At 44.2% G+C, this 144,179-nt stretch overlaps 5 protein-coding genes, 1 non-coding gene and 3 pseudogenes across 6 annotated transcripts; 6 read left to right on the forward strand and 3 right to left on the reverse strand.

Moving 5' to 3' along the window:
- The first annotated feature begins 3,492 nt into the window (after positions 1-3,492).
- LOC136522670 (UDP-glycosyltransferase 73C12-like) lies at positions 3,493-5,581 on the forward strand. The gene has a single exon (XM_066516481.1). The coding sequence runs from the start codon at positions 3,791-3,793 to the stop codon at positions 5,315-5,317; it is 1,527 nt and encodes a 508-aa protein (XP_066372578.1). The 5' UTR covers positions 3,493-3,790; the 3' UTR covers positions 5,318-5,581.
- Positions 5,582-11,286: 5,705 nt separating this feature from the next.
- Positions 11,287-57,097, forward strand: LOC136523670 (uncharacterized; annotated as a pseudogene).
- A 3,366-nt stretch (positions 57,098-60,463) lies between these two features.
- On the forward strand, positions 60,464-65,923 carry LOC136519885 (uncharacterized; annotated as a pseudogene).
- Positions 65,924-67,878: 1,955 nt separating this feature from the next.
- Positions 67,879-71,256, reverse strand: LOC136521203 (membrane-anchored ubiquitin-fold protein 3-like). Its single transcript, XM_066514909.1, has 3 exons — positions 70,830-71,256; positions 69,249-69,416; positions 67,879-68,340 (listed from the first exon to the last, which is right to left on the reverse strand). The coding sequence occupies exons 1-3, from the start codon at positions 70,960-70,962 to the stop codon at positions 68,285-68,287; spliced, it is 357 nt and encodes a 118-aa protein (XP_066371006.1). The 5' UTR covers positions 70,963-71,256; the 3' UTR covers positions 67,879-68,284.
- Positions 71,257-95,277: 24,021 nt separating this feature from the next.
- LOC136525015 (small nucleolar RNA Z247) lies at positions 95,278-95,416 on the forward strand. The gene has a single exon (XR_010776350.1). It is a non-coding gene; the product is annotated as a small nucleolar RNA Z247 (small nucleolar RNA).
- A 7,189-nt stretch (positions 95,417-102,605) lies between these two features.
- On the reverse strand, positions 102,606-103,207 carry LOC136520000 (uncharacterized). The gene has a single exon (XM_066513402.1). It carries the CDS (start codon positions 103,078-103,080, stop codon positions 102,619-102,621), a length of 462 nt encoding a protein of 153 aa, XP_066369499.1. The 5' UTR covers positions 103,081-103,207; the 3' UTR covers positions 102,606-102,618.
- Positions 103,208-105,583: 2,376 nt separating this feature from the next.
- LOC136522959 (uncharacterized) lies at positions 105,584-107,365 on the forward strand. The gene has a single exon (XM_066516753.1). The coding sequence runs from the start codon at positions 105,831-105,833 to the stop codon at positions 107,352-107,354; it is 1,524 nt and encodes a 507-aa protein (XP_066372850.1). The 5' UTR covers positions 105,584-105,830; the 3' UTR covers positions 107,355-107,365.
- Positions 107,366-114,157: 6,792 nt separating this feature from the next.
- On the reverse strand, positions 114,158-117,387 carry LOC136523671 (uncharacterized). The gene is made up of 13 exons (XM_066517276.1): positions 117,054-117,387; positions 116,695-116,799; positions 116,369-116,613; positions 116,058-116,261; positions 115,854-115,946; positions 115,690-115,782; positions 115,270-115,611; positions 115,138-115,200; positions 115,008-115,067; positions 114,832-114,915; positions 114,642-114,752; positions 114,303-114,548; positions 114,158-114,217 (listed from the first exon to the last, which is right to left on the reverse strand). Exons 1-13 carry the CDS (start codon positions 117,385-117,387, stop codon positions 114,197-114,199), a joined length of 2,001 nt encoding a protein of 666 aa, XP_066373373.1. The 3' UTR covers positions 114,158-114,196.
- A 6,825-nt stretch (positions 117,388-124,212) lies between these two features.
- Positions 124,213-127,797, forward strand: LOC136523672 (uncharacterized; annotated as a pseudogene).
- Positions 127,798-144,179: the final 16,382 nt, after the last annotated feature.

Genomic DNA, 144,179 nt, shown 5'->3' on the forward strand with positions numbered 1-144,179 from the left:
AGTGGCCCAGATAAGCTAACATCTCACGTAATATTCACAGTATAACCATACACAGGCTTCATAGAGCTTGTGATTTTCTTTGCATATATGAACCTTGATGTGTACAGCTATAGTATATATATATATGATTTTTCTTCAAGAAAAAGCATATGAAGAAGAATCATACATATGCTCCATAGCTGCATACATGGTTCACAGATGCAAACAAAATCACAAACATAACGAACTCACCCTTAACCCAATCAACGTGTGCTCGCCGCTGCGATTCTCCCTCCGTTGCAGTCGTGACTCGTGAGGCCACCCATCATCGTCCCCCACGACTGTCATCCATTGTCTTGCCCATGTTGTCCAAGCCTTCACCACATCCTAGCTCGTGTTGTCTACGGCCTTGTCCGTGTCTATAAGGCCACAAGGGCCAGCCTCAGGCGTTCAAATCGAACGCCTAGCGACACTGCTTGCCAGGCTGATTCTTCACGTTTCAAACCAAACAGGTCTTATACTATCTCCAACAACAGCACCCAAAATAAAAGACTTATTTCATGTTTAGGTAGCGCTACAGGCAAAATGTTCAATACCTATTTTTTTTCTTCTTCAACAAGAAGACCCAAAAGAGAATCCTATGTGCAAATAGGTCTTTAGGAGAGACGATACTCAGATTTAGGTTATGTCTCTCCTGATACTTAAAATAGGTCTCCTGTATAGATACTGTTAGAGACTAATATACTACCGTTGGAGACTCATTTTAGATTTGAGTGCCGTTATGATCACACGTTGCAAGCATGCTCCATAGCTGAGCGGCCAATGTGCCAATGCCACTTCCCTGCACCTACCTTTTTTAGCAAACTTCCCTGCACCTACCTGCATGACTGGCCTAAGCACCACCGTTGGCCCTAGCCTAGGGCACAGAGCGGCACCCGAAACTGGCCTGAGAGGCGCCGATGGCCCAAGCAGTCAGGGTGGGCGTTCGGTTCTCGGTTCGGTTTCGGTTCGGTTCCTTCGGTTATCGAAGAAATTCGGTTCCTAGAAAACGGGAACCGATCGGTTCCAAAAATTTTTAGGAACCGAGCATTTCGGTTTTCGGTTATTTCGGTTCGGTTTCGGTTCTAACCGAACTAACCGAATTTTTTCAGAAGAACTCAAGACAATAATAAATATACTTGTTCTAAGGCAAATTTATGCAACACTATATTCATTTTTAATAATAATAATATATAAGAAAACAATAGCAATATAGTAACACAAAAATATAACAGTTCAAATATAAAACACTACATATAATCCTACAAAATACAAGTAAGTGAAGTATAATTCATGTAATTCGGTTCTTTCGGTTAATTCGGTTAACCGAGAGTAGGAACCGAATTTTCTTCGGTTATTTCGGTTCTTCAATATCAGGAACCGAATAAGGAACCAAAATTGTCGGTTCCGGTTCTTTCGGTTTCGGTTCCGGTTCTTTCGGTTCGGTTCTCGATTCTCGATTATTTTTGCCCAGCCTTACCAAGCAGCCGAGCGGCTCCCGTGCCCTGGCTCCTGTGGCCTGCAAAGGATGCGAGTGTGAATGCCTCCTGGGCTCCTGGCCCGCATGGCCACAGGGATCCGCTCGCATGGGCCACAGGAGCTACAGGAGGGAAGGGTGAGAGAACAACAGTATGTTCGGCTGGGGCTGAAACGATCGTATACGATCGTGGATTATTACTGCTGGCTGATTTGGTATGAGAAAAAAATACTGTCCTGGCTAGAAATTTACGATCGTTTACGACCAAACGAACATGTTGCAAGAAGCTAGGGGCATTTCCATCCCATCCTCAAACGTCTGACAAGGTGACTCAACATTTTAACCGAGATGGCTAGCAAAAGTGACGGGGACATAAAATTCTGAGCTAGTGTCAAATAGACACTATTCACCCAAACGGTCGTTTAGCCCATTTACACACCGTATAAATGCTGCATAGTGGTACATTGTTTTCGTTTAATTTGCCGTTTAGTCCATTTAAACAGACATTTTGCCCATTTAAGTGACCGTTTATGTCAAATAATAGCTAAACAGTAGGTGCCTGACTGTTTACTGTTTAGTATTTAGAATAATATTGTAAATAGGGTACTCTAAACTTTAGAGAGACACATAAGAAATAAGTGAGTTTGCCGGTATCATATATATAGATAATTTTATAAAAATGCTCCAAAACAAAATGGTAAGTAGAGGAGCAAACAAGTTATATAATAGAGAAATAAAGAAGAAAACACAACTCCGCCATAAAAAATCGGACATAGCAGTAATATTTTAGGCTATGTTTGTAAACTCGAGAACTTTGCAAAAAAAAGTGCCATACTCTGCCGTCGGGGAATAAGGGCGTGATTGGTTGCTCCGGGGTCGGCGAGCTGGGATGGAGTGACTGTCGAGGCTCTTTCTAGCCATGATGAGACTATATATTTTGTTGTGTTTGGTTGTCTTTGTTGTTGGTCCAGTACGAGACGAGGTCATGTTTGGTTGCATGCATGCATTAGAGTTTTGGGTGTATGACACATGGACCTCTGCACCATGCGTAAATTAAGCCATTCCGGCTCGTGAGGGCAAGCCAAATCGAGATGACTGAGGCATGCGGGGTGGAGGGGGGGGGGGGGGGTTGGAAGGAAGCAGGCAAATGGTTCAAGGCAATGAACCAAACAAGATCAAAGTGCACGAAACTATGCCAGATGGGCCTTTGGACGCCACCAGCAGGGCAACCGATCACGCCCTAAGAGTGTTTATAGAAATATTTGTCGATGGCTTAAGAAAAACGACAGTACAAATGGTCTTACATAGCTGTTTTCTTAAGCTACCGCTAGTACAAATAAATATATAGCGGTTCTCTTAAGTCTTAACTGGTTGCCATGTTGATGTTGATATCTATTTATAATATTGATGGTAGGTTAGGTGAACCATCGTCAGAACAAATAGATATACTTATATTGGTGGTATCCTTATACAACCGCTAGTGGAAACTTGTCTATATTGACTGGTTCATCGTCCTGTTCGCTTGGGCTTGTTTGGCTGATAAGCCATGACTGAAAATATTGTTGGCTGATTTGGTATGAGAGAAAAATATTGTTCGTTGGCTGAAAAAGCATGGCTTATAAGCCAAACAAGTTGAAACGAACAGAGTGCATGTCCTTGGTCCTGTGCTTTCGTTCCTACTGGCACCTACTCTTTATAAACCGCTGGTGGAAGAAAAAGCGCGTTAAAAAAAAACTATTTCTGTACTGTGAACTCTAAAGCAGCAGAGTTCAGGTATCGTATAGCTCTCTAAAAGGGTAACTGAGATTTTAGCAATAGTTGCCTTGCTTTATTTAACAAAGTGACACAAAGAATACTTTTAGCTAGTGATTTAAAGAAACATGAGCAATTGCCCATTTCATTTAAGAGCGTTAACAACGCCTTGTATGCCAAACCTACACTGCCTCTTATTCTAGAATGAGTTGCAACATCATTGTTTACGTCACTGGTAACTTGTAAGCAGCGTCCTTTTGTTATGCAGTCGATCAGTACAAAGGTAGTAGTGGCAATGAAATTGCGGTGTCTCTCAGTTAGTCTAGTCAGGTGCGATATAGCCTTGTCGATGATGTGCATCAGGCCTTGGAACCGTCGTTCCCGCCGATGCCTCCACCACCTTTGTTTTCGCCGCCCGCAAAACCTTGTTTCCTATTTAAGACATCGGACTAACACACAAGAATCCTATCGAAAGTCCAAAACACGCAAGCAAGAACACTTAACACAGTAGGTCCTCTCGGATCGAGCTTGAAAAGCTGCCAAATGGCAATAGAAGACTTAGCGAATGGCCGCCCGACGGCGAACGACAGCGGCGGCTGCGACGTCAAGGCGCACTTCGTGTTCATCCCGCTGATGTTTCAGGGACACCTGATCCCGGCGGTCGACACCGCGCTGCTGCTAGCCACCCACGGCGCTCTCGCCAGCGTCGTCGTCACCCCGTCCAACACCGGGCGGATCCGGCCGACCCTCGACTTCGCCCGAAAGTCTGGCCTGGCGGTCCGACTCGTGGAGCTCCCGCTCGACCTCGCCGCGGAAGGGCTGCCCGACGGCGCCGACGACGTCGACAAGGTGCCGCCGAGTCTCTGGACCAACTACTTCCGCGCCCTGGCGCGCCTCCGGGAGCCGCTGGAGCGGCACCTCCGCGAGCACGCGCCGTACCCGACGTGCGTCGTGGCGGACTTCTGCCACCCGTGGGCTAGGGAGCTCGCGGCGAGCCTCGAGGTCCCGCGGCTCTCTTTCTTCAGCATGTGCGCCTTCTGCCTCCTCTGCCAGCACAACGTCGAGAGGTTCAACGCGTACGACGGCGTGGCCGATGACCACGAGCTGGTCGTCGTGCCCGGTCTGGAGAAAAGGATCGAGGTGTCGAGGGCTCAGGCTCCTGGCTTCTTCCGGGGGATCCCCGGGTTCGAGAAGTTCGCGGACGATACCGAGCAAGTGCTGGCCGAGGCCGACGGCATCGTCACCAACAGCTTCGTGGAGATGGAGCCGGAGTACGTCGCCGGCTACGCGGAAGCCAGGGCGATGAAGGTGTGGACCGTCGGGCCGGTGTCTCTGTTCCACCAGCGCACTGCGACGCTGGCGTCGAGAGGGAACACCGCCGCCATCGGTGCTGACGATTGCCTCCGGTGGCTCGACGGCAAGGAGCCGAACTCCGTCGTGTACGTCAGCTTCGGGAGCCTCGCGCACGCGCAGCCGAAGCAGGTCGTGGAGCTCGGTCTCGGGCTGGAGGCTTCGGGGCACCCGTTCATCTGGGTGGTGAAGAACGCCGAGCAATACGGCGAGGAAGTGGCCGAGTTCCTACACGAGCTCGAGGCGCGCGTCGCCGGGCGCGGCCTGCTCATCAGGGGGTGGGCGCCCCAGGTGCTGATCCTGTCGCACGCAGCCACCGGCAGCTTCGTGACGCACTGCGGGTGGAACTCGACCATGGAGGCCGTCACGGCCGGGCTGCCGGTGGTGACGTGGCCGCACTTCTCAGACCAATTCTTAAACGCCAAGCTCGCTGTGGAGGTGCTGGAGATCGGCGTGGACGTCGGGGTGACGGAGCCGCTCATGTACCAGCTTGAGGAGAAGGAGATCGTGGTGGCCAGAGATGTGGTGGAGAAGGCGGTGAGGGACATCATGCACGGAGGAGACGAGGGGGAGGAGCGGAGGAGGAAGGCACGAGGGCTTGCGGCCAAGGCCAGGACTGCCGTGGAGAAAGGCGGATCGTCGCACGCGAACCTGCTGGATTTGATCAACTGCTTCAAGTTCAAGGTGGACGCGGGATGTCGTCCTTTCGGGACTGCGTGAGCAAATGAGCATCACGCAATACGTTTGACAGGACAAACAGTTTTTCCCATTTCAAAATCTGCTAGTATTATACTGCGGCGTCATCTACTTGCCACTATGAGCCAGCTGCAGTCTGCAATTCTCCACTTCTGTTAAAGTTTCAAGATTATGTTTTGTTATTTTACAGAGGTGTATATGTTGGGGTAAAAAAAAAACTCTATGCTCATGCTAATCACTTATCTATGCTAAGTTTAGATGTGGAGTGATAGATGACATTTATCTTTATGCAAACCCCTTTTATTATTCCTTGGTTTGCTAATGCCCAATTACATAATCCCTTGAGTATATTATATTAGTTACTAGCAAAAATGCCCGTGCATTGCAACGGGAGAAAAAAATTATGAAATATTCATGAGAAACGACCATGGGAATGATACATGACATCCATAATATAAGTTAATGTTGGTAACAATCCTCTTAAGCCCGTATCGGACTAAAATACAACCACCTAGCTAATTATGGACGTTTCATCCATAACCAGCAAATTAAAACAGCACTGAGTTATGGCCCTAACAAAGTACAAGTCCATCTATAATTATACTACCACACATTATACTCCACACATTCTACTCCTAAGTTATACATGTACAGTCTTGGGCAAAAAAAAAATTTATACATGTACAGCAACGCCACCTACCACATCCTAGTTTTAGCTATATCCATCTAACATTCTGCAACTAAGTTAGGAAGCACATTTTCCATAGGCACTGGGGTCGATGCCCATTTTCCATAGAGGCACAACTCGCTGAATTGTCTTTCACTTGCTCTATCCCTAAATAAACAAAACAAAAGTAGTTCGGCTTCATCCAAGAGTTACCTAAATAAGTCAAGCACATACCTATAAATTAGAATCCTATCGAGCTTTCAGCCAGTCCTCTTATAGAATGAAGTCAACAACTCCCTGCAGCGCATAATTTAGAGTCACCTTAGTTTCAAACTGTCACCTCTTCATTCACAGCTCTTATGAACACAATCGATACAAATTGCCTTATCGTTGTACCATTTACTGGAGTGCCCTTCTCTGGATCTATACCAGTCTAGAAGAGATTCTGTATCATCTCCTTCCTATGTGTTTGTGCCGAGGCCAGAGCTTTTTATGTTGTGACTTGTGGCCAGTCCATGGATGCAACCACCTGCAAAAGGTTGCACCATCTATTCCATTACTTTGTGTCATGACATTTCCATGCATTGGGAGTTAATCTTCAAATGTGGAGTGAAATTTACTTTTAAATTATACAGCATTCGAATGAAACAATTGTTAGCAGAGAACAAGAAACTAACAGCTGCAATAGAAGCCAAGGAATCTTCTCCTGCTGTAGGATGGGTAACATCAGCACCAAAAATGATTGTTGGCACATCTAAAACAAAAGGTATTCCATTAGGCACAAAGGCTCGCTCAAGCACTGTATTTTGCCCTCAAACCTGATAAAGCATAGAATAAATTTCAGTTTCCATATAATAACAACCGAAGCACTGGGTTTTCAAGGATGCACATACCATAATGACCAGTAACATCCGGAAGAATCACAATAAGTAGCTGCAAATTCGGAGCCCTCATGTGTGAACATCTCTTAAAGAAGCTTCTATGTGATTTGGTGAGGCTGACTGAACTTCTGTCACCGGCATTGATTGAAATCCTGAAATATCATTGATAACAAATATGGGTTGACTGTGTAGAAATCACAAAGATGCAAATATGGGTCGAGTCAAATATGTATGGAGCACAAAAAAAAAAAACTACCTTCCAATCAGACATTAAGAGATAAACATCATATATTTCTTGCATACATAAGAAACATAAACCATGGATTTCAGCAAATAAAACCCTGGAAAAAATCGAGCAAGATGACAAACAAAATATCAGTTACAAGCGCTAGAAGTGCAGTGCTACTGATCAGGTATGCAAATTGTCTGGTAAATAAATTCAGAAACGCAAGCTGTCATTCACTCATCCGTATGTTTATTCTTCTTTTTGTTTGATAAACATGCTGAAATTCATCCATGGTTGCTAGTTAATTAGTATTCGTGCAGAGTTGCATACTAAAATTTTCAGAGCCATATTGTTGGTGTTTCGAGTAAACACCAACGAGTAAATTTATGTTATTGCGCGTCTGTAGCACCCGGTTTTAAGGACAAAACCAGATACACACCATATGTGAGCCCAGAAAGTTAAATCTTACATATAGTTACAAATAAGGGTAACATCGAAAGACAATGCTCCAAATATAACGTAGTTAGTATAAAGGATATAACCTTAGACAACAAACAGCGGAAAGACAACTCCGATCTTCAGGTGAAGACTCTAATTCCACAAGGACAACTGACTGGTTGATCACAAGCCTAATTCCTCTAAACTATAGCACCCATCCGAAATTTTTATCCAAATAATTGAAAAATAAAACAAGCGTAAGTACATGTCGTACTCAACAAATATAACATGAGCTTCATGAGGCTGAAAAGGCTGACACTGATTTAACTGCGATTAGCTTTTAATTGTCACAATTTTAGCATAGGAGTAGCAACAAGTTTATCACAAACCCATATAAACACATGATCAGGTAAACATGAATAATGAATAGCATAAACAATAATCATTAATGTGCATCTTCATCATCCGTATCATTAGTGTTCTTCATCTATTCCGTAAATGTTCAAAGGTCGCTCGTGACCGTGAGCACGGCTGATATACCAGTTTTACAATCTGCAGAGGTTGTACACTTTCACTGTGAGTCGTGATTTACCCTTTCGCCCGAGATGATCAGCCTCTTGACCCACTACCAAGGAAGGTCGGCATGGTTCACTATGAAGCCTTTTAAAGGTTCGTCTAGGGCTATTAGATTCACTCGGCAAACAGATATAGGAACCCCTGTCGAATGACACAATTCCATCGCAGCTATATACATAAGAGTAGAGGCTGTCCTATACCCGATTTGTCAAGCAATTCTTACGCCAATAAAGGTAACCTCTAACAAGCTAGAAAAGGTCCTCATAGTGAGCTAAAGCCAGAACTGTATAGCCCTCACAGTTGTACTATAAGTCCCGGATGATCACTTACAGATAAGTCCTTAGCGAGAGTAATCTAGAGCACCATAAAACAGCCCAATGCTCTAGCCCCCTTGTTCCATGTTGCTAAAAACATCTTTTAGTGTTTATTGCATATTCCATTAGTCAAGTTACAAGATCATGGTTGTAGTTGAGCACTAGCATCATACTACCCAATACAATAATCCATAGGAATCAAGGAATCCGGGATATCAAATAGCTAGGAAAATTACTACGGTTGCCAAGGTAGACATATGCATATGATTAAAATGATATTAAGGTGAATATGACAACAAGGAAGATCTCATGCTATACTTGCTTTAAACTTAGATCCTTCTTCTATTGAATTGTAACCTCCAAAGGAGGTCTTCTGGATCACCCACTTCTTTTATATCACCAACGCAAAGCTCACCGACTGGACATGATCATAAAGCACCACACAAGCATCCATACAATCATACACGAAGCAAACAATAGAACTAAATCAGAATAGTACACCAAACATAATAAACAGCAAGTAAAAAGATTTTAAAGATGTTCTAAATGTCGCTATGAACATACAGACACGAAAAGCACGCTAATCAGAACTACGGTTATAAAGAAACGACTATAGGGTTTTATATTGTAAAAGAAAAGAGAAGACTATAAACTTAATTTATGTTAATTAGAAAAAACTATGTGAGTAACATTAATTTAGATTAAACAAATCATATTTATACTTAAAAACTGAGTTGAAGCTAATCATATTTTATTTATAAATATTTTGATATCATTTATGCCAATTCAAATTTAACTTGTAAATACAAACTGACATGTGAGAACCTAATCAAATTTGATACGTGTTTAGACTAAACATATTATAATTTAGAAACATATTTATGTTAGCAACTAGTCATGTTAAAACTTATTTACAAAAGAGCATTGTATATAATTATGTTTCTTTTATTTATAAAAACTAGTTACATGCATATTAATCAAATTAATATTTAAGCATATATATAAAAGTCACTTGACATGAAAACGACGACACTAGCATGTAGATCACATCGATAAGAATCTAACGCAATTGGAACGACTCGACACAGACTTAAAACAAATATACGACGACGATATTATGAACTGATGGTAATTTCGTAATTACCTCGTCTTCATCCTTTGGCCTCCCATACAGCCACCACACGGCCATGGCAACAGCAGCAGCGCAGGGGTGGGCTCGACTTGTTGCACGAAGGAGAGGATGGCCGGGCTGGGCAGCGCTGCGACGACGGTGACGACGAGAGGAGGAGAAAAATGTAATTTACTACACGAAGGATTTCCCAAACTAAGGGCTCCCCTTACGATAGTTTTGATGTGCTTTGTCTAAGAGGTTGGTACATATTTATTGGGAGAAAAACTCCCCATATCTATATCAACTAGCAATATGGTACTAATTGATGTTGCACCCTCCACATTTACTAATGGGCCTAAATAATCATTAAAGCCCATTAGTAAATAAATGCATGGGCCTTTAGGATTTATTAGGATTATTGCACATGGGCTTTGAGCATTGGGAAAAATGAGAGATTTATTATTTTCAAAATTAATTAATTTCGTGGATAAAATAATTTCAGAAAAGTCTAGAATTATTATTTAAGCCACGAAAAATACTCTAAAAGCTCTGAAAATTCGAAGAAAATTTCCAGAGACATTATGGAACATGAGGAACCCAAATAAAGTATTTGAAGCCCATGATAAGATAATTTAGAGCATCTAAAATTAAATTATGCTCACAGACAAGTAGGAATAAGTTCAAAAAAAAAGCTGAAAAAATTCTCGAGAAATTTGTAGAGATTGATTGACGGACGAGGAACTGAAATGAGTGATTTGCGTTACAAAGAAAATATTTTAGGAAGCTCCGAACGAAAACTTGAGCCGAGAACACAAACAATTTGATTGTAAAAAAAGATAAAGGCGTGCCGGAGAAGAAAAATCGACCTACTAACGCATTTTAAAGACTTTGCTCACTCTCAACACACAAAGAAGCAACAAGCAAACATCACATCATCCAAACGCCCGTCAAAATTAGAAAACTTTAAAAATTCACATTTTTCCTATAACTAAATTTGCGCTAGCTCAAACTAAACTTGGTATATTTTATCCAAATATTAAAATAATTCATTTTATTTAGTGTTTTCTATGCACAACCCAAAATCATAAATTTTGGTGTGTGACAGCGTTTGGCCCGGATGGTGTGCTAAAAAGATACAAGGTTTATACTGGTTCGGGCAGAATGTCCCTACGTCCAATTCGTGGCTGCTGCTCGTGTTATTTACACTAAAAAGTTCATAGTAGGGGTTACAAATGTCGAGAGAGGGAAAGATCCCAAGTCTCTGATGGAAAGGTCAAATGGGTGCTGAGAGCTTGGTCGCTGCACAGCTATGTGTGATGTGATGTGTGGTGTGTTCAATCGATCCATCCCCCTTGATGGGGTGTCCTGCCTTCCCTTTAATACAGCAAGGGGAAGCAGGGATTACATATGAAAGAAAGAAGAAAAACCAGAGACAAAGGAGGTCCTACCGAGATGCCAGGTCTTTCTTTTCCTCTGAGCGAGCCCCGCTGACACAGCAGACGGTGTCAGGGATAGCTCAATGCTGGGTGCATGTCCGCTGATCCTGATAGGGCCACATTGGACCTCTGTCCATTGATGATGCCATGCTCTGGCTTTGCCAGCAAGCGGTCACGTCCCATCCCGCTCCGGCGGTCGACCGACGGACCAAGGTGCTGATCCGTGACCCTACGGGGAGCAGGTGGCGCAGTGACCGCACGTCCGCTACTGTAGATGATGCGAGTTTCCTGCAAGATTGTAGTGGTTGTCGTATGCTTCCATCAGAATCCACGCCCAAGGGCAAATGGCGGCGCCCAAGACATTGTAAGACAAATGTCAGTGCCTACAACACTGTTCGGGCTCTGACATGCCTGGAAGGCTTAAAGCGCCCGTCTTGTCATATCCTGATGGTACCTTCCTGCAGGCGTACAAGGTATGGTCCTCGGTATTTTGGTTGACTTAAATGCTCTGCCTTATCTGTGCGCGTAGTTATGAAGGAGCAGACCCCAGACATCAGACGAGGTGAAGCCAACCCCCGGACGTCGGGCGAGGCGGAGGCTGCCCTCAGACGTTGGGCGAGGCGGAGCTAGCCCTCGGAGGTCGGGTGAGGTGGAGCCCGCCCTTAGACATCGAGCGAGGCGGAGCCAGCCTCCGGACGTCGGTCGAGGTGGGGCCAGTCCTTAGACGTCGGGCGAGACGAGGCCAGTCCCCAGACGTCGGGCGAGGTAGAGCCAGCCCCGGACTTCGGGAGAGGCAGAGCTAGCCCCCGGACGTCGGGCGAGGTGAAGCCAGCCCTCGAGGGTCGGGCGGGACGGAGTCTGCCCTTAGACGTCAGGCGAGGCGAAGCCAGTCCTCGGGAGTCAGCTTGAGGCGGGGCCCATGGTCTCGGTGGACGGACGAGAAGTGACCCAGCAAACAGTGTAGTCGCGCTCTTGATCTTGCGGATGAATCAATGTTGACGATCATTAGCTCCTCCTCTTTGGGTACACTAATATCGGTCCCCGACACATATGGACCACGTAATAAAATTTTGAAGTTACAAGCCTTACAGTTTAGTAATAACAAGAATATTTACTCCAACAAATACAATACAATGTGCATATATATAACTTGGTTCTGACATATCGTAATTCCAAAACCCAGCTAAGATCCACAATAAAAGATGAAAGGCAAAGAACAAAATTACCTGTTCTTCCCTGAAAACTTTTTCCACATGGACGGTTGCTTGCCGTTGGCATCGCCTTTCAATTCCCTGTTGTCAATTCCAATCCAGCAAGTCCAAGGTTCAAACTTGGCAAGATCAAGTTTGCGATGCAGAGACTTCACTTCGCGGCCAACAAAGATTAATTTTTTTAACAAGAAAGATTCGTGGGCTATTATATAAGAGGGAAAAAAAGGCAAAAGAGAGGATGGAAAAAAGTGGAGAAGTTTGTGTCGTGCGTGGAGTTCATGTTGAATTTACCATGGATATTTTCCCGATCTGAGCCGGTGTCCCAATCCGAGCTGGTGGCTGGTTTATCTCTACTTAATTTTATTTTTATTTTTTTTTCACAATCTTCGTATCAACGTGTGGGGTATCTTCTAGTTTAGTAGAAGGGAGAAGAGGGGGTGTTTGGTTCCCCACCTCACTTCCCCATGACATGCATGTGTTTGGCACATAAAGCTGGCACCTATTTGGTTCTTGCATGTGATATGGCAGCCACCAAATTATTCTGCTCACCAGCCATGTAACTCTCGCCACAAACAATGGCGTCGAATTTCTCCACCTTTGGCTCATCTTTGGCAGCGCCACAATAGACATGGCTACGTTAGTCAGGAACCAAACATATCCTAAACCTTGTGTTGTAGGGTCAAAACAGTGACAAGCATGATGTTCGAGTCGATGTCAGAGTATGGATCTCTGGTGACTCGGGTGGACTTAGGAACACAAGAATCACATAGAGGAGACGCCATGGTTTATCCTGGTTCAGGCCAATTCGGTCCCTACATCCAGCAGCTGATGATCCTTATATTCAAGAGCACCCAAAATCGAGGGGTTACAACAGAATGTAAAGGAAGAATATTTGGTAGGGGGTTTGCCTCACCACCGATGGAGCCTTCCCCCTTGTTGGAGAAGAGGAAGACAACGGGATGCGGTGGAGGAGGGGCTCTCGGTGCCCCTCTCTGGTTGCCCTGATCTCTGTGGAGAGCAGAGGTGGATGGAATGGATCCTCTTCCCTCTAGGTCCGACCTTATCCCTTATATAATGAGATAGGTCAGGTACATGGCGGTTTGGGGGTTTAGTATTCGGTCTACGCATGTCAGAGTCCAGGGAGGTTTTGCAGCGGTGAACCATGGACCATCGTGGTGTCTTGGAGCCAAAGAAGCCTTGGGCGTCGTCCGACTGCTCTATTTTGACACTTTACGTGTCAGGCTATGTCAGTTTGGACTAGCCTCCCCCGGGTGAGACCATTTGGAGTCTTCTTGGTGGCGAAGGAGGTAGGCTCCAGGGGCTGACATGTGGGCCTAGAAGCCCCTAAGTCCCTAGAGGCCTTGGGAAGCTTTGTCTTCTTGTGTCATGCCCCAGACGTGACCTTGTCGGAGGACCAGTTGGTAGGGCCGCGTCTAGGGAGCGAAGCCGGGGAGCCCCGAGCATTGATGGCTCGAGGCTTGTCTTTCTTGTGCTCGGGCCTTGGCTAGCGTCGTGAGCCGAGCAGGAGCCAAGGAACAGGCCTGGTCATGCCGTACATAGGGAGCCCAAGGCTTAGGGAAAGCCCCTGAGCCCTAGGCAGAGGCTGTGGTCAGGTCAGGCTCTATCAGATCTCTTTGCCAGAGGGTGCGCGTGAGCATGCCTGATGGGCATAGCCCTCGAGCCCCCAGGCAATCCTGAAGGGGTCAATCGGGGGGTCTTCTTCATTCGGGAACCATTGGATCCAAGACTTAACATACCTATATGTTAGGATCTCGTCAGAAGCCCTCGAGACCTTCATGGCCTCACCTAGCATGATGGCAACAAAGGGCTGAATTTGATCAACTGGTGACCAAACCCTCCTTAGCGGGGACGTCTTCTACTAATGAGAGCACTATGCCCTTCTTGGGGCCTTCTTCTCCAAAGTGATGGACGTTGCTCGGCTATCGGGGCCAAGCGAAGATGGTGTTGATCCCTTCGTGAGCCTATATCGCATGGGTCTTCAACTCGAGCGAGGGCTAGGTGAACTCGTCTGGGAGTTGCCGACTATAGGCTCAGGAGCGCCCTCCTTTTTGATTAGAGCCTGTTGTGGGTCGAGTGATCAAGAGTGCTGGGCTCTGGCTCGGGGCCATCTGATCATCCAAAGCGCCATGCCCTTCTAGGGGCTTTGGTAACAGGTCCCGATCTCTTTGAGCTGGCCATCTAGTGCTGACCCTCTACGGCCATAGATTGGGAAGATGGGAGCACACCGAGGCTTGGATGGAGGCCCTCGTTGGGCCCACTACTCAGCGGCTCCCAACCCAACTTCGGGGAGTTGGTTGGTTTTGGGGGATGCACCCCCCGAGCGCCTGTCGATCGGGGGACCGGGCTACTCCATCTAGGGAGCTGACACAGCCCCCGAGGCCATTGTGGGGCCTCCTTGCCAGCGAAAGGGGTGGCTTATGGGTGTGTCCCGTCCGGTGACGCCTTGCGTAGGTGGTTGATGGCGTTTGGGCCGTCGTGCCTAGTAGAGGAGTTATGGCACGCAACCCCCGTGTTGTCTCGCCTCATCTAGGAGATTGGAAGTCAGGGCTACGTGGAGCAGATCCAGTGGAGGAGGAGCCATGGCACTTGTTGTGTGTGGATCCAAGCCATTGATTATAGCCGATGGGCCTGAGGGGAGTCGGATCCCCCCAAGTCCCACGAGGAAGCGTGCATGGAGTGGGCGGCGTGCGTGGCTTGGCCCAACAGGGTCGGGCCGACAAGGAGGCAGCGGTTCACCTCCGCTTCAGGTCTGGCAACTACCACCATGCTGTACGATCACACGTGGGATCGTGGGAGCGCAGTAGCCGCTGCTCGTGGAGTACAAAAGTGGAGACAAAAAGGTAGAGAGGGGGCGTTACCTTCTACTTCCCACAAAACCTTCCCCTTTCTATGACTCTTGCTTCTCCCTGGTCGTGTGCTCAATTGTCGCTGCTTGCGAGAGAAAAAACTCAACCAACATGTGCTCTATGGCTGAACAGTGGGATGATATCCCCAAAATAATCTAATGTTTTTTTTGTAAATATTAAGTTCTTTTGTTTGTAGTTTCTTTGCCGCCCCTGTTGTTCTGCTTCCTTGGTGCCCATGGCCTTTCCCCGATTGGTATTTGGAGTCTCATTTCTCATGAGATCCTTGGCCATGCCGTGAGTGGCCAGGGTCTGTGACCCCTTTCGATGGTGCACTGGCACTGGCGCTAGGCCGGGGAGCCAAGAAGCGCAAATAGACCAGGAGGAGATGGCTAGGTCGGCTTGGTGTTGATATTTCTTAACGACTATTGGTGGATTCCGCAAGCACACAGAACTATCATGTAGCACTTCACTCGGTGAGTACCGAGTGTCAAATTTATATTTTCCCACCAAAAGGCGGAAGGCTAGAATCTATACAGGCCTAGGATTTGCTAGAGGAAGGCCTTAAGTTGATCCTAGGTAAGTGAAAATAGTGAAGGATGGGTGTGAACTACCTAAACTAACTACTAAATATAAGCTAACTAGAGATAGCTAGCTAGGAGAGCGTGTGATTTATCTTTCTAGTAACTAAGGGTAAACAAATAACTTGGAGAAATGCGATAGTACTTTGGGGCACAGCCCGCCTACCAACTAGGAGAGTTAAATAAACAAGGTCTGCCATGAGCCCTACGATTTAATAACTAGACCTATCGTGGTAGAATACAGAGGATGGACAAGGCTGTCACCACTTGCCACCTACCACAATCTTTCTGGAGGCCTAGCCGTATCCATAGGTAATCTATAGCCTAAGCACCACGCTTAATCTATAGGCTTACTACTTCGATCCGAGCTCTGGATGAAATGAGATCAAAGCACCCTAACCAGATGGTGGAACCGATACTAACAAAAGACTACTAATGATAAGGTAACCTATGCTACTAATGCCAAACAATAAGCACCTAAGCTTACTAATGATGCACACTAATGACTAAGTACTTAAAGTAAAACAAGCAATACTAGAATAAAGTACTGAAATAAATACTGAATAAAGTAATGCAAAAAAGAAAGAATTACAAAGGAGGTATACCAGAACCAGAAGACTCTTCCGGACTCCGAGAAGCTCCGCTCTTGCTCTACTCCACTACTAGACTACTACTCTATAGCTAATGCTAAGCTAGAAAGCTAAGAGAAGCTTGGAGATCTTGGAAATGAATGGAACCCTTCTCCACTGAGCTCCACACCCACTATTTATAGTGTATAGTGAGGGGAGGGGTATTTGTAGGCAGCAGGGAGGTCGGTGGAGGACCTAGGGTGCCAGGCGGCCAAGGTAGGGCGCCGGCCAGCCCTTGGATCCACCACCTCTTGATCCTTCGGCTCTGGTTGGCTCCCAATGGCGGTTGTAGAAGTAGCACATGTCAAAATTTGGATGGTAAGGCGGTTGGTAAGTCAGTGGAGAGCTCCCAAGTCTATGACAATGGGCCCATGAATCCACCGACATTAAATCTTGTCCATTGATCAAACCGCCTTGAATGAAAGCTTGTGATTGGCTTAGGAGCAGCTCCCACGGATCAATGACATGGCAGGGCCACCTGGGGGGCCGGGCGATGGTCCTAAGTGGGCCCGAGGCCTCCTGTCACCTCCACTTGCTCCATATGTCCGTATTTGTCGCCATTTTGGCCAAACTTTGGTATATTTCCTGCTTACAAATAATTCTACAGGCATAAGTGGAACTAGGTGAAATTTAAACATAATTCTTCACATGTGATGATGATTTACCTCACTTTACGTTGCTTTTGGGTGGAATATTGATGGTCAAAATGGGTGTTAGTGACTGTCAACACTTGGCGAGCGGTGCGCGAGCAGCACTTCACGCTTACCGGGAGGAGGGGGATTAGCGGCGAACAGGAAGCCAACCCAATATTTAGCCTAGGAAAAATGAAATGCAGGAAGTAAATAGGGAGAGTTACATAGCTTTATGCCCTTCTCCTGAATGCTCGACTGAGGGTAAAGGCGGGGGCGCTCGGGTTTGGATCAGACGTTGGCCCTTCGAGGGATCAGCTTGGCGAGGGTCTTCTACTGTAGGGAAGGGCTGGGGCTCCCCTCAACCGGGCTAGCTCCTCTTGGGGACCAGGCACCAGGGCAGAGGGACATGCCAAGCCACTGCTGCCGCTGGGTGCACCGAACGTGCTCCAAGAGTTGGATGGACTAGATGCTGGTGTCACATCTTCTTCTCCGTCCATTGCCATGGGCCCACGGGGGCCTCAGCATGGTTGTCGTTGTTGTTTGCGGGGGGCTACGTGCGGTGTTGCTGTGCAAGTTTCTGCTTTCGAGGCTTGCGCTCCATCGCGGTGGCTTCCTGGCCCGCCCGCCCCACTTCTCCCCTAGCGAGAGCCTTGTCATTGGCGCAGTGGCGTTTGTGGGATGCCGCGCTGTGCTCGGTGCTGTTGGAGTGATGCTCTAGATTACTTCCTTGGAGGGTCGCAAAGAAGGCGCACAACGAAGGGGCATCAGCCCCTGCTGCACCGGAGAGGATGGGGCTCTGGGGAGCCTCACAGATGACGAGGCGCTCCAGCTCCATCTAGAAGGATTCTGCCGTGCTCCGAACTCCCAAGGGTAGATCTGGGAGGTTGTACCGAAGCGATGAGGCGGCGGGAGCACCTCACCAGTGGTGGTCTAGTGATGAATGTTTGCCAACATGTAGAACATCTGATGGCGATCTAACATAGTGGGGTCTGGCCCCAAGCTGCCCCAGATCTGTTGGGCCAGGACCTCAAGATCTACCCTCTAGGGCTCTGGCGGAGGGGGCAACATCGGGGGCTCATTGCCCACTGGCGTAGCCCCATGAGTAGACAAAGCTCGCCATAGCAGTTAGCGACATAGGCCAGGGTCCCAAAGTTAAGGACCTAGCCCGGAGCGAAGGCGCCGGCCATGACCGAGAGCTCATTAGGGAAGCAGACACCACCATCTAGGGCGATGTTGTGTGCTCCAACGATGAGGCAGGTGGCTCTAGCAATCATAGAGCCAGAATCACACTTGACGCTACCCCTACCTAGCGCGCCAGCTGTCGTGGGGTCAAAATCATGGCAAGCATGTTGTTTGAGTCAATGTCAGAGTATGGGTCGCGATGTCTCGGGTGGACTTAGGAACACAAAAATCATGCAGAGGAGATGCAAAGGTTTATCCTAGTTCATCCAATCCGGTCCCTATGTCTAGTAGCTGATGATCCTTATACTCAAAAGCACCCAAAATCAGGAGGTTACAACAGAGTGTAAAGGAAGAAGATTTGGTAGAGGGTTTGCTCAGTGCTAATCCTAAGGTTGCCTCGCCATTGTTGGATCCTTCCCCCTCATCGGAGAGGAGGAAGATGATGGGATGCAGTGGAGGAGGGGCTCTCAGTGCCCCTCTTAGGGTTGTCCTGCTCTCTGTGCAGAGCGGAGGCAGATGGAATGGAATGGAGTGTTTGGTGATTGAATCAGATCCCCTCCCCTCTAGGTCTAACCTTATCCCTTATATAACAAGATAGGTTAGGTACATGGTGGTTTGGGGGTTTAGTCTATGGTCTACGTGTGTTGAAGTCCAGGGAGCTCTTGCAGTGGTGTGTCGTGGACCGTTGTGGTGTCTTAGAGCCAAAGAAGCCTTGGGTGTCATCTGCCTGCTCTGTTCTGACACTCTGCGTGTCAGGCTGTGTTAGCTTGGACCGGCCTCCCCTGGGTGAGACCTTCTGGAGTCTTCTTGGTGGTGAAGGAGGTTAGCTCTGGGGGCTGACGTGCGGGCCTAGAAGGCCTCGAGCCCCCAGAGGTCGTGGGAAGCTTTGTCTTCTTGTGTCACGCCCTGGATGTGACCTAGTCGGAGGAGCAGTTGGTAGGGCCACATCTAGGGAGCAACGCCAGGGAGCCCCCAAGCATGGGTGGCACAAGGCTTGTCTTCTTATGCCTAGGCCTTGGCTAGCGTCGTGAGCCAGGCTAGAGCTAAGGACCAAGCTTGGTCATGCCGTAGATCAGGAGACCAAGGATCGGGGATGCCCCCGAGCCCCAGGCAAAGGCTACGATCGAGTTAGGCTTGGCTAGATCTCTTTGCCAGAGGGTACGTGTGAGCGTGCCCAATGGGCATAGCCCCTAAGCCCCCGAGCGATCCTGAAGGGGTCGGGGGGGGGGGTCTTCTTCATTTGGGAACCATTGGACCCGAGGCTTAACATACCTGTATGTTAGGATCTCGTCACCTTGTCTCAAAGGGATACCTCAGCCTCCCTTTCTTGGCCGGTTGCTTGCAGCCATTGTTGCCCTACAAGTTGTAGACCTACAGCAACAACTATGTGCTGCCGTTGTTAGCTAGCCACAGCTACTGCTTTCCTATCTAACATTGTGGCCGGTTAGCGGTTACTCGCAGTTCTACTAGCGCGCACCCAATGCCCGCATAGCCACACAGAGCATGCCTCCCACTTTGCGAGATCGTGAATATGCCTAGATCTGCCAGAGCATGATCTCCTTTGCTCCTCCTAACCAGGTGCCATCCACCACCGCTTATCATCGAAGCACTACCTCCTCCTGAACCTTCAAATAGAAAAGCGCTAGAAGGATCAGATCAGGTTTTAGTTTAGACATGCAGTTGACATGAGTTGTGATCTGTTGGACATTGGAGAAAAGACCAAGCCTTATTAGGCTAGAATATAGGCCAATTACAAGAGTGTATAGGAAGGGCTACCCCAAGCTTCGGCTGTTGGCAAGAGTATCATCGTCAACCTTGCGATTGGATCTAGAGACCCTGCTTCTGCTTCTCGATGTTTAAACAGTCATAGCAAAAAAAGCTAGGGTGAGGGGGGCTTCAAGGGCTTGGCAACAGTAGGAGGGCTTGATCCCCTCCTGCCCCACTACTAGATCTACCTCTAAGTAAATCTTGAGTATATTCATGTACTTATGGTGATACATTTAGGTTTTGGGTGTGATGGCCTCGATTTTCGCTATTATATGCTCTCGAGCCTTCAATCGACTAGGAGTAGGAGAACGGTTTATAGAAGAGGTATAACAATGGATGTGGCATGGTTCATGAGGTGCTCTTTATGAAATATTACACTAATACACTTTTGTTGCAAGACTATATGAATTTAACTGTGCTGAACAACTCACCATTTAGCCTAACTACTTTTATGTTAAAGTAAAACTGCTGTATGAGTTATGAACGTTGATGTAATGCAATGGATTCTAAGTGTTTGCACGTAGTGGATAGCACTGATGATGCAATTGTAGAGATGATCAGATTAATTGCGTTAATTCAAGCGTTGCTCAAAGGACAACTTGATTTAGCATGATTAATTGGACGGTCCTCACAATAAATATAGAATATATAAATTATATATAGTCATATTATAATATTGATTGCATCAGTAATATTGAAAATAAAACACAATTTTTCATTAATGTTGACACTACTTTTAAATAGTTTTAACCTTTATAAGTTGAATGTCTAATATTTAAAAACAATACTATATGTTATGGTCATATATTAATTAAAATTATATCAATATTCATATTAAAATTAATGGTGTTAATTATGTTGGAAATTAATTAGATTTGTATTTATACAATATATTATTATAACAATATCAAATTTTTATTGTTGGTCATTAATTTTAAGCATCTTCAATAAGTACATAATCATTAACACTAAAATTAATATAACTAGCCATCATGAAATAATTTTTTTATATAATTTCATCTAGTAGTATAATCCACAAATATGCAAATATTGATGGTATCGAATATCCATCATTTTTTAAAATCCATTTATAATTAGATAGAGAAAATGAATGAAAAAATAGGTTCAAGCACATCCATCTAGTATCTATATCATCCCACTAACTTCTAACCTCTTATAATACAAGCTATCCACATCATCTCCACTTAATTTCATTCTAATTTCAGCAACACGCGGGGTATCTTCTAGCTTGATATAAAAATAAGTACCTAATAAAGATGGTTTGGTTCTCCCCCGCTTCTCATATCTTCCTGAAGATTAGCATGTAATAATGAACCTACATATCAAAGGTGGACATTTAAAGAAATGAGAAATGCAATTAATTAGTGTACAATCGATGTCTTTGTCCTGTCAACACAAACCAAATAAAAAATAAAATAATTTGTTAATATCGTAGCCACAAAAGGTTGAACAAAGGGTGGTTGGAACTATCTAAATACCTTATGACTAACGGACCAGGTAGAGTATTTTTGTATGGCCCTTGGTCATGATCTTGCTCGCGTAGGCCAACGAGCATCCACTGCGACTATGTGCTCTAATCGCACTGCCACAACCCATAATAGAGGTAGGATTAATTGTCTCTTGGCTAGACTGCCTTGTCATCCATGCCCTCTCTTGCCTCTCCCTCCTCGATTTGACTTCAATATTAACACTAGTGGTAGGTTCCTCTAGAGAATAAGAGGATAGGAAGAAGACAGAATCATGCATACCTAAAAGGAATAAATGAGTAAGCGGAATTAATAAATGTTTAGATATATAGTGACCTCAATTTGTTGTTGGTATATATTTAATTAGTGTAATATGTGATATTTAAAAATAAAATATTCCATATAGAGCACGTCTCCACTAGGAAGCTTTACAGTTGTCGCTACATTGATATGATTTAGATGTAAACAATGTACGGAACTGCCTTTTTAGAGCTCTACAGTCAAGTAAAGGTTGGAAAACATAACACATAATAATCTAATCAATCTGATAGTGGGTTGAAAGTTGGTAGTAGTACATCTTCTACTCATGGCTAGAACCATACTATTTATGGCTTAAAGAATGACTGGTTTATAATCTATAGTACATATGTAGTTCATCCCCAATAACAATATTTTATTCCTCAAAAGCTCAATCTACATTTGCACAACATGATAGATATCTGATCTTCATCATTCATTTATATACAACTATTCATATTATATCCATGTCAACTAGATCTTAATTTTTTGTTGAATTATTCCACATGGCCCCTTTGCCAGCAAGAGACCATTAAGCAACCAAAGCATTAAATGCTCTTCGTTGGCTGTCACATAGCCATCGGTAGCGCTCTTTGCCTCTAGTGGCAGGGAGGCATGGAACATTGTCACAACTCAAAATCAATCATAGAGGAAAAGACATGAGCGAGAGCGAGAGCACTCAGGAACCAACCCTAGCCACCACCCACCCAACACAATCGCCGGTGACCTTCGTGCCCCCGATGACTAGCCCCAATGTCGAGGCTGTAAGGAAAATGGACCCTAGGTCCATTTAGTTTGATTTTTGGTGTTTGATGACAAACACAACTAAATTGGACTAAAGAATTTACAAGTGTTTGTTTTGTAGTTCAATAGGATGCAAAACGTGACTTGGACGAAGGCGACGTGATGATTCGATGATCAACACCATAAGCAAGACCCTAGGAGCAAAAGAGAAGACCCAAGATATCAAGCAAAGTCCAAGCATAAAGATAGGAACCAAGCCGGACGCAAGATCACTAAGAAACGAGCTCATAGAGATAATCGGACGCTGGTAGCACAGTGACCGAACACTCCGTTTAGAGGCTCGGCTGCTGCAGTGACCAGACGTTGATCAAGCAAATCGACTGAACATAGGACAACAGAGTTCGGTCGAGTACAGAGAGGTTCTAGAGCGGTGAAACTATGACCAGATGCGTCTAGTGGCATGTGACCGGATGCTGACAGCGTTCGATCAGTTTATCGCGGCTCCAATGGTCGGGATGACCGGACGCGTCCGGTCAGGACATGTTCAGCGTCCGGTCAGTAGCAGAAAAGCGGGATTTTGTCCCCAACGGTTACTTTCTCAGTGGGGCTTATAAATGGACCCCCAACCGGCCATTTGAAGGGTGTGGAGCTGAGGAAACATATCAAGGGTGTTGATACACCATTTTAGTGATCTCCACTTGCATAGTGCTTAGTGATTCATTAGGTGATTAGCGCAGGTGCTTTGCGAAGTGCTTAGGTTGATTGGACTACCGCTTATGCGCTTGCTCTAGGTTTAGGCTTAGTGTTTAATGAGGTTTGCATACCTCTTACCACTCGGTGCTTGCGCGCACCATTGTTGTGCAATGAAGGGGCTTGTAGTCTTGTGAGATCACACCAACCATGTTTGTGGTGTGGCCGCCACCGTGTACCGGAGGGAACAAGGTCCACGGCGTTTTGGTCGGAGGCTTGATAGTGAAGATGGCGGGGAGCATCCAGGAGAGGCTTGCTAGAAGGCACATCGGAGACCCACTTACGCGTGGGGAAGGCCCGAGGCTATCCACGGAGTTACCCGATCGGGAGCTTGGCCCTTACGAGGGATTCCTTGTGAGGGGCTCCAACGAGGACTAGGGGGAAGCTCGTGCGCTTCTCGATACCTCGGTAAAAATACCAGTCATCGACGGGAGTTTACATATCTCTACCTTGCTCTTTAGCTTCTGCATTTACATTGTTTACATTACTCCTTTGGCGGTAGAGATAGCAATACATTAGCAAAACCGTAGTTGCACATTTAGATAGTTTATCTTTTGCATAGGTTTTGCTAAGGTTAGAAAAAGAGGCCATAGTTTAGAGTTAGAATTTTAAGTTGCCTAATTCACCCCCCCCCTCTTAGGTGTCACGGTCCCCTATAGGGGCGCTAGCCCAAGCCGCCTCCCACCCAACGTATGCACTTGCCACCATCATGGCCTCCGCAGCCAACTCTGATGCACCAAGGGATGAGTCAATTAGGCTCTTCCAGTTCGATGCCATAGTGGAGGACTCCCGCAATGATCTAGATTGAGGATGTATTGATGATCAAGATGGTGCCTTTGAAAAGATCGATCCAAAGGAAGGTAAGTTCCAGGGTGTCGATCTAGATCTACAAGAGGAGGATCAGGCTCCTATGGCACTCCCTACATGTTGCTTGTCTTCTGCACCCCATGAGGTTGTGCCGGTAGCTATTGATGCTCTAGGGAGTGCAACTAGTGCTTTAGGGAGTGTCACTTGCCCTAGGGTGGTGCTACCAAAGGGAAGCATTCAAGTGTCCACCTTCAAGCATCTATAAGCGGTAAGAGAGGAGAAGCATCTATGCCTTGGCTCAAACACTGAATCAGAAGAGGGCATAAGAGATGCCTTAACTTCGCCTAACACACAGGTAGGTATCCAGGGCACGCATGCCATCACCACTGCAATAGAGGTAATTGATGTGCCTTTCTCTCCTAATACTATATCCTCTGCTCTCCTCTTGCCCTAGGCGTTGAACATACCTTTAGCGGTAGGGCCAATGTGCTAGGCTGTGATGGTAATGTTTTCAAGTGGTTGCCTTCAGTATGCATGTGGCTTGCTCGACTATTTGTTACACTGAACTAGCAAGGAATGAAATTGATGTAGTGGTGGAGGAAGAGCGAGGATATTGCTTCTTTGTCATCTTCCATTTAGTGGCCACTCTAGGCCCATATTGACATTGGATTGCTAGCAAGCTATAAGAACTACTTCAAGGGCTGGTGCTTTTGGTGCCTTGGCTACAACCATCAACTCACCTCTTGTCAAGATCATGTTTGTGGTTAAGCCTAGGTCTACCTCTGATATGACCACCTTGCCCCGAGATTGGCTAGAGAAGAGCGATGGCACACACTGCTCTCCCTAATCTACTCCCGTCTACTGCCTTCTAAGCCACCATTCACTCTTGCCTCACCTTTAATCCATAAATCAGTAGGTCTTCCCTCCTAAAAGGATCAAGATGCCCAAGAGGGGGGGGGGGGGGTGAATTGGGCTAATTCTAAAATTCTTTACAATAATTAAACCCTACACTTAGCCCACTTCACCCCTTGTGTCTAGAAAGTCTTTCTAATGTTCTACCACACAAAAGTTTTGCAACCTAAGTTCCAATCCTACTCTAGCATGGCAATTCTATGAATGTAAAGACAAGAATTGAATTATTCAAAGTAAATGCATAAAGTAAAGAGAGAAGGTGGAACACGGTGATGTTTTGCCGAGGTATCAGAGAGTTGCCACTTCCTACTAGTCCTCGTTGGAGCACCCGTGCAAGGGTGTAGCTCCCCCTTGATCCGTGCAAGGATCAAGTGCTCTCTACGGGTTAATTCTTCGACACTCCATCGCGGTGAATCACCCACAACCGCTCACAACTTGAGTTGGGTCATCCACAAGCTCCGTCGGATGATCACCAAACTCCAAATCACCACCAAATCATCTAGGTGATGGCGATCACCAAGAGTAACATGCAAGAACTCTCACTTGACCACAACAAGCCTAATGAGAAGGGTGGATGCACACTTGCAACTCTCTTTTCACTAATGAGGCCTCTCTCTTGGATTCTCAAATCTCAATCACCTCACTAGGACCTTGCACTTCTTAGCACTCTCAAGGGTGTTTCTCAGCTGTTGAAATGATCAAAAGTAATCCCTTGAGTGAATAGAGGAAGTATTTATAACCCCTCATTCAAAACGAACTATTATGTTGCTCTGTGGGGTGACCAGACGCTCCGGTCAAGGTGACCGAACTCTCTAGTCAGTTCTCCCCGCCACTGAGCCATTAAGTTATGACCAGACTCTGATCAATGTCCGGTCAGCACTGACCGGACGTGTCCAGTCACAAAAACTGCTCTCTAAAACCTTACTGATGTTGACCAGACTCTGGCACCTAGTGTTCGGTCACTTTGCTGCTCAGTGTCTGGTCAGTAGCCAGAACCTGACCAGTGTCCGATCAGCGCTGACCTGACGCGTCCAATTAGGATTGTCCCTCTCTGGAACCTTACTGGAGTTGACCAGACTCTAGCATCCAGCGTTTGGTCACATTTCACTCAGTGTCTGGTCACAACCAGACGACTTCACCTTGATCAAATGAACTGACCGGACTCTGCACCAGCATCTGTTCTCACCGGAACCAGCGTTCGATCAACATTTGACCCTCTATTCACTTCAAACTCGCAATCATATGTGAATGAAGTTTGCTCCAATTGATCTTAGGGCTACGTAGGAGCTACCTAGTGCTAGATTTGACAAGTGTGCACCACACCTAACCCACTAGACTCACCTAGGTCAAGCTACCCATCCATACCCCCCTTAATAGTTTGGCCAAAGGAAAAACAAAGTCCTAAACTACTCTAAGTGTCTCTTCAACACCAAACAACACTTAGAACTAGTCCATCCTTTAAAAACCAAAATAATTTCCATCGTAGGGGCATGACAACCATGATTGCCCAATCAATTGTCATTACCATGACCTAACTTAATTGCATCTACAAAACACACGCTAGTCATAGTATTCTCGTATTGTCATTAATCACCGAAACCCAACTAGGGGCCTAGATGCTTTCAATCTCCCCCTTTTTGGTGATTGATGACAATACAACCTCGAGTATGTAAGAGAGATGAGGTTTTCAACATGCTTGGTTCATATAAGCTTTTGACAATAAGAACAAAAAAGTTAGGCAAGCTTATATGACCCAAGCCAACATGATGTACTCAATAGATATGAAATAAGCATCTTTAGTAAGCTTTTGACAATAAGAATAAAACTCATTTGCATCAGAGTAAAACGTGGAAGCAAAACAAATGAGCATAACCAAGTGACATGACATATAAATATTTCAAAGTAGAGAGCACACATGTCACATATCACATAAATGTCACGATCACAAAAATATCACGATTACGATCACACTTATGTAGTTCAATGCATAAAAGAAAACATGAATGCATAATAAGTATCACACATAAAAAGCCAAATGTAATATATAAGCTCCCCCTAGATATATCGCTACCCCTAAGTCTATCATACTCGATCCCTCCCCCCTTTGGCATCAAGCACCAAAACCTAAGGGTCTAACGGCGGGGCTGCAGCGGACGAGTCGGGCGCTGAGGTGCGATGAGCGATCTAGAACTATGTAGTAGCATCATCTGATCCTAAGCTCTGAGTAGTATGACCCTCTATCGCTAGAAGTGACGCTGAAGCGATGTGGGTCGAATCTGGGACTAGTGCGGCCTATGACTCTATAGGTATGACTGAAGCAGGTGGCTTTGATGATGCAACTAATGATGGGAGCGTCTCTATAGTCCCAGTAATAGAAGCAACTGTGGAAGGACCATGGACATGTAGATCTAGCGGTGTAGGCTGCCCTGTCAACTCACTGAAGGTAGCACCAAGGCTCCTGGAAACTAGGGTATCTGTCACAAGCATTGATGAGGTCTAAGCTGGTGTGAAGCCCATATGTAAAGGTGTGAAGGAAAGACCCTAGGCTGTTAAAGGCAAAGCAAACCACTAGGACACTGAAAGCTCTAGTTTGGTTTTGGTGAATTGATGAAACCCTAAGTACTAACCTAGTTTATCAAGTGATCATGATATAGGTAGCACACTCCAAGTGGTCAAGCAAATGAAGATCATAACATGATGATGGTGATGCCATTGTGATGATCAAGTGCTCGGACTTGGAAAGAAGAAAGAGAAAAACAAAAGGCTCAAGGTAAAGGTATAAGTTGTAGGAGCCAGTTTGTTTTGGTGATTAAGACACTTAGTGAGTGTGATCATGTTTAGGATCGATAGCCATACTATTAAGAGGGGTGAAACTCATATCAGAATGCAGTTATCAAAGTGCCACTAGATGCTCTAACTCATTGCATATGCATTTAGGATCTAGTGGAGTGCTAACACCCTTGAAAAAGTTTGTGAAAATACACTAACACATGTGCACAAGGTGATACACTTGGTGGTTGGCACATTTGATCAAGGGTGGTGAAGTTTAGGTGCAAGGGTTAGAAACTCCACCGGTGGAGTGTTCGCCTGTAAAGTGCGGACAGTCCGACGGTGCCACCGGCACCGTAGACAGAAAAGACGGAGGTCACTAGAAGTGTCCGAACGCTGGCCTTGGTTGGACCGACGTGTCTGGTCAGGTGTAACAGCAAAGACGCTGGCATCGGTCAAATGACCGAACGCTAGGTCGCTCTACGATCGGACGCTGGCAGGGTGCGTCTGGTCAGTGCTGACGTACGCTGACATGAGGCGCATAGAGGAGACATTGAGTGACCAGACGCTGGGTGTGTCTGGTCGGGCATGTCCGGTCATGAAAATTCGCGTTTAGAACCTTACTGGAAATGACCAAACGCTGAGGTCCAGCGTCTGGTTACTTTCTAACTGACGCATCCGGTCAACTGATGACCGTTGAAATCTGACGAACAATATTTGAAGCGGGGGACACGTGGCATGAATCACGTGACCGGACGCTGAAGGCCAGCGTCCGGTCAATCGGATTGGAGCATCCAATCACCCCGCATTCAGCCCAGTGAAGGGGTACAACGGCTCTATTTCGTTGGGGCTTCTATTTAAGCCCCATGGCCGGTTCAAGCTCACTCTCTTAGCCATTTGCATTGACATAGCAACCTTGTGAGCTTAGCCAAAGCCCTCCCACTCATCTCCATCATTGATTCATCATCTTTGTGAGATTGGGAGAGAATCCAAGTGCATTGCTTGAGTGATTGCATCTAGAGGCACTTGTTGTTCATGTTTCGCTGCGGGTTTCACTTGTTACTCTTGGTGGTTGCCATCACCTAGATAGCTTGGAGCAGCGAGGATCGTTGAGCGAAGGGTGGTGATTGTCTTTGGCTCCGATCATGGTGATTGTGAGGGGTTCTTGATCTTTTCCCGACGGAGAGCCAAAAGGTACTCTAGTGGATTGCTCGTGGCTTGTGTGATCCTCATCTTATGTTGGTTGTGTAGCACCCTATTGAGGGTTTAGCGTGTGAAGCCAATTAGCGCGTGAACCTCTAAGTGAGTGAATCACCACAACGAGGACTTGCTTGCCGGCAAGCAAGTGAACCACGGTAAAAAAATCATTGTGTTCATCATTGATTCCAAGGTGATTGGTCTTCATTGTTATTCATCCTTGTGATTGATTGGTTCCTTCATCTACACGGTGGTATAATCTTCTTAATCACTCTCTTTACATTACCGCAAACTAGTTGTCAAGCTCTTTAGTGTAGCTAGTTGTGAGAGCTTGCATGCTTGGTTGGTGTGGCTCTTTAGTTAGCCTTTGAGAGCACACTAACATAGAGTAGTGTCATAGCTATTGTGTGATTAGACACTATCTAAACTAGAATTGTGATAGGTGGCTTGCCTTTTGAGTAGGCTAGCGCAACACTTGCTTTGCCTCATAATTGTCTAACCATTTTGTTAAGTGTTGTTGTAGAAATTTTTAATAGGCTATTCACCCCCCTCTAGCCATTAGGACCTTTCAAGTGGTATCAGAGCCGAGGTCACCGTGATTTGAGGCTTAACAACCTTCGATGTAAAAAATGGCTCAAATCAACAACACCAAGAAGCCACCCCAATTTGATGGCACAAATTATCCTTATTGGAAGTCAAAGAAGACCACACACATCAAGTCAATCAATAGAAAGGTGTGGAAGGTGGTGGAAACCAAAATTGAGATTGGTGATATGGAGAATCCCACCGCTGTCGAAGAAGTGCTTCTCCAAAACAATGACATTGCTCTAAGTGCTATTCATGATGCAATTAATGAGAGAACATTTGAGCAAATAAAGAATATTGAGATGGCTCATGAGGCTTGGAAGAAGTTGGAAGAATCATTTGAGGGCACTCAAGTTGTGAAGGGTGCAAAGGCATACATCCTCAAAGAGAAGTTTGCAAGCTTCAAGATGAAGGAGGATGAGAGTGTGTCGGAGATGTTCCATTGGCTTCAAGTGCTTGTCAATGATCTTAAAGCACTTGGTGAAGAGGTGAAGGACAAGGACTTCTCACATAAGTTCTTGAGATGTTTGCCTTCAAGATTTGGTACATTGGTCACCATTCTAGTGAGAAGCGGTTTGGACACCATGACACCAAACCAAGTATTGGGGGACATAATGACCGATGATACATATAGAGATGAAGATGAGAAGGAAGAAAAGAAGGAAAAGAAATATGACAAGAAGGATGACAAGAAGAAGAGCATGGCATTCAAAGCCACATCATCCAAGGGCAAAGCTAAGCAAGAAACATCAAGTGAAGAGGATGAATCTTGGGATGATGATGATGATGAGAAGATGGCTCTCTTTGTCAAGAAGTTTGGCAAGTTCATGATGAAGAAGGGCTACCGTGCTAGAAGAAAGAAGTCTTCATCCAAGAATAAAGAAGAGTCAAGAAGGTGCTTCAAATGTGGACGCAAAGATCATCTTGTTGCTCAATGCCCATACAATAGCGACAATGATGATGACAACAAGAAGAACAAGAAAAAGGACAAGAAGGAAAAGAAAGAGAAGAAGGACAAGATGGCATTCAAGAAGAAGGGTGGTTCATATGTAGTCACTTGGGATAGTGATGCTTCCTCAAGTGATGATGATGATGATAGTGATGATAACAAGACCACCAAGAAGAAGGTTCTTGCAAGCATTGCTATCAATGAGAAGCCTTCTCTCTTCGAATCTTCATCATGCTTTATGGCTAAGGCCACTAAGGTACAATCTTGTGATGATGAAAGTGATGAAGAACATGATGATAAAAATGAACATGAAAATGAAAATGATAGTGATAGTGATAATGATGAACCCACTAAAGATGAATTATTTGATATGCTAGAAGATGCTAGAGAACACTTTGACATCAAGAGAAGGGAATGCAAAAGGTTGCGTAAGGAACTAAAAGACCTTAAGCAAGCCTTTGATGAACTCAATGCATCTCATGAGAGGCTAGAGGAAGCCAATGAGAAGCTTGGCAAAGCTCACAAAAATCTTGAAAAGGCTCATTCATCTTTGCTTGATGAGCAAAATAAAAAGAAGCATGTTGAAACTTGCAATGTAGGTTTAACTTGTGATATAATTGATGAATCATTATCTATGCCTATCATTGTTCCTCCCACTAACCCTTCTTGTAGTACTTCTACTTCTACCTTATCTAGTAGTGATGGTTTCACTTGTGATGCCTCACTAATGGTTGAGAATGAGAATCTCAAGAAGGAGGTCAACAAGCTCACTCACACTTTGGCTAAAGCCTATGGTGGTGAGGATCGCTTGCTTATGTGCTTGGGTAGCCAAAGAGCTTCTCTCTACAAAGAGGGATTGGGCTATACCCCCAAGAAAGGCAAGGCGGCCTTTGCTCCTCAGAAGACTAGTTTTGTGAAGAACAATGATCGGTTTTGCACTAGTTGTAAGCAAGTTGGTCATAAAGAGCAAGAGTGCAAAAATAAGAGCAAAAATGCTAATGTATCCTCCCTTAAGCTTGATTCATGCTATATGCTTACTAAGGGTATAAATGGTGTGAAGGCTAAGTTTATTGGTACACCAATTGTGGGCCCAAAGAAGAAGGACATTTGGGTACCAAAGACCTTAGTAACTAACCTTCAAGGACCCAAGCAAGTTTGGGTACCTAAAAAGAATTAATCTTCTTTTGTAGGTTAATTACAAAGCCAGAGGAAGGCATTGAGTTCTTGATAGTGGGTGCACTCAACACATGACCAGAGATGTAAGAATGTTCAACTCAATCAACACCAATGGCAATGATAGGTATGATAGTATCACATTTGGTGACAATGGAAAAGGCAAGGTCAAAGGGCTTGGTAAGATTGCAATATCCAATGACATGAGCATATCCAATGTGTTGCTAGTAGATAGTTTGAACTTCAATTTGCTATCCGTGGCTCAATTGTGTGATCTTGGATTCAAATGCATATTTGGGGTAGATGATGTAGAGATCATAAGTGTAGATGGTTCTAACTTGATCTTCAAAGGCTTTAGATATGAGAATCTATACTTGGTTGATTTCAATGCTAGTGAAGCTAGATTATCTACATGCTTGTTCACCAAGTCTAGCATGGGTTGGTTATGGCATAGAAGGCTTGGTCTTGTTGGAATGAAACAATTGAATAGATTGGTTAAACATGACTTGGTTAGAGGCTTGAAAGATGTTGTGTTTGAGAAGGATAAACTTTGTAGCTCTTGTCAAGCCAGCAAACAAGTAGAAAACACCCATCCTAAGAAAAGCATGATGAGCACTAGCAAAGCATTTGAGTTATTGCACATAGATTTGTTTGGGCCAACACAATACACTAGTATCGGTGGTAACAAATATGGCTTTGTGATAGTGGATGACTACACTAGATACACATGGGTATTCTTTCTAGTGGACAAAAGTGATGTGTTTGCAACATTCAAATCATTTGTCAAAGGCATTCACAATGAGTTTGACAACCATCGAGAGAGTTTGAAGTGACAATGGTAGTGAGTTCAAGAACACTAGAATTGATGAGTTATGTGATGAATTTGGAATTAGACATCAATTCTCAGCCAAGTACACACCTCAATCAAATGGCCTTGTTGAGAGGAAAAATAGAACACTCATTGATATGGCAAGGTCTATGCTTAGTGAGTACAATGTGAGTCAATCTTTTTGAGCCGAAGCTATCAACATGGCTTGCTATTATAGCAACCACCTCTATTGTCACCCATTAAAAGAGAAGACATCATATGAGCTCTTGAATGTTAGAAAGCCCAACATTGCATATTTTCAGGTCTTTGGTTGCAAATGCTATATCTTGAAGAAAGGCACTAGATTGGGCAAGTTTGACAAGAAATGTGATGAAGGATTTCTACTTGGTTACTCCACTACAAGCAAAGCATATAGAGTTTGGAATTTGGATAGTGGTACTCTTGAGGAAGTTCATGATGAGGGTTCACAAGTAGAGAATGAGAACTTGGAAGATGTTAGAGGCATTCAACTTTCATATGCCATGAAAAACATGGATATTGGTGAATTAAGGCCTAGACAAGTGAATGATGATGAAAATGATCAAGTGCAAGAGCTCTCTAACTCAAATGTGCAAGATGATACAAATCAAGTTAGTGCAAGTGGATCTCATGACAATTAACAAGATCAAGTGGCTAGTACATCATCTCAACCCAATGATCAAGCAAGTGCAAGCAATCAAGTTCCAATTCTCCAACCAACCAATGTTGCAAGAGATCATCCATTGGACACTATCATTGGTGATATTTCAAGAGGTGTACAAACAAGATCAAGATTGGCATCATTTTATGAGTATTTCTCATTTGTGTTATCCATTGAACCAAAGAAGATAGATGAAGCATTGAAGGATGTTGATTGGGTCAATGCTATGCATGAAGAATTGAATAACTTCACAAGAAATCAAGTATGTGAATTAGTAGAGAGACCAAAGGGACACAATGTGATTGGAACCAAATGGGTCTTTAGAAACAAGCAAGATCAAGATGGGATAATAGTAAGGAACAAAGCAAGATTGGTAGCACAAGGCTATACACCCGGTTGCTAGATTGGAAGCAATTAAGATCTTGCTAGCCTATGCTTGTGCCAACAACATCAAGCTCTATCAAATGGATGTTAAGAGTGCATTTCTCAATGGTTACATCAATGAAGATGTATATGTTGAGCAACCTCCCGGTTTTGAAGATAATAAGAAGCCCGACCATGTGTACAAGTTGAAGAAGGTATTGTATGGCTTGAAGCGAGCACCTAGAGCATGGTATGAGAGATTGAGAGACTTCCTACTCTCTAAAGGGTTCATGATGGGCAAGGTTGACACCACTCTTTTCATCAAGAAGATTGGAAAAGATCTATTTATATTGCAAATCTATGTTAATGACATCATATTTGGATCAACCAATCAAGACTTTTGTGATGAGTTTGGAAAGATGATGGCTAAAGAGTTTGAGATGTCCATGATTGGAGAGTTAAGTTACATCCTTGGTCTTCAAATCAAGCAATTGAAAAATGGTACATTTGTGAGTCAAGGTAAGTATATCAAGGACATGATCAAGAAGTTTGGCATGAATGATAGTAAGGCCATTAGTACACCAATAGGAACAAATGACAACTTGGATAGTGATGCAAGTGGAAATATGGTGGATCAAAAATTGTATCGGTCTATGATTGGAAGCCTACTCTATGTGACCGCATCAAGGCTGGATGTCATGTTTAGTGTATGCATGTGTGCAAGATTTCAAGCCTCACCAAGAGAAAGTCATTTGAAGGCTACAAAGAGAATATTGAGGTACTTGAAGCATACACAAAATGTTGGTTTATGGTATCCCAAAGGAGCAAAGTTTGAACTAGTTGGTTACTCTGACTCGGACTATGTGGGATGTAAGGTTGAAAGGAAGAGCACCTTGGGCACATGTCAATTGTTGGGAAGATCACTTGTTTCATGGTCATAAAAGAAGCAAAATAGTGTTGCATTATCAACCGCCGAAGCCAAATACATATCCGCCGATAGTTGTGCACAAGTACTTTGTATGAAGGCTACTTTGAGTGACTTTGGAATCAAGTTCAAGAAAGTGCCATTGCTATGTGACAATGAGAGTGCAATCAAGTTGACCAACAATCCGGTTCAACATGCAAGAACAAAGCACATTGATGTCTGCCACCATTTCATAAGAGATCACCAACAAAAAGGGGACATTTACATTGAGAGTGTAGGCACCGAAGATTAACTTGCCGACATATTCACTAAGCCATTGGATGGGAAAAGGTTTTGCAAGCTAAGGAATGAGTTGAACATATTGGATTTCTCGAATATGTGTTGATGCACCTCCCCACTTATATGACATGCCTCTCCTTTAAGCAATCCAAGGTAAAAGTTGATTGGCATGGCATACATCCTTGCTAAGGACTTATTTAGTGCATCTAGACATCTTTCATGTTTAATAGGCTCATTCATAAAAATCAAATGAATTTAATGATTGTATGGTACCACTATAGCTTCTATGCTTGACTTAATCTAGTGGTAGCATATGACATGTTTGTGGGCTTGTAAACCTAGTGTTTAATCTAGAAAATGAGCTCTAAGTGTTTAACTCAACATGGTACAAGATAACCCTTATTTGGAGATGTGAAGAAGCTTGTCCTTGGATCAAACCGAGTTAAATATCTTTGGCAAATAATCTAGATTGGACCAAAATTGTGGGAATATGATCCTCACCCCATTGATTGATATTGATAATCCTAACCTATCTACTTTTTAAAACCTTTGTGGTCATTGATGACAAAGGGGGAGAAATAGTGCACAAAGATAGTAAATAGACACCAAAGGGGAGAATTTGACATAGGGGGAGAGATATGACAAAGGAAATAATCAATTAAAATTTTGAGTATACAAGTAAGGGGAGCAAGCTCATGAACTTGTATGGTGCATTTGAATGTGCATGTCATATGTTTGCTTGCATGGCACAAGTTTTAAATTTTGATATCCATGCTTGTGTGGTGTATGCTAGTTGTAGGTTTGAATGATGAAATGAAAAACTAGCATGCATAGGTTATATAGTGATTTCATTTTCAAAGTGTTGTTTCCAAGTGGTATCAAGCTAACCATGATGCTATGGATGGTATAATGGTGCACTTCGATTGGTATCACGCTTCAAAGGTCCATCTTTTATACCTTAGCATCATTTGGTAGACATTGACTCCTATATTTCCTATCCAAGCATATGTGCAAGCTACAATCCAAACTCTTAGCACATATGTAGGGGGAGCAATCGCTACCATTTGGGGTTCATGAAACTTGTCCATATCCTTTTACACATGGTAAATATGTTTGGGCAAGCAACATGGATTCAATTGAATTTCAATTCATATCTTTGTGAAAGGGTTGTCATCAATTACCAAAAAGGGGGAGATTGAAAGCTCTAGTTTGGTTTTGGTGAATTGATGAAACCCTAAGTGATAACCTAGTTTATCAAGTGATCATGATATAGGTAGCACACTCCAAGTGGTCAAGCAAATGAAGATCATAACATGATGATGGTGATGCCATAGTGATGATCAAGTGCTCGAACTTGGAAAGAAGAAAGAAAAAAACAAAAGGCTCAAGGCAAAGGTATAAGTTGTAGGAGCCAATTTGTTTTGGTGATCAAGACACTTAGTGAGTGTGATCACATTTAGGATCGATAGCCATACTATTAAGAGGGGTGAAACTCATATCAGAATGCGGTTATCAAAGTGCCACTAGATGCTCTAACTCATTGCATATGCATTTAGGATCTAGTGGAGTGCTAACACCCTTGAAAATGTTTGTGAAAATACGCTAACACATGTGCACAAGGTGATACACTTGGTGGTTGGCACATTTGATCAAGGATGGTGAAGTTTAGGTGCAAAGGTTAGAAACTCCACCGGTGGAGTGTCCGCCCGTAGAGTGCGGACAGTCCGATGGTGCCACCGGCGCCCTAGATAGAAAAGACGGAGGTTACTAGAAGTGACCAGACGCTGGCCTTGGTTGGACCAGCGTGTCCGGTCAGGTGTAACAGCGAAGATGCTGGCATCGGTCAAACGACCGAACGCTAGCAGGGTGCGTCTGGTTAGTGCTAACGTACGCTGACGTGAGGCGCACAGAGGAGATATTGAGTGACCAGACGTTGGGTGTGTCCGGTCGGGCATGACCGGATGCGCCTGGTCATGAAAATTCGTGTTTGGAACCTTACTAGAAACGACCGAACGCTGAGGTCCAGCGTTCAGCCACTTTCTAACTGACGCGTCCGGTCAACTAATGACCATTGAAATCTGACGAACAATATTTGAAACGGGGGACATGTGGCGTGAATCACGTGACCGGACGCTGAAGGCCAGTGTCCGGTCAATCAGATCAGAGCGTCCGGTCACCCCGCGTTCAGCCCAGTGAAGGGGTACAATGGCTCTATTTTGTGGGGGCTTCTATTTAAGCCCCATGGCCGGTTCAAGCTCACTCTCTTGGCCATTTTCATTGACATAGCAACCTTGTGAGCTTAGCCACAGCCCTCCCACTCATCTCCATCATTGATTCATCATCTTTGTGAGATTGGGAGAGAATCCAAGTGCATTGCTTGAGTGATTGCATCTAGAGGCACTTGTTGTTCGTGTTTCGCTGTGGGTTTCACTTGTTACTCTTGGTGGTTGCCGCCCCTAGATGGCTTGGAGCAGCAAGGATCGTTGAGCGAAGGGTGGTGATTGTCTCTGGCTCCGATCGTGGTGATTGTGAGGGGTTCTTGATCTTTCCCCAGCGGAGAGCCAAAAGGTACTCTAGTGGATTGCTCATGGCTTGTGTGATCCTCATCTTGTGTTGGTTGTGCGGCACCCTATTGAGGGTTTGGTGTGTGAAGCCAATTAGCGCGTGAACCTCCAAGTGAGTGAATCGCCACAATGAGGACTAGCTTGCCGGCAAGCAAGTGAACCTTAGTAAAAAATCATTATGTTCATTATTGATTCCGAGGTGATTGGTCTTCATTGTTATTCATCCTTGTGATTGATTGGTTCCTTCATCTACATGGCGGTATAATCTTCTTGATCACTCTCTTTACGTTACCACAAACTAGTTGTCAAGCTCTTTAGTGTAGCTAGTTGTGAGAGCTTGCATGCTTGGTTGGTGTGGCTCTTTAGTTAGCCTTTGAGAGCACACTAACATAGAGTAGTGTCATAGCTATTGTGTGATTAGACACTATCTAAACTAGAATTGTGATAGGTGGCTTGCCTTTTGAGTAGGCTAGCACAACACTTGCTTCGCCTCATAATTGTCTAACCGTTTTGGTAAGTGTTGTTGTAGAAAATTTTAATAGGCTATTCATCCCCTCTAGCCATTAGGACCTTTCAGACACCTGCTCTATCGATGAAGCAAACTATGGAGATAGCTGTCCCTGACTTTGAAGCCCACTGGGCTATACAACTAGAGTCTGTGGAGTGGTGGTAGGCTAGTCGAGCTAGGGTGTAAGCTGTGGTGGTGGAGACCCAATAGCAGTAACAACATATTGCATGAATCCAAGTAACTGCTGCTGCATGAGAAGCTGCTACTACTGCATGGCCTACTGCTGCTACTGGATAGACTACTACTGTCGCTGTAACACCCTAGGTGTTTGGCTTCCACAAAAGTGCATTTCATTTCATAAACATATGCATCATTTATCTCATCATGCCATTGTCACTGAAACATACATATGCAACATTCGCAAATTCTGTTTGTTTCATACTTGAGTGCTTATGAATGGTAGTAGTGCAACATGTGAATGCAACATGAGTTTCTTATACCTTGAAACATGGCAACATGGTAGGAATGTGGCAAGTTAAAATTGCAACAAAAGTAATGAAACATGTGAAACATGGAATTGCAACAATTGAGTGAATTGCTTGTTTTGTTGCTTCATCACATGTGATCATTAGAAATTGGTATAGCACTTGTGTAAAGTGGTTGATTATGGTCTAATACACCTTAACTACACTTAGGGTAATTGATGGGACATTGTTCATGTGGACCAAAATGACCAAATTGCCCTTTAGGAGAGGTTTGACTTTGAATGACCCTTAGAGTGACACTGTTTGACTGATTAAAAAGTCCAACTTAGAGATCTTGCATGGCTGTGCACTCTTTACCAAAGTTGTAGCTAATTTATCAAGGAACAAAAGTTGTTTTATGACCAACTCATGAAAATGTGTGGAACATGTTCAAACAAGGCCCACAGGTCATTTTTCCCTGCTGAGTTCTTACTGAAAATTTTGTCTAAGTCATTGATGCCATTCCAGTTGGATCGAGCCAACTTTGGCTTGATACAACTTAGGATATAGGGTGAATTAGCTATAGATTTCTAAATCAAAGTTGTAGCCCTACCATAGCTCTACAACTTTTGTATACATTACTTCCACTAAATCATCATGGTTTAAGAGATCCATCACTGTTAAGTTCGCCTGTCAGTCGTCGTCGTTGATCACTGAATCGAAAATTTCAGAAAACGGATAGAGCTCGCCGTGGCCGACCGGCTCAGGAGCTGATCGCCGCATGGCGTGCATGCTCTGCCAAAGTGTCCACATCGCGCGTCCAAGCTCCAGATGAAAGCCAGCGCCTGCCCGACGCACTCGCCTGCTCCATTTGCACTCTTTTGCCTCCACCGCGCGCAGCGTCGAGCCACCGCAGCTCCTCCATTTCCGACCGAGCGTCGCCGTCGCCTTGCGCGCTCGCCACTGCAAAAATGTGCCGGCCATCTTGCCCCTAGCTTCGCCGTGATCCCCTCTACCACCTCCACCTTTCAGTCAGTCCATTTGAGCCTTGGTAAGGGCGTAATCGCCATTTCTTCCACCGCCGCCATGGCGGGACCTCGCCGGAGTTGGCGCTCCACGTGGCCAACTATCACCGCGACCTTCCCATCCTTTCTCTCCCTTGCGCTAGCTACTATGAGTGACGCTGAAGCTCATAGGGTCACCCACTAGGGCAGTGGCGCCGTCGTCTCGCCGGAGCCGGCCATGCCATGGCCGTGCGTCGCCATGACCGTCGCCACCCCCTTTAGCTACGACAATAGCTTCAATAGATGGCACCGTTAGATGCGCATTGATGAGGCGAACACCGTAGCACCGATGGACTCGCCGGAGATGTCGCCGTCGACGAGCTACGCCGCCGTCTTCTCTTCCTCCCCTGCCTGTCTCTCTGTCACGTGGGGCCCCATCGTCAGCACTGAGCCAAGGCGGGAGCCAGCCTAGGTAGTGTCGTGGCTAGGCTGCGCTTGCGCATGCGTCGTGGGCCGCCGTGTCCTTCGGGCCGGCCCAGCAGTAGAGTTAGGGTTTCAACATTTCTTTGTTTATTCTTTTTTCACAGATTTGTGTATAGATTCAAAAATATGTATCTCCTAGTTGGTAGATTCAAATGATGTGGTTCCAATTTTGTTGAGTTCATGATAATGTCTAGTTTTTATTAAAAATATAATTTGTGCCATGTTCTGTTATGAAAAATAGAGTTGCTAATTATCTCTTTTAAATCATGAAGGAAATAGGGGTAATTATATCTTTTTCTATGTAGCTCCAAATGGCATGAAATTTTTATGGTGTACTGCTCATATCATGAATAGCTTGTAGTTAAATTTTCATACATTTTGGACACTGTATGTAGGAGATAGAAAATTCTCTTGTTTGCATGGATGGATCTTGTGTGAATTTTCATAATTTTTCTATAGATCCAATAAGGGTAAAATTTGATGAGTGCTATTCTTATGCTAGAATGATGCTAGGAAAAATGAGAAATCTGTTGCTTGACACTTTTCAATAGGGTTTCCTAATTATGCTAAAAATAGACATGCTACCTGTTATTTTGGATACAGCAAGTTCTGCTTGCCCAATAGCTTTGAAATTTTTATGGTAGTCTATGTGAAGCATGATATAGCTACTGTAATTTTTGTAGATTTTTCTGAATAGTTTTACTATATATCGCTTTAATCACCTAATTAACTAAATAAATTAGAAAAGGGCATTAAATAAATTATTTAGAAGTTGGCACTATACTTTCTGATGTTCCTCTGGTATGTGCAATAAGTTGGTAAACTTGGTTTGGTCCAACTATGCTGTTGCATCATCACTAAATAATTAATTTAGTAAACCTGTAATTTCTGGACAGATTCTAGGTTTACTAGAATTCGATTTGGTTAACATAAGAATCATGCTTTGATATTTACAAATGATTTGTAGAGAATTTCATAAGCTTTCCAGAATGTCCTCTTGCAAGTCATTTGAATTTATAGAACTCTGGTTATGATTGAATTAAGGAACTACCCGTGTGCATATGAAACTTTAACTGTTGTTTTAAGTATGCCTTTACTATTTCTAAGTTTGTGGTAATGTTCCTAGGTGTTAGGCCTTTAACTGAAGATGAGCATCTTTATCTTAGGTTATGCAAGTTAGGTAAGTTGATCTCGTTCTTCAAGTTAAGTTAGATACACGTTTTAAAGTGATTTGAATAGAGCTATTCTTAATCGGTAAACGAGTGTCGAGTGATGTTTTCGTTAAACACTTACTGTGATTCATTCATCATGAGCATCATGTCATTCCTTATGCATCCATGATATTTATCGTGTGCATCGGCATGCAATAGGTGTACCGAAAGGAGTGACCCTGCTGGAATTCGAGGAACCGAGCGAGGAGCAGTAGCCAACACCGGAGGTTCAGGAGGTGCAGCCTTCAGGAGAAGTGCCAGACGAGGTCGCCGTTGAGTGCTCGGATCACCGTCCGTGCAACTTTGTGAAAGGCAAGCCCTGGAGCATATTAAGCCTCCTAATTTCCGAAATGCAGTTAAAGTATTATTGTTACATATATATATTGTTGCATTAAGTTTAGGTATTGGATGCAAACACTTGCTGCATTGGTTATCCAATCCTTGTCTAGATATTGATACCCTGAATCCTATGTAGCTTAGGCTCGTGTAGTGCTTAGCCCTGCTTAAACATGGTAGAAGTCAGGTGATTTCCTGTCACCTACGAGATATAGGAAGATACATATGGCACGGTTGGCTATATTTGCTATCGTGGAAAAGAACCAGTCTTAATTTGAAATGAAGACCGGACGGAGGCTTGCCGGTTTGCAGTGACTCCGTCTGTGTCGCTTAAGGACTGAATCTTGGAGCCTTTCCTGTTCATGTTGAATGCATACCTCTCTCTTAGTTGGTTGTGTCCGAAGACCGACCGCGAAGCCAAGTAGCTCAACTCAGGTCGAGAGTCGATAAGTATAAAGTACACCTCGGAAGGGAGCCGTAGGCGTGAGTCCAAGGGCATGTGATTTAAAAGTCCTGATCATCCTGGCAGAAGGGTAATCCCTGAGAGCGCTGGCGCTGATCGAACCCGCGAATTTGGTTCCTGAGTTGTCCCAAAGGTAACCCATGGCTACCCTTGCAAAGTATGCCAGGGTGAGAGTTAGGAATACCCCCTCAGCGGAGTTGTAATTCGATTCGAGTCGCCGTCTCTCCCGGTTAGTGAGAACTTGATGGGCTTATCTCCAATGTAGATACACTAAATAACATAATAGTTCAGAAATGATGATATGATGATGACAACCTTATTATACCTACTATGGTTAATATTGTTTGCTTCTAATAAGTGAGTGCTCTAGTACAGGTGCAAATCTAGTGGACAGGTAAATGATGATAAACTTGATGCGAAGTTTAAATTGGTTACTATATTCATAAGCTCTTTTATGCAACTATGTCCAGCTAGCCCACCTCATAAGCCTTGCATGACCCTTGGTGTCTTTATTTCGGTTTTTGTCGAGTAAGTCTAGCTGAGTACCTTCTCGTACTCAGGGTTTATCTCCCACCTATTGCAGATGACCAGTTCTACTTTGGTTGCTGCAAGTATTGCCTTCTCCCAGCTGGGGATGAAGACTAGACCGTTGGGCACGGTCTCTCCTAGTTCTTGTATCTGATGATGCTTTTGTGGGACATGACTAAGATCTGGCAATGTATTTGAAACTATGAAGTTATGTACTAAACTATGTTGCTTCCACAAATTTGAACTTGGTTTGTAATATTTTATTTGCACTCTAATGGATGTAATCCGAATGCTACTTGGGAAATGTTGTAACGAATGATGTGTTGTGTTGAATCACTACGGTCTTGGTTTGTATGTCGAGAGTTGGTTGAAATCCTTCGTGATTTCCAGACTACCGGGATTATGGGAGCTTAAGTACAGGAATTTGATCACTTTGGTGATTGTTTTTGTACTTACGTCCTTATGATTTGGTCGGTTCTATTACAGCCACTGTAACTCATCCTGTCTAGCCTGAACCTGTGCTATAGCAGCTGCTGTCTCCTAGGCCTGGCGAGCCTAATCCTACCTCATCCACTCAAGAATAGCAAGGAGAGCAGGGTCTGTTTATGGTGTAGGTAGAGCTGAGCTAGAGTCACTGGCCTCACTGTCATGTCATCAAGGAGACATTTGAGGGATATCCTAGTAGTCATCATCTGAGCTGTCACTAGGGTCACTCTCGACCATACCCTCCTATTGAGCATCTAACTGCTCCTTTTCTGTAGCTGCTATGCCCCTAATGATCTCATCCTACTAGGCTGTAGTCTCTGGCACCTCTGGGCGACAGCATGGCTGGCTAGGTGTCCTCGCTGCACTGTGATGGAGCATCTGAGTCATGTTATAAGCTAGAAACTCTATAGTAGCTCCTGAGTACTATGCCAACATCTCTAGAGGCCTCACTATGACTGCCCTATGAATCAGAGAAGTGATCTAGTGAGCATAAGGCAACTGTCGGTGACCCCAGAACCCCTCTACAAGTGTATCCTACATCTCTGATAGAATGACATCCCATACATTAAACACTGTCTGTTGAATTAGGGAGTTTAGTAGCCACAACTGAATGCGAGTCAATCCCTCATGATATCTCATCCTCGAAAGCAGGGTCCTCCTTATTATAGCATCTAGAAGTCTCGTTATAGGAGTAAGATCCCTAGGTGTCCTACTCAACCCCTCGCCGAATGGCTCTATGAAGCAGGGTCAGACCAAATCAGTAGGAGGAAGAAGACAACTATGAGGGCATCTAAGAGGCTCTGTATGACCATAGCAAACCTCATGCAGCCGGATGGGTGACTCCTAAAGCCTGAGTATCTCTCTGACCCTAAAGCTCATCAGCCTGTAGTCTTTACCTTTGAATGCAAAGTGAATGAACCTATGGCCCTGGTCAATCCAAAGTGTAGCGTAGAACTCATGGACCCATGATGGTACATATCTGCCTGTCCGCCCAAGTAGGTCTATCAACCCTAGCAAGTAAGAGAGGTGAGGGCGGATCTACTCTCCAGCTGCTCCTACAATAGCCTCAATAGAGCATACTCTCTAAGATCTAAAGGCAACCCCACGGTTAAGATATGCATTATAGAAATCCTCCTATAGTGGTGTATAGAAACCCTCTAAAGCACGCTCATCCCTCCTCGGTGGGAACCAGTCCTCGAACTATACGAACCTGAGCTGCTGCACCTGCTTGGCTGTGGCGGCCCTCAAATCTAGATGAGTTACTGGAGGCGGACCCTGTGGTCTAGGAGGCGAATGAGAACCCCTCATCTATGTCTTTGGCCTCGGTGTCACCTAGGTATGAGTATGACTAGAGCGGTGAAGCTGTGGCTAAGATGCCTGCTCTATCTCCTCTATCTACTCTCCCTCCTAAGTCTGCTCAGCACCCTCTGACTGCACTGGTGGCTGTGACTACTGCTGTGGCTCCCCCTAAGACTGAGTCTCCTCCAAAGCAACACATCGTCCCTCAAGCATGACAGTCCTAGCTAGACTACCATAACGATGCTCAACCTGCTCAATGGCCGCCCTCTGTGCTGGTGAAAGTTGATCTACAATCTGAACTCCACTCCGAGCACCTCCTCTCTCTGCACGCTCTATGACAGCTACCACTGCTACTGCTCCCGCTGTATCAGCATCTGCATACTTCTGCTTCTTTGACGTAATCTTCTTTGTTGCCTTGCCTTTCACATCAGCAGGCAAGCGAGGCGGAGGCCTTGGATCCTCATCACCTAGACCACCTTTGGCATTCTTGACATGTGCCATTGCTGGAGCTGAGAAGAACAACTACCACTGACAAGAATCAACTGCCAACTATCACTTTCGAGGCTTGGCCTTGATCTGTACTCATGAGCTTGGCCCTGAGTTGACTGACAACTGCCAAAGTGATCTCAAACACACCGACTCACTGCACAATGGAATAGATTAGATACATGAATAATTTCAATATACATCTAGAGATACGAAACCATAAGAAGCAAGCAATAGATATGAAATTAGAAGCGAGGGCTTACTACCTGACGAACCGGTGATCCCAAGAGCAGAGGAACAAAACACAAGGGCACCACTAGGAATCGCCTAGGGTTAGGGTTCGATAAGGCAATGCAGTGCTGGACTCAGCAATGGAGGTGCTAGGGCTTGGGTGCGTGGCGCTGGTGATGTTGGTGTGGTTGCAGGGAGCAAGGCGCAGCGTTTGAGCAGGGCACGGCGGCGCTGGAGAGCTACGGGCATGAGGAGCAGTGGCGTGGGCATGCTGCGATGGCATGTTCATGGATGGATCGAGCGTAGTGATGCAGTAGGTGGCGAGGCATGGCTGTGCAGAGGTGGAGGCGAGTGTGGTGGCGTGAGGGTTAGGGCACAGCATGCGGGAATGGGAGCTCAACGACAGGGGCTGCGGCGACGCGAGCATGGGCATGGCGAAGTCGGAGCAATGGCAGATGGGATGCGGCCTTAGGTCAAGCCCGGCGCGGTTATATGGTAGCCCCCAACATGATTGAAAAGGAAATGGAGAAGGGTTCAGATCCTGTATGTTTTCTACTGACCAGGCGCTCCGGTGGCAATGACTGGACCTGCCAACCAGAGTCCAGTCGACTCTAGAGAGGTCCAAAACCTCTCGAGTCATGACCGGATGTGTCCGGTCACCACTGTTCGAACGCAACCAGAGTTCGGTTGAACCTTAGATCTTCTTCTTCGCTTGACTGGACGCAGGGACGCCATCTGACCGGACGTAGGGAAAGAACTATTTCAGCGTCCGGTCACTCCTTCGCAGTAATGGTTCACCTCCTATGAACTGACCAGACGCTGGACTTCAGAGTACGGTGCAACGTCTGGTCACTCTTTTTCAGCAGATCTTCAAAGTTCCTTTGTGCTACCTGTTCCCAGTCAAGTCCCAACTTCAATAAGACCCAAATAAACACCAATTGGGACTGATGTGAGTGACCTCTCTCAAACCCTCAAATTTTTTAAAGTATTTTGCCTTAGGCTATAATTGTTTTTAAGAAAATAGGTAATAAAAGGGTGATTGAAGAGAAATGACAAAACAACATACATGCATATGCAATGCAATACTTGAAAGTAATTCTAGTTGCTTGTCAAGTTTGATCCAAGGTTAAGCTTCTTCACATGCTTTTCGGTGGTTATCTTAACCATGTTAGACAAGCCCTAAATGCATTACCAAAAATTAAACATGTTGTATATTACAATGCAATGCAAGGGACAACACAAGCTTATTTTCTAGTGAAGTTGCTAAAATCAAGCACATTGAGCTCATTCCTCAAATGACAAAATGTAGCCTCATCTAGCGGTTTAGTGAAGATATCCGTCAATTGATTATCGGTCCTTACACCTTCTAATGATATGTCATTCTTAGCAACATGATCTCTAAGAAAGTGATGGCAGATATCTGTGTGCTTGATGCGAAAGTGTTGAACCAGCTTATTAGCAAGTTTTACCGCACTCTCATTATCACACAAAAGAGGTACCTTTTCTAGAACTACACCATAGTCTAGCAAAGTTTGCTTCATGTAAAGTATTTGTGCACAACAAGCACCCGCAACAATGTATTCCGCTTCGGTGGTGGACAAGGCCACACTATTTTGCTTCTTGGAGGACCAAGACATAAGTGATCTACCAAGCAAATGGCACCCTCCGGATGTGCGTTTCCTATCAACTTTGCAACCGGCATAATCCGAATCGGAATAGCCAACTAATTCAAATCTAGCCCCTTTGGGATACCAAAGGCCAATGCTTGGTGTGTGTGCTTAAGGTACCTAAGGATTCTTTTAATGGCAATCAAATGAGCTTCCTTAGGATTAGCTTGAAATCTAGCACACATACACACACTAAACATGATATTGGGCCTAGATGTGGTTAAGTATAACAAGCTACCAATCATAGAGTGGTATAGAGTTTGATCAACCGTTTTACCTCCCTCGTCTAGGTCGAGATGTCTATTAGAAGGCATTGGTGTCTTGATTGGCTTACATTAATCCATATTGAACCTCTTGAGAAGATCCTTGGTATACTTTTCTTGAGAGATGAAAATCTCTTCTCTCATTTGCTTGACTTGAAAACCAAGAAAGAATGTAAGCTCTCCAATCATTGACATCTCGAACTCCTTCGACATCAATTCACCAAACTCTTTACAAGAATCTTCATTTGATGATCCAAAGATGATATCATCAACATATACTTGATAAATGAAGATCTCTCTATCAAGCTTCTTGGTGAATAGTGTGGTGTCGACCTTCCCAATGGTGAAGCCCTTCTCAATGAGGAAATCCCAAAGGCACTCATACCAAGCTCTTGGGGCTTGCTTAAACCCATATAGCGCCTTAGACAACCTATAAACATGATTAGGATATCTAGGGTCTTCAAACCCAGGAGGTTGATCAACATAGACTAGTTCATTAATAAAGCCATTTAAAAATGCACTTTTAACATCCATTTGATATAATTTCATTTCATGATGTGATGCATATGCAAGAAGGATACGAATGGCTTCAAGTCTTGCAACCGGTGCAAAGGTCTCTCCAAAATCCAACCCTTCAACTTGAGAGAACCCCTTTGCAACTAGTCTTGCCTTGTTTCTCAAAACAATGCCTTGATCATCTTACTTGTTGCGGAACACCCACTTTGTTCCAATGACTCTTGCACCTTGTGGTCGCTCTTTAAGAGTCCAAACTTCATTGCAGGTGAAGTTGTTCAACTCTTCATGCATGGGATTTATCCAATCAGAATCTTGAAGAGCTTCTTCTACATTCTTAGGTTCAACACAAGAGATAAAAGAGTGATGTTCAATAAAAGAAGCAAGCTTTTGAGATCGAGTCATTACACCCTTTGATGGACTTTCTATGATAAGATCTTGTGGATGAGCTTGTAGTAGAGGTGAATTTCTTCTATCAACCACTTGAGGGGGAGGTTGTGGAGCATCAACATCTTGTGCTTGTGCCACCATTTGATCATGAGAGACATGAGTATCTTCATTTTCTACTCTCCCATCTTTATCACCATCTTGTGGCACATTTGATGAAGAGGGTGGATTAATCACTTGTACATCATCTTCATCATCTTGTGGCTTGATGTCTCCAACCGGAATATTCTTCATGGCCTCCCTCAATGGTTCATCACCTACATCATCAAGATTCTCATGTGCTCCTTGGGAGCCGTTAGATTCATCAAATTCCACATCATATGTTTCTTTAACCAAGCCGGTGGTATGATTAAATACTCTATATGCTTTGGACTTTGATGAGTAACCAACAAGAAAACCAATATCACAATGTCTTTGAAACTTCCCTAGGTGTTGTCGCTTCTTGTAGATGTAGCATATGCAACCAAACACCCAAAAGAATGAGACGTCCGACTTCTTCCCATTGAGCAACTCATAAGGTGTCTTGCCAAGAAATTTTTGAAGGAATAGGCGGTGGGATGCATAACATGCGGTGTTGATAGCTTCTGCCCATAGAGCTTCGGGTGTATTATATTCATCAAACATTGTTCTTACAAGTGTAATGAGTGTCTAGTTCTTTCTCTCTACTATACCATTTTGTTGAGGAGTGTATGTTGCGGAGACCTCATGCTTGATTCCAACTTCATCATAATAGGCTTCAATGTTTGTGTTGTCAAACTCTTTACCATTATCACTTCTAATCTTCTTGAGCTTCACTTCAAACTCATTTTGTGCTCTCTTAGCAAACTTCTTCAAACATGAAGCAACCTCGGTCTTGTCATGAAGGAAGAACACCCATGTGTATCTTGAGTAGTCATCAACAATCATAATACAATAAAGATTTCATCCCAAACTCTTGTATGTTGTTGGTCCAAATAAGTCCATGTGAAGGAGCTCTAGCACTCTTGTTGTTGACATGAAAGCTTTTGTAGGATGAGTGTTTGCAACTTACTTGTCATCTTGACATGCACTACAAAGCTTGTCCTTCTCAAATTTCACATCCTTCAACCCTCTCACCAATTCATTCTTCATAAGCTTCTTGTGTGAACTCATTCCAACATGAGCAAGTCTTCTATGCCATAGCCACCCAAGTGATGTTTTGGTGAATAGTCATGTCTTCAAGTTAGCATCTTTAGAGGTGAAATCCACTATATATAAGTTGTTATATCTAAATCCCTTGAATATCACTTGATCATCATCCTTCTTAGATACAATAATTTCCTTCTCGGTAAACAAGCATTGGAAGCCAAGATCACACAATTGTCCAATGGATAGCAAGTTAAAACTCAAGGAAGCAACATATAGCACATTTGAGATAGAATGATCATTTGATATTACCACTTTGCCTAATCCCTTGACTTTGCCCTTTGAATTATCTCCAAATATAATTCTTTCTTGGCCATCTACTTCTTCATCTAGTGAGGTGAACATAAGAGGATCACCGGTCATATGTTGTGTGCAACCACTATCAATTACCTAATGACTTCCACCGGTCTTGTAGTTCACCTACACATAAGAGATCAAGCTTGTTGAGGGACCCAAACCTATTGAGGGCCCTTGACTTTCTCTACTAGTGACTTTGCAACCCAAATTTTCTTAGGCCTATTCTTGTTGGGAGGTCCTAAGAACATGACTTTCATTTTACCATTAGAATCCTTTCTAAGCATGTAATGAGCATTGAAAGCAAAAGGTCTAGCATGCTTGGGCAAGGGTTGTGGTGGTGGAGTTTGACACTCATGGGCAAAGTGGCCTTCTTGTCCACACTCAAAACACCTCTTTGGCTTTGGCTTAGACTTGTGTTGTTGTTGTTGAGCTTGAGCCTTCTTCTCTTGATTTGCCAAATATCCAATTCCACTTCTATCCATCTTCATGACGGTGTTCATGAGTAGCTCACTTTAAAGATGCTTGCCTCTTGTGAACTTGCTCAAGCCAATCTTGAGATGTTTTTTCTCCAACTTGAGCTTCTTGTTCTCTTCTTTTAGCTCATCATGATTTTTCTCTTGCTTGAGTCTCTTGTTCTCCTCTTTGAGTTTCTCATTCTCTTCTTTGAGCTCTACATCATAGTCATGATCAAGGTTCTCTATCACAATAGCATTGGTGGTTGATAGCTCTTCAAGATCTTTCTTAAGCTTTTCATTCTCATTCTTGATCTTGACATATTCATCATAGTTATCGGACTCAACCACTTGCTTGCCTTTGCTACTAGATCCTTGCTCAATGCTCTCAACAATTAAATCATCACATGATGTAGCTATATCAATCTTAACAACATCGTTAGTAGGATCATATGGCTCATTGGATAAATACTCATGAGAGATAACAAGATTATCATGATTGATCTTGAGATTTGTATATTCATCTTTTAGCATTTTGTAGCTAGTGATGAGCTCATTATGTATCTTCTCAAGTTTATCATGTTTTTCTTTAAGCTCTTTCTTAGAAGATTTGAGCTCCTTGAGTTTGGATGACATAGCATCATTTGCTTCTGTAAGCTCAACACTAGCCTTTTCTACTATATCACATTTAGCTAAGAGAGAATCATTCTTAAGTTCTAGCTTTTCATTCTTAGCTCTTGACTTTCTAATGATCTTAGTATATTGATTTAGCAATTTAACAAGATCATCATATGGAGGTGATTCAAATTCATCATCATCACTATCACTATCACTATCATCATTGTTAGCATGATCATCGCCACTACTATCATCATCATTTGATACCTTTTGATCACCCTTGGCCATAAGACATAGGTGTGTAGAGGATGATGGCGGTGGTGTCGGTGAAGATGATGAAGAGTCAATCACAATAGAGGCCATCTTCTCGTTCTCACTATCATCATCGAATGAGCAACTTGATGAATCAATGTTCGTGAGCCAATCACCGATAATGTATGCCTTCCTATTTTTCTTCTTCTTGTGGAAGTCCTTCTTGCCATCCTTCTTCTTGTATGGCTTGTTTTTCTTCTTCTCATCATTATCTTCATCACTTGAGTCATCTTTCTTGCCCTTGTACTTCTTCTTGTACTTGTCTTTCTTGGGCTTGGTGCATTAATGAGCTAGTTGACCAAGTTCTCCACAATTGTAGTAATCCATCTCGGAGATTAGCTTCCTTCTTGTGCTAGTGAAGAACTTCTTTTTTGCCATCAAACTTGATGCCATTCTTGTTGAGCTTCTTTAGCATCTTGGCGGTTCTTCTCACCATGAGAGAAAGACTTGCATCATCGATTTCATCATCACTTGAGCTCTCATACTCAATTCTTGCTTTGCCCTTGTCTTGTCTAGCCTTGAATGCCAAGTCTTTGTCTTTTTTCTTGGTAGAGGATGAGCCATCTTGTGGCATGATGTGCATGTACATCTCATGAGTGTTGATCTTTCCCAAGATTTAAGTTGGTGTAGCGGTGAAAAGATCACCTTGATGAAGCACGGTCACAATATGCCCATATTTGTTAATGGGGAGGACACTCAAGATTTTTCTTACAAAATCGGATGGTTGCATTTGAGTGAGTCCAAGCCCATTGACTTCCTCTACAAGAATATTCAAGCGTAAGTATATTTCATTAGCACTCTCTTTAGGAAGCATCTCAAAAGAATTAAGCTTTTTAATTATGAGATGATAGCGTTCCTCATGCTCGCTCTTAGTTCCCTCATGGAGCGCACAAATGTCCGACCATAGTGCATTGGCGTCCTTGTGGTTCCTCACCTGGTTAAACACATCTTTGCAAAGGCCTCTAAAGATGGTATTTCTAGCCTTTGCATTCCATTTTTCATAGTTCACTTCATCGCCTTAAAGGTGCGTGGGATCCCTAGGTTTTGGGAAACCTTGAGAGGCGGCTCTAAGAATTCCAACATCTAGAGCTTCTAAATACGCCTCCATGTGGATTTTTCAATACAGAAAATCATCTCCCCCAAAGATAGGAGGAGGTCCATCCCCGTGAGACATCTTTCTCTAGGCGGTTAAGCCTAAATACGTGAGCACGTGGCTCTAATACCAATTGAAAGGATCAAGATGCCCAAGAGGGGGTGAATTGGACTAATTCTAAATTTCTTTGTAATAATTAAACCCTACACTTAGCCCACTTCACCCCTTGTGCCTAGAAAGTATTTCTAATGTTCAATCGTACAAAAGTTTTGCAACCTAAGTTTCAATCCTACTCTAGCATGGCAATTCTATGAATGTAAAGATAAGAATTGAATTGCTCAAAGTAAATGCTTAAAGTAAAGAGAGAAGGAGGAACGCGGTGATGTTTTGTCGAGGTATCAGAGAGTCACCACTCCCCACTAGTCCTCGTTGGAGCACCCGCGCAAGGGTGTAGCTCCCTCTTGATCCGCATAAAGATCAAGTGCTCTCTACAGGTTGATTCTTCAACACTCCATTGCGGTGAATCACCCACAACCGCTCACAACTTGAGTTGGGTCATCCACAAGCTCTGTCGGATGATCACCAAACTCTCAATCACCACCAAGCCATCTAGGTGATGGCGATCACCAAGAGTAACAAGCAAGGACTCTCACTTGACCACAACAAGCCTAATAAGAAGGGTGGATGCACACTTGCTACTCACTTTTCACTAATGAGGCCTCTCTCTTGGATTCTCAAATCTCAATTACATTACTAGGACCTTGCTCTTCTTGGCACTCTCAAGGGTGTTTCTCAGCTGTTGAAATGAGCAAAATTAATCCCTTGAGTGAATAGAGGAAGTATTTATAACCCCTCATTCAAAACAAACCATTATGTGCCTCTGCGGGGTGACTGGACACTCCGATCAAGGTGACCGGATGCTCCGATCAGTTCTCCCCACCACTGAGCCATTAAGTTGTGACTGGACTCTGATCAGCGTCCGGTCACAAAAACTGCTCTCTAGAACCTTACTGATGTTGACCAGACTCTGGCACCCAGTGTCTGGTCACTTTGCTACTCAGCATCCGGTCAGTAGCCAGAACCTGACCAGTGTCCGATCAGCACTGACCGGACACGTTCGATCAGGATTCTCCCTCTCTAGAACCTTACTAGAGTTGACCGGACTCTGGCACCCAGCGTCTGATCACATTTAACTTAGCATCCAGTCGTAACCAGACGACTTCACCTTGATTAAATGAACTGACCGGACTCTACGCCAGCGTCTGGTCACACCGAAACCAGCGTTCGATCAACATTTGACCCTCCATTCAGTTCCAACTCAAAATCATATGTGAATGAAGTTTGCTCCAATTGATCTAAGGGCTACTTAGGAGCTACCTAGTGCTATATTTGACAAGTGTGCACCACACCTAACCCACTATACTCACCTAGGTCAAGCTACCCATCCATACCCCCCTTAATAGTTTAGCCAAAGGAAAAACAAAGTCCTAAACTACTCTAAGTGTCTCCTCAACACCAAACGACACTTAGAACTAGTCCATCCTTAACCTTGTCGTCCATCCTTTAAAAACTGAAATAATTTCCATCGTAGGGGCATGACAATCATGATTGCTCAATCAATTGCCATTACCATGACCTAACTTAATTGCATCTGCAAAACACACGTTAGTCATAGTAATCACGTGTTGTCATTAATCACCAAAACCCAACTAGGGGCCTAGATGCTTTCACCTCCTCTTCCATCTACAGTGGGGTCGAGCAATGTGTCGAAGTGAAGACAATGCCCTATTTTATGAGTATGGCACAAGAACTAGGCAGTGGAGGGCATGGATAGTGCTTTCCTCCTAATCCGTGGCATATGAGATCACCAAGAACCCACCAGGGTGATGCTAATGGTGGCCCGTGCTACATAGTGGGAGCATTCCTCTACCATGGCTATCACGCGGGTGGTCATCAACATGATATGTGTGCCTTGATTCAAATGTGGACGGCTCACCTCACCCAAAAAACTTCCTCGCCCTTGTTAACTACCCTATGTAGTGCAATATGGCTCTCCATGTTGGGATGGTACACATAGAGGGAATCAACTCGACATCCATCCATGACATGGACATCACTTGGTGGTATACCACGTCCATGTTGCCATCGAGAACTTACTGGTGCATGTGGAACGGCTTGGTGGCTAAGGACGTGCTAGGGAAAATTGTTTGCTTAGTTGGATTAGGACTAGAACCTTTTTTCTAGGATGCCATGGATGTGTTTTAGTTGTGGGTTTGGATGTAGAGCCTAAACTTCCTTCCGTGGTCCAAGAGGATGACCATCTTCCCATAACATGTTGGCCACTTGGCCAGGCTCCAAAGCAAGTTGGGAATGTGTAGAAGAACAATGAGGTATTTGAACTGCTCATCTATGTAGACTTCCATGAGGACTAGAGACTGTTGTGCATTCATAGTACACGCTCTCATCAGAGTGGCTTTTCATCCTTGGAGTCTTCTAATTCTGGCGAGTACATGAGTATCCACAACTTTGACAACTAGATTCTTGGGGTGCTAAATGAACACTTCACTCTAGCTTGGAACTTGGGTTGTATAGCTCCATGGCCACATATTTAGTGATGCCAGCAAGATGAGTATGAGGATCATGAGTAGAGGAGAGGCCTTCTCTGCTTAATAGAGCATGGACGCTAGGCGCTCAATCTTTTTCGCCACACCAGGGGTGGTGACCACCATGGAGAAGGAAAGCATTAGCAAACACGCTCATCGGCCAAACATCGGTGCTAGGCTATAGCAAGGATTGCAGAAGGAGCCTACAATGCTCTACCCCAAACTCTCAGCATGCAGGGGATCTACCACTATGTGATGTGTAGACTAGGACCATCATAGTTTGCGCTCACCAACTAGTGTCCTACATTGTGATGAACCAATACACACAGAAGAGGACAATGGCAAGTATGTCCCTTGGTGATGACAGGAGTGGGCAGGAGTTGTAGTGTGGAGAGTGGACTAATGAGAAATTCCACTCTATATCAAAGTTGGGCCTTGGCTTTGTGCTTCTTAATGGAGCTCTATGACTAGTTGTGGGGGTCCTACCTCCACAATGCTACATCCCAATCCAACGCTAGATTTTTTACAATCTATATGCATGACAGTATGTAGGTTGATCCCTACTACTCTAGGATGGATTGGGACCCCATGCTTGGGAGCTGGCAGACATGTGCGAGTGGGAAATCAATAGGGAGCTTTCCTTCTCCACTCTCCCAAGGGGTTCCTTCGAATGACATCATTCTATCTCTAGAGTATACTCCACTAGAGTCCACCTAGGATATAGTTGCACAGTTGAACACTAAGGTGACTACTCAGGGTTGCGAGAATGCCATTCATTTAGGACCTATAGCTCAACTTGATCACGTCGGACTTAATGGCCTAGGTAGCCGATCTTGACCTAGGTGCGGTGGATGCTCTAGGAACCAGCATCATTGATAGGACTTTTGTTGTGGTGGGGTAGCCATTCCTAGTGGCTCTAACCCCTAGAGATTGATGTGCAGAAATGGTGGACAAAACATGAATGGCAAGGCGACAAATGAAGGCCTATGAAGGTGCACCAAGCATAGAAGGAAACAACTTGCTCGGTCCTAGTGTCAAAGAGAGCAAGAAACCACCTGATTAGGGCCTTTGATGCAGTAGCACCAAACAAGCTAATTGGAGAACACGCCATGGAGGCATAGAGTAGGACCTTTTGTACACTACTACCGTTGAAGGCCATTGCCATGGTATAGTGGCCAAGTTATTAATGTCGTGGGTTAGTTGGCTGCTGCAGAATAGGCAACACATGTGGAGAAGATCACAATGTAGAGAGATGGCGTCGAACCAAGTACCTAGTAGACCCCTTGTTTCCTATGTTAGCCATAAATCATGTCACGGTCAGCCTATTACTTGTGCTGATATATTGTATAGCAGTAAAGGTAGTCCTGTATCTGAGCTAGTTGTATTCCTAGTGGGAGCCCTCGTGGTGAGAGGCAACTAATCTCTTATTCTGAGTTGTATGAGGTCAATGAGTGCATGTTATAGGTTCTTAGGATGTTGGGGAAGTGTATTTGAGGCTTGGTTATTAGTTTGTTGCATTTTGTGATTAGCTATGACTTTAAATTACATTGCTATGGCATTGCATATAAGGTGGAAATGATTAGTACCAATGTCTTTCTACTCATCTAGAACATCAGGGGCCTCAATGATGCCACTAACAAGGAATTTGTGAGGGAGACAATAATAATGGTAGAATTAACATTATGTGTTAAACTAATATATTGTTGTGAGATCACATTTCAAAATACAAATGTGAGAGCTAACTCCAATGTAGATCAAATGAATAATTAAGAAGTATCAAGAACTCTAAAAGCTCTATTGCTACTAGAAGAAACTGTAAAGAACTAGAAAGCTTAACTTTCACATATATAAACATAGGGAAACCATGATATTAATGAGTGTTTCAAATTGTGATAATAGAAGTAAAGAATTGTTGATAACCTTCTAAACTAGAAAGGTTTCATGAGATATAAGTTCAGACATAAAAGGGGGTAGATTGGTGTAATTAGAAACATAATGAAAAAAATAGTTACCATTAGAAAGTAATGTCCTATTTCAGTAAGTGGACTTTGTCATATTCTTCCATCCAACCATTATAGTGCATCGACATTACAATGTAATTCTCAAAATCTGGCTACAGAGTGGCACTAAATTACAATAATCTAGCCTCCAACTTGCATATGATTGATTAAACATGTTGTTTTACTAGCTCGATGAGATATGTTATATTGGGTTGTATGCACCATTAGCTTGATATGCAATTTCACTTACAAATGTTTAGTCCAAAACCAAAAACCTAGTAATTTTTTTAATTGACTTGTAGCTTTACTCTCAGCAGGAGTACATGAAGAAGTTTCACTCCAAACCTAAAGTTGACTTGCTTCCAAAAGCATCGTCAAAAGGAGCAGATATGTTCAATGGAAGAAAATTGCAGAAGAAGGTAGCCACTTCTTTTTTTCTAGAAAACTCCATTAGTACTTGTAGTTTTTATCCATTAGTAGATTATTCCCTCTTGTGCTTTAAAGTTTGAAGTATGTAGATAGAAAGTTAAATTTTCAATTGCATCTACTGTTTTAGTGCAGTGTTCGGTCACATTAAAAGCACAACTTCATAAATTGAAAATATGGATTGTCAGTGACATCTTTTATGCTCATTTGGTATTTAGAAAAGACTGTACAATGCTAAACATTGTTTTAATATGTTATTTGGTATCGCAGAGGGCAGTGGATTCTGATGATGCTGAAAGTAGTGGTATGAATTCTTTCTATGCATTGTTTATTTTTCAACAGCACTTAAAAGATCATACCCATATTCCATTATGTCAATAATGTGGTTATAAAATCAATGTTTATTAGATTTAAAATGGAGATTTGTAGTGCTATATTTGAGGTCTATTATTATATACTTCATGTTTGAAAAAATTACAGGGACTTCTGCCAGGCGCAACAAGGCTATTAGTACTGGAGGAAGGGGAGGAGGAAGAGGAAGAGAAAGGGGAAGGAGCCGGAAGCCTTCTACTGCATATCGTCCCATGCCCCATGAGTTGGATAAGCTACCCCCTGGTTTTATCTAACTATGGGGGGAAATGATTTTCATGAGAGAGTGCATGACAGCAACCAATCCATAAATTTCCATGTCGTTGTTTAAGAATAAATGCGCAAGAATTTTGCGCTGCATCAAACCATCTGATGATGCTCCATTTTCATGTACTATATGTTTGTTGATGTTTGCTTGTGTGACTTGATCTCCATACCGTTTGCTTTACTGGAGGCTGAGATGTTGTTTGCTTCAGTTTCTAATAATATTTGGTGACAAGTTTACCATATCTTTGGCTGTGATGCTATCACCAATGATTGTCTTTTAATTTCTGGTGGAAGAAGATGGATCACATATAATTAGTTGCCTGATGAATAGTTTTCTGTTGGTCATATTTTCCTTCATCAGTTCAATGCTTCAACTACTGCTAACATGCGCCTTAACAATTTGTGGAGCACTCATACATATGGAAGGTAATAAGCTTGTGCTCCATGAAGTGCACATTCTAGTGTTGGGCATGAAAGCTTGTGTGGTTTTGCTTGCTAGTAAGCCTCATAGTCATGTTGCATTGAGTTTTTTTATAAAGGAAGCTTTTATTAATATTTAAGGACATTACATCCAGTTGATATAAAACCTTGAAAACAATTATTCTAGTCTCTGCCTGATAGAAAGCACACAACCATCAAAAGAGTAAACCACACACTCTAGTGACTATGAATCCGAAGACTAGAACGTTACCCATGTGCCTGGAAGAAGATAACCATGGCCACATGTACCAAGTGCTACAAAACAACCACAACCAAATCTTGTGTATTTGGCTTTTGGAGGAGAGCCCACATATGATGTCAATGAATAACAAGAGGATAACCTGAAAGGAGAAGAATTTTTATTTTCAAAAACTATATCATTCCTAAATTACCAAATGGACCAATATTTTTTCTTTTCAAAAACTATCTTGTGTCCACTAAACCTTGAAATGAAATATAAATATTTGTATTAGTACTCATGATATAGATGATGGATGTGTTTGAACCTATTTTTTTCAATCACTTTCTCTATCTAATTAAAATAAATTTTATAAAATGATGGATATTCGATACCATCAATATTTGCATATTTGTGGATTATACTACTAGATGAAATTATATAAAAAAATTATTTCATGATGGCTAGTTATATTAATTTTAATGTTAATGATTATGTACTTATTGAAGATGCTTAAAAGTAATGACTAATAATAAAAAATTTATACTGTTATAATAATATAATGTATAAAATATATTTTATTTTACGTCAAAAATAATATATTGCATAAAATACAAATCTACTCCCTCCGTCCAGGAGAAGAAAAAAACGCAATTCTACCCCTCACCCGGCGCACGGTCAAAAGTCCGCGTCTATCCTCTGCACTCGACAGGCCCGATCCTCAGAAGGCAGACCCAGAGTGCGTTCGGCTGGCTGGTTGCCGCGGCTAGGGCTCACCCGCCCACTCACGCGGGCACTGTTCACCTCAACAGTGTCTTTTAACTAAAACAGTATTTTTCTCTCACAACAACCCAACTAAAATAGTATTTTTGGCTTATTGAACCAGCCAGCCGAACGCTTGCCAGGTGAGTGGAAAACGTCCCCAGCCCGGCAGCCCCCCTGCCCCTTTCTCCCATTTCTCTAGTCAGTTTCTCCGCTCGCCCCGCGGTTCCCGCTTCCTACAGCCACCCAGTCGACTCAGGTCGGCGTCCTCCCACTCCGCCGCCGCTCCGCTCCCCAGATTCCTTCACCTCACATCTTGCAGTCCTGCTCACCTTCTTCCCAGTCAAACCCTGCTCGGGAGCAAACGGATTTCGGATCCTCGGCTTTAGCACTCGCGTACGCCCCCAGCTTCAGCATGTTTGTTTGGCTGTGGCTTGTCATAAACGATCGTAAATTTTCAGTCAGAATAGTATTTTTCTCTCACACAAATCAGCCAGTAATACTTTATTACGAACCAGCAATGATACGAACCAGACTACCGAACAGGCTATTCCTTCCTCCATCCCTTTGCTCCCTTCTCGATTAATCTCCGCTTGTTTTATTCCTCTTCCATCTAATTTTGTTTTGGTCCATTTGTTGAATCGCGCAGCTCGTGGACTTCGGTGTTCAGTTTGGGACCCTTTGCTCCGACGTTCTTCGTCAGGTTGGTATGCTTGAATTTTTTTGGGGAGGAGTGGCGTGTAATGGTGGTCATTTGCTTTGATTTTTTTCCCTTCTTCCTCGGATTGCTGCGGATGTAGTTTAGTTGGGGGATTTTTCTCTCTCCCCCTATAGCCTATAGGGTTTATGTTCGTGCTCTCGGTGTACCCTGTGGGTGGGAGTGGGACTTTATGTTTAGCGTTCGTGTGTGAGGTGATGGTGTGCTGTCGATTATGAGCGGCTGATCTGGGCGTTTTAATGGATGTAACCTGTTGGGGTTGGGGGACTTGGTCGAGACACGCGAGAGGTTTGTGGGGGAATGTTTCAATCATTCAATGGAGACACAACTCATGTTGGGAGCTAGATTGCCATGCTTGTGTGTTCCAAGTCTGTTTCTATCAGTAAAGTGTTCCCACCTGCATGCATATGGATCATCTATCAAGGCATCATGCCATGGTTCCTGCTCTTCTTTGGTAGGATAATAATACTTGTTCTGGTCCCTTTTATGCGTGATCGATCATCTAGTTACATATTGGATTGAGTGCGTTATTTAAGGTGAGTAGTTTGATGGTAGTTTGTGATGAACCAGGGTTTGGTAGCTCCACGGCCTATTGTTCAATACGGCATGTTCAAATTTCAACATTTGTGTGCATTTTTTCTGTGTAGTTGCTGCAGTTGAAATGGATGGTGTGATATCTGAGTGGTTTTTCTAAGGATGTGCTGTTGAGAACTTGCCCAAGAGTCCTTGCTGCTTTTGAGGATTGGTTGAGCTTTTACCATGCAGTACACAATCTTTGAGCTGTGAACATTCAACATTGCACACATTCTTCAGGATAGGGGATGATTAACCTGCTACATTTGACGTTCCAAAATGATCTGATTATGTAGTTTGTGTGTGCCGCTAAAACTAATGAACTTTGTCTTACACATGTAAGTTGCTGATTTGTACAAGATACTGACTGCATTGGATTGCAAAATTGCATGGGACCTAAATTAGGAAGGATAGCTTCCCATCTGTTTGGTTTTATTATGTATACCATTTTTTAACATATATGTTGGTATTCGTGTGGAAATGCCAACATCCCTACTTGTGTAAAGTTTCTGTGGTAGGGTAGCATAATCCTCAATATTTTTTCACACTTGAGATGTGTTCATTACGTTCGTCATATTGTATATTAACAATTTACTGCATGTCTCGATGATTGCACAGGTGCCCTGCTGAAGGCTGTTTTGTATCATGGAGAGTACAGACAAGGATGACAAAACAATTGCTGTCACAGAAGAGTCTTCTAATCGATTTGTCAAGGAAAACAGAAATGTTAAATGTAGAAGAAGCACCAAGTTCCTCGAATGACAAATTAAACAATGAATCAGAAGTGCAGATCCAAGAGGGAGATGATGATTCAGAAAAGGGCTTAAATGGACAAATGAATGAAAGGACAAGCTCAGATGTCATGGAATGTGCAAGCTCAAACGAGATCACAAAAGAGATTCTTGCTGAAGACAAATCTGAAGAGCCAGTGTTTGATGGAACTGAGGTTCCTGAAATAGAAGAAACGAGGAGTTCTTCCAATCAATCTGTGGAACTTGACTCAGAGGCTCAGGAGTCTGTACTGAATGACCGGGCTGTTGCAATAAAAAATTTTGTTAAAGAAAAGAGTGCAATTGCAGTTTCAACATTTATGCGGCGCCTTTCTGGCAAAAAGGACGAGCATGAATTCAAGGTTGAAGCTGACAAGACTGTTGGTTCAGAATGCATGGACTGCGAGAAGACCGGGACAGATGCTGAATCCAAGCCACTGAACTTGGACTGCTTGGAACCCACTGAACTTCATTAAAATTGGCTGAGATTTTGGTACTTCTGTAACTGGGGAAGCATTGAATGAAAATGTACCTGGTTTGTTGGAGCCACCAACATTGAAGAGTAGGATAATAATATACACAAAACTGGGGTGTGAAGATTGCAAAATGGTTCGTCTATTCTTGCATCAGAAAAGGCTCAAGTATGTTGAGATTAACATTGACATCTTCCCTGGTAGAAAGATGGAATTGGAGAAGAATACTGGATCATCCACTGTACCAAAAGTGTACTTTAATGACCTACTCTAAGCAGGGATATCGGACGGATACGCGGATATGCTATTTTTTGAGAGAACCTGATACGAGGATATGTTTTATTATTTTTATAAAAAAATAATAATAAAAGACATTAAAATTATTGGGTATGTATGGATGCTCTCTCCCCTGTTTTATTATTTTTATAAAAAAATAATAATAAAAGACATTAAAATTATTGGGTATGTATGGATGCTCTCTAGAGACTACTCCAATAATTTCACAGCTTCTAGCTGCTACTGCCCTGTTCGCTTGGCTGATAGGCCATGGCTGAAAATACGGTTGGCTGATTTGTCGTGAGAGAAAAATATTGTTCGTTGACTGAAAAAGTACGGCTTAAAAGCAAGCGAACAGGGTGTACTTCTACATGTGCTGGCTATTGGAGGGGTATTTTTGGCATATAAATGTACAACACGTCTTCCCCGCCTATGCTTAGTTGGGCCCAAGATTAGATTTTTTTTAATCTTCTTTCTCTCCCCCAGCGTTCTTCCCCACCCTTCAATCAGCCGTCTGCGCGACTGCGCTCCTGCTGGCCTGCTCCTCGCAGCTCCTCCACCGGCGCCATGCCTTCCTCCTCCCACGCCGGTGACCGAGGTCCCTCTCGGCGTAGGTGGCCGAGCGACCATGGCTGCGCCCCACTCCACCCCAAGCGTGTGGCCAGCAGGCGGCCCGCCTGGCGCGGATGCAGCATGCAGACCTCGCTAGCACAGAGCTCGCCCAGCGTGGGGTGTGGCACGGCGCGTGGCCGCTGGCAGCCCGCCCGGCGCACATGGGCGGACCTGGTGTTGTGCCCGGGTATTCCCGGGCATACCCAACATTTTGCCACAAAAATTAGTAGATATAAGTATACACATATGTATGATATAGTTAAGCTTTAATATTGTAGTTCTCTTCATCTTATTTATCAAAAAACAGCCAGACTGATTCTAGTCCATTCTCCACCCTCGGTCTAGCAACTGGCGAGGCAAAGCGCAAGAGCCGCGAGCCCAATGGACGCTACCACGAGATGAAATCCTAGCACCTGCCAAGCAAAGATGTCAGCCACCCCCCTGACTACCTTAAAACCCCAGCGCGGTGTTGCCCTAAGATGCACAGTGTTGCCGTGGATGTACCATTGTTGCGGCTCGAGCATTCGGCAAGCAGGTAGGCATAGTTCAACCGTGGGTCGCCTCACACCCCGCTAGATACCAGTGGGTAGGAGGGCACACTGGTCGCCAGCACAGGCGCACACCACTGGAGGCGTTTGGAAGTGCAGACAGATCTTGATTCGGTATCTTTGTTAACCAAATTATGAGGCAACAACTCAAGTTCTTCTTTGATCTTGGCTCAATTTGTAATATATTTTCTTTAGCTTGGGCTTGGGCATACCCAAGTTTGAAATCTTGGGTCCGCCACTGCCGGCGTAGATGCAGCACGGACCTCGCCAGCGTGGTTGCGGCGTGGCGCCTGGCTGGCGGGTAGCCCACCCAGTGCGTGTGGGATAGGCCATAGTATATCACAGGTCAGTGGTGGGTGGGCTAGGCCGTATCGCAAACGCCCAAATACGTATCAGTCCACGTATCGGAATTTAGTTTTATTTATTTTTTTGCCGATATTTCACGGATACGTATCCGCCGCGTATCCACTGCATATCCGTATCGGATATGTATCCGTGTAACGTAGGATCTACTAATTGGAGGGTTAATTGAGTTGAAGAAAATGGAAGATTCTGGCATACTTGATGATAATATCGGTGTTCTGTTCAATGAAGAACCCTCATCTTCTGCTCCATTGCCCCCCTTACCTGGAGAAGATGACGAATCAGGAAGTGGGAAGATTGATGAGTTGGCAACCATTGTCAGAAAAATGAGAGAGTCTATCACTCCTAAGGATAGATTCTATAAGATGAGAAGATTTAGTAACTGCTTTCTTGGTAGTGAAGCTGTGGATTTCATATAAGAAGATCAATATTTGGAGAGAGATGAGGTAAAACATCTATGCTGCATGTTAAAATTACTCTTTTATTTAAGCCATGTTACGCCTTTCAACATGGCTTTTGAACAACATTATTCTTGATTTTTGGTACTAGTTTTTATTTAGCTATAGATGAAAAAGTTACATGTTTTATGCCATTGTATTGTGCAAGGATATTTCATTCAATCGAGCATTTTTTTTTGCCTCGTACTGGAAATTGTATGGCTACCACTTTTTCATAGATTCCTGTTGTCCATGTAGGCAGTGGAATTTGGAAGGAAGCTGGCAAGAAAATACCTCTTTCCTCATGTTCTAGAGCTAGTTTTAAAATTAGCATTTCTATTACATCCATCTAGAAGGGCGGGCCTGGTGCAAGCGGTAGAGTCTTACCGTCTGTGACCGGAAGGTCCTAGGTTCGAGTCGCGGTCTCCTCGCATTGCATAGGCGAGGGTAAGGCTTGCCACTAACACTCTTCCCCAGACCCCGCACGGAGCGGGAACTCTCTGCACTGGGTACGCCCTTTCTATTACATCCATCTGCACCGGTTGACAATTTGGGTTGTTAATATTGTAACACTTGGTGACACTGCAGTGAAAATGTCTTTGAAGATGGAAACCACCTATATCGTTTCCTGGATCATGATCCAATAGTTATGACTCAATGCTACAACATCCCTAGGGGCATCATGGATGTTGCACCGAAGCCCATTGCTGAAGTGGCATCAAGACTGAGGTTATTATCCTGTGCCATTTTTGAAGCTTATGTATCAGCGGATGGTAGACATGTTGACTACAGAAGCATCCAAGGTTCTGAGGAATTTAAAAGGTTAGTGCTTGGCCTCATAGACTTGATTAAGATGCAAAAGTTAAAGTATACTGCATAATCCATGTCTTGTTTACCTTCATATACTACAACGATAACATTTTGTTGGTTGTTCTAGCTACTTCTGGCAGATTTTGAGTTAATACATATGTTTAGGTGTATAGGTTCATAATGTAATGAGTAGACCTTGATATGTTGTTTGAGCTTGTCTCTTTATATGTTATGCTGTAAATACATAAATAGAAATTTTCTTTTGAACACATATTACTTAGTTTTTCTGTTTGGGGTCCCCAGTTGTGATGATGGGTGCATTGCACTAACTCTCGTTTCTCCTACATAGATATATTAGAACAGTTGAGGAGCTCCAGAGGGTGGAAATTGATGATTTATCACGTGAAGAAAAGCTTGCTTTCTTCATAAGTGTCTACAATATGATGGCTATCCATGCATTAGTGACATGTGGCCATCCTGCTGGACCACTGGACAGAAGAAACTTTTTTGGAGATTTCAAGTATGTCATTGGTGGATGTGCTTATTCACTGTCAGCGATCCAAAATGGCATTCTACGTGGCAACCAAAGGCCACCATACAACATTGCCAAACCTTTCGGGCAGAAAGACCAAAGATCCGAGGTGAACATATCAGATCTGATTCAAAAAGCTAAACATAGTTCTCTGTTTGCACCCACTTCCTTTTTCCTCAGAGTCGCATTTGGTGCCTTGAATCCTCTTTGTTTTTCTTGGTGTATGTGTCAATTTTTTTTGTTGTTCCATGAAATTTCTCATTTCTACCCTTGCCACCAAATAGATGTTCAGAATTTTGCTTGAACTGACATTATAGAATTTACATTTCTTTTCAAGACTGGATATATGTTCAACCTGCAGTTTAGATACTGATGCAATGTAATGCTGGTTGTTTGTTTGTTGATTTCCGTCTAAAAATTTGAATATGTATTGTCAAGAAGAGTTTCTAGTAGTTGATTGCAGAAGCAGATAGAAGGAATATAGATAGCCCATCAAACGAACCATTGTATCCTTAGTAATAGTAATTACTATATTCCGTTTTGTCTCTCTGGAAAGTCAGATAGTTAGGTTCAGCAGGTATTGTTAACAAAGTTTAGATTTCAAATATACTACCCGCCAAAGAAAGTAAAACATATTGTCATAGAAGTTGTCTACTCACACTCCCACAATAGAGGTGGTTGTATCCACCAGAGGCCTAGAACTTTACCAACTTGCCTAAACAGGCATACATAGCCACAAGCCCACAACCCTTGCTACATTATAGCAGAACTACACTGCTGATACATTTCAGCATTCATTATAAACACTAAAGGGCGTACCCAGTGCAGAGAGCTCCCGCTCTGTGCGGGGTCTGGGGAAGGGTGTTAGTGGCAAGCCTTACCCTCGCCGGTGCAATGCGAGGAGACCGCGACTCGAACCCGGGACCTTCCGGTCACATGCGGTAAGACTCTACCGCTTGCACTAGGCCCGCCCTTCATTCATTATAAACACTATTCTGACTAATTACCGAGTCCTACATGCCGGCCAGGAGTTAGCTAGATTTGTGATGAGAAAATATTTTCACTGTATTTTCTTCGTTGTAACTGCAGGTGGCCCACCATGAACCTCTTGTTCACTTTGCTTTAGTATGTGGCACCAAATCTGGACCTGCACTTAGGTGTTACTCGCCAGGAGATATTGATAAAGAATTGATGGAAGCTGCACGTGATTTCCTAAGGAATGGAGGACTGATTGTTGATCCTGAAGCCAAAATTGCATCTGCAAGCAAGATCTTGAAATGGTAAGACGATTGTTGTTCTTGCTTACTCACAGTACAATATAAATTTAGTGTTTTCACTGCGCCATACTAAACTTGGAAAATCAAGTGCTTTGATGTGTCCAATTTTATTTATAACTTAAGATACTAGTGTACTTCAGATGCATGGACAACTATACAGCTACAGAAATATAGCCAATGTTTGCTAAGAAAAAAGAAATATAGGCAATGATCAATTTTATGTTAATAGCCTTTCTTTAGGTGCTGTAACTAATCTTGTTGACCAACATGAGAGTAACATAGATCTCAACTAATGCCTTCTTGTTCTTGGTTTACTTGGATCTGCCCTTGTTATTGGTTGTGTTTGAGTATATGGTGAACAATCTCCAAAAAGCTATCACTTCAACATTGCAGCTCTTGTATGGTGCATGGTCACTTGTGTGATCTCCAACAAAAGGATGTGATGTTTCTGGATTACATATCATAGTCAGTAGTTAGTTTTCATCATTTCCAAAATAATATAGTTTGTTGTGGATAGGCATAACAAAGAGAGATGGAAACTAGTGAAAGAAAATTGAAAACTAGTTTTACTGAGGCTGTTAGTTCCCATTCCCAATGATGAGCAGGTTCTATGTGCTGATTTCATTGTGGGGGCACTTTTCTGAGAAGATTGGCAAGATTTTAAACCAGCAGGTGTCGGTGTCTCTGGCAGTCTAGCCTGTAGCTGCCATAGTGGGAAATTAAAGAAGGGTAGTGGGGCTAGAAGAGAGAAATAGATGTGTTGAGAAATAGCAATCAGAAAAGTGTAGAATGGTTTCTTTCTTGCTTGCCTTAACCTATTGCATAGCGGACTCTTTCAAGCTGGACTCGGCCTCTTTCCAAATCTAAAGAGTTTGAATCTCCTAACCTATTTGGATTCCGGCTTCGCCGGATTCTCCTCTGTTCCGAGCAGAGTGCAGCTATTTTTCAGGATGCAACCACAGGTATTATGGGCGGAACTTTGCAAGGGCCAACAAATTAAGGGGATGTAGTTCAAAAAGCGCACTCAAAACCTCACTGCCATGGTTTAAAGTTGTTTTAAAGATGATTTTGTATTTTCTTAGTTTAAAATTTTCTGATAAGTATTTGATACGGATTTTAAATCACATAAAATGTCTCTTAAGTATCTAAAAAATCAAAAAAAAAACTAGAGATAGATTGGGATACCACAAATCCAAATAAAAATTTAGACCTTGTGAAATTATCTTTAGAAGCTTCAAAAAATAGATTAAGATCTAGAAAATGGGAAAATGTTGAAAAAATAGAAACTTCACAAAACATTCTAATCAACGTATTAATATGTTCTAAAAATTTTGCATGGGAAAAAATATGAGACATGGCCAGCATGACATACATTGATGCTGAATGTTTTGGGAAATTTTTAGATTTTTTTTGGATACTTTTCTATTTTTCTATAACTAAATCTATTTTTGAAGCGTCTAGAGATATTTTCATGAGGTCTAAATATTTTATTTTGATTCTTAGTTTTCCAGTATATGTCCTCGAAGATTTTAGAAACTTTGAGATATTTTCTATGGTTTAAGAACCTTATCAAGTATTTACCAAATTTGTTAACTAAAGAAAGATAAATCCACCTTCAAAATCACTTCAAACTAAGCCAGTGAGGCAATCTGAATGATTTTAAGAGTTAAAGGGGATAAGATATCTATTTTTAAAGTTCGAGGGAAAAAAAACAGACTACGACAATAGTAAGGATAGAATATTTTTTTCTTTGTTTCAAAAGAGGGTCTATTCTAATTCTTTCGAATTTCTCTATTTTACTTTGTTGCAAAGAAGGCCTACGAGCTCACTTGCCACCAGAAACAGGGGGCTCTGTTCCAAAAGCGTTGGCGAGCTCGCCGGTGGAGACGATACCCGAGGGTCCAACAATAGCCAAAACAAGTATTAGTGTATTACTGGTCATTATTCACTTTCATCGTCCCATGCCAAACCCCAGCATTCCTTACCACTTTATAACAAGAACGGTCAGTCATCTTTTTTCTATTACAAAACACATATACCGATATACGCAACCGAGCTACGAAAAAGAATTGTCTCCGATGTACTATGCAGCAACTCACTTCTGGTATCACTATCTTTACACATGAACACAATAGCAAACATCCAATTCCTTACTCCACACCGTTTTAAGGGTTTTACCAGGACCCCGTGAACTATCCTTCCTGCACACTCGAACACATGATCGCAAGCATCAAATTCTCAAGCAGATGTGACTGGCCGTAACACCATGTCTGGGCTTAGGCTGTGAAGAATTGATGCAAGAATCAATTGTTAAATGAACTTGTGATCCCTGTGGTCACCGATATACACATTGCTACTTGCATCAACGTCACAATATCGTGCATCCACATCTGTTCGGCATCGGAGAGTTTGACTGTTGCTTCTCTGAAAAAGGGAGGTAGAACATTTTAAGGATATTTTTTAAGCAGGATTATTTCAAAATGAATGGCACGGAATCAACACAGAACGATGCACTTAGACAATGTATGCATGCATGCAAGCATATATGTGCGTATGTATGTATGTATCGTCCAGCAGTATAAGTGTAGAACATGTGTGCCAATGAGGTTGCCCTTGTGACAGAACTAGAAATAGGTAAGAAAAAAATAAACTAACACACCAGTATAGATACAAGACCGCTCAGCAGATATTGCAAGCTAGCTAACACGCCTTCATATAATGAACAAATCAATTAACTGAAAAATGACAAGAAACTCATGGAAGCATCATGAGGAGAAGAGAAGACTGGTCAACGTAAGCAGTTTTGTCAAACTTTTCTGGTATGCCTTCCCTGTCAACCCAGCTCCATACCAGATCAGTTTTGACTACAGTTTTGACAAGGCAAGTTTTTTACCAGCAACCTTTTCTGATCAGTGATCAACAAAAGCAGCAAGTACAAAAGAAGTCCTGCTATATAACTTTGTATCACTGCCACAGAACAGCACTAAGGATAGAAGAGCTAAATTCAATCCAATGCCTAAAGAGTTCAGGGCCACAAATATTTGAATAGAGAACCAACATTAAGTGGAGGACCTAGAAAATGCTATGACCTAGAAATTAACAATGATGAACTGCATTAATACACTTAAATAAGCAATACACATTCTTTCTATTTTGGGGTGAGATTGCAAAACATAGTTCAGCAGGAGCATTTAACTAATTGTATCTGTGATGGTCAAAATTTCAATTACACTGACACAAGAAATTTCAAGCATCTGGAGCTTAGAACAGGGAACTCATCAAACAGATTAGGAAAATAACTTGGAACAATTTTGAGGAAGAAAGAATATTACCACTTTTGTTAGATTGAGGAGGCCGCACAACAACATGCATTGTAATCACACTTCCAGGAACTTCTCCAACTGGGACTCGAGATTCAGCAAGAGTTTTGCTATTCTCCAGTATCCTTCCAGCATTGATGAGCTTCACATCATTGACAGTTTTCGGAACTATTTCTTTATCTGTGAACATATATGGAAAATACTATCAACACAGATATAGTTCACAAAGGTTCTGGAGGACTGAAATATGCCAGTAGCTAAACAAAAATATATTCAGAGGAAATGCCAAAAATGAAGTGTTTGAAAATATTAATGACAGACAATAAGGTGATAAAAAAAGACTGTTAACTCCCAGTTCTGGACAGATTATCATTCATCAAGGAAAACCCCTGAAATATGGTTAACTGTGTTATGATTGTTTCCTTATTACTGTGAACTTTTCATATTGTGTTATGATTGTTTCCTTATTACTGTGAACTTTCCATAGTCATTAATCACTCGCTAATAAGACCTGAAGCTTCTTGCCACCTCTGAATTCTTTCTCAGTTTAAGCCCGCTAGAATTTGTCAACTTCACCAAACACAAACAGCAGCCCAGTTTCACAAAATCTAGTGTTTACTTGTGGAACTATCACACAGGTATGGTAGAAAAAGCTCATACTGCATATAATGTTGTTTCTTCTAGTACTTTCATGTGACCACATGTTGAATGTGGTCCTGTCCATGCAGATGCTCAGATGCACTCCGTGTTTACGGTTACAAGCTTAATCCAGTCATATCTGTCTTAATAAACCAACAAAAACATTCTGATGACTAGCTTCAACAAAGTGCTACTAAGAGGAGGATCCCCTAGTTGTTCAGAATTCAGTAAAAAAATAACACCAAAATATTGATGCCCATCTATGGACATGACGAGGTAAGAAGACTGGCAGTCACATTAAGCCACAGAATCTCAGGAAATGGTCCTGCCATCACATGTTTGCAAAGGACCAATTACCAAATATGCACTCAAGAGTTCTAGCAGGTAGCAAAATTATCTGGTCATATCATCAGGAACAAAAAAAAAAACTCTGCACATCCCTATACAGCATGCAATAAAGAGGGAAACCAAACACAGGCAGGAGTATCTATCCATCTCAAATACAAGGCAAGAATTTCTACATCTAAACTCTGGCATGGAAGGTAGCAGTGTTGCTACTACAGGTAAGGGGGCTTTAAAAAACATCACCTGGACAAGGGTCTGAATAACTAACTACCGCACGATCAGAACAAACAGCGCACTAACTGAATTCATCCTACAACTATCACGCATCCCATTCCATGCAGCAACATGACCAGTGGATCTTGGATTGCAAGCAAATCGCAACACGAAAAGTAACAGCTGCATCCCCCAAACCCACAAGAACCGTGGTCCGAAATGGCGTTTCTTGTTCCCAAACGGCCGAACGGGTAAAGGCAGGACAGCGGAACAAGCAACCTCCCGAAACAGCAAGCATCAACATAGCAGAGCTGTATATATACGCAACGCAACTGAAGTGAGATCATAGTAGAGAGAGAAGAAAGAGCGGGCAGAGCAGTCGACAGGTCTCCTCACCCTGCGGCCACCGGGCGAGGACGAACTCCTTGAGCGCGGCGACGGTGGTGTTGGGGTCGTACTTGCTGGGCCCGATGTCGGTGCCGTCGAACAGCCGGAACTTCACCTCGATCGGCTCCTTCCCGCCGGCCATCTCCACGGGCCGGCCGGATCGCGGGCGCCTTCGGCCCCCACCAACCCCTCCTCCCAAGATCCCAACAGGCAACAGGAGCGACCGCCGGGGCAGGGGAGGGAATCCGCACAGGAATTCAGGGGGGGAGGAAAGGGCTGCCAGAAATCCGAGCAGGGAGTGCAAGCACCGATGCGGAACCCACGGAGGATCCGATCTTCTGCGCGAGGATTTAGAATTGTTTCGTGGGGGGCAAAGCGAGGAGGAGACGGGCGTCTCGAGGCGGAGGACGGGAGGAGAGAGGAGGAGGAATGGGATTTGTGGGCGTTTTTTAACAGATACACCCTCTGCGATCTCGATTACTCGATATCTAGGTTCAAGGATTGCGTTTTTTTTTTTGACGGAAGGAGTACTTCTTAGCAGAGATTCAAAGGGGTTTTTCTTTTTTTGACTGATGACACAGATTCAAGGTTAACGAATACTACGAGTTGTAGGATGCTGCTGCAGTGCTGTCAACCTGTGCCTGACTGACCGTGACAGGAGGTGACTGGTTCAGCACGTGACATAGCAGTTGGGGGCTACTTCAGCAGTATTTTTCTCGCACAACGAATCAGCGTAAGCTAAATTTCAGCGAAACGAACGTCACCGTTTGCTCGAGAGTTGAATTGTTACTAATATTTTTCGTTATACGTATTAATTTTATTTTTAGTCGATTTTAAGGGTGTGTTTGCTAGAGATTCAGATTCTTTGGAATGGTTTCTAAACTTTCTTATTATATTATAGAAACATTTGTTCTGGTAAACCAGAATCGCTTTCTCAGATCATTTGGCTAGTTAGTTGAATTCTGATTCCTAAAAGATGGCGAAAATCAATGATTTACATGAAAAAGTCATAAAAATATATGTTTTACAAAAATGGGCGAAGAACAAATCAAAAGCCAACAATTTTAATTGGTTTCACTTGAAGAGGATCACTAGAAATATTTCTAGAATAGATGGGAGACCGGAACATAAGAAATAGAACTAAGAGAAACTACTCTAGAGGCTATTCTGGTTTGTAGTACAAAAAGTGAGAATCACTACCGTTTCTACCTACAATCAATATTGTGTTTGACAGCTTGGAAGTGTTTCTAGTGATTTTGAAGAGAATTAGAACCGATTCTCACATCTACATGGGCCCTAAATTATACCCCCTCCATCTCAAAATATAAAACACGATTTGATTTATTGTGGTCTTCAAAAAACATATTTTGACTTATAATCTCTCTTATAATATATAATTTATAGAAACAAAAGTTTGATCATTAGAAAGTACTTCCTCCGTCCCAGAAAAAGTGATAGTTCTGGGATTTTTTAGACAGATTAGTGGAAAAGAGAAATGTCCTTAATACTCCTAGTATGTCACACATGATTCTCTTAAAATGTCGCGTGATTTACTTCCTAATTAACACACGATCATGCAAGCACGCAGAGATCCGAGGCGGGCAACAATCAGTAGCGCATCTCAATTGGTAATTTGACGTCGGATTTGTGGGCCAACGACATGTTTAAAACTTGGAACATTATTTTTTCTATGACAAATTTTAAATCATAGAACATTACTTTTTTGGACGGAGTAATTGACTAATTATTAGTTAAAGATAATAAAATTTAAATTTTAAAATACGTGCAGAATTTATGTTTTTAGCACGGAGAAAGTAGTAAAGATTTACTTCTTAACATAGATTCAAAGTTTTTTTTTACTGATGTCACAGATTCGAAGTTAACGTACTACGAGTTAGGCCTCGTTTAGTTCCACCAAATTCTGACACTATATAAAAAGAAGATTCTCCGTCACATCAAATTTGCGGTACATGCATGGAGTACTTAATGTTGACGAAATCAAAAACTAATTGTTGTACTTTGCGAGACGAACGTTTTGAGCCTAATTAGTCAACGATTAGATAATTATTATCAAATAAAAACAAAACGACACTGTAGCATTGGGCGGCGCTGATGACTGTGGCCTTAGGATGCTGCTGACTGCTGTAGTGCTGTCTGCGGTCTGCCTGTGTCGGACTGACCGTAAGAGGAGGTGACTGATTCAGCACGTGACCTACTAGTTGTTTGCTCGAGAGTTGAATTGTTATACTAATATTTTTCGTTACACGTATTAATTTTCATTTCAGTTGATTTTGAATTATACTTCATCCATCTCAAAATAAAAGACGTGATTTAACTTAGTACGATTCTTAAGAGCATATTTTTATTTATGATTTCTCTTATAATATATAATTTATAGGAACAAAAGTTTGATGATTAGAAAGAATCTCTAAAAAAAACTAATACAACTACTTTTGTATTATAAGCTTTTTATATGATTATTAGGCTCATTGTTAGTTAAATATAACAAACTTTAAATTTTGAAATGCTTGCATGCCATACATTTCAGGATGAAAGAAGTACTACCAAACATGCTTATATGTTGTGACGGAACGTACCTCTTGTTGCACAGTAACTTAAATGATTTGTGTCTTGAAGATTTATTCAACAATCGTGTCATCTATTTTGATACGTCTTGGAATCAGGCTTCGTGCCGTCGCGGACGTGTCTTGGAGGTAGACCCCATATCCGGCGTGTTCGGATGGTTCACTGCACAGTGAATTTCGGATGGTTTCGGATGATTCAGTAGTGTTGTGTGTGAGAGAATAAGCCGAAACAAGCTGAAAGCAGTACAGCCGAACACCCCGATCGTCGCTAGATGCCTAGATGTACATTGTTCTAACTCATATAAGTACCGGTTCTAGGTTAAATACAGGACATGGAGATGTTGTAATGCCTAGACACGCCTTGGAATCGTGACACGTGCTGTTCTACAAGGTCATGAGTCTAGATCATGGACGGGACAAGGCAAGACACAAGGACAATGTAGGAAGTAAAAAGTAGATGGAAGCATTCCTTCCCTTTTTAATATTAGATAGGACCAGCAAAAGTGTTCGTGCGTTGCCACAGTTAATAAAAACTATTTTTATTTTTGTATTGATATATACTAGATGGTATATATATAGTTTCAATGTAATTAGAAAAGCTCGGAACATATTTGCACAGATAACGTATTTTGATCGAATCTTGATCAGGAGCAAAGACCCACGGGGAGGAACACTTTGTGGTACACACGTGTAAGGATGAGAACGGTTTGAAAAAAATATCTTTAACCACTTTTAATTTATGTTTATACATGAAAGGATGGAGTACAACGTCTAGAGTGGGATGAATATGCGAATCGGAAAAATTATAACCTAAAATACAAAAACCGCTAAGAATAGGCATTTCCAATTTCGTGGTAATCCTAAATCGGAGAATTATAGCCTCTAAAGTATAGACACAGTGCAAAACTGATACTAAACAAATATAGGAGCCAAAGACCTGCGAAACAAAGGATTAAACACAGAATGCAGTAAGTTCGGTTTCTTGGTTCAAACCTGACTAGTCAAAAACTGAAATCTCCTCTTTTTCAATTCTAATAACTTCGATCCTTTGCTGCAATATGTTTTGTAATCCGTATAATAGCAATACATCATGTCATGTATTGTCCCTTTGATGGGATATTTGTAAGGGCATAGGAGTAGAAACAAAATTACAAGCTACCCTTGTGTAAGGACCGAATGGCCCAAGATGTGGGTGAATTGGGCTTTATAAAAAATAAAAGCAACAACCTTAGACTATGCAAATTCTAAACCCCCAAGCACCTTGACACCTAAGTCTATTACAAAAACACACTAAGACCTTAGGGCCATCATAGCTAAACAAGTCCTTAGCATAGTTCACAATAAGAGTATTGTCCTTAAGAGGAAGAAGGAAAACATATGTTAAGCACTCTACATGTAATCCTAGTTGTCACTCAACAAACAAAGCAAGAGCTTAAACAATAAGTAATTCAAGAACAAAAGAAGGACAAGACACAATTGGATTTTTTTTGTAATCGGGTTGTTGCCACAACCCCCTAATACTTGTTGGAGCACCAAAGAGAGTCATCAAAACTCGATTAAACTCCTTCGCCCTAGTGAATAAGGCTTATCCACTCCGGAATAGTAGGTTACAAACTACACAAGCCTCCAGAACAATAACTCCATTGAGGAAGGTTAGTCCTCCACCGGACCATCTAGGTGATGACAATCGTCAAGAGTAGCAAGTATTCAGCTTGAACTCGAGGAAATCCAACCAAGAACACTAGTACCACTCAAGGCTAACTCTCAATTCTCACTTCTTGGCTTGGATGACTCTCCAAGAGCTTCACAATCCTCTACATAAAGGGCTGACGACAGTGGAGTGCAAAAATGAGTCAAGGGTTAGCACTTATGTAGAGGGTGGAGGGGTTACTAGCGGTTGGAAAAAGCTAGCGGAAATAGGTACTACTGGATGATCCTGCAATGTACCATACAATGACGTTGTGGTGGCCTGTTTTTTTTTATCATCAGTTAGAAAGGAATACACTAGAATACCCACTCAATGATATTCTTTTGGGAGTCACAAAGTCTTCACTAGATCATACGACACAGTGTCGAAACTTGATTAATTTGTCACAAAGTAGCTTGGTCCATTAGACGATCCGTCACGGAGTCACCCAAGCTCTGTTGGATCATATGGTGGTCAGCTTGTCACCAAGTTAAGTCGGGCTTCACGGTTGCACACTTGCTCGTTCCCTACTCTCGATTTCAGTTTAGTTTAAATCAAACTTTGCAATAAGTATACACATTTTATCAGCCTGTTCGTTTCATCGTAAATGATCGTGGATTATTTACTGTTGACTGGTTTGATGTGAGAGAAAAATATTATTTTAACTTATAATCCACGATCGTATACGATAGGAGTGGAGAAAATAGTGGACCCATGTTGCACTTAGTTTACTAGTTTTAGAATAGCTACTTCAATTAGCGATTGTTCTGAAATAATTGTGCTTCAGTATTTTTTTCCCTGCTGCAACGTCTAGTGGCGCCAGGAAATTACTCGAGGTAGACAGTGGCTACTCGATATGTCTTTGATTTTTATGCAAGTATCCGTCATTTCTCATACCGTTGTATTATACTACCTAGCTCTGTCCCAAATTATAAGTCGTTCAAACTTTTTTGAAGAGTCAAAACATCTCAAATATAACTAAAATTATAGAGAGAATTACAAAAAATTATAGCATAAAAATGTAATTAATAATAAAGAATCTAAATATACTTATTTGATATCATAAATGTTATTATTTTATTATATAAATTTGGTCAAACTTGATATACGATGACTCTCAAGAAAGTTAGAAAGACTTATAATTCAGGACCGAATGAGTATTATGCAGTGTTATCCTAAACACTAAACGGTAAACAGTCGGTCACCTACCATTTAGCCCATTATTCGGGCAAAACAGGTGTTTAAACGGAAAAACGGCCATTTAAACGGTCAAAACAACCGATTAAACGGAAATGGTGTACCACCGTGTAGCGTTTAAACGGTGTGTAAACGGGCTAAATGGCCGTTTAGGCGAACAGTGGTATTATGTGGTAGAACCGCCTAATCTAATGCCTCTCAGGAGTACTCGTTTTCCATTAGACACTAAGTACTCAAGGGAGGACACTAATTTACGTAGTTCTGTCAAGCACACCCCATGGGAAAACCCAAAAATTCATATTTTTTCATCAGGATCACAAATGAGAGAATAAAACTTACAATATTCTCAAGTCATATCTTACATTACTTTTTAATACAACATCAGAGTTATGAATAATTAAATTAACAGCGGAATATAAATATGTGATCAGAGTTACAGCAAAAATAAATATCTATTCATGACATAATGAAGCATTGATATATAAGCTATGACAACAGATTATAGAACTTCTATTTATAAAGACATTTAGTGAGAGTTATAGATAAAAAAATATGATCGTAGCGTAAAAGAATCCTCTCTAAACCCACCAGGAGGAATCAACACATAAGAGTCAGCTCTAGCATCTGCCTGTCACCTGCAACAGGGAAAAATAAAACCCTGAGTATATAATTGTACCCAGCAAGACTTACCCGCCAGGAGAAAGAAAAGACTTCAATGATATGCAAGGCTATCTGGCTTGTGGGTTATTGCATCTGTAGAAAGCATTACTAAGCGTGTGTCCTTATGTTTAATTTCATTAGCAGTCATCATTAGTTCATTAACTACCATTCTATGTAAGCACCTGTGCTACTTTCAAGCAGGTGGTAAACAATCAGAATTATTTTTCTATCTTTTATATTTCAGTTCTTACTACGGTGCTAGATTGTAGACAAGTCGTATCAGATTACCTGGCGATTCGCGAATCAATGTGTACAGCTGGATACCCCGAAACACACGCCCCGCTTGTACCCCAGACACAAGCAGGACCAACCCACCACTCTCCTATCAAGGAGTCTAGGTCCCCGTCCAAACTTGAACTCCAAGCCCCCACACCTGAGTTCCGGACTCAGTGTGGTGCTTAGACCTCCACCATCCCCGCCTCAAATCAGTCGGTCAGGAAAGAGTCAAAACCCACGACAAGAGAGCAACGAGCCTCCTCTGCTCACATAAACAAGTATGTGCTAAGGATAATAAGTCTGTGACCTGACTAGAATCCAATACAAAGGCCGGTCCTTAACGGACACAGGTGGAACAAGCGCAATTCGAGCCTTGCTCGAATGCCTAACCAAGTCCAGATCCAAAATATCATTTCGCCCGGTCTCCAATTATCATATATATATATATATATTCCATGTGATAGTAATATAATAACAATAATAATATATTTCCTATCTCTCGCGAGTGACATGCAATCACTTGACTTGTACCGAAGTCCTGTAGCATAGTAATCTACACGATCCTATCATACTAGTAAGACTCATAGGATAAAGATATATATATGCAAGTGGATTTTTATTCAACTCCTTAAAACTTAATGCACGAGCATAAAATTAAGTGCAGAATAATAGAGGTTATGCACCGGGGCTTGCCTGAGAAAAATATAACTAAGTTAGCTTTTCATCATGATGACCTGATCATCAAGGCACCATCTTTTTCGCTACTTCGGTCATCTCCACGATCCATCGTTGTTCCTATTATAATATACGTGGATGCAACGCATAGATGTAAATAATCAACGACAACCGAAACTCTTAGAAATTTGATTATGCCTCATAAGCTAACGAGATAACTCTAACATGCTAGTCTATGTATCCACGTTGTCAAGTAAGATTCGTTCCCAGAAAATATTTTCGTTCTACAAACCCCAATTACTTTTGACATTTGATTGATTAAATATATATTTTTGTACTAGGGCTCATTTAGTTACCTTAACAAACTAATCCTTATGGAGCTACAAAAATTACAGTGAGCACCTAATATTGTTAAGAATCTACTGTAAAAATTTCAGAGCCAACACTATCACCAATTTACCACAACAATTCCTACAAGTTTATATTTTAACAATATTAAGTATCTCAAATTAATTATATAGCTTCTCAGAATATTATAAAACTATGTGAACAAAATATACTAGCAGATAGATCATGATTTTAGGAGTCTAACAAAAATAGTTTCATAATTTTTGAACCTCTACACAAATTTATCTTGAATTTACAAATTTACCTTAGAAACTAGTTTGGAAAAGCTTTAGAAAAAGAAAAGGACCGGTGGCAACCTTTCTAGCTCGGTGGCCTAGCGCGGTGACGCGAGCACGCGTAGTAGTCGGCCCAGCAACGGCCCAAGGCGGGGGAACCCGCATGCGCGCAACTCTTTTGCAAGAGGGCTTAGGCTTTTGGTTAATCAAACGGAGCAACAGAGCACTATTACTACAGACTCAGGCTTTACATTAAAGACCCTGGAATATGCTGCCTTTGCATCGGGGCAGTCCTCAGCATACCCGCGCGTGGTGGCGCGGCACACCGGCGGCAACGACGACAACACCGGGCAAGCTAGACCCGCTGCGACAGGAATAACGGGCCGACCACCATCTACGGCCAAATCCGCAAGCATGAGTGGTGGTTAGGGACTTAGCCGCGTACTACTAGGAGTGGCGGCGGCGAGCGGCTAACCGCGGCGACTAACCGCGGTGGCTGTGTGCCTGTTCCAATGAACCTACGTGCTCTCGGAAGGGTAGAGGTGGCGGTGGAGCATCAGTAGTTCGCCTAGGTGCACGCTCCAATGACGGTTGAAGCAGGGGAGCGCTGGGGCAAGCTAGCCACGTGTGCCCGCACCACGCAGTGGCGCCCCGAGCGCGGCACCGACACGTCACCTCACCAACGACGGGAAACCCAACCAACCTGTCATGAGCACCAACTAGAGGGGATCAACACAAGTCTAAAAACGCCACCAATTGGGCTCTTTCCACATGAATTAGGACTTACCCCCGATCCACGGGATGCGGCGACGCCCCTAGCTGGCGGCGGGCAAAACGCTAAATTGGCGGTCGGTAATGCTTGGCCGGGCATGGGAAAGATGGGGTGCCTAGTTGATCTCCTATGCCTCTTACTGGTGCAAGGAATCGGACTATGGGGACCTGAGCTAGGTGAACCACTAGGCGACGGCACGGTGCTCTGGCCAAGGTCGTTCCATGGAGAGGTACGCGAGTGAGCTCAAGCGGATTAAGACGGTGACTCCGAACGTTAGCTGCGGCCCGAGCATGTGCACACAGGTGACGAAACAGGGGAGAGCTTGGTGCGATGCGCTTGAATTGGAGTAGCCGGACCCGAGTAGATTGTGCCGGCATTGGCTAGTAGGGTGGGGCAGGAAGACGTCTCATCATCACGGCTACCGGGGTCAGCGACCTAGACGTGGCAAGCCATGGATCATGCTCGATACGATGTGGTAGGTGGATCGAAGGGTGAGGCGGGCGCCATGTTGGCCGCGCCACGACCACCGTAGCCACGGCTTGCTTCGAGCGTGGCACCGCGGCCAGTCGCTCAAGCATGACGTGCGCGTGGCAAAGGAAGCCCGGCCTCCACCAACCAGGGCCGGCCAACGCTAGGCCATAGACGCTACGCGGTGCCACTAGGCACGTGAACTGGCCAGCGGCAGTAGCCTGGGCACGGTCTGAGCCCGACGCCAACAGCGCCCATGCGCGCGGTGACCGCGAACTTAGACCGAGGGGTGACAACAGGTGACGTGCTGTGGCAGAACCTCCTAAGTTATAGGGCCCATATGCACCTGTCACTGTCCGACGACCTTTGACATTTATGCATATGTTTCCATTAACTTAAAAAGACTGTCGGGTGTCCTCGGGGAACCCCAAATCATCCACGATTTCCGAGCAGGATCACGTTACAGAGTCATTGCAGTATTACAACAGTTTATTCAAAAAGATATATCAGAGTAAAAACAGCGGAAGTCTTACAATAACATAATTTACAAAACAGTAGTTTCAAACCTCGCAACTAGGTTCGATGTTTATTACAAAATGAAATAGTGGAGTGGCATTATAATATAATACAAAACACACAAGGAGATTGCCCTGCCCAAGGGCCACACATTTACTTCTCATCGTCATCACAAGGTACAACTGTCATGCAGCACGATCCAAAACAGATCTGCTCATGAGGCTCACCTGCAACAAGGGTCAACGAACCCTGAGTACAAAAGTACTCAACAAGACTTAACCGAAATAACACTGATAGAACTCAGGAATGCAGGCTCAGGGATTCAAGGTATGGCTTTAACAATAATCAAAGTTCTTTTGCGTAAAAGCTCTTTAACGAAATTCTTTATTTCAACAATTTAAACTTCATAAAATCATATACAAAGATGACACGATCCGTAATGAGATCATGAAACTTCATATCCAACACCTTCATCAACCATTCTCAAGTTCCAGTTATTAATACTACGATGATGAACAGTGAGTTGAGTCTCCATAACCGAGGAGCAACGACGATTCGAACCGATTATAAACCCAGCTGGGAATTCCAGACCACACGACATATGCAGGTCCCTGACCTACATATACCAACCTACCCTCGGATCCTCTAAAACAAGAACGGGTCCGCGCCACCCGAGAACACAGTACTCCACCATTCTAGCCCATGGCCACGTGGGTACACGCTATTCCCGCCATCTCTCCACTCCCAGTGCGCGAGTAGCCATTCTCGTAATAGAATTGCCAAGTTCAGGCTTACCGGAGTATGTGGTTAGTACTACAAATTCTCACCTCATGCAATTCAACAACGGACGTGCCTTAATCGACACAGGCGGAAAGAACCCGCTCACAAGACCTCCATGTCTGGTGGCTCACACTCACCGAGTCCGCCCGATCTAGATTTATTACTCCACATTCCCATATCACATGTTAACATAATTAACCAATGTTCTATTTAAAACTTGCAGGTGGCAGGTAATCACCCGACTTTCATCGTTCTACGCATAGCTAAGCAAAACTAGTCATATACGAGTTTAAAACTGGTAATATGGTAAATATGGAATAACAAGGGTGGTAATGCACCAATTAGGCTTTTACTTAACTCCTAATCACTTAATGCAGTAACGGAAAGCAAAAGTGAAATTAATTTGTAAAACACAAGGTAGGGTTGTATGCATCCGGGGCTTGCCTTCGTTGATGGAAAAGTCCGATTCCTGCGACGTCACACAAGTATTCGATCCGATCTCAACAGACGGAGTAACCTCCTCAATAGCTTGATTAACTACCACGTGTTCACCTTCGTTTACTACACGTAATAACAATGCCATGTTTAACATGATGCGGAATACGAAATATGATGCTCGATGATGGATACAAAAATTACCAATTTGAATACAACTTTCCTTCGCGGTACAGTTGCAAGTCAAACAAACTAAATCTTTTTCGTAACACATACATCAACTGCCAAGGATCATTATCAACAAATGACCCAAGGTCATCACTCAATCCAAAAGTCCAAACAAAAACCTAAATCATTAAAGGTTACTATTTGTTTTTATGAATTAATTATTTAATTAAAATTATGAAATAAATCAACTTATTCTAATTGAGCTCAAAATTTTAGTAAATGTTCATTACATGATAACTAAGTGGCAAAACAAATTTCATAATTTTTGGACAAGTAAATAAGCCTAGAAAAATCATGGAAAGTCATTTATTAATTAATTGAGCAATTTTTATCATACCCCAAAAATACTAAAAATCAATATTTCAAATTTTTGTCATATAATATACATCATAGAGAATTCACACAAAAATTTTCATAATTTTTGGAGCTCTAAATAATTCTACACAAAAATAACAAATTACAGCACTATTCATTCAAATCTGAAAATAGAAAAATCCATTCGAACGTTGAGTCACTGACAACCGACCCCACCTGTCATCTCCTACCTCCCACGCGTTGACTACGACGACGACGGCGCTGACCGGCGCAAACTCGCCGACGGCGAGTTCACCGGCGATGGCGATTGTACCAACATGCTCCCCACGACTAGGCGCACCTACTGACCTACTTAGCTACACCGATTACGACTCAATACAAGCTCAACGTCGGCCATGGCGGACACGGTGCCTCGGTGTTACTATGCCGGCGACTACAGACCGGTAGCGGTTAAACAAAGGACACAGGAAGCATCAAGAGCTTACCCTGAACACAACTGAGCGGATAACAAGGCCGGAGAAGCAACGGTGAAGCGGGACGGCGTCCACGGTGATCACGGCGGAACAAAGTTCGTCGGTGATGGTGTACCGGCGACTGCAGTGGACAAAACGGCCAAGAAACAATGAAATGAGCACTACAGCATCGAGACGAAGCCAAAGGTACACCAATCAAGGGCAATGGCTCACCGACGGGCTCTGGCCACGGAGAAACGGAATCTCGGGTGAGTTCGCCGGCCGCGAGGAAGAAGGCAATGAAACTCGAGTTTCCAGTGAAGACAAACGGAATTGGTGGGTCGACCGAACACGCAAGAAGTAGGCGGAGCTGGAGCTAGCTTATCAGCGATGGTGGAGCACTACAACAACGGCACGGGCTCACCGGAGATGAAGCAGTGGCGACGGAAAAACAGAGCAAGGGGACGGGGTCAAACGACGACGGTTCAGGCTATAAAGGATGGCCAGGAAGCTCAAGGAAGCTGCGCCGTGTCCTTCACCGCGCCAGCGCGACGCCAAAACGGCCACGACCGCGCCTGGAACGCCGAAGAAGGAAACGCCGGCAATGTAGCTTCGGCGGTGGACACTGTTCACTCAATTTACAGAAATGCCATTCGCCAAAATTCACAAATTACTCCCAAATTTGTATAACAACTCAAAATTCTCCAAAAATAAAAGTTGTTCAAAATCAAAAGTTCTACAACTTTGCTTTTATAACCATACCCAAATTCTTTCTACATTTTGAAATGCAACTTTGAATTCAAATAGTGGACATTTAAAGAATCACGCCTTTTCAAATTACTTCAAATTTTTCTAAACAACTTTGAAAACTCCAAAAACAAACTTTGTATAACTTGCCAAGATCTACACTTTTGCTTTTGGGATCAACCCCAAATTATGCTTAGATTTTGAAATGGATTTTCAGGGTAAGATTTAAATGCTGAAAAGCGGGGTTTTCTCGAAAAATAATTCAAAATCCAAACAAACTTTGAATTTAAGTCAAACAATACAATTCAACACATACCACATGAATATAAACTTGTTTTAGTGTATGCATCTCAAAGTTTTCATCAAATGCCAAATGATTTGCAATGCAGATGATGACATGTCAGGTTTTAATATTTTAAACACCCGAGGTGTTACAATCCTTCCCCCTAAAAGAAATCTCGCCCCGAGATTCAAAGCCATAGAGTAAGTAATGGAAAAGGAAATGTGTCAATCCAAAAACATCCAGAACTTTTCCATAAAACAACTGAGGTTCTTTTACAAAACACAATTTGTAGCAACCGAGCTCAACTAACCTTATTCTATTCTATATTGACGCTAGAAACTCTGGAAACTTTTCTAACAAGTAATCTTCTGATTCCCAGGTAGCTTCCTCTTCTGAATGTTGATTCCATTGTATTTTATAGAACTTGATTGTCCGTCTTCGAGTAACACGATCTTTCTGATCTAACACTCGGATAGGATATTTAGAATAAGTTAAATCCGGTTCTAGTTCTACTCCTTCAACTTCAACATTCTGTTCAGGCACTCGGAGACACTTCTTCAATTGAGAAACATGGAACACATCATGCACAGCTGCGAGATGTTCAGGTAATTGCAAGCGATATGCCACTTTTCCATACCTTTCCAAAATTTGATATGGTCCAATATATCGAGGTGCCAACTTTCCTTTAACACTAAAACGGTTAACTCCCTTCATTGGTGATACTTTTAGATATACAAAATCTCCTTTGTTGAATACCAATGGTCTCCGTCGTCTATCCGCATAACTCTTTTGGCGGGACTGAGCTATCTTCAGATTACTCTGTATTTGCCTAACCTTGTCTTCTGTTTCTCTCACAAGGTCAACTCCAAAGAATCTTCTTTCTCCAGGCTCAGACCAACTCAATGATGTTCTGCATCTACGACCATAGAGTGCTTCAAATGGAGCCATTCTAATGCTTTCCTGATAACTATTGTTGTATGAGAACTCGGCCAAAGGTAAGCACTCATCCCACTTATTGGAATAGTTAAGGACACAACATCTTAACATGTCTTCAAGTACTTGATTGACTCTTTCAGTCTGCCCATCAGTCTGCGGATGATAAGCTGTACTATACAGAAGTTTGGTACCTAATGAAGAATGCAATTGTTTCCAAAAGTTGGAGACAAACTGTGTACCCCTATCTGACACAATAGTCTTGGGTATTCCATGGAGACTCATGATTCTTGCTAAATACATTTTGGCATATTGGATCGTAGGATATATTGTCTTGACTGGAAGAAAATGTGCTGACTTAGTGAGTCGATCTACAATAACCCATACTGAGTCAAATCCCTTTGATGTCTTGGGTAGACCAACAATAAAATCCATACTTATATCCTCCCACTTCCAAGATGGAATAGGTAATGGTTGTAATTCACCAGCAGACCTCAAATGTATAGCTTTCACCTTTTGACAAGTATCACACTTTGCTATATATCTAGCAATCTCTATTTTCATTTTAGTCCACCAGAATCTTTGCTTCAAGTCATGGTACATCTTGTTACTTCCCGGATGGATTGATAACCTAGTAGTATGTGCCTCATCTAGAATTGACTGCCGCAACTCAGGAACTTTTGGTACCACCAGGCGATCCTTGAACCATAACACATCTTCATCATCTATGCTAAAACATTCTGCTCTTCCATCCCTGACTCTTTCCTTAATATGGACTATACCCTTGTTTTCCTTTTGAGCAGCAATAACTTGATCTCGAATAGTAGCTTCAACAATTATGTTGGTCAAACTTCCTTGTTGAATTACTTCTACATTCAACTTCTCCGTTTCTTGACATAAATTCAGACCCATTGTTCTCACTGTCAGACAGTTGCAATAACTTTTGCGACTGAGGGCATCTGCAACCACATTTGCTTTACCCGGGTGATAATGTACTTCCAAATCATAATCCTTAATCAGTTCTAACCTTCTTCTTTGTCGCATGTTTAATTCTGACTGAGTGAAGATATACTTTAAGCTCTTATGGTCTGTATATATATGGCACGTATTACCAAGCAGGTAATGCCGCCAAATCTTCAGAGCATGAACCACTGCTGCTAACTCTAAATCATGAGTAGGATAGTGTTCTTCATGTTGCTTAAGTTGCCTGGACGCATAGGCAATGACTCGGCCTTCTTGCATCAACACACATCCAATACCAATACCTGAAGCATCACAATAAACATCAAACGGCTTCTCGATATCAGGTTGAGCTAACACTGGTGCAGTAGTCAACAGCCTTTTCAAAGTCTGGAAAGCCTCTTCACAATCTGATGACCAGACAAACTTGACTTGGTTCTTCAACAATTCAGTTATAGGTTTTGATACTTTAGAGAATTCTGGAATAAACCGACGGTAATACCCCGCCAATCCAAGAAAACTCCGAACTTGATGAACTGTGGTTGGCGGTTTCCAATCAAGCACATCCCTCACTTTGCCGGGATCAACTGCAACTCCTTCAGCTGACAAGACATGTCCAAGAAATTGCACTTCCTTAAGCCAAAAATCACACTTGCTGAACTTGGCATATAGTTGATGTTCTCTTAAGCGGGTCAGAACAATTCTGAGGTGTTCTGCATGTTCTGTCTTATCCTTGGAATACACTAGAATGTCATCAATAAACACTACTACAAACTTGTCTAACTCAGGCATGAATACTGAGTTCATCAGATACATGAAATGAGCGGGAGCATTTGTCAAACCAAAAGACATTACCAAGTATTCATATAATCCATATCTTGTGGTAAATGCCGTTTTGGGAATATCTTCAGGCTTTATCTTAATTTGGTGATACCCTGACCTCAAATCTATCTTGGAGAAAACTTTAGCTCCGGCCAATTGATCAAAAAGCAAATCTATCCGAGGTAATGGATACTTATTCTTGATGGTCACTTCATTCAATGGACGATAGTCAACACATAACCTCAGGGTCTCATCTTTCTTTTTCACAAAAATTGCCGGACATCCCCAAGGTGAGGAACTAGGTTGGATAAACCCTTTCTCAATCAATTCTTGTAACTGAGTCTTCAACTCGACCAATTCCTTAGGTGGCATCCTATAAGCTCTCCGAGAAATCGGAGCTGTTCCAGGTTGTAACTCTATATTGAACTGTACATCCCTATCGGGTGGTAGACCGGGTAAATCTTCAGGAAACACATCCGGAAATTCACACACTACCGGAATATCTCTAATCTCTTTGACAGCAGTTGCACAAATCTTGCCCACTGCTCTTCTTAGGGTTGGAAGTTGGATAAGAAGTTGAGAATTACTATCAGGCAAATTTACTCTTAAAGTCCTATTCAAAGCATCTATAACAGCCTTATGCTGATACATCCAATTCATTCCCAAGATTACATCTATATCCTGATCCTTAAGGATAATCATGGTAGTGGGAAAAATATGCCCACCCAGGTTTACGGGTACCTGGTATACCATTTCCTTAGTACACAGACGTCCCCCGGGCGACTGTATAAAGAAACTTTCCTTTGTTGCCCCAATTGAAATTTCATACTTCATGACAAATGTTCTATTGATGAATGAATGCGATGCGCCAGAATCAAAAAGTATAACTGCAGGGTGATTGGCAACAAGAAACATACCCATCATCACTGGCTCCCCCTCCGGAATTTCTCCAGCTTGAATATAGAACACCCGTCCTGTCTTCCTCTCATCTTTGCCCTTCTGAGCACTCTGATTGTGGTTCTTGTTTGGTGCTTGACCCTGTTGTTGATTGGCAGGGGTCTTCTGATAATTTTGATTAGCCTGCCTAGGATATGGACATTCCCTGGAGAAATGACCAGTCCTTCCACAATTGTAGCATGGATAGTTGTGACCCTGGGATGTTGGAGCATTGCCACCAGGAGCATTGGTTGACTGTGAGTTCGGATATGTTATAGCAGGATGGACATTTGACTGTTGCCCGGCTTGGAACTGCGGCGGACGATAAGGAGGACGATAATGGTTTACTGGATGATAAATCACTCTCTGCCTCTTTTGGTTTCCACCAAAAGGTCCAGACGACACATTCTTTTTCTTCTTGAGCTCCTTATGCTGCCGATACTTTGCCTCTGAAGCAATTGCAATATTTACTGCCTCATGATAAGTGATATTGGTACATGCTGTCATCATTGTCTGCAGTTTGGTATTCAGACCTCTCATGAACCATTTCTTTTTCTTGGCATCCGTATTGACATGTTCAGATGCATACTGCGATAGATGATTGAATCTTCCCACATATTGCATAACCGTTTGATCCCCTTGCCTCAAAGCAAGGAATTCATCCAGTTTCATAGACATCACTCCTTCCGGGATATAATGGGCTCTGAAAGCAGTGCGAAATTCTGTCCAAGTTAACGGAACGCCTACGGGTTGCATGGCCATCAGATTTGCATACCAAGCACCAGCTGCACCTCTAAGTTGCTGGGCAGCAAACACCGGTTTCTGAAACTCTGTGCAGTGAATAAGATCAAATTTCTGCTCCATGGTCCTAAGCCAGTCATCAGCCTCTAGTGGTTCATCTGCCTTGGTGAACACCGGGGGTTTTGTATCCATGAAATCCACATAGGTAGCCTCATGCCTATTATGATTGCGGCCACGGTTTCCATGCATCTGATTCTGATTACTTTGAGCCATCTCATGAAGCAAACGAGAATTTTCCATAGTCACATTGACTAATGCAGCGATAGCATCAGCCAGATTGGTCGGCATTGGTGGCGGGTTGGGGATATCATCATCATCTTGTGAAGTACCAGGAATATGCGATCCCCGCGTACGACGCATCTGTTCATAACAAACCAAACTTTATTCACAAGTCTTTATTCAAAGATCAAAGAGCTTACTACCCGCATTACATCGATGCCACTTATTTAAACACAAGAACACATCTAAACAAGACTACTAGCTTAACTAGATCTTCTATTACACAACTCTACTCTTTTCCGTGATTACTTCAAACTTCAGGCTCGGTATCCATTCCGGAATTATTACCGCCTGCATCGTCACTTTCATCGATCATTACTAATTCTTCAGGATCTTCTTCTTCTTCCTCTCCCGATTCATCATCATCGGCAAGGATGACACCGGGGTCCATGGCATCAGCTTGAGGCTCATGATTCGGATTTAGTAGATTGCTAAGCCTATGAACTTCCTCATGTAGATAAGTATTATGTTCTTCTAAATCTTCTACATAGAATTCTAGCTCATGAGTTCTAGCTCTAGCTACATTTTCCCTATGCCAAGCCTCATTTCGTCCCTCCACCGTACGAACTAACATGCTTTCGCAGTTCCTATGTGCAGTGGTGAGACACCTCAATTGATCCTGTAATGCTCCTATCTATATAGCATCCAAAGCCCTATCTCTAGTAGCTTGTGCTAATTCTACAGAAATCCTCTGTATCTCTGCTTGGGGATCAGGCCTAGAACTGCTACTGCTAGCACCATCATTTCTAGGGGCAAGTTGGTGACGAGGAACTCCTTTGGGTCCAGTGGACTTACGGGGCGTCATCTTGGCACGAGCCATACTGTAGGAAACCAATTTAATCCAAGTAAGACCATTTGATCAAAATCCAAAAAGTAGCTAGGATGGATTACATTCCTCAAACCAGACTCACTACTCAACTCTAGACTAAGAGGTGAAGGAAGTAACGAGTGAATTATTCATGATGCATGAATCGTTCTTACGAACAGAAACATCAAAGTTTATAACGCACATAAACAATATTTATTTTTATATAGGGCATAGTAAGATTACTACTCCACCACACAAGACCCTTTTAATCAAATAAGGAATGGTGAGAAAGAAATAAGATAAGTCAGAAGCAATTTGGACCAAACTATCAAGTTAAATTTAGTCATCCAAATCATTTTGAAGTTTTTGTAAAACAATACAACAAAAACCTTGTAACGATCGCTCTGATACCATTCTGTGGCAGAACCTCCTAAGTTATAGGGCCCATATGCACCTGTCACTGTCCGACGACCTTTGACATTTATGCATATGTTTCCATTAACTTAAAAAGACTGTCGGGTGTCCTCGGGGAACCCCAAATCATCCACGATTTCCGAGCAGGATCACGTTACAGAGTCATTGCAGTATTACAACAGTTTATTCAAAAAGATATATCAGAGTAAAAACAGCGGAAGTCTTACAATAACATAATTTACAAAACAGTAGTTTCAAACCTCGCAACTAGGTTCGATGTTTATTACAAAATGAAATAGTGGAGTGGCATTATAATATAATACAAAACACACAAGGAGATTGCCCTGCCCAAGGGCCACACATTTACTTCTCATCGTCATCACAAGGTACAACTGTCATGCAGCACGATCCAAAACAGATCTGCTCATGAGGCTCACCTGCAACAAGGGTCAACGAACCCTGAGTACAAAAGTACTCAACAAGACTTAACCGAAATAACACTGATAGAACTCAGGAATGCAGGCTCAGGGATTCAAGGTATGGCTTTAACAATAATCAAAGTTCTTTTGCGTAAAAGCTCTTTAACGAAATTCTTTATTTCAACAATTTAAACTTCATAAAATCATATACAAAGATGACACGATCCGTAATGAGATCATGAAACTTCATATCCAACACCTTCATCAACCATTCTCAAGTTCCAGTTATTAATACTACGATGATGAACAGTGAGTTGAGTCTCCATAACCGAGGAGCAACGACGATTCGAACCGATTATAAACCCAGCTGGGAATTCCAGACCACACGACATATGCAGGTCCCTGACCTACATATACCAACCTACCCTCGGATCCTCTAAAACAAGAACGGGTCCGCGCCACCCGAGAACACAGTACTCCACCATTCTAGCCCATGGCCACGTGGGTACACGCTATTCCTGCCATCTCTCCACTCCCAGTGCGCGAGTAGCCATTCTCGTAATAGAATTGCCAAGTTCAGGCTTACCGGAGTATGTGGTTAGTACTACAAATTCTCACCTCATGCAATTCAACAACGGACGTGCCTTAATCGACACAGGCGGAAAGAACCCGCTCACAAGACCTCCATGTCTGGTGGCTCACACTCACCGAGTCCGCCCGATCTAGATTTATTACTCCACATTCCCATATCACATGTTAACATAATTAACCAATGTTCTATTTAAAACTTGCAGGTGGCAGGTAATCACCCGACTTTCATCGTTCTACGCATAGCTAAGCAAAACTAGTCATATACGAGTTTAAAACTGGTAATATGGTAAATATGGAATAACAAGGGTGGTAATGCACCAATTAGGCTTTTACTTAACTCCTAATCACTTAATGCAGTAACGGAAAGCAAAAGTGAAATTAATTTGTAAAACACAAGGTAGGGTTGTATGCATCCGGGGCTTGCCTTCGTTGATGGAAAAGTCCGATTCCTGCGACGTCACACAAGTATTCGATCCGATCTCAACAGACGGAGTAACCTCCTCAATAGCTTGATTAACTACCACGTGTTCACCTTCGTTTACTACACGTAATAACAATGCCATGTTTAACATGATGCGGAATACGAAATATGATGCTCGATGATGGATACAAAAATTACCAATTTGAATACAACTTTCCTTCGCGGTACAGTTGCAAGTCAAACAAACTAAATCTTTTTCGTAACACATACATCAACTGCCAAGGATCATTATCAACAAATGACCCAAGGTCATCACTCAATCCAAAAGTCCAAACAAAAACCTAAATCATTAAAGGTTACTATTTGTTTTTATGAATTAATTATTTAATTAAAATTATGAAATAAATCAACTTATTCTAATTGAGCTCAAAATTTTAGTAAATGTTCATTACATGATAACTAAGTGGCAAAACAAATTTCATAATTTTTGGACAAGTAAATAAGCCTAGAAAAATCATGGAAAGTCATTTATTAATTAATTGAGCAATTTTTATCATACCCCAAAAATACTAAAAATCAATATTTCAAATTTTTGTCATATAATATACATCATAGAGAATTCACACAAAAATTTTCATAATTTTTGGAGCTCTAAATAATTCTACACAAAAATAACAAATTACAGCACTATTCATTCAAATCTGAAAATAGAAAAATCCATTCGAACGTTGAGTCACTGACAACCGACCCCACCTGTCATCTCCTACCTCCCACGCGTTGACTACGACGACGACGGCGCTGACCGGCGCAAACTCGCCGACGGCGAGTTCACCGGCGATGGCGATTGTACCAACATGCTCCCCACGACTAGGCGCACCTACTGACCTACTTAGCTACACCGATTACGACTCAATACAAGCTCAACGTCGGCCATGGCGGACACGGTGCCTCGGTGTTACTATGCCGGCGACTACAGACCGGTAGCGGTTAAACAAAGGACACAGGAAGCATCAAGAGCTTACCCTGAACACAACTGAGCGGATAACAAGGCCGGAGAAGCAACGGTGAAGCGGGACGGCGTCCACGGTGATCACGGCGGAACAAAGTTCGTCGGTGATGGTGTACCGGCGACTGCAGTGGACAAAACGGCCAAGAAACAATGAAATGAGCACTACAGCATCGAGACGAAGCCAAAGGTACACCAATCAAGGGCAATGGCTCACCGACGGGCTCTGGCCACGGAGAAACGGAATCTCGGGTGAGTTCGCCGGCCGCGAGGAAGAAGGCAATGAAACTCGAGTTTCCAGTGAAGACAAACGGAATTGGTGGGTCGACCGAACGCGCAAGAAGTAGGCGGAGCTGGAGCTAGCTTATCAGCGATGGTGGAGCACTACAACAACGGCACGGGCTCACCGGAGATGAAGCAGTGGCGACGGAAAAACAGAGCAAGGGGACGGGGTCAAACGACGACGGTTCAGGCTATAAAGGATGGCCAGGAAGCTCAAGGAAGCTGCGCCGTGTCCTTCACCGCGCCAGCGCGACGCCAAAACGGCCACGACCGCGCCTGGAACGCCGAAGAAGGAAACGCCGGCAATGTAGCTTCGGCGGTGGACACTGTTCACTCAATTTATAGAAATGCCATTCGCCAAAATTCACAAATTACTCCCAAATTTGTATAACAACTCAAAATTCTCCAAAAATAAAAGTTGTTCAAAATCAAAAGTTCTACAACTTTGCTTTTATAACCATACCCAAATTCTTTCTACATTTTGAAATGCAACTTTGAATTCAAATAGTGGACATTTAAAGAATCACGCCTTTTCAAATTACTTCAAATTTTTCTAAACAACTTTGAAAACTCCAAAAACAAACTTTGTATAACTTGCCAAGCTCTACACTTTTGCTTTTGGGATCAACCCCAAATTATGCTTAGATTTTGAAATGGATTTTCAGGGTAAGATTTAAATGCTGAAAAGCGGGGTTTTCTCGAAAAATAATTCAAAATCCAAACAAACTTTGAATTTAAGTCAAACAATACAATTCAACACATACCACATGAATATAAACTTGTTTTAGTGTATGCATCTCAAAGTTTTCATCAAATGCCAAATGATTTGCAATGCAGATGATGACATGTCAGGTTTTAATATTTTAAACACCCGAGGTGTTACACGTGCACACATTTTAAAGCTTGGAAACCCACCTGTTAGAGCTCGGTTGAGATTAAGGCGAGAGTTCGAGACTCTTCTAGCCCCTAAGGACTGCGTAACTAGGCAATCATCACGGCCGAAGGGTGACCCACGTGGAAGATATAGAGATGCCAACGTGAGGTCGTCACGCTTGGGGCTGGCTCAGGAGCGGAGCACCAATAGCCTACCTCAACTCGTTCTAGTGAAGTTAGGGCAATTTTTACAAGAGTATCGTGACACCCAACACCACTATCACCTAAGCCATGCTCAAGTACTCGCCTAGAGGCAACCAACAGTACAAAAACATGAAGTTGGTGGCTAACAATTTTTATGGCATTGTCTACTATTATCGTTTCCGACTTACAGAGAATAAGAACTTAGCTAGAACTAACAACCTTTAGCGCTTTTGCCGTAATTTTTAATATGCCTAAACCTAATTAATTCCAACCACTACACATTTCACACACTAGTCCAAACGTCATACTAACTCGTAGAAACAAAACATCTAGGAACTACTTAACTAGTTATTCAATATAATTTGTAAAAAATGATACTTTTAACACCACTTCAATTTTTTGCCGATTCAACGAAAAGGGCTAATTTTAATTTCCAATTTGATTTTTGAGCTTCCAAGAACACTAATTAACAACCTTTGTTTTCAAAAATTAAAGTTGCACTTTTCATTTACACCATTTGCTCATCACCTTTACTTGAGCACTACAGAAGCTATATTTTATTTTTGTTTATAGAAATTGCTTTTCATGCTAACGATTAACACAACTTATTCTTTCCTTTTTGTCATGATTTTCATTAACATCTATAGGCATTTACGTAACTAACTCAAGCAGCAAGGTCGTCGGCAAGTTTTATAAGGTCTGTTTGGTTGGGTGGCTTAGGGGCTAGCCAGGGTAATGCAACTTCCTCGTGTTTGTTAGATGCTGCACATGTGCTAAGCTAGGCTCTAGGAAGCCAAAAAGGGGGAAGAGGGTGGCTTGCTGGAAACGAGTTGAGGGGTCGTTTCCAGTAAGCCAGGCTTGGCCAGGCACCCCATCGGTATCGCCTCACCACCGAGCGAACTCACCTGCACCGTGCTCGTCACCGTGAGCTCCGCCTCCCGCTCGTCGCCGCGACCTCCACCGCCCCAACGTGAGCTTCGTCGGTCGCCAGACCCTGCCCGTCCGAGCTAGCCCCAGTGCGAGCTCCATCGAGTCCTTGAGCGGGAGATCCGCCTCTCCCGTGCTCATCTCCGAACTCCCCTTGCAGGCTAGCACGGCGAGGTTGCGGTGGTTGAGGTCGTCGCAGACCTATAGCCCGTTCCTAAAGATGGACACAGGGATGGGCCCTACGTCATGCAGAGCTTGCGGCCACGGATCTTGGACACCGCGATGGTTGTTAGATAGAAAGGTTAGATGCATGTGTATTTACCTTACCATATTGTGCCAAAGCCAAGAGATCTAGATTGTCTATGTATAGGAATAGATCATCTATATATAGAAGGTTTATATTCAGAAAAGGTCTCTTGGCTTAGCCCTCAAGTTGTAACGCCTATATGTAACTGCCACATGCGGGGCTATTCAATTCAATCAACACGCAACCATCGCACGACCCAGATAGGGCGTCGGTGTTCTCCTCTGCTCCTCTGAACTTTCACATGGTATCAGAGCCATCGCTTTTGAGTAGATTGCATCTCCTCTCCGCAACTACAATGGCGTCATCATCTGCTTCCTCCAATCCTCTCCTCGCCCAGCCTGTCACGGAAAAGCTTAGCAAGAACAATCACGCCCTGTGGAAGGCACAGGTGCGTGCTACGATCCGTGGTGCTCGTCTTCAGGGGTACCTCACGGGTGCCACCCCTATACCTGCGGTGGAGCTTGTGCAGAAGGGCGCTAATGGGAAGGAAGTGAGGGTTCCCAATCCGGCGCGCGAAGACTGGGAGGCCACGGACCAACGGGTCCTTAGCTACCTCCTCGCGTCGGTCACTAAGGATGTCCTCACGTAGGTGGCCACCAGCGCCACCGCGGCGAACGCCTAGAAGATCATTGAAGACATGTTCACGTCACAGACGCGAGCGCGATCCGTCAACATGCGGATTGCTCTGGCAACGACCAAGAAGGAGAATTCGTCCGTTGCCGAGTACTTTGCCAAGATGAAGGCTCTTGGCGACGACATGGCGGCTGCAGGACGGCCCCTAGAAGATGAAGAACTGGTGGAGTACATCATCACCGGCTTGGGCGAAGATTTCTCGCCCATCGTCTCTGCTCTATGCGCTAGAGTGGAACCCATCTCCGTTGGTGAGCTTTATTCACAACTTCTCAATTTTGAAACTAGAATGGACTTGATCTATGGAGGCAGCCCTAGGTCTAGATCAGCAAACTCGGCATCTCGTGGTCGTGGCTCGTGGCGCGGGAAGAATCAGGCGCGTGGGAGAGGCCCCTCGCGTGGGGGCGCGCAGTCTGGCCGCGGCGGGTCCAGTCGCAGGCCTCCTGCAGGAGGTCGTGGCTCCCACAACAACAACTCCCACGGCTTCTACAACAACAATAGTCGCGGGACATCTGGTGGTGCGCCCGATTCAGATGACAACATGTGCCAGGTGTGCTTCAAGAAGAATCACTCAGCCGCTGAATGCTGGCACAGGTTCAATGAGAACTTTGTGCCAGATCAGCGTCTTGTTGCAGCAGCTACAAACTCGTATGGCGTGGACACCAACTGGTACACTGATACCGGTGCTACGGATCATGTGACAAGCAATCTCGAGCAGCTGTCTCTCAAGAAACAGTATCATGGCGGTGATCAGATCCACACAGCTAGTGGAACAGGTATGAACATTAGTCACATTGGTCGTACTACAGTTCGTACCCCCACTCGTAACATACAATTAAATGATGTTCTTTACGTTCCACAAGCCAAGAAAAATCTTGTTTCAGTTCATCGTCTTACCGCTGACAACTCTGTCTTTATAGAATATCACCCTGATTTCTTTCTGATTAAGGATCAGGAAACGAAGAATACGCTCCTTAGAGGAAGGTGTCACAGGGGTCTCTATCCTTTACCTGCGCCAACAATAAAGCAAGCCTACAACTCCAATAGATTGCCCCTGTCTCGATGGCATAGTAGGCTGGGTCATCCATCTTCGTTAATTGTTAAGCAAGTTGTCAGTAATAATAGTCTCCCATATATCGATGAGTCGTTGAGTCAGTTAGTTTGTGATGCTTGTCAGCAAGGGAAGAGCCATCAGTTGCCCTATCCCAAGTCTTCTAGTATTTCCAAGTCTCCTTTAGAACTTGTGTTCTCTGATGTCTGGGGTCATGCACCAGAATCAGTTGGTCGAAAACGATATTATGTTAGTTTCATTGATGATTTTAGCAAGTTCACCTGGATTTACTTTCTTAAGCACAAGTCTGAAGTATTTCAAAAATTTCAAGAGTTTCAAACTCTTGTTGAACGCTTGTTTGATCGTAAGATTCTTGCCATGCAAACTGACTGGGGAGGCGAATATCAGACACTTAATTCATTTTTTAATAAAGCTGGCATCGTTCATCTTGTTTCTTGCCCACACGCTCATCAGCAAAATGGGTCAGCTGAGAGAAAACACCATCACATAGTTGAAGTCGGTCTCTCTCTCTTATCTCATGCGGCTATGCCCCTAAAATTTTGGGATGAAGCCTTCCAAACAGCAGTTTATCTCATCAATCGTGTACCCAGCAAAACGATTGGTCATGCTATGCCTCTAGAGCGTCTCTTTAATCAAAAACCAGATTACTCCTCGATGAGAGTTTTTGGATGTGCTTGTTGGCCTCATCTTCGCCCCTATAATAAGCACAAACTAGAATTTCGATCCAAAAGATGTGTCTTTCTTGGTTATAGCACCTTGCACAAAGGCTACAAGTGCCTTGATGTCTCCACTGGCCGTGTTTACATCTCCAGGGATGTGATCTTTGATGAAAATATTTTTCCCTTCACCGAGCTGCATCCCAATGCCGGTGCCCGTCTTCGCTCCGAGATCTTATGTCTTCCTTCTGATCTTGTTTATCCGTATGTAGGGGGCGAACATGCAGTAGATCAATGTGCTAATGGTTCATCTAATTCTTCTAATGTTTCCTCTGAGTTGCATGATGAGAATCAGGGAGACGCCGGTGACAATTCGGAAGGAACCGGTGTACACGGAGCAAACCAGACAGGCGCAAACTCCAGAGGCAATTCGCATGTGGGCTCGGGATCGGAGTCTGGTTCGGGCGCGTCCATTGGCCAACCGCCGGACGCCATGCTATCTCCGGTTTCCCCTCTCACGACGGCGCTCGATCCGGACAACGCGCCGCACCAGCCAGGCGCGGCCACGTCTTCTTCCCCGCGCATGGGAGATTCGCTAGGCTAGGCGGGCCAGGCGGGCCAGACTACTGCTGCGCCAACAGATCCGCATGTGAGATCGTCTGTGGCACCTCCAGCTGCAACCCGACCTGTAACCAGACTTCAAAGTGGCATACGCAAGGAGAAAATATACACAGATGGTACTGTCAGGTATGGATTTTTGACAACTACAGGGGAACCTAGTAGTACTGATGAGGCTCTAGCTGATAGTAATTGGAAAAATGCAATGGATCTTGAGTACAATGCCTTAATGAAGAATAAAACTTGGCACCTTGTTCCACCTCAAAAGGGTAGAAATATTATTGGTTGCAAATGGGTATACAGAATAAAGAGAAAATCTGATGGTAGCTTGGATAGATATAAAGCTCGATTGGTAGCAAAGGGTTTTAAGCAGAGATATGGAATAGATTATGAGGAAACTTTCAGTCCTATTGTTAAAGCTGCTACTATTCGTATTGTTCTGTCTCTTGCTGTTTCTCGAGGATGGACTCTCAGACAACTTGATGTACAAAATGCTTTTCTCCATGGCAATCTTGAAGAAGAGGTATATATGCAACAGCCACCTGGTTTTGAAGATCCTTCAAGACCAAACTTTGTTTGTCGCCTAGATAAAGCCTTATATGGTCTGAAACAGGCGCCCAGAGCATGGTACTCTAGACTAAGTGCTAAATTGATATCACTCGGTTTTCAATCTTCAAAGGCTGATACCTCTTTGTTCTTTTATCGCAAGAATGATGTTAGCATGTATCTCCTTGTTTATGTTGATGATATTATTATAGCCAGCTCTACACCACATGCTACCACAGTGTTACTTCAAGATTTGCAGGGGGAATTTGCTCTAAAGGATCTGGGAGATCTGCATTATTTTCTCGGTATAGAAGTTGCCAAGGTGCGAGATGGCATTGTTCTCACTCAAAGCAAATATGCTTCTGATCTTCTAAAAAGAGTTGGTATGTCAGATTGCAAGCCTGTTAATACTCCATTATCCACTAGTGAAAAATTATCATTACATGAAGGATCATTGTTGGGACCGGATGATACATCACGGTATAGAAGCATTGTTGGTGCTCTTCAATATCTAACCCTCACTAGACCTGATATAGCCTTTTCTGTTAATAAAGTCTGTCAATTTCTTCATGCACCTACCACAGTACATTGGGCAGCAGTTAAAAGAATATTACGGTACTTGAAGCAATGCACAGAATTGGGCTTGAAAATACAGAAGTCTCCTTCGACTTTGGTGAGTGCATTTTCAGATGCAGACTGGGCTGGCAGTGTTGATGACAGAAGGTCTACAGGAGGGTTTGCTGTGTTCTTGGGTTCTAATCTTGTATCATGGAGTGCAAGAAAACAGGCTACTGTCTCAAGATCTAGTATAGAATCAGAATATAAAGCAATTGCTAATGCTACTGCAGAAGTTATGTGGATACAAACTTTACTGCGTGAATTGGGTATTCCTAGTCCAAAGGCAGCAAGACTTTGGTGTGATAATATTGGTGCAAAGTACTTGTCTGCTAATCCTGTTTTCCATGCCAGAACAAAACATATTGAAGTTGACTATCATTTTGTCAGAGAAAGAGTTGCTCGAAAATTACTAGAGATTGAATTTGTTTCATCAGGAGATCAAATTGCAGATGGCTTTACAAAGGCCTTGTCTGTTCGGCTGTTAGAAAATTTCAAAGTCAATCTAAACCTAGAGCGGTTAAGATTGAGGGAGGCTGTTAGATAGAAAGGTTAGATGCATGTGTATTTACCTTACCATATTGTGCCAAAGCCAAGAGATCTAGATTGTCTATGTATAGGAATAGATCATCTATGTATAGAAGGTTTATATTCAGAAAAGGTCTCTTGGCTTAGCCCTCAAGTTGTAACGCCTATATGTAACTGCCACATGCGGGGCTATTCAATTCAATCAACACGCAACCATCGCACGACCCAGATAGGGCGTCGGTGTTCTCCTCCGCTCCTCTGAACTTTCACAATGGTGACCATGATGAACACAAAGAGGCCGACCAGGAGCTTCTCCACCTCTCCCAACGGCGGCGGCAGGCAAGAGCAGGAGGCTCCACGATGGAGGAGGCAAGGAGGCAGATGGGCGGGGTGGCTCCTCGGCCATGGTGAGAAGGCGAAGAAGGAGGAGCAGGAGGCGTCGCCAGCCATGGCCGGAGGAGGAGCAGGATGCGTTCGTGTCCCTAGCCATGGTGAGGAGGAGGAGCAGGAGGCGTCACCGGCCATGGCTGGAGGAGAAGCAGGATGTGTCCCCGGCCATGGCGAGGAGGAGGAGCAGCGCGATGGACCAGATGGTGTGGCTAGTGTGGAGAGGAGCGGCGCGGTTGGCCAAATGACATGGCAGGCGTGGTCGGCGTGGAGAGCAGCGGCACCGGAGGAGCACGAAGGTGACACATTGTAGGTGTTCGTTGGAATGCTTCAAAGGAGGTAACTTACCACCTCAAAACGAAGGTGATTCTATTCAAGCAAAACAGATAACCAAACACACCAAAACTTAGCCAAGCTTAAACAATCACTCCAAACAAACAAGTGACTATTGACTTGTGTAAAGCTGGCTAAGTCTGGCCTGGCTCCAAAAGCAAGCCAGGCTAGGACTAACCTGAACCAAACACACCCATAGGCAACCAAACGATGATCTTCACTTGGCAAAAGAACCAAACGTTCTGTAGCTCCAAGGTGGGTCTTGCTGGAATTGGCAAGCTTGCCTAGCTGAGCTATATAGCCCAGCAGCTTAGCGAGACTACCAAACAGACCGATCCAGAACAGAACAGGTAGCCGTTGCACTCATTCCCTATTCTTTGAGCCTGCGCTAGCGCGTTTAGTTTTTTAACACTTTTTTGAAACTATTTTCAAATATGACACTTTTTTCTCCAAAACTAACACTTTTGGCCGCGCCTATTCGCATGGCGTGGCGAAATCACGTTGCCGCGCCATGTATAGGGGCGTGGTAGGAGCGATGACGTGGCAGTGACCAGGGCCGCTAAACGCTGACGTGACCGGGGCTGCTGCGCCGCGGATCTAGGTGCGGCACTGATGCGCCATGGAGAATGGCGCGGCAATGCAATTCCACATGTGAGAGAAAGCTATTCGTGCGCAAGCAGTTTGAACGTGTACTACCTGGTTTTCAATACCCATGTGCATGGGACCCACGCTCCTCGATCTCTTCCCAGCTGCATTCTTATCTTCACAGTTCTCACGAAGCAACAACAACCTTATCTCATTCTCATTGGTTCTCATCTCTCGAACTCTCGCCAACTTCCTCTCATGTTCTCTCTCCCTTTCTTGTTCGTGCCTTGGATGGACTTCGAACATCCTACTTCTCAGGCAACGGCGGTGACAACATGTGGTGCTGGCTTACATCAACTACGGCCCTGGCTCGTAGTGAAGGTGAGCCAGCCATGGCGATGGTGTGGCCCAACGCCTCAACTTGCAGCGTTCTGGCTGGCTGAGCAGGCGCGACAGTGCGGCGACGATGAGCTAGCGAGATAGGCGGGTGTGGCGGCTTGGCATCGGTGTGCTGGCCGGGCACGGCAGTGCGATGCCGGCAAGATGGACGTGTGTGGCGGCTCGGCATCGGTGTGCTGGCCAGGCGCGGCAGTGCGGCGACGACGAGCTGGCTTGGCGTGGCAGTGCAGTGACGGCGAGCTGGCCGTGCGCGGCAGTGCGGCGACCTAATGTAGCAACTCATCAGTGGTGCGGCGCCGACGGTGTTAGCTACGTGGCGGCGCGACAATGGCGTGCTTGCCGGCATCGGCGAGCTTTTTTTTATTCCCAAAAATCGTTTTTAGGTGCGGTTGACTTAAATCAATCGCCTCTAAAAATCCGTTTTTAGGGGCGGTTGTCTTAAAAGAACCGTCCCTAGAAATCGATTTTTAGAGGCGGTTTTAAAATCGCGTCTAAAAATCACTAATTTTTACAATCGGTGGCGTTGTAGCGGTTTTTCAAACCGCGTCTGAAAACCGATTTTAACCGCCTCTAAAAATATTTTCTGTACTAGTGATGCTATGGCTATACATGAATGTTTCAAACGCATATTTCAAGTCTGTCATCTGTTTTAGACGTATCAAGCGAACAGGGTAGGACGTGGCGTGGAGATTTGAAACTGGCCCGGCCGGCTCTAAACTTTCACATCTGAAACACTTGAAACATATACTTGCAACATGCATGCGCTTTCAGCAAAACCTTACAGGCGGGCGGGCGAAGCGCTGCACGACGAGATCTAGCGCTAGGTCACGGTGGTGGAGGAGGATGGTAGCGGGCCGACAGCTGCGCTGACTGTATGCCCCCGGTGAGCGGCTACGCTGCTCCCGGCCATAGGGCGGGTACGGTGCCCCCAGCGAGCAGCACCCGCGGTGGAGGTAGCCGTGGCCTCCCACATCGAGGCACCCCCTGTGCTAGAGAAGGACATGGTGAGGCGCCCCTGCGCTAGAGAAGACGAGCGGCGGGTGGGCGACATGGTGCAACGATGAGGAACACACAACCGTATGGGGAAATGTCCTTTTTCCCTCATCCGATGGAACGGACGTCCGCACCTGAGGATTTCCATAAGCAAAGTCACGCCTATCATCATATAAGAATATTAAACCGAAATAAGAGTCTGAACCCAATTAGACGATTCCACCGAAGAAACCAGTTTGCAACGTTATGTTTAAAATAATCGATATAAAAATGTAGCATCGAATAACAACGAAAAATGGAATGGCCCATCACTACCGTATATTAATATACAATAAAAAAAGTGCCAACATGCTTTTGCATCAACAATACATATGGCCCCGTTCGCTTCGCTGAAAAAAGCCAAAACACTGTTTCCATTGATTTGTTATGAGAGAAAAATATTGTTCCGGTTAAAAAAATAAGCTAAAAAATACGGATTATAAGACAAGCGAACAGAGCCATACAATATATCTTGTCCACCGATGCAACCGAACAATTTCAATTTCTTCTCTTAATAGGTAAGAGAAGAAAAACCTCCTACATGGCTGAACAACCGAGAGGAGCAAGTTTACAAGAAACTGTGAAACAGTAGCAGGCCATAGATTAAGAAGGTCTAGTAAGACCCCTGCGGATGGATAGCGATGGACTTGCTTGAATTATTAGCCGAATCGAGGCCCATCACATATATGCTAACAATGCAGTTGGGCTGGATCCATCAGTTGCTCCACTCCGGGCCAAAGTATCTAGCGTTGGGCCTCCTGGACCTCCTCGCAGCGGGCCGCCCAGCTGAGTCCGAGTCCGAGTCCGAGCCCGAGTCGGCCAGCGCGCCGACGCCGCGCATGAAGGCGACGTACTCCTCGGCGCGCGCTTCCAGCGCCACCGCGCTGACGGCCAACCTCCGATGCGCCTCCGCCACCGCCTCCCCGCCGGGCCTCGCTGCGAACTCGGCCGCCATCCGCGTGAACGTCTCCACCGATCCCGCCGCCTTGGCGAGCACCTCGAGCCCGAGCGCCTCCCCGCGCGCTGCGATGGCCTTCCACTCCGGGTCCCCCGGCGTGAGCTCCCCCGACGCGAGGCTCTCGGCCGTGGCTAGCATGAACAGGCGCATCACCTCGTCCTGCTTCGCGTCCACCACCTCGGTCTTCGACAGCAGCTGCAGCAGCTCCTCGAACGCCATGGATGTGATGGCGGTGGACTTGCGTGGTTGTGCTGGACGAGAACCCGGGGCCTTTGGTCGCCTTTTATAGACAGAGGCAGGCGAAACTAACCGCAATGCCGTATGCGAGCCGAACTCGGATAGTCGGATTCCGAATCACCGATGCGGAGCCGGGAGGAACGTCGAACGTGCGCGTTACTTGTTTTTTTACCTGTTCTTTTTCCGTCCTTTTTTTTGACACCGCCAGGAGCTTTCCGTCCATTTTTGTAATTCGAGAGAGGAACTGAAGCATGTGCACCGTCCATTTTTTATACTAGTATATCTAAATGAAAACATTTCTAATAACGATACTTTTTTAGATAGAGGAAACATTTCAGTTTCATCCCTTCTAACTAAGAGAACCAAACCAATTATTACAAAAAAATGAAACATACAAAACCAAACCCACTCAAATGTCAATCCTAACATTATTTGGCCATCCAAACAAAACAAAAAAAAAACTACATGGTTGTTGTTTCAAACACCCAATAAACTTGGAAAAACATTCTTTGATGTCATCACATCTTTTCAATTGTGTCCAATGTCATAGCCATTACATTTCCTTTGAGTAGACCACTTTCGGTTGGCATTTATCAAAAAACATTTTATTTCTTGTTAACTATAATGTCCAAACAAATGGCTACACCACCTGTCAACGACAATGTCTTATTTGATCTACCCTTTTGTTTGTGCTAATTTTGAAAGAGATTATGTTTATTCAAAGCCCAGGGTCCGAGACGCTAAGAATAGGTGTTGAATAGCTTCATCCATATTGCAAAAATATGTCAGACTTGTTCACATAATTCCTCTTTTAATAAATTATATTTAGTTAAAATAAACCCCTCTCTCGACGAATCAGAGAAAAATTATTGTCAACAGTATCTTAGACGCCAAATAGCCATTGAGGTTTTAATGCTCGTAGTGACAACATGTTTATACATGGAACTTATCGTGAACATATGCCATTGTTTTTAAGAAACCAAAAGAACATATCTCGTCCAACTTGTAAGTTAATGTTCACAAATCTTGCTATTAAATTATTCCGCTCAACCATCTTAAGTCCGACTGAAACCCTTCTGAAGGAAATATCTATTTAGGGGACCTATCCATAGAGTATTTACTATAGTAGTATATTGAGCTTTTTACCTGTATGACCCTGAAAAAATACATTTTCCTTTCACGACCCTTTTTTATTTGAACTTACTTGTGTGGCCTCAAAACGAAATTTCCTTCCTTCCGTGACCTTCCGTCAAATCTGTTAGGGCGATCTGTTAGTCTCCCCACTTGTAGATACACAAAATGTCTAGATTGCCCTTCTGCTCTTCTTCCCTTCTACCGCATGCGACCGTGCCTGGGGAAAAACGACCGAGCGCTACGAGCTTTGACCGAGCCGGGAAAAAATTGATTTTAAAACCACCTCTAAAAATCGATTTCTAGGGACGGTTCTTTTAAGATAACCGCCCATAAAAATGGATTTTCAGAGACGGTTGATTTAAGTCAACCGACCCTAAAAACGATTTTTGGGAATAAAAAAAAGCTCGCCGACGCCGGCGAGCACGTCATTGCCGCGCCACCACGCACTACAACCGTCGGCGCCGTACCGTTGATGAGTTGCTACGTCAGGTCGCCGCACTGCCGCGCCCGGCCAGCTCGCCGTCGCCGCACTGCCGCGCCTGGCTAGCACACCGATGCTGAGCCGCCACACGCGTCCATCTCGCCGGCACCGCACTGCCGCGCCCATCCAGCACACCGATGCCGAGCCTCCACACCCGCCCATCTCGCCAGCTCGCCATCACCACACTGCCGCGCCTGCTCAGCCAGCTAGAATGCTGCAAGTTGAGGCGTCGGGCCACACCATCGCCATGGCTGGCTCACCTTCACTATGGGCCAGGGTCGTAGTTGATGCAAGCCAGCACCGCATGTTGTCACCGTCCTGAGAAGTAGGACGTCCTGCGTCCATCCAGGCACGAACAAGAAAGGGAGAGAGAACAAGAGAAAGGAAGTTGAAGAGAGTTCGAGAGATGAGAACCAATGAGAATGAGATAAGGTTGCTGGTGCTGATAGGGATGCAGCTAGGAAGAGATCGAGGAGCGTGGGTCCCATGCATATGGGTATTGAAAACCAGGTAGTACACGTTCAAACTGCCTGCGCACGAATAGCTTTCTCTCACATGTGGAATTGCATTGCCCGCCATTCTTCATGGCGCGTCAGTGCCGCGCCCAGATCCGCGGCGCGGCAGCCCCGGCCACGTCAGCGTTCAACGGCCCTGGTCGCTGCTACGTCATCGCTCCTACCGTACCCCTATGCATAGCACGGCAACGTGATTTTGCCGCGCCATGCGAACAGGCGCGACAAAAAGTGTTAGTTTTGAAAAAAAATAAACAGTGTTATATTTGAAAATAGTTAAAAAAAAGTGTTAAAAATAAAAAAAAATTCGCGCGTTCGATGCTTCGCTCAGCGCGTTCGGAACAAAACTTCCTTAAAATTTGATGAATTGAATCCGATCCGGAACAGAACAGGTGTTGATTGATGTATTGAAACCAAAACGGCAACAGCTGGTCCTGAATCCGACCAGGATTTGCTTCTCTCAGCCGGCCATAAATATCACGGCGGCTCGCCGCGGCTGCCGTACCCTTCAAGCCTTCAACTCATCTCAGATCATCACGATCCCTTAGCAAACCCTAGCCCAAGCGCGCGTCGGATCGGATCGGAGGTTGCTTGCTTGTGCTCCCATGGCAGCGGCGGCGTGCGCACCCGGGCTCCCGCCGGGCATTCTGTTTTCCCCCGAGGACGAGGTGGCGGTGGGGCACTACCTTCTTCCTCGCCTGCAGGGCTGGCCACTTCCCATCGACGGCCTCATCCTCGATGACGACCCGCTGAGCGCGCCGCCGTGGGAGCTCCTGGAGCGGAATGGGCGCAAGGAGCAGGCTTTCTTTTTCGCGGAGGGGCAAGCGAGGTGCGGGAAGGGCACGCGGCAGAGGCGAACCTGCGCGGGCGGCGGATGGTGGGAGGGGCAGAAGACGTGCGCGGAAGGCGACAGGCTGCGCGTCCCTGGCGGCGCCGACGGCAAGGAGGCCGCGTGGCGGAAGAAAGCCTTCAACTTCCACAGCGGCAGCGGCGGCGACGGGAAGCGCAGCACGGGATGGGTGATGCACGAGTACGCGGTCACCGGCCCGAAGGATCTGGCCCGCTCGCCGCTCAGGCTGTACCACATCCGGCTCAGCAGCTACGGGAGAAAGCAGTGCGGCGCCATGGAGGTGCCACCGGGGCTCGGGTTCCTGCCTGGCTTCGTCTTTGCCCCCGAGGACAGCGACGTCGTCGTCCATTACCTCCTCCCTCGCATGCTGGGCCAGCCGCTCCCGCTGGACGGCCTCATCCAGGACGACGACCCGCTGAGCGCGCCGCCGTGGGAGCTCCTGGAGCGGAACGGGTGCAGGGAGGACGCCTTCTTCTTCGCCCTGGGGCAAGCGAAGAGCAGCAAGGGAACCCGGCAGAAGCGTACCTGCGCGGGCGGCGGGTTCTGGAACGGGGAGAAGACGTGCGTCGACGGCGAGAAGCTGCGCATCCCCGGCGGCACGGCGGAGGTGGCGTGGCGGAAGAAAGCGCTCAGCTTTCAGGAAGGCGGCGGCGAGAAGGGGGGCAGCACGGGGTGGGTGATGCACGAGTACGCGATCACCGCGCCGGACCACCTGGCCGAGTCGCGGCTGAGGCTGTATCGCATCCGGTTCAGCGGCCACGGCAAGAAGCGGAAGCAAAGGGGAGATGGTGGTGGAGGAGCTGGAGATTCGTGCGGGGACGAGACAGCTCGAAACGAGGCCCGGCGCCGCCGCGTGGCAGAGGATGCTGATGCTCTGCTCCACATGTCATCGCCGCAGCAGCCCTTCTCTTCTTCTTCGACAGTGCTGATTGGTCAAAATCAAAATTGCATCAGTGGGGCGGACCACCACCACGCAGCACCAGTGACACTACTCGCCCCTGACATCGACGAGTTGTTTCGCTTAGTTGAAAATTCCCCCTCACCCAACCCATGCGTCTTGCCGGCAGCGACGACGGGGTACGGAGCACATCTGGAGGCCGATGGTGCAGGGTCAAGCTTCTTCTACCAGACGATGGCGACAGCACCACCGTGTTCTGCAGTTGGCACCGCCGATCTGGTGGCACCTTTGAATGTGATGATGCATCGTGGCTGCATGGAGCCGATAGATTCCGCCATCTTCTTCACCGCGCCGCCTAACCAGTACTATGCGGCCTGTTAGTTAGCCCCTTCCGGAAGCGGAAAGACTGCGTATAAATTGTTTTCGTATACACAATCTCAACTGTTTATAATTACGGCTAGATAGCTAACTATAGTATTTGTCAGAGCTGTTTTGTATCAGTCTATTGGACTGTGGGCTTGGACCTTTTAGGATGCAAAATGTAATGCTGTTGTGACTTGTTTACTCCATTGTTTTATGTTGGTAACAAATTGCCATGTGAGGCTTGTTTACTCCATTACTTTCAAAAAAAATGTTACTTTCAAAAAGGCTTGTTTACTCCATTGTTTTGCTTATCTTTCTTTTGATGACTCGATTCTGAATCGATATATTGGTAACATAGTGTCATGTGTGTGTGAGACCTGAGAGCAACGAAACCAGGGAGAATGTAGGAAGACAATTACACGTTGCGAGTTTTATAATCTGGAGCTCTGCTCCTCACTTTTGTCAGAACCAACCAACATAATATGTCCAAATGGAATTTTTTACAACACAACACAAAAGTGAGATATCGCATACCTCGCAGAGGGTGAGTCGACAAGAATAGCCTCAATCACTGAAAGTTAACGCAGTGGAGCAAGCCCCCCACACCCCAGATTTATTTAATTTGGCCAGCAATTCTTTAGTAGTGCCAATACTATATCTTGGCCTGCATATTTGTCTTAAAAAAACACACATGATTGTCCAAATCACTGAATCAGTATGGGCTAAATGCTGTATGCACAGGAGAATAGCAGATATACTCACGATAGTTTTATGATCTGTCAAAATCATGGTTAGTCAGGTTCAACGACGTACTGATCTCACCTTGTGGAAGACGCCCTGTTGGGCTGGTCATATTCGTGACTTGTTTCGACTAGAGCTGAATGGGCCTTCCGGCCCAGCCGTTTGGCTGCACTAGAACAATCAGCTCGCGCCCTCCTCACTCTCCCCCTCTCGCATTCGCTCGCACGGGTTTAGGGTTGCGCCGCTCCCACCTGTTGCTCCCGCCACCAATACGGTGAGGTCTTCACCCGCACCCCCATTCCCGCTTCGCCGCCGGCCGCCCGCCGTCCTTCTCCCGTCCCCACCCCCCCCCCCCCCCCCCCCCGAAGACGGAAGGTGCCATCCACCCGATCCGTGTCGTCGGATTTGGTGCGGCCTTGCCGTACCAGATCCACCGCGTCGTCCTCGCTGTGTTGCCGAACAGATCCAGCTCCTTCGTCGGCTACGAAGTCACCTCCAACTAGTCCGGTACGTACCAGACTTCCCCCTCCTTTTTCGTTTGTTCGTGACAATCCGTTTGGTTAGGGTTTACGATTTCCCGCACCCCTAATCCAACTTCGTTTTCAGGTCAATCAGTCGGCGAGCTCGTTGACGCCACGGTTGCTTCAACATGCTGTCGATTCTTCCGTTTCCAGATCTGACTTGCAGTCGCCGCCGCCGTAGCCACCGGATCTGTCACCTTTACCTGCTTCCTCTTTCCCTGCAGCGCCAAATCCGGTATGTAGGCGACTTTCTCATCCCCTTTTCGAACACACTTGTAGTTCCGGTTGAGAAGGTTAGGGTTCGTTTCCCTCGTTCGCCATACAACACATTTACACACTCATGTATATACATTGCACCAGCTCTGTTCTTTACTTGACTGCATATGTGCAGATATGGACCATGCTACAGTCTTGTATGACACACCTGTGCTTTCTTCGTGCTCAGATCTTTTTTTTTGTCCATATTTGATTCCATATGTGAACATATAGGTAGCTTGTTGTAATGTCTAATTATTTCTCATGCAAACAGGGCAATATGTCAAATGTTTTCTCAGCCTTCTTTTACTATGTCAGCTAGATTGTGCTTCCTTAGATTAGGGGTACATTTGGTTGGTTCTACCTTGCTTGCCAAAACCATGGACCATTTCTTTAGACGAATAAAACATTATGTTGTCCGAGTACCTATGATGTTAACTGCATAAATGTAGTTTTCTCATACTTTCAATTAGGTTGATTAGATTTGTGCATTCATACATGGGATTACCGTTTCTGGTTATTGCTCTACTATCCAAACCAGTACACAATTGTCTAATTCAAACTTTCATTATTTAAACTTGGATGCTATAAATTAACGGCTGAATACCACGTGGCTTCCAACCTCCTTTTGTTGCCTCATTCATGTATGCATCATAGGTCCAACTTCGTGCCTGTTCTCAAATCTTGAGCTATAACATCTTCCCTTGTGTTTCATGTAGGTCTCCACACACTCGAAGCACCTTTGAATCGTCGGCCTGTTTCAATTCTCTATACTGGCACCGTCGTCAACAGCTTCCTGCTCACCGCCAGAAGCTACTCGGTACAACTTGCGTGCCAAACGCGCGAAGCGAACAAGGAAGGCAAGTAACTGTTATGCACATTTCTGCTTGTTTTAGTTCTGTCATGGTTGCCTTTCCTATGTGCGCTACCATTGCTATGCAAAGCTCCAAACAAAATTAGCCATTGCACATGCCGACAGATGCCACGCCCACGTGTGCATTGGGAAGACGATGAAACCAAGCTTTTGCTGCAACAGTGTCTGCAAGAGAAGGAAAAGTTCAACTTCAACCAGGCTGGGCTAACTACCGCCGGTTGGAACAACATTTACACCTACTTCCCCCATTATGATAAGAAACAATGCAACAACAAACTGGGTGCCCTGAAAGCCGCATGCCTTAAATGAAAAGATGAGCTATCAGCCACTGGGCTTGGTAGGGACCCACGTACGGGGGACGTTGTCGCTGACCCTGAGTACTAGGACAGCCAGGCCGGTACCCAGCCCGAGTGCGCGGTAAGTCCAGTAGTTGTTCCCATGAGCTGTCAATTTTTTTGCCATTGTAGTGCCTGATTCCATCCATCTTACTAACACTTGCGAATGTGTTCTTCGCAGGAAACAAGTTCGGCTGGTGGTAGACGTGGAAGACCACCTCGCTTCCTGGAAAAACTTGAAGCACTCTACGGCGACCAGAACCGGCACACGGACAGTTTCATGTCGGCTGGTGGTATTCGTGCCTCAACGCCCCCACCTGTTGTGGAGCCGCAACATTTCTGCCGCAACATTTCTGCGGAACGTACAACGACAACTCCGGTTCAAAGAGGGGCACCAGGGACCATGTTGTTAATAGCCCAGAGAAGAAGTCTTGCAACGTGGGGGAGTACATGGCACGTTTGTCTGAAAGCAATGCTGCTAGGAGTACATCTCGTGATCGAGAACGTACCCGTGAACAGGTGGAGGTCGATGAGGCAATGCAAATCATGCGGGATGATGGTGTGCCAGGTTGTTCAGACATGTTCTTCGAAGCATTGGAGCTGTTCAAGAACTCTGTGTTTTGTAGGGAGTTCAAGAATCTGGTGAACACAGAAGAACGTATTGCTTGGCTGACATGGCACATGAACAGGAACAACAAGTAGTCCTGGTGGATGCAGTGAAGTACATGCGCATCAGGCTATCATATGTTCAGTGTGCTGGCCACCTACGATGACATTTGAGTGTCATCTTGTATCCTTTGCATTCAGTTGTCCACTAGTTTTATTGAGTTGCTGCCTGTTTGTTCAAGTTCCTGCGATGTAATGTGGCGTGTGGCCGGAACTGTTTCCCGAACTCCTAATAAGCTGTTTGTTGTGATGTATATGTGTTTTGTGTACTGAACTCCTAAAACACTGTTTGCTGTGTTGTATATGGTTTTGTCATTTCAAGTGTTAAGTACCTTCCTTTGGCTGAGTAGGCTAACAACGCTTTTTTGCAGGGGTCGCTGAGGTAACCACATCTGGACGATCAGCCCCGGAAGGCTATGGAAGAAGTGAGGTAGCCAAGAGGTTAGTATGAGCTACCTGCTTTGGTATTTAGTGATGGCGTACGATCTAACTGCTTTATTAATTGGTTGCGACGTACAACTTCTAATATTTACTTAGGATCGTTTCAAATCGTTGACTAGGACATTAGGAGTAATTAGCCTTTTCAACTTATTGAATAGCAGATAATGTATTATGAAGTACATTAATTATTATGTGCAACATGTTTTTGCCTCCGGTGGTTGCACTTCTTAAATGTCAGTAATCACGTTAGCGAAAATTCTTGTAAAAAATGGTTGTGACAAAAGTTGAACAAATTGTCAACAACATTATTTGTAAACAAACACTTTCAAGTATGCTATGCTATGCTATGCCATGTTCTCTGTATAATTTTTTTAATCTGCATGTTCCGAGGTGTATTGTACTATCAGCTGCCTGCGTGCTAACAGACACTGAACTGTTAGGCATATTTCAATATTCATACATCCAACATGTAATCCTGATATTACATAATTGATTGTTGCACTCTAAATTGGAAGACCTGTGCATTTGAGTTTTTTACATTAATGCTTGCTTCTGGACATTGGCAGAGTGCATATCTGTTGCCTGTATTTCTCTCAAACCTGAATCACTTGGTGATAAATGTGAGAGTAATGTGTTTGAATTTCTCAGTTCATGCTTACCTGCTGATACTGTTCTCTAAAAACTTTATTAATGCTTGCTTCTGGAAATTGGCAGAGTGGATATCTATTGCCTCTTATCGGGGACCAATAGTAGGGTACCCGAAGAGGAGGAGCTAATGGTCACCAACATTGATTCATCCGAGCAGTCAAGAGCGCGACTACAGCTCCAACCGACCCCCAGGTGCGTGGGCTCCGCCTCGCCCGACCCCTCAGGCGCGGCTCCTGATAGAAACCCGTACCGTCGCCAACCACTACGGGCTAGAAAGTACAACCCAATGTCAAACTTCTGGCATCATGCAGGGAGCAGGCACATCTCAACATGACCTATGCTCGCGACATGTCACTCCAGGGAACTCACTGTAACACCCTCAGTGTTACACTATAAAATCTTTTGCTAAAACATGTCATGAGCATCATGATTATGTGTCAATGCATGTGATATAGTATGTAAATCAATTTACGTAACTTAAAATGACCAACGGAAATGCTTAACGAAAGGTCGTTCGTGACGTATAAAATTATCAAGTACGGATGTTCGTGAATTTTTATTAGACGAAAACACTATAGAATGTATATGCGGAACTTTAGTAAAGTCGGAAGTATGAACTTTGTAGATGATGATGAAATACCTTCGGTCAAGAAAGGAATTCACTAGCTAGCATACCTAATAGCTTGGAAATCGAAGTTGACGCGAACCCGATCAAGACTTAGCCGATTTCGTAAGTCTGGAAAGTGGTTTGACAAAGCCATGTTTGATAATTTTTGTAGGAGAATTGGATTAAGTAGTGGTGTGGTTTCATGGCTTGTTTCAGTAGCTTATTATGCCCTCCTAAGAATTGCATAGGTGGTTTGGCGATTAGATCAATGTTTTAGGGTTTTTCAAACGCTTTAAAAATCGTGCGCACAACATTCCTGGCCGATTTCAGCGTCCGGGCGCGGTCACCGTGCCTCGGCACTCGGCGCCGCAGTGTCGGCCGCCCGACGCACGCGCACACGCAAGCCCCACGCGCACGCCGTGCTCGGCGGGCCCGATGCCCTGGTCGGTCTATGGCTGCCTGGCCGCCTGCCTCACCGTGTCACTGCCGCTGGCGTCGCTGCTGGTGCCATGGGGCCGCTCGTGTTCGCTCGGCTCTGCTCGGCCAGCTACCATCATGTTGCGCCACTGCGCGCACACCGCCTCGCGCATGGGTGCCGACGGCGTCGGTCTCTATGCTTTGTGGACGCCGCGTCCGTACGGGATCGAGGCCGCTGCCGTTCGCACGCGTGCCTGTCCTTGCTTGGGTCAGCAGTGCCCTATGGTGGTGGCGTGGAGCTCCTGCGCGTGGCACATCGGGCCAAGCCACTGCTGGCCTCGCACTGCACTGCACGTGGAGCTGCCGTTCCCTTGCCTTGTCCTCGTTTGTTAAATGGCTTCGCGACACGTTGTGCTGTCTCGTCCCTGCATTTCTCGCGTGCACTGCTGCGGCCGCCTGGGACGGCAGGCGGGACTGAGCTGCGCCCGAGTCAAATTCAGAGTGCATGGTCACTATCTGAGCAATTACTCGTGCCTGGCGCTGGTGTTGGAGCCCTGCTACCGCCTAGTCACTTCCGGCCTTCAATTGAGCCCGACCGAGCCTCAATTGGCCGTTTCCCCCCTCCGCCGTGCCATTAACACTACAACAGCACAGGGATACAGTAACACCAACTTGTGTTACTGTAGGTTGGAAAAAGTGTTACTAGCTCTCTTAGTAACACATTTTTTTATGTGTTCCAATTGGCCATGTTACTATAGACTGGTTTATTGTAACGCATCTACTTGTTTATAGGAACATTTGTCTAGTGTTACAATGATTTTTGCTGTAACACTTTTTTTTTCTCTAGTAACACTTCACATTATGGTGGAATACATAGTTTGTAGCACATTTATTTATCTATGGGAACATTTGCCTAGTGTTATAGTGATTGTCTGCTGTAACACTTTTTTTAGTTCTAGTAACACTTCTACATTATGGTAGAGCACAGTATGGAACAAAGGAACACATGGTTTGTAACACTTGTTTATATCTATTGTAACATATTCAGATTAGGAAACAAATATTTGTTTCGCCTATATATGTGGCACACGGATTATTATAGAATCACACAACATGACACATTGCAAAATCACATAAACCACAAATTTCAATAATCATAACAAGATCCACATATAGTAGGATGATTTCAAACATAGTGCTTGTTTAGATTAAGTCATAGTATTTGTACATAACGATATGGGTGTAGAGAGCAAACACACAGTCCATACTAGACAGAAAAATTCAAGAACTAGCTAGGATTCATAAAGTCCATTGCTTCTTCTTCCATTATTCTTTGTACACATCGATGTAGGAATTCAACCATTAATCATTTGAACCTGCAAAGAAAATGTAAGTTGTAAGATTACAAATTAGGCCATATATGTACAATGATGTAAGTTAAGAAAGCTAGTTTGAACATACAAACATCAAAGGCCAAGCAATTGAGACTCCTTTGGCTTGAGCATCACCAATATTGTTGCACCCAGGCCTAGGCCTCACTAATGGCTCATCTTTTGCTATAGCATGATCGATACGCACTTTGTAGAATTGACTTCCTGTCTTAACTCCACCAACAATGGCTTCTAGATCAGTGCTCAAGAGAGTTGCATAGGCCACATTAGCCTTATTAGGATATTTTGAAGTCATTAGTAGCACCATGGACCCAACCTACATTAATTTGACATAATCTCTTAGTGACCAACAACCCTTAGTTGTACATCAAGATCATGCAATTAGAACAAGTGTATTATGTTCATCTACCTTCATTACAGGAAGTTGTTTAGGTGCTTGACGCTTGTTGTATGTAACCTTGTCATGAGCCACCTCCTGGTGTGCAATGGTCGTAGTCTCTCCAGGCCCTCCATGATGACCCTTACACATATAAAATGAAGTATGAAATATTAAGACAAAAATTCCTCTATAAATACAGCAAAGTGTGGTTCATAGATACCTTTTGTTTCTTTGTTGTTTTACTTGTGGTGGATAAAAGTAGACTGTCATCATCACTATATTCAGACTCACATGTTTCTTTATTCTAGTAAAGAGAAAAAAGACAGTAGCATGAGTTAATATAAAAAAATCCTTTGTGAATAAAATAGAATTAAATTCACAAGAAAGTGACTTTACCAATTCATCCCTGTGTTCAAGGAATCCATCATTCTGGTTGGGTGCAACACAGTGAACTCTCTAAAAATTTGAAACAATATTAAAGCCAAAAGACTAAATTAGGTGAAAACATGGAAAATAGAGCAAATACCTTTCTTTTAGAAAGCACCGCTTGATTCTGAGAATTGTTATGATCACTCCTAGCGCAATTTCTCTGGAAAAGAAATAAAGTTTGAGTAACACATTTCAATACGAAGTTACAAATTAAAATGTAAATTGTTACCATTGTTGCTTCTTGGTTCTCATGGTGCCTTTGATTGTTTTTTAGTTCTTCAATAACTTTGTCTTGCATTCTAGAATGCTCTTTGAGTTGCCTTATTTCCTCCAACATGTGAGTCTCTACATCAGATGATGAGCCATCTAGTGAAACTATATTAATGTCCTTAAAATGGTGTGTTCTTCGACCATAAACTTGTTTAGGAACTGGAAGCAATCCCATGCCGTGCACTCGTCCAGCTTTCTCTTCTCCCAACACCCGATGTAATGCATCACCTTCCCATGCAACTCCTCCCTCACTATTTTGTGCTAACTCTGGTTGTGTGTCTAGGAGATTTTCCAGTTCAACCTATAAGCAAGAAATCCGCACATTAGAAAACAGAAATAATTTTATATTTGCAAAAATTCTCATGTGCTTGTAGCATACCACTGGTTCATTTATCCCTTTTCCCCTTTTCCTGTGAGTTGCGAGGTAAACCTTTGCTCTATGTGGCTGTTTTTTTTCAGGATCAGTTTGCCTCTGAAAAAATAGCAGAAAAGGAAAAGTACGAAGAATCATGTATAATTTTTTTAAAACAGAAGATGACTCACCATGTCCTCAGACCAACCAGCATAACTCTTTGTACCGGCTGTATGTGTTGTCTTCTTCATTTGGCAACTTATTTTGTTCTTCTCACTTAGGGTCTACAAGAAAAGTAAATTAATAGATAATGAACCATTATACATATACAAATCAATAATGGTATAGATAGTGATAGTAAAAAAAGCCAAATAGTTTCAATAATGGTGCCTTACTTGTCCTTCGCTGGACTTCCAATATTTTACTAGGGCCTTCCATTGATCTTCATCGATATCATCTGGACAACGCTTGTTCAAAACAGACTTTTTCTTTTTTGGATTAAATAGTGACTTTTTTAATGTTGCCTTGTATTTTCTCCAATCTCTTCCAATTGATTTCAATATCCATTTCTCACATGAATGAGGATATAAGAACTTTGTCTAAAATAAGAAAGTCACTAATGAATGAATTTGACTTCGTGACATGATAACAAGCATATATATACTTAATCTTATAAAAACATTATGTCTTGTAATATTTAGCTAACCTGGATGAATTGAATTATGGTTTTTGTATTGTTTTTCTTAACTTCTCTCCAATCTTTGGCACCAACAGGACAGTAACCACCATTTCTTGCTATGGTACCCAAAAATTGTCCTAAAAGGCCACCTTCTTTTCCAATGGGTTGTCCAAGCATATTACATCTTACTACTATCCGATCTCCTCTAAGTAGATCCCAAACATGTGTTAAAACAGTCCCCTTTCGTTTACCAGGTACTTCATCGCCATCACCTATTAAAAACAGAATGATAGTGATAGTAATTGGTTAAGATGCAGTCCATATGAATGAGATTGATCTAACTACATTTGTACCTGATGTGTTCTGGTTCTCATCATCATGCTGCTCAACCTCGTTAGCATATAGTGCTTCAGTATGCATTACATTTAATCCTTTCTTTTTCTTTGTACCTCCTCTTCCTACTAAACAAATGTTGGGGACATGAACATGTGTTTATAGTAAATATAATAAACAATATGTAATCTTTTTATTAAACAACTAGATATTTGTATTAGACTATCAAGATTCTATTTATTAAGTCACATAACACAGTGGGGTTGGATATGTTAATATTGGATGAAAATAAATCACTGATAACTAACATGACTTGGAATAGTTGTCCTTGAATAATCAAATATACATAGAAAAGTAAATTATATGTTCATTCTAATACCTTTATTTTTTTTTGGTTTAGATTTGGATGGTTCTTTGTTGGACTTGGTAGGCGCTAAAGTGGCCAGTCTCTGCCTCGTCACAAACAAATTAACCGTCTTTTCGCTCTCACACTCGTTGAGCATTTCCATCACATCAGAATCTTGTTGTATTACAACCAAGCTATCTTTTCTCTTGTAGTATAGATAGTCGACTGATGTGTACCCAGAACCCTCGATCAGATCAATCAAGTCGAAAAAGCATATCTCATCTCTATCCATTTCCCTTTGCACATGTTTATGTCCTTCAGCTTTCCCATCGCATTCCAGATTTATGGTCCAATTATCCGCCGCCATGGTAGCACAATCTAAATAAAATATAGCACCAATAGGAAAATAAGAATAAAGCATAGGATAATTCACAAATAAGAACCAAGTATAACCGAATAGTAACAATTTGACTAAAGTGCATAATTGTAATGTTATTTGAACTTGGAGCTTGAGCACAAGTAAAGTGCTATGGTTCAGATAGGATGGTCTAGAGCATGACACATATATAAGATATAAAATTAACATGTATGATAATTTATTTTTCCTAACATTTAGGAGGGAAAAATCACTGTTATTGTTTTGCTTGATTGAAAATTAACTTTATATATTGTAGTGTCCAGTTAGCTTGAATTAAATAAACGGGCTGACATACCATGACACTAGTGAAACAATCAAGCACTAAGTCGTATACACAGACTGAGTAGAACTGAAACAGAGGTCATAAATAAAATGTGAAAAGTCTGCCCTTTGTTTTGTCCCATTTCAACCATGCACAAAAAGCTAACCTAAGAAGCTAGCAAGTATTGAATAAATAATTACTAAAAGCATGAAAGCAGAAATTATTAAAAGATGGATCCACTGCATCATGATAGGACATTTCACAAAAGCATACTAAACTGCTGCTCGGAGTATTCTGTAACATCAATGACAAAATGCTAGCACTTTGCCCTTGCCTGTGGGAGCAAATGAAAGCTGCAACTCCATGAGCAGAAAAGCTACCGATGCACTGCTACCAGCTTACCTAATTGTCGAAGTGCAGCAGCTCAGCTCCTCCGGCGACCTGAAATTACAATGTTTTTAATCCTCTTTCTCCTCTGCTGAATTCTAAATCCCCCTCCACACAAAAGTGTTTCCATGAGGAAAAAAATGTAAATAAATCACCTAGACAGCTATAAGCAGCAGCACTATACAACTGAGATGAGCTGTCCGTGTCCTGCTCCTTGGAATGTTGGAGTGGCCGCTGCTAGGATGAAGCACATATGTAGGGAACTAAGATCAGATGGAAATAGCATGGCGAGCAATGAAAGGAAGAGCAGGCAAACTATTTCATCTTCTGGAGAAGACGTTTTCAGAAATGGCACAGTATGCAACTGAAGTAGAGCTGCTTCAAACCTCATCAAACAAACCAAATCAAGACCGATGGAAAAGAAATCCAAACCATGGCACCACTATCTCATATCTCATGGGTGTTCTACTCTAACCACTAACACTAATAAAGAATTAAAGATTGAGAATTCATCTCCAGTTTCTGGGAACCCTAGAAAAGGGAAAACCTTGGCCAAACTCCCAAATTGAAGGTTTCTGTGAGGGGATCAAATCGATTGATGACAAAGATATCTTGTCACATATCCTACGATGAAAACCCCTCAATAGATTCGCCCCAAATCGCACCCAAAAAGGAAGAACGAAAATTCCACAAAAATTAGCTCTGCAAATTGGAGATGCTTGTAGATTGATCTGCCGGTAGAAAACCGACATTCGACGGGATGGCAGGATCCGCAGGTCGCAGGAACTCAAAGTCGCATGCAGAAAAGGAGGGGTGGAGGGGTGGAAGGAGATCAGGGTCACCTGCAGGAACACGATCTCGTCGAGCGTAGTGTGATTGGTGTGCAGGCTCCTGGCGGAGAGGAGATTTGAGTCCTGACGGAGGGAGAGAAGGACCGGAGGAGAGGCAATGTGGATCGTGGGAATGAGAGAAGATGGGAGGGAAGAGGATTTTGGGGAGAGATCAAGGATGGACGCGGGAGGATTTTGGGTTTTCATTGACATGCCCAGTGGGCGGTGGGGCTGATTTGGCGCCCAAAGGCTGTAGAGGCATGTGGGGTGTGGGTGAGAAAAATTAGAAAAGCTGGAAGAGAAAAGCTGATTTGGCGCCACTTTGTATGTTACTGGAATGTGAAAAAAGATTTTTCATTCCAGCAACTTCGAACAAATAAAATAAATGAATCAATATCGTGTTCACCCTAGCAACAATTGTTAGTGTTTGTTTCCAATTCAATTTGAGCATTGGTTAATTGATTTTCTAGACTATAAGATTGATTTTACTTATCCTATTGTTTAATACTATAAACCTTTGATTAAACAACATAGTATTCTTAAAGGACATGCTTAATTCCTTAGTATTTCATATTTTATAATATGGATATTCGTATTTCTTTATAATATGGGTATCCATATTCGTATTCTAATTCATTTATAATATGGACATTCGTATTCGTTTATAATATGTATTGGTTGGGAACCAAAGTCACTCAAAGTGGCCTCTGTAGTTTAACATTGGTTGCCAACTAATAGTTCAGAGTTTGCCTGGCCTCTGATGGTCCTAGTTCAGGGAAGTAGGGAACAACAAAGGTGATCCTAATTCAGGGAACAACGATTGGCGATCCTGATCGGATGATCCGAAGTCAGACCATCAGGTTCACGTCAGAGGCCAGACCAATGGTAAACCATGTCAGATTTTTTTCATCTAAGATACACAATTATAATGTACACATTCAGATGTTCATCTGTACATTTGTCAGGTTCCTAGAACTACGCAATAAGAGCATTGCAAATTCATCAGGTGCATTCCAAAATATCACAGGAAACAATTTCAGAAAAAATTGATAAATCCACAACACTTCAAGGCTGAGATGGCCAAATGAAATCTAAGCATCGAAAGCAATTCGATTCCACGCAGATCGGAAGAGAAGCGCAGAAGGAGAAGTGAGGAAATCACCTGAGAAGCTATGACCTGTGACGAGGTAGACACTATGCGCACGTTCACCTCTCCCTAGAAGGCAGCGGCAACAGGGAGGAACGACGGCGCCAAACGCTGCTGCGAACCTAGATTTCAACAAACTCAGATCAGAGAGCTGATGACCTGCGAGTGTCAGATCTGGAGTTGAGGTAATTCACAATCCAGGTGCCTTCGTGATGTTGACGTCGCAGTGCAGCAGGGCAGGAGATCGATGTGGAGGAGAACGTCTGGATCTAGGGAGACAGACTGAGAGGCGGCGTGGGTAGAAAATGACGGAGATGGAGAGGTTAACAAACTCATTTTGTTTCCACCCAAATTGAGAGCGGGAGGATTAGGCGGGCATTAGTGATTTTTGCAGATAGAAAATAAAAAACAAGGTCATCTTAACTGTATATTTTCATTTATTTCAACAATTCAATCCCATGGTAAAATAATCATTTTGTAGAAACCTTTTATATTTCCAAAAAAATATTGATAAATATATTTTATCTAGGTTGAATTTTAAAATAAACACTTTAGTCGAATTGACTATATACTAAATGTGAATTGAGTTCGAAATATCTTATTTGTATTCATAAGCGAATATATAAATTGGCGGCGGTCGCGGTTGTGACGGCGTCGTTCTTCGCGGCGATCATCGTTGTGACGCGGCAGGTGGTCGGAGTAAGTAGTCTGGGCAACGTCGTCCTTATATCAGTGGTCGGCGACTCGGGCAGCTCGCTTAGCGGCTCGCTTGACGGCTCGGACGGGTACGTGGAGTCGTAGGCGAAAGAGCGTAGTCGATCACCGTGGCCGAGTAGTCGAAACTGCTTACAGGTAGATTCTCGATCAAGCCGAGCAGTTGCTGAGTTGTTCTTGGTCGTGTTCCAGGTTGCCGCCGTGCATCTTGCTTGTATACGCGCATGCAAGCCTCAACAATTGATTGCCGCCGTGCATCTTGCTTGTATACGCGCATGCAAGCCTCAACAATTGATTAGCTTGTACGGAGTTAGCTTGCATTGCATGCCACTGTAGACGTGGCCTTTGCTCGTAATAAGGGAATAATGCTTTGAACGTGAAAACCTCGATTTGGAAATTCCTGTGGTGCTGTATCGGAGACGGAAGCAACATTGCAGACTGGAGACCGACTTGTGCTCTGATTTTGCTTCTTGGCTTTAGATCGGATCTGATACACGTTGACGGCACCGGCGATGATGTCGTCGTCCTGCTTTCTGGTGCTAGTCTCGACCAAGTCCTCGAACCCAGAGGATAGCATGCGCCGCGGACCACGATTGAAGGCGCCGAGTTGGCCAGCGATGAATCGTCGTCGTGGACCGACAAGGATCTCCACGAGATTGATGACAAGAACGCGCGGTTGATTTGAGGTCCACCTGCACACGCCCCCTACCTGGCGCCAGATGGACCTCAAATCAACCGCGCGTTCTCGTCATCAATCTCGTGGAGATCCTTGTCGGTCCACGACGACGATTCATCGCTGGCCAACTCGGCGCCTTCAATCGTGGTCCGCAGCGCATGCTATCCTCTAGGTCCGAGGACTTGGTCGAGACTAGCACCAGAAAGCAGGACGACGACATCATCGCCGGTGGCGTCAACGTGTATCAGATCCGATCTAAAGCCAAGAAGCAAAATCAGAGCACAAGTCCAGTCTGCAATGTCGTCTCCGTCTCCGATACAGCACCACAAGAATTTCCAAATCGAGGTTTTCACGTTCAAGGCATTATTCCCTTATTGCGAGCAAAGGCCATGTCTACAGTGCCATGCAATGCAATCTAACTCCGTACAAGCTAATCATGCGCGTATACAAGCAAGATGCACGGCGGCAACCTAGAACACGACCAAGAACAACTCAGCAACTGCTCGGCTTGATCGAGAATCTACCGGTATGCAGTTTCGACTACTCGGCCATGGTGATCGACTACGCTCTTTTGCCTACGACTCCACGTACCCGTCTAAGCCGTCAAGCGAGCCGCTAAGCGAGCTGCCCGAGTCGCCGACCACTAATATAAGGACGACGTCGCTCGGACTACTTACTCCGACAACCACCTGCCGCGTCGTAATGATGATCGCTGCGAAGAACGACGCCGTCACAACCGCGACCGCCGCCATGAACTCAATTCACATTTAGTATATAGTCAATTCAACTAAAGTGTTTATTTTAAAATTCAACCTAGATAAAATATATTTATCAATATTTTTTTGGAAATATAAAAGGTTTCTACAAAATGATTATTTTCCCATGGGATTGAATTATTGAAATAAATGAAAATATACGGTTAAGATGACCTTGTTTTTATTATTTTCTACCTGCAAAAATCACTAATGCCTGCCTAATCCTCCTGCTCTCAGTTTGGGTGAAAAAAAAATGAGTTTGTTAACCTCTCCATCTCCGTCATTTTCTACCCACGCCGCCTCTCAGTCCGTCTCCCTAGATCTAGACGTTCTCCTCCACATCGATCTCTTGCCCTGCTGCACTGCAACGTCAACATCACGAAGGCACCTGGATTGTGAATTTCCTCAACTCCAGATCTGACACTCACAGGTCACCAGCTCTCTGATCTGAGTTTGTTGAAATCTAGGTTCGCAGCAGCGTTCGGCGCCGTCGTTCCTCCCTGTTGCCGCTGCCTTCTAGAGCGAGGTGAACGTGCGCACAGTGTCTACCTCGTCACAGGTCACAGCTTCTTAGGTGATTTCCTCACTTCTCCTTCTGCGCTTCTCTTCCGATCTGCATGGAATCGAATTGCTTTCGATGCTTAGATTTGATTTGGCCATCTCAGCCTTGAAGTGTTGTGGATTTATCATTTTTTCTGAAATTGTTTCCTGTGATATTTTGGAATGCACCTGATGAATTTGCAATGCTCTGATTGCGTAGTTCTAGGAACCTGACAAATGTACAGATGAACATCTGAATGTGTACATTATAATTGTGTATCTTAGATGAAAAAAATCTGACACGGTTTACCATTGGTCTGGCCTCTTACGTGAACCTGATGGTCTGACTTCGGATCATCCGATCAGGATCGCCGATCGTTGTTCCCTGAATTAGGATAGCCTTTGCTGTTCCCTACTTCCCTGAACTGGGACCATCAGAGGCCAGGCAAACTCTAAACTATTCAGGTCATGTGATCTTGTTAGCACATCATTTGGCCTATATGGGCATATGGCTATGTCATGTGTAATGCATTGTCTGAACCCTGAACATAAGCCTTGTTTTGAGGGCAAAAGCAACCTTCCAATCCATGACAAATTTGTGATTTAGTATATTATAGTAACAAATGCAAAACTGAAGGCCTAAATAATTCCACGATTTGTCATTGCTGAGTCAGCCATGTGGGTTTCAAAACTGCATATCCTTGGTGCTATTTCTGAATCTCCACAGATAATGTCGTCAGTAACATTTATGATGAAACTTTTTCGCCGCATTAGTCATAATTGTGTCTAACTAAATGCCAACCATGTGAAACTGTACACTAGCAAACATGTAGAAGAGCTGCATACGCATGTCTTTTGAATTATGTTTGTCATATTTGTACTATGGCAACAGTAGTACTCCGTAGTTATTTGCCTTGTGGCTGTTTCTCTTTGGTTTGCCTGTACAATTTCTGTCTCTTGTACCTAACTCCTCTCCTTCACAAACAGAAATTGGCACATTTGATTCCAGTTCATTAGAAAAAAAGGTAACCTTACTAAGTTGATGAACTTTGATTTCAACAGACAGAGAAAATATAATCAATGGAATATCTAGTACTTGCTTTGTTCATTATAGTATCATGGAAAACATAGCTGAATGCATATAATGATGCTTGCTGTAACTCTGAGCCATATATTTTCATACTGAAGTCTGAAGTAGGAATTGTCAAAGTATTTTTCATACAAACATTTTTCCAAGAACATTGCCCAATTAGTTAAGTTTGAAGTAGGAATTGTCAAAATATCTCATATTCATTTGTAGTTATTAGAATATTAAATTGTTTCCTCATAGTTGAGATGAAACAAACTGTTTGAGTCCACTTTATATAATTCATAGCTTTTTATGTATTTCCAACATTTTGTCTCAGCTAGTGAAGTACCACATAACTGATGCAGTGATAGTATCTCTTGATTTCAGTGAATTAATGGACTTAAGTGCTATTAAAAGGTTGTTGCAATCCAAAAGACCAAGTGATGAGTACATAGCTGGGGTACAGGGTTTTCTTAAGTTTGCCTACAGTGGGAAAAAGTCCGATGCAAAGATTCAATGCCCCTGTGTCAAATGTGTCAATAGGCAGTTACAAATGCAAGAAACAGTGTATGAGCACTTAGTGTGTGATGGAATGCTGCGTGGATACACTATATGGGGCTGTCATGGGGAAACCGCATCTTATATCTCTGCTAACAAAGATTCAGAGTCACCGCGTCCAAGTTTAAACACTAATATGCGCCAAGTAGTCCAAGAAGCCTTTGGATATATAGACGATGAACATCACACAAATGGACCTCACACATCAGGTTTATCTGAAGATGGACCAGATGCGGAAACACAAGATTTCTTTGATTTGCTTAGGGCTGCTGATGAACCTTTATGGGAAGGATGTGAGCTATCAAAACTTTCTTTCCTAGTCCTATTGTTTCATGTGAAGTCGACCAACAAGTGGAGCAATAAATCAATTAATGATCTACTTCAAATTTTACAGCTAGCTCTCCCAAATGGTTCAAATATACCTAGAACATTTGTGGAGGCTCGGAAGACCATTGCGAAGCTTGGTCTTAGATATGAGAAGATTCATGTGTGCCCAAATAATTGTCAGCTCTATTGGAAAGATAAGAAATATGATGACTTCTGTTCAAAATGTGGAGCTTCAAGATGGAAAAATAAGCCAGATAAAACATCATTAACAAAAAAGGAAAGAAGAAAGGCAACCCCAAATAAGGTATTGCGTTACTTTCCAATCAAACATAGACTTAAAAGGCTTTTCATGAACAAGGAAACAGCCAAGTTAACTAGATGGCATGATGAGGAGCGTACAAAGGATGGTGCTTTGCGCCATCCTGCTGATTCAGAGGTTTGGAAAATCACTGATTCCCAGCACCCTCATATTGCATCAGATTCTCGAAACATGAGGTTTGGAATAGCAACAGATGGTTTTAACCCATATGGGAAGTGTAATTCTACCCATAGTTGTTGGCCAGTTGTATTAGTACCATACAACCTTCCACCATGGTTATGCATGAAAGCTTCTTCTCTTATGCTCACTCTAATAATTCCTGGTTACCCTGGAAAGGACTTCCATACATTTATGCAGCCGGTTTATGATGAGCTAAATGAGTTGTTTGACACTGGTATGTCTACATATGATGCATCTCGAGATGAGAGATTTCAACTTTATGCTACAATATTGCATACTGTGAGTGACTACCCTGGGACAGGGATACTGGCACAATACAGTGTTATGGGACAGTTGGGTTGTGTGTCCTGTGAAGATGAAACAAGTTCAATACGCTTGAAGCATGGCCTCAAGCAATGTTTCATGGGACACCGACGATTTCTACCCACTGGCCATGAGTTTCGTTATGATGCCAATTCATTTGACGGAACCGAAGAGCATCGGTTGAGACCAATTTCTTATTCTGGAGTATCTCTTTTGGAAAGGATAAAATCAATTAAAGACTTTGAGAAGTCCAAAACATGGAAGGGTGTTAGTGGCCTGTTTTGTTTGTCTTACTGGAAGTATAACTTGCTACGGCACAATCTTGACTTTATGCATATAGAGAAGAATGTGTGTGAAAATATATTTGGGACACTTTTAGAAATGGATGCCAAATCAAAGGACAATCTACAGGCAAGGAAAGACTTGCAAGAAATGAACATCAGGCCAGATCTACATCCACAAAAAAGGCTAATGGTAAGTATTACTTGCCTCCTGCTTTATATAACATGTCTAAAGAGGAGAAGCAACAATTCTGTAAAGTCCTTCGTGACATAAAAGTTCCAGATGGTTATTCTAGTAACATCTCTAGATGTGTAAATGTTGGTCAAGCAAAAATTTCAGGCCTCAAAAGTCATGACTGCCACATACTAATGCAACAACTTATGCCACTGGCTCTGAGAGGTCTTCTCCCAGATGAAGTTACATCTGTCTTATTTGATCTGTGTGGATATTTTAGAGAACTGAATGCAAAAGTTCTCCACATGAATGAACTTGAGAAGTTAGAGGACCGAATCATAATGACGTTATGTCGGATGGAGATGATATTCCCTCCTGGGTTTTTCACTATCATGGTGCATCTAGTTCTTCACTTAGCAACAGAGGCAAAAATAGGTGGTCCTGTATGTTATCGATCAATGTATTTTGTGGAAAGGTACGTTTTTCTTATAAAAAATTAAGAGCCATGTTTGGTACCTTCGCTTTGCATGCTAAATTATAGTTTTTATTAATTTATACTAGTTTGTGTAGGTACCTTGGAGATTTGAAGTCAAACGTGAGAAATAAAGCTCGTCCAGAGGGCTGCATTGCAGAATCAGTTCTGGCAAAAGAGGCTATGCACTTTTGTTCAACATTTCTTGATGGTTTTCAGACATTGTCTAATAGGCTTTCGCGGAATGATGATAATGAGGAGTCACTTGGATGCTCTACTAGACATGCATCAACTCTTTTTCCTCAATCTGGGAAACCACTTGGGAAGCCAAGTAGTTATGTCCTGAGAGGTTTGGCTAAAGTACAAGCACATAGATATGTGCTATTCAATTGTTCCGATGTCTATCCATACCTTAGGTAATATCTCAAAATTGTAAACATAAATTTATTTTTTTGCCTCCCATAAATTCTCTTACATGTAAATTGTAGAGCTCATGCTGAAGAGATCATTGAAAAAGGTACTGGACGTAGAGCCAGTCATAGAGATGTTGAGAAAATCCAAAATGAGAAGTTCCATCAATGGTTTAGAGGTCATGTAAGTACCTTAACTCAAAATGCTTATGTAGCACTAACGTGCAGGACTAAACTTGTATAATTGTACAGATAATGCAGTTAGAGAGGGAAAATGGCATTCATGGTGTTAAAGATGACATTAGATGGCTAGCTCGTGGCCCAGTTGATGCTGCAAAAAGGTACCGTGCTTTCAACAGTCGAGGTTTCCGTTTTAGGCCCAAACGGTTGGATAGGGTGACACAAAATAGTGGTGTAGTGCTAACTGCAAAAACATCAAGTTATGCCAGTGCAAGTGATGGCAGGCCAGTTTTAGGTGATGTGACTTACTATGGGAGGATAATTGATATTATTGAGCTAAACTACTCTGGGAATTTTTCTGTGGTACTTTTCAAATGTGAATGGGTTGATGTTCTTTCTAAAAGAGGAATAAAGAAGGACAAGTATGGCTACACACTTGTTAATTTCTCACACCTGATACATACAGGAGAAAAGATTGTTCATGAACCGTATATTTTTCCTAACCAAGCTGACCAGGTGTTTTATGCTGAAGACAAAGAAAACCCTGGGTGGTCTGTAGTCATGAAGATGAAACCAAGAGATATATATGACACAGGTTGTGATGAATGGGAAGATGATGTAGAAAATGACCCATTCCATGTCACACACCTTGGAGATATGTTCAATAATGCAAATGTAAGACATCAATGGGCTAGAACAGACATTGAGGGAACCACGGTGGATGCTAGTGATGCTGCGGATGCTAGTGGCAATGGATTGAATGACCAATCATAGTTCATGAGGTGCAGTACCTGACTCTTTATTGTGCAAGCTCATTTCTTCAATGGTTTGTGTTTCTCCTTTTTCTTTATTGTGTAATTGTACAAGTTCTTCTCATATTTATTGAATTTTTACTATAATGATAATTTATATATGTGAACTTTATTGGGGTGGTCAATGGTATGATTGTAACAATATATGTTATACATGTATGATACGATAACGAAAATATATAAAGAAACCACAAGTTAATTGTTACTTGGCCATGCTAGTTCTCTACACATTCTTAAGTTGATTTATTACTAAGTTCAGTTTTCTTTACACAGTCCAGCAGCACAAGTTAATTGTTTTTGTACTAATCTATAACTCTCTCTTAATGGGGAAAAGAAATGCTACTTTGGTATGTGTACTAAGAACTACTGAGTACCTGCTGTATTTTCTATTGCTATGGCACTCATGCCTGCTTTGTTAGTTCATTAATGGCTAACTTGCGCTTCGAGAGTGTGGCACTGTTTTGCATAAATAGAGACTGGCTGACAACATGATAGACTGCTGCACAAGCACATGGATTAATGTTGCATGTTTTCACTAATTCAATCTTTCTATTGAACTTGTGATCCCAAAAATATTGGTTTAACGCTGCATATTTTCACTAATTCAGTCTTTGACCCTGAAATTTTATGGGGTTAACTTTTAATGAAGTTCCTGATTCATGGCTTGATGCTGCTACAGGAGGTGAATGAGATGTTGGGCAGGTCTTGGCTACTACCATATGGGTCGATTTCTGTTGGAGGTGAGTTGTGCTCATAATGGATTGAGGATGAATGACTAGGCGTTCTATTGGAATGTTGATGCTTGCTTAGCAACTTTAGCAGCTGTGCTTGTTTACAATTTTGCAACTAGTCAAATTACTGTGTGCATTTTCTTCTTTTTTAAATGGTTCTGTTCTTACATGTCTCAGTTGTTGATGGATGACTTATGCAACATGATACTCGTAACATGAGCTAAGATATAATTGAAAAATGTGAACTACATATTTCTGTCACAAGAGCTATAGACTCTCTAGAGTAATTCTTCTGTTCCATTGCTACCAAATGTTAAAGGGAGTGTTCACTAAAGCTTCCTACACCTGCTGTTGTGCAGCTGCTGTAGTAACTGCGAGAGCAAAGTGCAGCCATGGTTTGCCACTGCTATTAAGTTTTATCTTGCATTTGCTAATTAGTAACTACAGAGAACTATTGGCTTGTCATGCAGGACTTCAGGTGGCAATCAGCATGGGAGTGCAAGAGATCATTGTGGAGACCGACACCATGCTTGTCAGAGATGCTCTCTCAGGCGACAACTACAGGCTGTCCACAGTTGGGGGTCTAGTCACGGAGATGAATTTTTTTATTAGCGTAGAGCTTAGATCATGTAATCTTAGTGTGTGCAAACGTGACTGTAATAGGGTGGCTCATGCTTTAGCAGTTGCCGGGTGCAAGTTTTCTAGTGGCATTAGTAACACTTGGGATGGTGTACCTCAGGAGTTTGAGTGTGTGGTAACCAGCGATTTGGCTGGAGTCGATGAGTAATAAAATGCTCAGTTAAAAAAAAGATTATACTCGTACTAGGATGCTCATCATGGTTGTGACTTGATAAATTATCTCATTATGTGTTCGTAACTTGAGTGGTTATGTGCCTGTAAACTTGAATTATATGTACGAATTTTTATTGGGTTGTTCCAGTTTATTATGACATGGACTAATAAAAAAATAAAAGCTGAAATCTAGACTAATAAGAATGCAACATGTGGAAGAACTATGTGGTCTATTAAAAAACTGATGAAATACGTGGAAGAATTGGGTTAGCCCACAATATGGGACTGGACTATAATGTTGCTAATTTGTAGCTGGGCCAAAAAACATTTGGGCCAATTGGGCAGATTGTAAATGAAAATAATAATGGAAAAAACCCATGCTATATGGGCAAAATGTTAAATGCCACGTCACCCGCCACATCCTCTGCCATGTCACCATACACGTGGCAGTATTCTATTCAATATGTTGTGATGAGTTTTGTCTTGTCATCAATTATTGACAGGAGAACTATTGTCACTGTATTAATGAAAATGTCCTCTGGTGGTCATAGAAGCTCCTCCAAAATGGCTCCGACTCCTCCGAAGAAGCCCCTCAGGAGGAGCCCTACCAAACACCCCTTACTCATTGCTACTTGGTTCTCATGTGATGACCATGTCGTGATTGCCTAACAGCCTTGACGACAGCTAGGTGCGATGTTCGTGTCGCCTATGAATAGGAAGGTCCACATGTATATGTTTCTTTGTAACACTTGGACTGTAATATTATTTTATGTTACTACAATATATATTTGTAACACATTTTATATGTTCCATTTATGTGTTACAACATAGTACACTTTTGTAACATTTTGCTTGTAACATTAATTTTGTGTTACTATAATTATTGCCAATAACACATTTTTATAAAAAAGTATTTTGTGTTACAACCGAAGTCTGTAACACACTATTTTGTGCTACTGTGAAATTTCACTAGAACACATTGATGAATATGTTACAAGAAAGTGATACAATATCCTTGTTTTGTAGTAGTGTAAGGCCGGAACCGACCACGGCCGAGGACAGCTACCCGCAGCACCACCTCTCGCCAATTCACCTCCACCACGAGTTCTGCCTTGATCCCATCCACCCCGTGCGCACCCCACTTTCACCGCCACTACCTTCCCGGCGCCGCTGACACGGTCACGCCACCGCCGCCCGTCGCGAAGCTTGTTGTGCGCGCGTGGCCGGACACACCTAGTTCGTCCCTAGCCAAACCTTCACCACAACAGCCACCTGGGTACGCTAGTGGTGCTTTAGGGTTAGCTATCTCTCACTGCGGTAGCTTAGGATGGCTAGCGTGGTCGTGCCACCGTCACGCGTGGCCGCATGCCGTGGCCACCGTTGCCACGAGCTCCGCTACCCCTGTAACTTCAGCTAGGGTGGGCTCTAGGGTCATAGGTGTTGCTCAGCTCGCTAGCTTGGTCGGAGCAGGTCTAGGTTGGCCGACGTGACCGCCCTGTGCCAGCGCCACTTGGCCGGTGTGCGCGCGGGTGCCCGAGGGTTTGGCCGTTGTGAAGATAGAATGTTCCGAGGGTTAGATTGCTTAAGTCCAGACTGTAGGAATAGTGCTGTGGACTGTGGACTGATTTGGTATTAGCGTGATGGCGTTTTCACAATTGTGTCGACATGCGCGGGCCTCCCTGTCGTGGGCCGTTGCCGCGCCCGAGTGGGCCACGCCGGTGGGTCGCTCGTGCGCGCACGCTGCGTGGGTGTGGGCCGAGCAGCGATGGGCCGTGTGGGTGGATTTTGGTTTTTCCTTTTTCCAGGGAATTAGTAAGGGTTTATTCAAATTAGTTTTGAGCTGATCTTTAGAAAATTATAGTAAATTCGGTAGGTGTCCAAAAATAGTGAAACAAAATTTTTTAGGTTCACAAAAATGTTATCTATCTGCTGGTGCAGTTAGTTTACGGTTATCTATGCTAATGATAGGGTCATTAATTCATTTAGGAAAGCTTAGTATTATTTAGCTTAATATTTGTAGGAATTTTTGTGGCAAATTGGTGATAGCTTTAGCCATGAAATTTTTACAGCAGGATCATTAGATTGTTATGGGGTCACTGAAATTTTTGTAGCACCAGAGTAGGTTGATAAATAGAGTAGCTAGTACTTCTTGTTTTATCATATATAGAGTAAATCGATATTAAGAATAGGGGTTCCTTTAGTTGCCAAGATAACGCATGCAATGTTTCATACCTGTTAGTGGAATAATAGGTAACTTAGCATCTTAGTCGGTAGAGCTAGCTTAGTAGTTTGATAGATGTATTTTATTTTAAGAGTTGCTGTTGCCGTATTACTAAGTGTTGCATCATCATTTCATGCATGTAGATAATGAGTAGGTAGAGTTCGTGCCCGCAGGCGAACAGGAGTATGAGGAGATCATTGAGGAGTACGAGGAAGAGATTCTCGTACAGGAGGGAGCCCTGGAGCCTTCAGTTGCTGACTTTGTTGACACCCCGCCTGCCAAGGCAAGCCCCGGTGCATAACCCTTATTTTGAATGATATCTAGATATATATATATGTGATGTGCATTTATGTTACAGGCATTTTATGGAAACTACATACATAGATATATCTACCTATGAGTCCTACTAGTATAGGTCGAGTAGCTGCTATGCTCAGGATTTCGGTAGCGTGAGTAACCTGTCGTTACTCACAATAGGTGATTATTAAGATCACTCATGATAAAATGGTGGAAAGGAAAAATGGAGACCAGGCAGGGATATGGTTTGAGTATTGGTGGGTGTAAGAGGTTGTGTCCTGTGGCCAACAGGGCATAGCTTGGTTACACTTTTTTCCTGTCTGTGTCAGTTAAGGATCGGCCGTTGCATTGGACTCTAGGCAAGTCACAGACTTATTATCCTGAGCACATACTTGAGTATGGGCTCTTATGGCTTGTTGTTCTCTTATCATGGGTTCTGGCTCTTTCCAGACTGACTGATTGGAGGCGGGGATGGTGAAGGTCTAAGCACCGTACTGAGTCCGCGATTCAGGAGCGGGGGCTTAGAGTCCAAGTTTGGATGGGGACTTGGACCCCATGACAGGAGAGTGGCGAGCTGGTCTTGCTTGTGCCTGGGGTACAAGCGGGGCATGTGTTTCGGGGTACCCAGCTGGGCACATTGATTTGTGAATCGTCAGACGATCCGGTATGGCTTGTCTACACTCTAGCACCATAGTAAGAGCTGAAAGAGGAAAGGTGGTGAAATAGAACTGTTTGCTCAACTCTTGCTTGAAAGTAGAACATGTGCTTACATAGAATGGTTAGATAATGAACTAATCATGAATGCTAATAATTAACATACATAAGGATTAATGATTAGTATTGCTTTCTGCAAAAAGAAACCCAACAAACCTTAAAGCTTATCGTATTCCTTGGAGTCAGAAAATTATTCCCACTAGTGGGATAAGTCTTGTGAGTACATTGTGTACTCAGGGTTTATTTACCCCTATTGCAGGTACTGCTTGAGGAGTAGCCGTTGTGTGAAGGATTCTTCTGGTGGGCACAGACGGATCCTTGTATATTATCGATAGATGTTTCTTTTCATTCCGCTGTTAAATTTTCACACTCTGAATTTGGTACTGTAATAATATATTTCTAAGAACTCTGGATGTATGCAATGGACTAAGTAATATAAACTCATTCTCATTATTGGACCCTGAAGGAAAAAATGTGGATTATTCGGGCTCTTCCTTAGGGTGTGCTCGACGAAATCCGCCCAATGTAGACCGCTCTCGGGGTGCTTAGTGTCTAGTGAAAGACAAGCGCCTCCGTAAGTGCGTTATTTCAGGCGGTTCTACCACACTGACATCACCAACAGTGAAGGACATGTGGTCACTATGCTGCCTACTCCCTATATGGCCGCTAACCAGCACGCTGGTTCGTCGCGTCGCCCGCTGGGATGGAATGGGACGTCATGACCCGCTGACAACGCTGGGGCATGGCATCAGCAGCGAACAGGCACCTAGCATGGAGCTGTCCTTGTCAACATCTGCAGTGTTAGCGAGACCCGCATAAAGGAGAAGAAACGCCTGGCAGTCCTAGAAGCCTTCCTCTCCATGTCTCTTCTCCCTCTTTCTCTCTATGTAACCTACTCTTCCCCTTCGTCTATAAAAGGGGAAGCAGGATGCCCTAGGAGAGGGGACAGTGGTTCACCACTCTACATGGCTGTAGACATCAAAACACACGCCCTAACACGCCTTAGGAGCACACGCACATCAAAGACTTGGGACATGTCCCTCTCTCGCTCGTTTGTAACCCCTACAACAAACTTTCAGTGCTAGTAACACGTGGAGCAGTGACGAACTAGACATAGGGACTTTCTACCTAAACCAGTATAAACCTCGTGTCCTCTAAGCACACCATCTGAGCCAGATGCATAATACTAGAAATTTACTAGTTGGTAACTCAAAACACCGGCAGTTGGTGCGCCAGGTAGGGTTTTTTTGCGCGTCTCGACGTCCACATCAGGCCTCGAATGGCTAGTCATGGCATCAGCTGGGTCTTGGGTGCGCACGTGCGCTTTGGGAACCTAGACTTCATCGTCACAATGGGGGGAGAGTTGGTGCAGGCTCCCATCACCATCCAACCTCTCCACTACGCCAGCCTCAACGCAATCACCGAGGCGCTTGAGGAGCTGCGACTGCACGCACCGGACGCTCGCACCCTCAGGAGCGACCAGATCCTCAGCTTTGATTATGAGAGGCTAGAACGCCAGCTCGATGCCTTCCTAGGACCTCGACTGTCCTAGGAGGACCTAGGCCACCTCACCTTCTTGTTCGCAAACATCATGATGTAGCTTGCCGAAGGAGAGCCACTTTCCCCGGAATACCTCATCTGGAGTGCCCCGATAGCGCTCCCGTTCGGTCTGCACAACGCCGGCGAGACCATTGGCCACCTTATGGCACAACGCACGCCCCTATCCCCCATGAATGACAAGTTCATGGGGATGACCGAATATGTCATGGAATCTTTTCACGACCTCCTCATAGGAGAATCGGAGTTGCCCTCCAACTCTGACTCCAGCAGGGGGAGCCATCACCCTCTCGTGAATGTTTCATGGCAGGTACCTCTGAGGGGTACATCGAAAGCATCCATGAGGGAGAGGCTACCCTAATGAATGGCTTCAATGATGAGGTTGAGGGGGATGCAGGGGCCCCACCTCACCTATGGGTAGAGCAGCTGAAGGCCCAGCACCAAGAGCTCGAGGAAGCACGACTCCAGCTCGAGTAGGAATGCGCGGAGCTCAAACAAGAGATCGAGCACCATGGAGACGTGAACTAGAGGATCATCGAGGATGATGAAGCCCTCCCACACTTCACCCAGGCAAGCCAGAACATCACAACTGTGGTAGCCTTGCTTTAGGGGCTTTCAGGGCTCGCGACACCCGAGGATCGTCGGGCCCATCACGAGATTCACACACTACTCTAGCGTGCAATGACGCATCAGGCAGAGAGCTCGCTGTCCCAATGATGTGAGCTCGATGCCAGCCAGTGTGTGCCCTTAGAGCAACACAATAGGGACGTGTTAGTCCACCAGGCACAGCAAGGCGACAGGCCATGCACCGCGGTCCTAGTGCATGAACGTCTCGGCCTCCACCGTGACGCGCGTGACACTCTGGACGCCCACAGGTTTACCCGTGGTGATGCGAGGGAGGAGGCTAGCCATGGCTACCACCCTCATCATGGTGGACACTATGATAGTGGTGAGAACCGAAGCCCGAGCCTCGATGTGCTGGGACCTCAAGCCTTTGGCTGACACATCCTCAACGCCGTCTTCCCACCGTGGTACCGACCACCGACCAACATCCTGAAATACTATAGGGAAACGAACCCCAGACTGTGGCTCAAGGATTATCGGCTTGCTTGCCAATTGGTGGAGCGGATAATGATGATTTCATTATCTGCAACCTTCCATTATTCCTAGCCAATTCAGTACGAACGTGGGTGGAACACCTTCTGTCCAACCGAATCCATAGTTGGGCGGACCTAAAAGAGATCTTCGTGGGAAACATCTAGGGCACATACGCGCATCCTGGGAACCCATGGGATCTCAAAAACTGCTGACAGAAGTCTAAGGAAACTCTTCGTGGGTACATCCAGTGCTTCTCCCGACAGTGCAACGAGCTGCCCAACATTGTCGACATCATAGGAGCTTTCCTGTCTAGGACCTCCTATGAGTCCCTGGTTCACAAGCTGGGATGTAAGGGCCTACAAACCACTAAGGATCTCCTCGACATCACCACCAGCCATGCCTCAGGCGAGGAGGCAGCCAGGGTGATTTTTGACCGCCTCAATGGCAAGGCAAAGCGGGACGAGGACACCGGCGAAGACGCCTCCAAACTATCCCAACAAAAAGATGAACTAGCAGCAGCGCGAGGGCTCACTCATGGCCATCGCCAACCACAAAGGTGGTTGGAAGCCCGCCGAGGGTACCCCAGACCACTTCGAGAAGCTACTCGAAGGGCCATGCCTGAACCATGCTTTCCCCATCAAGCACCTATACAAGGACTGTGTCCTCATGAAGCGGTTCTTGTCTAGAGGCTCCAACAAGGGGGAGCATAGCAAGGAGCCCAAGTCGGCCACAGATGATGCCGAGGGAAAGGACGATGGATTTATGGCGCTGGTTGGCTTCCTCATAATCTTCAGAGGATCGGTGGCCTATGACTCCAAGCGCCGCTAGAAGCTTGCACACTGTGAGGTCTATACCATCGAGCTAGCCACGCCTACCTTCCTCCGATGGTCAAAGTCTGCCCTAACCTTTGATCGGACCGACCACCACAAAAGCATCCCATAGTCAGGAAGACATCCGCTCATGGTTGACCCGATCATCAGCATGAAGTGGCTCACCAAAGTGCTGATGGATGGAGGTAGCGACCTCAACATCATGTACGTTGAAACACTCGATGCCATGGGCATCGATCGAGCGCGCATCTGGCCGACTGGGGTGCCTTTCCACGGCATCATGCCTAGAAAATAGGCTATGCCACTTGGGCAGATCGACCTACCAATCACCTTCAGGAATCCAACCAATTATAGGACAGAGACCCTTACCTTTGAGGTAGTCAGGTTCCGTGCAACCTACCATGCCATCCTAGGATGTCCGTGCTACGCGAAGTTCATGGCCATCCCTAACTACACCTATCTAAAGTTGAAGATGCCAGAACCATACGTGGTCATCACCATTGGCACCTCCTTCCAGTGTGCCTACGAGTGCAAGGTCAAGTGCTGCGAACACGCCATGACAATTGTTGCCTCCAAGGAGCTTGCAGCCATCAGGGAAGAGGCCATCAAAGAAGCACCTGACCCTAAGCGATCGACTGGGTCTTTCGAGCCTATAGAAGGCGCCAAAGAGGTCCTCATAGAGCCCAGCGGTTCTAAGGGCAAAGTGGTGCACATTGGCACCATGCTTTCCTCTGAATAGGAAAGCACGCTCGTCGACTTCCTCTGCACCAATAGAGACATCTTTGCATGGAGACCCTCAGACATGCTAGGCATTCCAAGAGAAGTCACCGAGCATGCCTTGAAGATCAGGCCGAGCACTAAGCCGCTAAAGCAGCACATGCGTCGCTTCGACGAGGAGAAACACAAGGCCATCGACGAAGAGATTGCGAAGCTTTTGGCGGCCGGGTTCATCAAGGAAGTATACCACCTCGAGTGGTTAGCCAATCCCGTTGTTGTATGAAAAAAGTGGGAAATGGAGAATGTGTGTTGACTACATGGGTCTCAATAAAGCATGTCCAAAGGATCCATTTCCTTTGCCACACATAGACCAAGTAGTCGACTCGCCCTCAGGGAGCAAAACTCTTTGCTTCCTTGATGCGTACTCTGGGTACCATCAAATCATGATGAAAGAGTCTGACCAGCTCGTGCCGTCTTTCATCACCCTCGTTTGGATCATTCTGCTATGTCACAATGCCGTTTGGCCAAAAGAACATGGGAGCTACGTACCAACGCTGCATGCTCAAGTGTTTTGACTATCTCATCGGGTGGACCATTGAGGCCTACGTGGATGACATCGTGGTAAAATCCAAATAGGCTGACCAGGTCATAGCTGACCTAGAGTAGACCTTCGCGAAACTCCGAGCAAACAACATTAAGCTCAACCCTAAGAAGTGTGTTTTCAGAGTCCCAAGGGGTATGCTAGCTAGGTTTTATCATCTCCGAGCATGGCATCGAGGCCAACCTAGAGAAGATCTCGGCTATCATGAGGATGGGCCTAATTTAGAAGATAAAGGGGATACAGAGAGTTATAGGGTGCCTCGCCATGCTCCGCCGCTTTATCTTGCACCTTGGTAAACGAGGTCTCCCCCTCTATCAGCTTCTGAAGAAGGCCGACCATTTTGAATGGACACCCGAGGCCTAGGAGGGACTTGACACGGTTAATGCAGCTTCTGACGAAGGCCCCGATCCTAGTCCCTCCAACCTGATGGGGAACAACTTCTGCTCTACATTGCGGCCACCACGTAAGTGGTTAGCTGCCACCCTGGTGGTAGAGCGAGAAGAAGAGGGACACACCCTCAAAGTGTAGCATCCCAGTGTACTTCATCAGCGAGGTCTTGTCCAATTCTAAGCCTCGCTACCCCCAAATCCAGAAGCTCCTATATGCCATCCTTGTCACCAAGAGGAAGTTGCATCACTACTTCGAGTGACATCCGGTGATGGTCGTGACGTCCTACCCTCTCGGCGATGTCATCCAAAACTAGGATGCCATAGGAAGAATCATGAAGTGGACACTTGAGCTGATGGGTCAAGGCATTTCATATGCCCCTCGGATGGCCATCAAGTCCCAAGTGCTAGACGATTTCATTGCAGAGTGGACAGAGGTCCAAATGCCTCTAGCAGTCATCGACCAGGAGTACTGGACGATTTACTTCGATGGATGACTAATGAAGAAAGGCACCGGTGCAGGGCTGGTCATCGTTTTGCCCCTTGGGATATGCATGAGGTACATGGTTCACATCCATTTCTCCTCCAACAATGTGGCCGAGTATGAGTCACTCATCAATGGCCTAAGCATCACCATGGAGTTGGGTATCCGATGGCTTGACGTCCGAGGTGACTCCTAGCTGGTCATCTACCAAGTCATGAAGGAGTCAAGCTGTCACAATGCCAAGATGGCTGCATATTATTAAGAAGTCCACCAGTTGGATGACAAGTTCGATGATCTCGAGCTCAGTCACATCCCGAGGCATCTCAACGAGGTGACCGACATGCTAGCAAAAACAGCGTTCGGCCGAGAGTTGGTGCCGATGGGCGTCTTCGCCAGTGATCAGTACAAGCCCTCGGTCTGCTACTAGGAGCTAGAACAAACCAGTGATGGGCCACCTACTTTGGGCATGGGGGCTAGCCAGTTGGTAGCTCCATCCAACCCTGAAGTCATGGAGCTTGATGAGGATCCAGCGATAGAGCCTGACCCCCTGGCCGACTAGAGGACGCCCTACCTCGACTACCACCTCCATGAGGCGCTATCGATAGACAAAACAAAGGCTCGGCGGCTCACGCATCATGCTAAGTCCTTTGTCCTTATTAAGGATGTGCTCTATAGGCAAAGCCACACTAGGATCCTACAGCGATGCATCCCCATCGAACAAGGGAAGTTGTTGCTGAGTGATATCCACGGTGGGGTCTATGGGCACTAGCCATGCTTGGGACCTTGGTCAGAAATGCATTCTGACAAGGCTTCTACTGGCTGACTATAGTAGCCAACGCTGAACAGATTGTGCGCACCTGTGAAGGGTGTCAATACTATGCTCGGTTGACCCACCTGCCAGCCCAAGTGCTCCAAACGATCCACATCATGTGGCCGTTCATGGTCTAGGGGCTCGATCCGGTCGTACCTCTCAAGAGGGCACCCAAGGGCTATACGCACTTGCTTGTCACCGTAGACAAGTTTACAAAGTGGATAGAGGCTGGACCGATCTCTGTGATCAAGTCCGAGCAAGCCATGCTGTTCTTCCTTGACATCGTCCATTGCTTTGGGGGTCCTGAACTCCATCATCATGAACAACGGCATGTAGTTCACTAGAAAGAAGTTCCTCCAATTTTGTGATGAATACCACATCTGCATTGATTAGGCTATCGTGGCACACCCCCACTCGAACGGGCAAGTTGAGTGCACAAACAGCATGGTCCTACAAGGCCTTAAGCCTAGGATCTTCAACCGATTGAACCAGTTTCATGGACGATGGGTCACGGAGCTTCCCACGTTGCTCTGGAGCCTAAGGACGACCCCTAGCTAGGCCACCAGCTACACACCATTCTTCATGGTCTATGGTTCTAAGGCTATCCTCCTGACCAACCTCGATTATGGAGCATCGAGGGTCAGGGCATACAACGAATAGGGAGCCGAGGCGTCCCTCGAAGATGCCATGGACCAACTAGATGAAGCGCATGATGTTGCCCTCCTTCGCTCAGCCAAGTACCAGTAGGTGTTGCACCAGTACCATAGCCATTGAGTATGGGGTCAGGCCTTCAACATCGGGGACCTGGTGCTCTGCCTCGTCCCGAGCAACAAGAACCACCAGAAGCTCTTTCCACCATGGGAGGGACCGTACGTCATCGTGGAAGTGCTCCGACCAGGCACCTAGAAGCTCAAGACCATCGATAGCGAAGTCTTCATCAATGCCTAGAACATCAAACAACTACATCATTTTTACCCTTAATTTATAGACACTTTGTCTTATCAGTTTTGCTATCAACTCCTCGATCTTTAGTGACACCTGACCCCAGCAACTGGTAGGGGGTTGGGCCTCACTCGGGGGCTGATAAGAGCATATCTATCTGGTAGACATTCTCTACACTTGACCCTTTCTCATGTTAAGACCTAGAAGCGAGGGTCATAGAAATAAACACTGAGTAAAACTTGGTCGGACTGCAAGAAACCTACGCCCCTAGCGGCTACGGTGTTTTTGTTCACCAGTGTGATCAAAGTTTTTCCACACCATGAGCTTTTTAGCCTTAACTACAGAAAGAGTCGGTACACGTTTAAGACTATACCCACCTGGCAAACATTCTATGTGCCTGACCCTCTCTTATGTTGAGACCTAGAAGCAAGGGTTGTGGAAACAAACACTAAGTAAAACTGGTCAAACTATAAGAAACCTATGCCCTAGCGGCTACGGTATTTTTGCTCACCAGCGTGATCAAAGTTTGTTCACCCGCACCTGAAGCTTTACAACCTTAATGACAGAAAGGGTCAGAACGCATTAACCTTTTTATACAAAAAGGGGAGAAGAGCTAAAAATATGTTTGATCATAACAAAATTTAAGAGCTTGTCCATTTATTACAAGTTTACCCCCCTAGGCTTATCTGCCTAACTAATTTCTTGGGTGGGATGATCTCATTCTCTATCTCCCCAGGTAAGTCCTACACCTAGTGGGTCACCCAAGTCGATCGGATGGCTCGGCCCTGATGCCGAGAGATGGGTAAGGAGTAGTAGGATGCCCCATGCGAGTTAGTGCCGACTCCATCATGAACGATGAATCCCGGATTCCACTCAGACATATTCGGTAAGAGCTCCCCGAACCCGTCACTCGAGCCATCGAGGTAAGTCCTATGCCAGCAGGTCACCCAAGTCGATCGGATGGCTCAGGCCTGCTACCTAGAAATGGGTAAGAAGCAGCAGGATGCCCCATGTGGGTTGCGCCAACTTTGTCATGAACTGACAGGACCTGGATTCCACTCAGACATATCCAATAAGAGCTCCCCAAACCCATCACTCGAGCCATCGAGGTAACTTTACCAACCCCCACTTTACTTTTCCTATGCATGATCATTCATTCATCCATTCTCATACATCCAGGCATCACATAAGCAATTATTGCATCACAATGCTTCGCATCACGTCATGAAGCGGTAGTTGTCTCATTCGATATGAGCGGCGACCGACCGAGGTTCGAAGGCCGTCCCCTGAAGGGCTCGAGGCCGCCTCGCGTCGAACAGAGCTGGGGGAGAAAACACAGATGAGCCCTAGCGGCCCTTGCCCGACCTGCTCAGAAGCGGATAGGGTCATCTCAACCTTCTCATTCGATCCTAACCACCAGCCATACCCACAGAATCTCCATCGAGGGGAGGCCAGCGGGCCACCTAAGTTGGTCTCCAAAATGACTTGGGCATCTACCGAGAGGTGGGTTAAGGAGCAGTGGTGTTGAGTTCATAAACCTAGGGTCCCTCATGGACCTACTTCCTAGCAAAAGCTCAGCCCATCAGACGACATTGTGAATGATGTGCAACTCCTGGGATGGCCCAAAATACCAAATGATAGGCCAGAAAGGCAATCCAGTCTCCGATCGGAAGGCCTAGCCAAGGAGGGACGACGCTCACTTCTGACTCTGGCCTACCTCTTCGACCAAAAGGCCTGGCCAAGGAGAGGACGATGCTTGCTTCTGACTCCGGCCCGCCTCTTCGACCAGAAGACCTGGCCAAGGAGAGGACAATGCTCGCTTCTGACTCTGGCCCGCCTCTTCGACCCGAAGGCCTGGCCCCTACCACTCTGACCAGGTGAACACCGAACCTCTGCTTATAGCTCTTTTCTAACCGACACGGTCGGAGCTAACTAGGAAACAACCAAACAGGGATGCCCGCTCAGCAAGGACCTAGAGAAACTGGCGGAGCAAGTAAGATAGGGCGCTCAAGTCAACCATAATACCAAGGGCCATACCCTGCACACCTACAAGGCAGTACTATTAGGCCAATCAGAAGGGTGCTCTGCAACCTTCCAGACATATTAGAACACAAACATTGTTGTGGGCACTGACATTTGTCCTGTAGTATGGTAGGCGCTGACATTATGGTAGGCGCCGACATTGGCCATACCAGAAGATCATGATGGAGCCCACCACATGCATCTGGGCATCAATAGTATTACGGCACCAACAAACCACCTTGTACCCAACAACATGGGCAACAAGACTAGGTAGCACACACACTTTCTCTCTCTCTCTCTCTCTTGTAAAGCCACCCCTTCATCTATAAAAGGTGATGCGCTCTCTCCAAAAGGGGGATTGATTCCAATGGACAACAGATAGTTGGTTTTGATTCTCTCTGCTTGGCTCTAGAACTCTAAAGCTAGACAGAGCATATGTTCTAACACTTAGGGCACATCAGAGCTCCCATCACTCTTGGCCCTTCAGTCCGGAGTCTGACCGGACCTCTGATACCCCCGTCTTACTCCCTCTCGTTTACAACCCCACAGCAAACTTTGAGCACCTAGGCTCAGGAATAAAGTCACTGACCGACTCAATCTGGACGTAGGGCATGTTGCCTAAACTAGTATAAACCTTGTGTCATTGAGTGCTAGGCCACATCCGATCACAACATAAGGCAAAACTATAAATATTTATGTGTTGGTCACTTTTCGCACTGATAGTTGACGTCGTCCATGGAGAAGACGTTGTACATTCACGATTTTGGTCATCAGATGGTCCACCTTTCTGCCATCTTTGGCATGGTGGGCTCAAGTGATATGACTCTCTTTGGCTCACTGGACTTTCCCACACTCCCACCAGTTGGGACATGGGTTCCTCCCGTCTTCGAGCCATCCTAGGCCTTCCTCTTTGGAAGCCTAGACTTCATCACCGACTGGCTCGGTGTGCTTCACCTCTACGAGGAGGCACTTGTCCTAGAGCCTATCGAAGGAGGAGCATCCTCCATTGGCTCCGAGACTCCCGATGACTTCAATGATGAGGCGCCTGCGCTTCGCTCTGAGCCTATGCTAGGCTCATACCCCATTGTGAGTAACATACATATTGTTCTTTACTTGCTATTACATATCTTCCGCCGACTCTCTAGAGGGACCCTATTGTCCTCGCCGTGACTGCCATGCAACCAGTTCCCCTATGGCCTCACATCCCCCATGAACATGTACGCACGGGGGCTCCAAAGGATGCTGGTGCCTCCCCCTCTCACATCTGAATTCGTGGGGATGGTGAGCTATGCTCCTGCCTCTTTCCATGACCTCATGGATGATGAGGTTGAGAGTGATGGCTCTAGCATCGGCCACGTCATGGCACCTAGCCACACTCTATCCTGAGAGTGTGCTATGGCAGATGCTCCGGGATAGCCCCTGGTGGTAGCGGAGTCTCTATAGACCCACACCCCTTCGGACCCTCACATGTGCATAGGAGCACGACGAGGAGCTACGACAAAGGCGGCAAAATCAGCCACCACCTGCGCCGACGTGCTCAGCGTAGCATGCTACGCCCCATGCATGTAACCCGGTGAGTGACACCTAGGGTCACACCCACCAGGTTCAGCGCAACATCATCAATAGGGGGAACAATTCTCCATAGTTCACTTAGGCTGGCTAGAACATTGCCGTGGCGGCGATGCTTCTGTGTGGCCTTCTTGAGCCTATCGACCCATAGGAGCAGGTGGTCCACTAGAACCTCCGATCGCTGGTGGAGACCGCCGCCGTTCAACAAGCGAAAAGCTCCGTGTCATGCCACCGACTCATGGCCTCTTTCTCTACTAGGGGAATAGGGATGCACTAGTCCAACCGCTCCATCAGCTCACCTCTATGACCTCTGGGCATGGAACAGGAGGGCACAATTGTGCCATGGCCTGACCTGGTGCCTGCTCCACAACGGCCACCTATGCATGAACCCCTCAGGCCAAACCGAGATGCTCGCAACATCATCAACAACCGGTGTTAGGCCTGGCACAATGATGACGTCCATCGGGCGGTGGTCAGAGCAAGAGGCATGTTCGAGCATGGCTCGAATTCCTCCTGCAAACAGCATCCGTGACTGGGCAGACCTCAAGAGGGTCTTCATTGGGAATTTCTAA

Source organism: Miscanthus floridulus, chromosome 18 (genome assembly GCF_019320115.1).
Source record: "Miscanthus floridulus cultivar M001 chromosome 18, ASM1932011v1, whole genome shotgun sequence".
NCBI lineage: Eukaryota > Viridiplantae > Streptophyta > Magnoliopsida > Poales > Poaceae > Miscanthus > Miscanthus floridulus.

What these genes read in the sequence shown, in the direction of transcription:
- LOC136520000 (XM_066513402.1), bottom strand. Translation starts at nt 103,080, where the DNA reads ATGGCGTTCGAGGAGCTGCTGCAGCTGCTGTCGAAGACCGAGGTGGTG.
- LOC136522959 (XM_066516753.1), top strand. Translation starts at nt 105,831, where the DNA reads ATGGCAGCGGCGGCGTGCGCACCCGGGCTCCCGCCGGGCATTCTGTTT.
- LOC136523671 (XM_066517276.1), bottom strand. Translation starts at nt 117,387, where the DNA reads ATGGCGGCGGATAATTGGACCATAAATCTGGAATGCGATGGGAAAGCT. An exon ending in TAAACCAAAAAAAAATAAAG is followed by an intron (nt 116,800 to 117,053) that starts GTATTAGAATGA and finishes TTTGTTTAGTAG; the next exon opens with GAAGAGGAGGTACAAAGAAA. An exon ending in GGAAGTCCAGCGAAGGACAA is followed by an intron (nt 115,947 to 116,057) that starts GTAAGGCACCAT and finishes CTTTTCTTGTAG; the next exon opens with ACCCTAAGTGAGAAGAACAA.
- LOC136521203 (XM_066514909.1), bottom strand. Translation starts at nt 70,962, where the DNA reads ATGGCCGGCGGGAAGGAGCCGATCGAGGTGAAGTTCCGGCTGTTCGAC. An exon ending in CCTCGCCCGGTGGCCGCAGG is followed by an intron (nt 69,417 to 70,829) that starts GTGAGGAGACCT and finishes ATATGTTCACAG; the next exon opens with ATAAAGAAATAGTTCCGAAA. An exon ending in TCCTCAATCTAACAAAAGTG is followed by an intron (nt 68,341 to 69,248) that starts GTAATATTCTTT and finishes TCCCTTTTTCAG; the next exon opens with AGAAGCAACAGTCAAACTCT.
- LOC136522670 (XM_066516481.1), top strand. Translation starts at nt 3,791, where the DNA reads ATGGCAATAGAAGACTTAGCGAATGGCCGCCCGACGGCGAACGACAGC.